Here is a 144,179-nt window from a genome sequence, read left to right on the forward strand (position 1 = left end):
GAGCCCGAACGGAAAACGCTCTATAGCCCGCAGACTTTTTTTGGGCTCTAGGAATCACTAATAAGCCGGAGTCTTTTGAAGGCAGATTTCTTGCCGGGACATATGGTACAATACAATCGGCAAGATAGGATGGAGCTAGACCGTGTAGTATTTTATACGTAAGTAGTAAAACCTTAAAGTCACATCTTAAGTGCACAGGAAGCCAGTGCAGGTGAGCCAGTATAGGTATATATGTATGTATATATGTATATAAAGGTATATACAGTATAGGTATATATGTATATAAAGGTATATACAGTATAGGTATATATGTATGTATATATGTATATAAAGGTATATACAGTATAGGTATATATGTATGTATATATGTATATAAAGGTATATACAGTATAGGTGTATATGTATGTATATATGTATATAAAGGTATATACAGTATAGGTATATATGTATGTATATATGTATATAAAGGTATATACAGTATAGGTATATATGTATGTATATATGTATATAAAGGTATATACAGTATAGGTATATATGTATGTATATATGTATATAAAGGTATATACAGTACAGGTATATATGTATGTATATATGTATATAAAGGTATATACAGTACAGGCGTAATGTGATCAAACTTTCTTGTTCTTGTCAAAAGTCTAACAGCCGCATTTTGTACCAACTGTAATCTTTTAATGCTAGACATGGGGAGACCCGAAAATAATACGTTACAGTAATCGAGACGAGACGTAACAAACGCATGGATAATGATCTCAGCGTCTTTAGTGGACAGAATGGAGCGAATTTTAGCGATATTACGGAGATGAAAGAAGGCCGTTTTAGTAATGCTTTTAATGTGTGCCTCAAAGGAGAGAGTTGGGTGGAAGATAATACCCAGATTCTTTACCGTATCGCCTTGTTTAATTGTTTGGTTGTCAAATGTTAGAGTTGTATTATTAAATAGAGGTCGGTGTCTAGCAGGACCGATAATCAGCATTTCCGTTTTTTTGGCGTTGAGTTGCGAAAAGTTAGCGGACATCCATTGTTTAATTTCATTAAGAAATAAAGACATATGTTACAAAAGGAAATCTCTTTTCCTCAACAATTGGTTTAACAATAACATTATTTTAGTGAGTCAGCTTTTCAATAAGGAAGGTCAACTTTTTAATTACCAAGAATTTCTCAACCACTTTAAGATACCTGTGACTCCCAAACAATTTGCTATTGTATTTGATGCCATCCCAACAGGTGTTATTATGTTGTACATTCCAACAGGTGTTATTATGTTGTACATGGCTTACACACCTCCTCTTTCTGCTGTAAACATTGTGAATGATCCACTTGACACTCATGTGGGGAAACTTTTCTTTGAACAAAAAAATAACAGAAAAATCCGCAGCTTATTCCAAAATGATTGTGTGTCTGTCTCCTATGTCATTTCCCTCTGGAATAATGTTGTAAATGACATCTGTTGGATCAAAACGTGGTCCCTTCCTAACAGATATTTACTTACCAACAAAGTCAAAGAGATATCATTTAAAATCATCCATCGCTATTACCCTGTAAAGACTGTGATGTTAGATACAAGAAGGACATTGATGTTATGTAACATGCACCCAGAGACTGTCAACCACTTGTTTTATACTTGTGAAAACACTCGATCTCTATGGCAGGCATCTGTCACTTCATCCTGGACAATATTTATGACAAATTTGTGCTTTACTTTAAAGATGTGATTTTTGGTTTTACACTGTATGAACAAAAATGTGAAAAGGAATTCTACCTTTGCAACCTCATTATTTTACTGGCTAAGTTTTATATTCATAAATGTAAGTTTCTTAATACCCGTCCTATCTTTTGTGCCTTTAAAAAAGATTTGGAACTTTACATTAAAACGCTCTCTACCTCTAACAACAAAAAAGCTGTGAAAACGATGATGCTGTGTTCCAAATTTAAGTTGTTTGATGAATCTGAATAAGCCTACGACTTTGCATTTTGTTTATTATATATATCAATCAATCAATCAATGTTTATTTATATAGCCCCAAATCACAAATGTCTCAAAGGACTGCACAAATCATTACGACTACAACATCGGCCAGGCACAGAGGTACAGGTGTGGCAGACTTCATAGAAAGCACCTCAAACAATTTATATTTATTATTTAAGTTAGGACTAAAGTTAAAGTTTTCGTTGTATATTAGTGCGACCCCCCCCCCTCCCCCTTTTAAGGGGACGGGCAATATGCGCATTCGTATAGTTAGGAGGGGATGCCTCATTTATCGCAAAAAAGTCGTCTGGTTTAAGCCAGGTTTCGCTAAGACCGATGACGTTAAGGTTGTTGTCTCTAATGATCTCATTAACTAATAACGTTTTGGGAGACAAAGACCTGATGTTTAGAAAGCCCATATTATAGGTAGTGGGCTGTTTTAAGGAGTTGTTGATAAAATTATCCGTAGTAGCAATATTAATAATGTTGCGTTTATTATGCGCAGTGTACTTAAAATAATTATGACCATATCTAGGAATTGATATGACGGGAATTTTCAGATTGTCTACTTGGCGCTGCGATAAACTGAACGCATCATAATTTGCCACCTCAGTAGAACGCATGTCTAACTCTGACGTAGTCATAGTCATAGCAGAAAAAACATTTTGGGAGTTGTGTATTATTCTACGAAAATTGCTATGTGTACAGGGATCATCTAGCCTGGCGCTGGCTAGTTCTAACTTAACTGACTCCATACCCAGGCTAGCAGGCTCTGTAATTGCCTGTGACCGGGCTTGCTCTGCTCTGTATATATATATATATATATATATATATATATATATATATATATATATATAATATTTTTGTATTCTATTTTTATTATTTTGAACTTACAACCCCCTGGCGCTGTTTTGTACTGTTTTCATAATGTTTTATAATGTTTTATATTGTTGTTTGACTTACTGTTTGTAATTATTGAAATGTATAAATAAACCTTTAAAAAAAATACAAATAAAAAAAATAAAAAATAAAGCAGGGGTGTCCAAACTTTTTCCACAGAGGGCCGCACACGAAAACATTTAAGCATGCGGGGCCCATTTGGATATTTTTCATTTTCAACCCATAACAAAATATATGTTTCTTTTTTTAATCCTGATGGCTCCTGGGGGGCATAGAGGGTCTCAGTCACTAAAATGTTAAAAATAAGTCAAATTACTATTTTTTTAATTTAATGCTTACAGTGAATCTCTGTATCAACTTGAGGTTGATATAAAGTAAAACAAATAAGGTTTTATGCCTTTTCTGTCAAAGACAACTTTGTTTTCTATAGTAAAAGTGAAATATGCAGTATTTAGATAGATAGATAGTACTTTACTGATTCCTTCAGGAGAGTTCCTTTATTTAGCAATTAAAGCCCTCAAAGATCAATAATGCAGGACACCATTGATTTTAATGATTTAATATTTTTGAGTAATGACAGTGAAAAGTTAAATAAAATCCAACTAAATATATTTGACACCCGAAAGGTTCCCCACTCCTAAAGTGATACATTTTTATTATTGTTTCTTTTACTTTTAACACTTAAATTTCAAGATCAACTTCCGATATGTTGATTTTAAGTTTGAATTATTTTATTTGTTTTATGCTCTTTTGTCAAAACTTTGATGTTTTTATATGGCAACCACACAACTTATGCAATATTTTTTCCACATAAAACATTTTAAAGGGATAATTTTTAAGTAATAATTCATTATAACATTGATTTTTTTGTCCTTTTTTTTAGCAATGAAAAAAAAAAGAAAATAAAGAGAAAATAAAGACAAAAGGAAAAAAAACTGCCTGCATGGCAGCTTTGTGTCAACATTGCCACTTTTTCTTCTTAGATTTCACCTCATTACACATTTTTTAAATGTTTTTTTTTTTATCTTTGCAATACTATCAATTTTGCAATTGTTGCAGAATGTGTGGCGGGCCAGTAAACGATTAGCTGCGGGCCGCAAATGGACCCCGGGCCACACTTTGGACATCCCTGCATTAAAGTTACATTGCACATTTTTTACAGCTTGTCCCTCTCGTATATCACTTTTTTTTTTTTAAATAAAACTAAAGGATTTATGGCTTTGGTGTCCAACTTCTGGCCACTAAACTCTTTTTAAATGGCCCATTTTCTTAACTGCTTAATATTTTCAAAGCTAAGCTGGAGCCTACCCCAGCGATGGGAAGCAAGCAAACTATCCAATAAAAATCCATGAGAAGCATGAGATCGATTAAGGTTACAGGGGAAACATTTTTCTTAATGTTTAAAAAATATATTGTGTTATTTTATTCAGATATTTAAGAATACAGTTGCAATTTTAAATAAATGATGTCATTTAATAAATACATTAAAAAAATCACATTATCGAGGAGTTATTTGTTAAATTATTCAACTTCCCGTGCATCCATTTTCTCCCGCTGGTCCCTTTTGGGGGCTGCTGGAGCCTATCTCAGCTGCATTCTGGCAGAAGGGGGAGGGGGTCCCCACACCTGCGGTCCCCTCCAAGGTTTCTCATTGTCATCTCATTGGGTTGAGTTTTTCCTTGCCCTGATGTGGGATCTGAGCAGAGGATGTCGTTGTGGCTTGTGCAGCCCTTTGAGACACTTGTGATTAAAGGCTATATATAAGTAAACTTTGATTGATTGATTGATCCCCAGGTGCATGTCTTTGGAGGTGGGAAGAAGCCAGAGTACTCGGAGGGAACCCACGCAGTCACGGGGAGAACATGCAAACTCCCGAGCCCGGGATTGAACTCAGGACCTTCAAAAACTTGTATTTCAAAAATAACTAAAAGTTTACTGGTGTGATTTAATAACCATTTGTAATTACATAATTTAATATTTCTGCATTTTATTAGAAAATATAATAAAAATATATATAATACAAATAAATTCAAAAAATATGGATTATAATTAAATCGCAAACTAAAATATATTTGACAGTTTTATATTGTTTACAATGTATTCATATCCAAGAGAATAGTTGTTTGCATTTGCAAATCTCACAAGCAACATTATACTCGATTGTGTCCTGCAACACTTCATTCTAAAAATACTAAAACATTCTGTTTTTAAACATTAAAAAGTGGAATAAAAGAGCAAACAGGTGAAATGCAACAAGAAAAAGTACCATTGTTGACTCTAATACTCCAATTACACCATTTTTTTCATAATTTCTCAACAAATAATAATGAATAAAAATCCATGTTGCTATAAATGATTAATTTAAGGACAAAAAGGACAAATACAACATAAAACCTTGAAAAATAAGAACATTATTTTTTTTAAATACATACCAATTATATACTAATACTAATTATTCTATTGTTATAATACAAATATTAAAACAATTACACTCTATATATAGTGTGTGTGTATATACATACATATATATATATATATATATATATATATATATATATATATATATATATGTATATATATCTGAGGCTGATATAGAGATTTAAATGTTGAATTAAAAACATTTTTTTAAAAACATGACCTTTTTATGAGTGGGGCACTTTTGGATCCCCAAGAATTTTAGTGGACAAAAAGGACAAATACAACATAAAACCTTGAAAAATAAGAACATTATTTTTTTTTAAATACATACCAATTATATACTAATACTAATTATTCTATTGTTATAATACAAATATTAAAACAATTACACTCTATATATAGTGTGTGTATATACATACATACATATATATATATATATATATATATATATATATATATATATATATATATATATATATATATATATATACATACATACATATATATTTATATACATACATATATATATATATATACATACACATATATATTTATATACATACATATATATACATATACATACACATATATATATATATACATACACATATACATTATATATATATATATATATATATATATATATATATATATATATATATATATATATATATATATCTGAGGCTGATATAGAGATTTAAATGTTGAATTAAAAACATTTTTTAAAAAGCATGACCTTTTTATGAGTGGGGCACTTTTGGATCCCCAAGAATTTTAGTGGAATTTAATAACTGTCTTTGATTTAAAAAAAAAAAATACATTCAAATCAATGTTTTTATGAATTATTGACCAATTTAGGGATCCAATTACATCACATCAAATATTCCACTTTGAAAATATTTTTGGGAAAAATATTATATATTTTGTATTTTAACCCAAAAAATAGGGTTTGGACAAAAAGCTCGTAAAATGTAATAAAAATAATGAAGTACAATTGGAGATTTTAGGGTTTTATGAAAAAAATAATATATGACTTATTTTGAACTTTTTTTTTTAAGAGTGAAACCCTTCTGGGTCCCTAGGACCTAATTTGAGGGAGCCACAAATATTTAAAAAAAAAAAAAAAAAAAAAAAGTATATTGTATTGGTTTTGAAAATGAAACAATATCAAAACGGCCCCCGCGGGCTTTGATTTTCAGTGTGCAGCCCTCAGTGGAAAAAGTTTGGACGCCCCCAGTTTACATTAAAATGAAGAAGTAAATATTTACATTATACTTATTGTACTAGAAATAATGAAATCAACAGCAGGTTTTTGAGTGGAAAGCTTTATCCAGTTATTGATTGATAGAGTATGTCTATGAAAACAAAAAGTATAAAACAAAATCATCGTTACATATATAAAATCAAACCCTCTTTAACATTTATAAAATACAAAAATCAGATAAATAGAGAATATCTTTACTGTTATAAACCCATACAAATATCTCAAAACTCACATACTGATAAAAATGGATAAATCTCTTTCTCCTGGATGATGACTACTTTCAGATTTAACATCCATGAAAATGACACGAAGACAGACTTTTGGCGTGCAATGATTACAGTATGCATCATCCTCTTGTCTCAAACAGGAGCAATCTCATCTAAATTGAAGTAAAACAACAATAAAACATGAGGCCGGACATACAGTGGGGCAAGAAAGTATTTAGTCAGCCAGCGATTGTGCAAGTTCTCCCACTTCAAAGGATGACAGAGGTCTGTCATTTTCATCATAGGTACACTTCAACTGTGAGAGACAGAATGGGGAAAAAAATCCAGGAATTTTAAAGAATTTATTTGTAAAATATTGTGGAAAATAAGTATTTGGTCAAGCATTCAAAGCTCTCACTGATGGAAGGAGGTTTTGGCTCCAAATCTCAGGATACATGGCCCCATTCATTCTTTCCTTAACACGGATCAATCGTCCTGTCCCCTTAGCAGAAAAACAGCCCCAAAGCATGATGTTTCCACCCCCATGCTTCACAGTAGGTATGGTGTTCTTGGGATGCAACTCAGTATTCTTCTTCCTCCAAACACCACCAGTTGAGTTTATACCAAAATGGACACATGGATGAAACCAAAATAGAACTTTTTGGTATAAACTCAACTCGTCGTGTTTGGAGGAAGAAGAATACTGAGTTGCATCCCAAGAACACCACACCTACTGTGAAGCATGGGGGTGGAAACATCATGCTTTGGGGCTGTTTTTCTGCTAAGGGGACAGGACGATTGATCCGTGTTAAGGAAAGAATGAATGAGGCCATGTATCCTGAGATTTGGAGGCAAATACTTATTTTCCACCATAATTTACAAATAAATTATTTAAAATTCCCAAGAACACCACACCTACAGTGAAGCATGGGGGTGGAAACATCATGCTTTGGGGCTGTTTTTCTGCTAAGGGGACAGGACGATTGATCCGTGTTAAGGAAAGAATGAATGGGGCCATGTATCCTGAGATTTGGAGGCAAATACTTATTTTCCACCATCATTTACAAATAAATTATTTAAAATTCCTACAATGTGAATTCCTGGATTTTTTTTCCACATTCTGTCTCTCACAGTTGAAGTGTACCTATGATGAAAATGACAGACCTCTGTCATCATTTGAAGTGGGAGAACTTGCACAATCGCTGGCTGACTAAATACTTTTTTGCCCCACTGTATGGACACAAAAATCAAGCATATTTTGGAAAGCACTGAATCGGAATTTTCTTCTGGGAGATCCTGCTGAAAATGAAGTTCAAGCGCAGAAGGTTTCATTAACTGCACTGAAGTCCCACATACAGTACAAAATATTCTTTGGAATGATGCTCTGTGACTCTAAAATGGAATCAGATGCAGCATAAGCAAAAGAGAAGCAGTTCAGTCACAAGTGTGTACATTCATAATGCACTTTTGGTCCCATATTGCACAACTGTCATTTCTTCAACACGGCACTTATTGCTTTTGATTCTGAAGCCAGTGAAATATATTGTGGCTCGTCTGCTAATATTAAAAAGGCACAGTATATTTGTGCATTGTGATCAATGCAAAGCCTTAAAGGCACTGCTGCTCCCTCGTCAGTGTATTGGTCAAACTTCACATTTGTTTCAATAAAAACCAAAAATAAAACTCATACCTGTCCTTATAACTTGTCATTTTTTACACACACACACACACACACACACACACACACACACACACACACACACACACACACACACACACACAAGTCCAGGCAAACATTCAGAGAATTAAGAATTGCACTGCAAAGCTTCACGCCTCCTTCCTCCTCTCCTGTGCGGAGTGATTTGTCTTCATTCCACCGTGACGGACTTGGCAAGGTTTCTGGGACAGTCCACCTGCAGACAAGTCACATGACTCATCATCAGTAACTGTGTCGCTTTACATCGCCCGACTACACAAAGCGCACTTAAAATCCTTTCATTTTCTCAAAAATTGACAGTGCGCATTATAACAATAATTCTGGTTGTGCTTACCGGCCTCGAGGCCATTTTATTTGGTACATGGTGTAACGATAAATGTGACCAGTAGATGGCAGTCAAACATAAGTGAAGTGAATTATATTTATATAGCGCTTTTCTCTAGTGACTCAAAGCGCTTTACATAGTGAAACCCAATACCTAAGTTACATTTAAAGCAGGTGGGTAAAGTGTCTTGCCCAAGGACACAACGGCAGTGACTAGGATGGCGGGAGCGGGAATCGAACCTGCAACCCTCAAGTTGCTGACACGGCCGCTCTACCAACCGAGCTATGCCGCCCCAATATATAATAGATATTGTATTTCCTTGAATTGCCGCCGGGGCGCTAATTAATTTAAAACCTCTTCTCACTCCGGCGCTTACCAAAGACATGCGGTAAATTTAGGCCTGCGCTTATACATTTGAGTGTGATGTAAGGATACCATCATGAAAAGCACATTTAATAAAAAAAAACATTATTATGGTCTTACCTTTACTTATAAATGAAGTCCATGCGCAGCTCCTTCGGCTCAAAATCATCAATAACTTGTTTATAGAAGTCTTCCTTATCTTTCTTCAGTTTTAAAAGTCTCTCCGTCTCAATGGAGATCTTCCTTTATTACCTCCTGCTTCGATTGAAAGACCAGTTTAGAAAACTGTTTTATTTTAGATATGTAATCTTCCATGTTAAAAGTGCAAGCGAGAGGAAAAAATAAACAATCGCTGCTTGTTGTCACTTCTTCTGCAGCCGAGTAGTCGCAAGAAGGATCACTAGCGCCCTCTACCACCAGGAGGCGGGAGTCATTTAGTGACTCATATTTGACACACGCAGCTACGGTATATTAATAAAACATAGCTGCTTACTGTTCTTTTTAGCATATTCAATAGCTTGGACCTTAAATCCTACTGAATAGCTCTTAATCTTCTTCCCTTTATGCGATTTCAAATGATTGAAATAAGCCTCCTCCATTTTGAAAATGATGACAGGTGAAGTGTCACTCGTGACGTGACGAGTTTGACCCGGGGGAAATTCTAGACATGCGCTAATAAAAATAATATTTTGCGAAAGAGTTTGACCCGGTGTTAATCCTGAGCCGGCGGTAATGCTAAGCATGCGCTAATTATTTTGCGAAACGAGTTTGACCCGGCAGTAATTCTAGTCAGGCGCATACCATATACCCGGCGGCAATTCAAGGAAATACGGTATGTGTAGACTGCAAGATGACACCAGTAAACAACACAAAAATGTAAATGTTTCATTGAGAAGATTCAACATTACACTTAAAATGTGTCAAAATGTTTTACCACAACTTTGGTAAGCTATGAAGCCGCATCGCTTGATGGATTGTCGAAGCAGAACGACTACCGTAGTCGGACGTAATCTGCTTGAAAATATGGGTATTAATATGATGTATATAAGGAACACAAAGTGGCAACTATTGGCAGAAATATTATCTGGCGTTTTGTTTGGCAATATTATGCAAAACACACTCTTTTCATCTTCTGGTACCTGCTGATGTGTATTTTGGATTTGCATAAGTCCGGAACATTTGTGCACTTTTGCCATTGTGGTCTGTGCCACAGTCGATAAAATTCTTCTTTTTCCTCTCTTCTTGTTACGGGATATTCATCGGCTGTTGTTGCATTTTTCTAATATAAAGTAGCGAAAAGTTCTAACTAGAGATGTCCGATAATGGCTTTTTATGCTGATATCCAATATTGTCCAACTCTTAAATACCGATTCCAATATCAACCGATACCGATATATAGTCATGGAATTAACACATTATTATGCCTAATTTTGTTATGATGCCCCGCTGGATGCAATAAATAATGTAAAAAGGTTTTCCAAAATAAATCAACTCAAGTTATGGAAAAAAAATGCCGACATGGCACTGCCATATTTATTATTGAAGTCACAATGTGCATCATTTTTTTTAACGTGCCTCAAAACAACAGCTTGGAATTTGAGGAGGTTGAGGTGGGGGGTGCTTCGTGGAAAAGTTAGTGCTGCAAGGGATCCTGGGTATTTGTTCTGTTGTGTTTATGTTGTGTTACGGTGCAGATGTTCTCCCGAAATGTGTTCGTCATTCTTGTTTGGTGTGGGTTCACAGTGTGGCGCATATTTGTAACAGTGTTAAAGTCGTTTATACGGCCACCCTCAGTGTGACCTGTATGGCTGTTGACCAAGTATGCTTGGCATTCACTTGTGTGTGTGAAAAGTAGTAGATATTATGAGATTGGGCCTGCATGCAAAAGCAGTGCCTTAAAGGTTTATTGGCGCTCTGTACTTCTCACTAAGTCTGTGGGCACAGTAGCATTTTAAAAAGTCATACATTTTACTTTTTGAAACAGATACCGATAATTTTCGATATTACATTTTAAAGCATTTTTATCGGCCAATAATATCGGCAGTCTGATATTATCATTCTAACTTATATCACGATCAGTAAACTCGCTACAGAAGCGCTAAAAACAACCAGTGTAGTGAGTTTAATTATTCACCCACGGAACTTTTGTTATTAGAGAGTTCCGGTCGGACGTTTTTTCACAGGACACATTTCCGGATTCCGTTACCCCGTTGTTGATTGAAGTAAAGTCTGAATGTCATTAAAACAGTTAGCTCCATCTTTTGACAGTTCTTCCACTCCCGTCCTTGCACGCTACACGGCTACAACAAAGATGACGGGGAGAAGACGCTGCCGGAGGTGAGCCACCGTTACTCCGTTGTTGATTGCAGTAAAGTCTGAATGTCATTAAAACAGTTAGCTCCATCTTTTGACAATTCTTCCACTTCCGTCCTTGCACGCTACACGGCTACAACAAAGATGACGGGGAGAAGACGCTGCCGGAGGTGAGCCACCGTTACTCCGTTGTTGATTGAAGTAAAGTCTGAATGTCATTAAAACAGTTAGCTCCATCTTTTGACAATTCTTCCACTTCCGTCCTTGCACGCTACACGGCTACAAGAAAGATGACGGGGAGAAGACGCTGCCGGAGGTGAGCCACCGTTACTCCGTTGTTGATTGAAGTAAAGTCTGAATGTCATTAAAACAGTTAGCTCCATCTTTTGACAATTCTTCCACTCCCGTCCTTGCACGCTACACGGTTACAACAAAGATGACGGGGAGAAGACGCTGCCGGAGGTGAGCCACCGTTACTCCGTTGTTGATTGAAGTAAAGTCTGAATGTCATTAAAACAGTTAGCTCCATCTTTTGACAATTCTTCCACTTCCGTCCTTGCACGCTACACGGCTACAACAAAGATGACGGGGAGAAGACGCTGCCGGAGGTGAGCCACCGTTACTCCGTTGTTGATTGAAGTAAAGTCTGAATGTCATTAAAACAGTTAGCTCCATCTTTTGACAATTCTTCCACTTCCGTCCTTGCACGCAACACGGCTACAACAAAGATGACGGGGAGAAGACGCTGCCGGAGGTGAGCCACCGTTACTCCGTTGTTGATTGAAGTAAAGTCTGAATGTCATTAAAACAGTTAGCTCCATCTTTTGACAATTCTTCCACTTCCGTCCTTGCACGCTACACGGCTACAACAAAGATGACGGGGAGAAGACGCTGCCGGAGGTGAGCCACCGTTACTCCGTTGTTGCTTGAAGTAAAGTCTGAATGTCATTAAAACAGTTCGCTCCATCTTTTGACAATTCTTCCACTCCCGTCCTTGCACGCTACACGGCTACAACAAAGATGACGGGGAGAAGACGCTGCCGGAGGTGAGCCATCGTTACTCCGTTGTTGATTGAAGTAAAGTCTGAATGTCATTAAAACAGTTAGCTCCATCTTTTGACAATTCTTCCACTCCCATCCTTGCACGCTACACGGCTACAACAAAGATGACGGGGAGAAGACGCTGCCGGAGGTGAGCCATCGTTACTCCGTTGTTGATTGAAGTAAAGTCTGAATGTCATTAAAACAGTTAGCTCCATCTTTTGACAATTCTTCCACTCCCATCCTTGCACGCTACACGGCTACAACAAAGATGACGGGGAGAAGACGCTGCCGGAGGTGAGCCACCGTTACTCTGTTGTTGATTGAAGTAAAGTCTGAATGTCATTAAAACAGTTAGCTCCATCTTTTGACAATTTTTACACTCCCGTCCTTGCACGCTACACGGCTACAACAAAGATGACGGGGAGAAGACGCTGCCGGAGGTGAGCCACCGTTACTCCGTTGTGGATTGAAGTAAAGTCTGAATGTCATTAAAACAGTTAGCTCCATCTTTTGACAACTCTTCCACTCCCGTCCTTGCACGCTACACGGCTACAAGAAAGATGACGGGGAGAAGACGCTGCCGGAGGTGAGCCACGTAAATAAGACCGCCCACAAAACGGCGCATCCTGAAGTGACTATCAGAAAGCGACTTGAAGATGATCCGTAAAACATCAACTATGCAACATTTGGACCAAAGAACCACCATTACATGTTATGTAGACCATTTTACATTAAGAAAAAAACTAACATTTAATGCGCCTTTTGCATGAAAATAGACCTGACTAGACCCGTGAATGCGTGGGTTCCTTCCGGGTACTCCGGCTTCCTCCCACTTCCAAAGACATGCACCTGGGGATAGGTTGATTGGCACCCTGCCTTCCGCCCGATTGTAGCTGAGATAGGCGCCAGCGCCCCCCGCGACCCCGAAAGGGAATAAGCGGTAGAAAATGGATGGATGGATGGATGGATAGACCCGCTCAACCGGCAGTAAGTTTTATAATCAGGTGTGCCCTATGGGCCAAAAATATGGCAGTCAACATCATATGACACATTTGGGAAACAGTAAGGATTCAATCTGATACAGTCAGCAACATTTTTTATGTTCTTAAATGTCTGATGGGACACCTAAAAACCACATTGCATGCTTAAAGTCCTACTAAAAGCCACTACTAGCGACCACGCAGTCTGATAGTTTATATATCAATGATGAAATATTAACATTGCAACACATGCCAATACGGCCGCTTTAGTTTACTAAATTGCAATTTTAAATTTCGTGCGGAACTATCATGCTAAAACATCGCGGTATGATGAGGCGTGCGCGTGACGTCACGCATTGTAGAGGACATTTTGTTCCAGCACCGTTCCCAGCTATAGGTTGTCTCTTTTCATCGCATAATTCCACAGTATTCTGGACTCTGTGTTGCTGAATCTTTTGCAATTTGTTCAATGAATAATGGAGACGTCAAAGAAGAAAGCTGTAGGTGGGAGGCGGTGTATTGCGGCCGCCTTTAGCAACACAAACACCGCCGGTGTTTCATTGTTTACATTCCCGAAAGATGACGGTGAAGCTTTACTATGGAACAGAGCGTTCAAGCGAACACGGTTGGATTGGACCACACACACAAAGTACAGTGTATTATGCAGCCATCATTCCGAAAGATCGTGTATCGAAGAGGCAGAGGTGGGCATCGCCACCACCTGTCGACTGGCGCCGAAGAAAGGTGCGGGGCCGACCTTCAGGTTGTACAGGTATGACCATTTGATCTCACTAAAACACTAGTAACACAATAAGCAGATAAGGGATTTTCCAGAATTAACCTAGTAAATTTGTCTAATCAATCAATCAATCAATGTTTATTTATATAGCCCCAAATCACAAATGTCTCAAAGGACTGCACAAATCATTACGACTACAACATCCTCGGAAGAACCCACAAAAGGGCAAGGAAAACTCACACCCAGTGGGCAGGGAGAATTCACATCCAGTGGGACGCTAGTGACAATGCTGACTATGAGAAACCTTGGAGAGGACCTCAGATGTGGGCAACCCCCCCCCCCCCCCCTCTAGGGGAGCAAAAGCTATGGATGTCGAGCGGGTCTAACATGATACTGTGAAAGTTCAATCCATAGTGGCTCCAACACAGCCACGAGAGTTCAGTTCAAAGCGGATCCAAGACAGCAGTGAGAGCCCCGTCCACAGGAAACCATCTCAAGCGAATCGCTCCCACTGCCCTCGTCTTTTTTCTTTTTCTTTTTCTAGTCCTTCACTCTCACTTTCCTCATCCACGAATCTTTCATCCTCGCCCAAATAATGGGGAAATTGTCGCTTTCTCGGTCTGAATCGCTCTCGCTGCTGGTGGCCATGATTGTAAACAATGTTCAGATGTGAGGAGCTCCACAACCCGTGACGTCACGCGCACATCGTCTGCTACTTCCGGTACAGGCAAGGCTTTTTTATTAGCCACCAAAAGTTGCGAACTTTGTCGATGTTCTCTACTAAATCCTTTCAGCAAAACAATGGCAATATCCCGAAATGATCAAGTATGACACATAGAATGGACCTGCTATCCCCGTTTAAATAAGAACATCTCATTTCAGTAGGCCTTTAACTCACTAAAACACTAGCAACACAATAGAAAGATAAGGGACTTCGCAGAATTATCCTAGTAAATGTGTCTGAAAACATCTGAATTGCTCCCAATGCACTCTAAAGTCCTTCACTCTAAATTTTCTCATCCACAAATCTTTCATCCTAGCTCAACTTAATGGGGAAATTGTCGCTTTCTCGGTCCGAATCGCTCTTGCTGCTGGTGGCCATGATTGTAAACTATGTTCAGATGTGAGGAGCTCCACAACCCGTGACGTCACGCGCACATCGTCTGCTACTTCCGGTACAGGCAAGGCTTTTTTATTAGCGACCAAAAGTTGCGAACTTTGTCGATGTTCTCTACTAAATCCTTTCAGCAAAAATATGGCTATATGGCGAAATGATCAAGTATGACACATAGAATGGACCTGCTATCCCCGTTTAAATAAGAACATCTCATTTCAGTAGGCCTTTAACTCACTAAAACACTAGCAACCCAATAGAAAGATAAGGAACTTCGCAGAATTATCCTGTTAAATGTGTCTAAAAACATCTGAATTGCTCCCAATGCACTCTAAAGTCCTTCACTCTAAATTTTCTCATCCACGAATCTTTCATCCTCGCTCAAATTAATGGGGAAATCGTTGCTTTCTCGGTCCGAATCACTCTCGCTGCTGGTGGCCATGATTGTAAACAACGTGAGGATGTGAGGAGCCCTACAACCCGTGACGTCACGCGCACATCGTCTGCTACTTCCGGTACAGGCAAGGCTTTTTTATTAGCGACCAAAAGTTGCAAACTTTATCGTGGATGTTCTCTACTAAATCCTTTCAGCAAAAATATGGCAATATCGCTAAATGATGAAGTGTGACACATAGAATGGACCTGCTATCCCCGTTTAAATAAGAACATCTCATTTCAGTAGGCCTTTAACATTCTTCACATGTTAGCCCTGACATCAAATTAAAAAGAAGAGCGGTACTTAATGTGGTCCAGAATACTCACATCATATCCTCGCAAGACGGCCAAGTGGAAGGACAAGAGTTGCAGGGGGATGACACTGAGGACGCCCTGCAGGCAGTCCACAGTACGCGGCAGCTCGATGGTCTGATAGGCATCACCGATCACCTCGGTATCGTCCTGGCAACACAAGATGATGGGCCTGCCCTGATGGGGGTGGGGGGGGGGGGTGGGGAGATAGGTGAACAACATTAATGAGAGGACATACAGTAGGGAAGGGATTCATACAGTGGGTGGATCTCGGGTGAGAGGAGGAGGAGGGCGTTAAATATACATGTTAAATACAACTTATGCCTTCTTTTTTAATAAATACTTAAGGCTGCTCTCTTTGTGAAGTGAAGTGAATTATATTTATATAGCGCTTTTCTCTAGTGACTCAAAGCGCTTTACATAGTGAAACCCAATATCTAAGTTACATTCAAACCAGTGTGGGTGGCACTGGGAGCAGGTGGGTAAAGTGTCTTGCCCAAGGACACAACGGCAGTAACTAGGATGGCACAAGCGGGAATCGAACCTGCAACCCTCAAGTTGCTGGCACGGCCACTCTACCAACCGAGCTATGCCTTTGAATGTTTGTCATTATGTGGGTAATTTTAGAGGGGGGCGGGTTAATCATTCTGCAATGCAGTCTGCTGAAAATGTTGGAAAGCGCCACTCTACATAGCAACAGATGCTGCGGTCAAAGTTGGAATTGCCACAAAACACTTTTGAAGATATTCAACACTCTACTATTGCAGTGATTCCTGATCTGTGGTACACCGGCTCCCTCTAACGCAGGCGTGTCCAAAGTGCGGCCTGAGGGCCATCTGTGGCCCCCAGCTAATTTGTTAATGGCCCCCGGCCCATTCTAAAAAAAATACTATAATAAAAATGTAAAACATAAAAGAGTGTAATAAAAGAGTAAACAGTGACATGTAACAAGAAAAAGTTGCAATGTTGACACTAATAAGACAAAACTGTTACTGACCTCCAATTACTTCACTGGAACTATTTCACTTCCAAATATTTTGGGGGGATAATATTGCATATTCTGTGCAAAACAAAGATTCCTTTCAAGAAAAGGGCATCAAACAAACAAAAAAGTATGAAAACAATGATAAACTCTTATAATCAAGAGATCTACAGACTTAAGCGTTAAAAGTAAAAACAATATAAATATACATTTGGCTTATTTTCAACACTTATTCTTTTTTTATCGTTATGAATTATTGAACTATTTAGAGTTCCAATTACTTCACCTCAAATATTCCACTTTGAAATGTTTTGAGGGAAAATGTTGCATAGTTTGTGTGTTTGCCATATAAATAAGGGTTTGGACATAAAGGCCATAAACATAAAAAACAATATTTTGAAAAAAGTTATAACGACAGACAGACCTGAAGTTGATCTCGAGATTCAAGCATTAAATGAAAAAAAATGATAATTTATGACTTATTTCTAACATTTTCATGACTGAGACCCTTCTGGAGACTGGGGACCAAACTTGAGGAAAGCCATAAAGGTAAAAAAAAACAACTATTGTATTGCTTTTAAAAAAGAAAAATATCAAAATCGCCCCCGCGTACTTTGATTTTTCAGTCTGCGGCTCTCAGTGGAAAAAGTTTGGACACCCCTGCTCTAATGGTACGCCAAATATTATCTTAATTTAATATTAATTTGCTGTTCAAGCCGTGTTTAATGTTAGTTGCCAAAATTATTGAATATACATGTTAAATAAAAATTTTGCCTTGTTTTTTAATAAATACTTAGGGCTACTACGCTGCTCTGTTTGAATGTTTGTCATTATGTTGGTACTTTTAGAGGGGGGGGGGTAATCATTTTGCAATGCAGTCTGCTGAAAATGATGGAAAGCTCCACTCTACATAGCAACAGACGCTGCGGTCAAAGTTGGAATTGCCACAAAACACTTTTTAAGATATTCAACACTCTACTATTGCAGTGATTCTCAAATGGGGGTACATGTACCCCTGGGGGTACTTGAAGGTATGCCAAGGGGTACGTGAGATTTTTAAAGAATATTCTAAAAATAGCAACATTTCAAAAATCCTTTATAAATATATTTATTGAATAATACTTCAACAAAATAACAATTTAAGTTCATAAAGTGTGAAAAGAAATACAACAATGCAATATTCAGTGTTGACAGCTAGATTTTTTGTGGACATGTTCCATAAATATTGATGTTAATTTGCTGTTTAAGCTGTGTGTAATGTTAGTTGCCAAAAATATGAAATATACATGTTCAATAAAACTTCTGCCTTGTTTTTTAATAAAAAATGTAGGGCTACTACGCTGCTCTGTTTGAATGTCGGTCATTATGGTGGTACTTTGAGAGCCAAGAGTTTTTCAGAGGTGGTACTAAGTGAAAAAAAGTTTGTGAACCACTGTTTATTGTAAACGGTAAAAAAAAAAACAGTAGCACTATTTTTTTACTGTAACATTCTGGCGACTGAGTTGCCAGTTTTGGGTTGTTGTTTTTTTAACTGTAAATTATAGCATTTTTGTTTTAACAGTGTATTACTGTAAATAGAAAAATGGTACCAATGTTTTTTTACGGGAACATTCAGGCAACTGAAATGTTTTTTTTTCCCCCCAGGGTGAAATCTACGGATGTTGTTTTCACAGTGTGTTACTGTATTATTATTCATATATTAGCAGAGGTGGGGAGAGTAGCCAGAAATTGTACTCAAGTAAGAGTACTGTTACTTTAGAGATTTATTACTCAAGTAAAAGTAAGGAGAAGTCATCCAAATATTGACTTGAGTAAAAGTAAAAAGTATGTTGTGAAAAAACTACATTGTAAAAAAAAAAATCCTATTTTTATGGTTAATTTATTCTAAATTTCTACTGTAATTTTTCAATTTTTTTTAAATAGGTTATAAAACTGTAGGATTGAAGACATTATCTGTAAATAAACAAACCGCCTGTTATTTTAAGTAATATGCCAGTAATGACAAACTATGTATATTTCTATTGTTTTTACAGAAAAATACCAAATTAATAATATAATTTTCTGTTTTCTGAAATTACTTTCAAATGCATGTAAAATTACTTTCATTTAATATGTAGCTTGTTATATAAAAGTCCATGTCCATACTAACAATCAAACCGTTTTATATGTAATGTTAAGGAAAATCTTATTTTTTTAATATTTATGTGTATTTTTATATTCAAGTTGAAAAATATTTGTAGTCTGTTATATAAATGTGTATGTTCATACTAACAATTTAACATTTTTCTCTGTAATATGACACTCGTTAGTGACTGCAAGACATACTTGATCACAGCCAACAGAATGTCACAACTACTAGTAACACTAGACTGGATGAACACAAGCACCTGGCTTCTAGTACTTAATGAGGTGTTGAAACAAAGCTGCTGAAATTATGGATATGGAAACAGTCCGTTAGAGTAGAACCATGATTGTGTGATTGAGAGAGATTAATGAACTCAGACTAAACTCTGTTTGGTTTTGTTGCAGAGACACACAAAGATAGAGTACAGCCACACGAGGAGTTACAGAACAGCAAAGCATTTGCCGTGCAAGATTTGTATACCTGAAATATTTTGTATATGCTGCAACAATATGTGTGTGTGTGTGTGTGTGTGTGTGTGTGTGTGTGTGTGTGTGTGTGTGTGTGTGTGTGTGTGCATGCTGCCTAACAATGCAGAATAAAAGCAAATCTGGGTTGTTATGATAACTTATGTTTTTGCCTAAATATTGCTTTTGATGATCTGTACATTACAGAATTTCTAGGCGCAGTCAAGGCGTTGAGGGGTTCCGGTTTGGTGACCGCAGGATTAGGTCTCTGCTTTGATGTGGTCCTGATGGCTTCATCTGACCGGGATCTTCAGCTCTCACTGGATCGGTTCGCAGCCGAGTGTGAAGCGACCGGAATGAGAATCAGCACCTCCAAGTCTGAGTCCATGGTTCTCGCCCGGAAAAGGGTGGAGTGCCATCTCCGGGTTGGGGAGGAGACCCTGCCCCAAGTGGAGGAGTTCAAGTACCTAGGAGTCTTGTTCACGAGTGAGGGAAGAGTGGATGGTGAGATCGACAGGCGGACGTTGTATCGATCCGTTGTGGTGAAGAAGGAGCTGAGCCGGAAGGCAAAGCTCTCAATTTACCGGTCGATCTACGTTCCCATCCTCACCTATGGTCATGAGCTTTGGGTCATGACCGAAAGGATAAGATCACGGGTACAAGCGGCCCAAATGAGTTTCCAGGTCTCTCCCTTAGAGATAGGGTGAGAAGCTCTGCCATCCGGGAGGAACTCAAAGTAAAGCCGCTGCTCCTCCACATGGAGAGGAGCCAGATGAGGTGGTTCGGGCATCTGGTCAGGATGCCACCCGAACGCCTCCCTAGGGAGGTGTTTAGGGCACGTCCAACCGGTAGGAGGCCACGGGGAAGACCCAGGACACGTTGGGAAGACTATGTCTCCCGGCTGGCCTGGGAACGCCTCGGGATCCCCCGGGAAGAGCTAGACTAAGTGGCTGGGGAGAGGGAAGTCTGGGCTTCCCTGCTTAGGCTGCTGCCCCCGCGACCCGACCTCGGATAAGCGGAAGATGATGGATGGATGGATGGATGGATACATTACATATATCGTCTTAGTACCTAATTAAGTGTCATATTGTTAGCTGGTCAGCCTGTCAATGTCAACACTTGTGAATTTGGAATCATTCCATCAATCACAGTTGACATTATTAAGGAATACAAACTATTTCAGGGATATAAAACTTTAGGGAGCTATTCTTTTATTCAAATGTGTACTCACTTTTATAAGACATTCTTCTTCCTGCACTTTTAGTGTTTATTTTCATTTATTTAAACAAACTTAAGTGGTGGAGATTGTACTAATATTGTTCAACATTTTGACGCCAATATGTCTTTTATACTGTAATGAACATTGGCTCCAAATATCGGTTATTGGCCTCCTTCACCACTTATAATCAGTATCAGCCAAGAAAAAAACTTATCAATCGGGCGGCATGGCTCGGTTGGTAGAGTGGCCGTGCCAGCAACTTGAGGGTTGCAGGTTCGATCCCTGCTTTTGCCATCCTAGTCACTGCCGTTGTGTCCTTGGGCAAGACACTTTACCCACCTGCTCCCAGTGCCACCCACACTGGTTTAAATATAAAAATTAGATATTGGGTTTCACTATGTAAAGCGCTTTGAGTCACTTGAGAAAAGCGCTATATAAATATAAGTCACTTCCCTTCACAATCGATGTTTAATTTGAATGATTTTTTTTTTTTTTACGTACCGATCTAGCAGTGACCTGCTGCAGGGCGTTGTGACACTTGGCATAGCAGGCATCCTTCATGATGATCATGATGACTGGCATGTGTTTGTCGATGAGGGCCAGAGGGCCGTGCTTCAGCTCGCCCGCCAGGATGCCTTCTGAGTGCATGTAGGTGATCTCCTTAATTTTCTGCATTCGAAAAGGTCACAATTAAACAGACTCAAAACTCTTTGCGGAAATGTACCAGGGCAAGGGACGTGCACAGTTCTCCCGTCCAAATGCAAAACCCAGTAACTCAATTTGGGTCAAAACTGAGCTGATAATTATTTTGGAGTTCCTAGGTGATATTAGTGTCATTTGTTCCGTAAGTAAGCTGTTAGGCGCATGGCAGGACCTAGCAACTACCACATAACCGCGTAGATACGACAGAAAAACCTAGTATCTCAAGGGACCAATCGGAGCTTCTTTGTCAGTCGCCTTATTGCAGGGGTGCCCACACTTTTTCTGCAGGCGAGCTACTTTTCAATTGACCAACTCGAGGGGATCTACCTCATTTATATATATCATTTATATTTATTTATTTATGAAAGAGACATTTTTGTAAACAAGTTAAATGTGTTTAATGATAATACAAGCATGTGTAACACATATAGATGTCTTTCTTTCACAAAGACAAGAATATAAGTTGGTGTATTACCTGATTCTGATGACTTGCATTGATTGGAATCAGACAGTAATGATGATAACGCCCACATTTTCAAATGGAGGAGAAAAAAAGTTGTCCTTTCTGTACAATACCACATGAAAGTGGTTGGTTTTTGGCATCTAATTCATCCAGCTTCCATACACTTTACAAGAAAAACATTGGCGGCAAATTCCGTAGCTTGCTTGATTGACATTCACGGCACCCGAGGGTCTTGTGAGATGACGCTGGCTGCTGCCAGTTCATTATTATGAAAAAATGACAGAGAGGAAGGCGAGAAACACTTTTTATTTCAACAGACTTTCGCGCCGTCCCTTCCGTCAAAACTCTAAAGGCCGACTTCACATTTCCTATCTTCACAATAAAAGCTGCCTGCACTAACAAAATAAGAGTCTCGGAAAGCTGGCGTGCACAAGTGATGTGCACGCCAGCTTTCTGAGGGATCGCTTGTGCACGCCAGTTTTCCGAGACTCTGTATTTAGTTAGCGCAGGCAGCATGAAGCAGGGCTTTTATTGTGAAGATAGGAAATGTGCAGTCGGCCTTTAGAGTTTTGACGGAGAGTCTGTTGAAATAAAAAGTGTTTCTAGCCTTCCTCTCGGTCATATTTTCATAATAATGATCTTGCAGCAGCCAGCGTCATCTCACAAGACCCTCCGGTACCGTGAATGTCATTTAAGTGACGTCTTGGTGAAGATTGATGATCACTCATTTTTAGGTCTATTTTTTTTAAAAGCCTGGCTGGAGATCGACTGACACACCCCCCGCGGTCGACTGGTAGCTCGCGATCGACGTAATGGGCACCCCTGCCTTATTGTCTTTAATGAGACATTTGCAGGAATGGGGGCCGATGGTCAAGCTGATTATGTGATATTATGGCAGGAGGGGATATCTGGAAGATTGGCCCAGGACGTTGCAAGCACCTTCATTAAATGTATTGTTCTTCATTGCTTCCCCTTGCATACTCTTTTGGGCAGATAACTGTGGAGGTCAAAATAAAAACTGGACGCTGTACACGGCTCTTGCAGAATGGGGCCCACCCGAGATTGTGATCAAATATCTGGAGAAAGGGCACACGTTCATGAGAGCAGATATTCAATCCATGGCTCAATCGGCAAGGAAAATGAAAGCTCAAGAAAACATCTATACGTTTGATGACTTTGTAGATCTTTGTAAGACGGCATCAAGATAGATTTGTTTTCTCAAAATCAGCTAGACGTGAGTTACTAGGTTTTGCCTTTGGACGGGAGAGTTCTTTGCAAAAGGGGTTCTGGGATGCTGCAACGACTCACCAGTGCCCCCTCCAGGCATGTGGCATAATTGAAACCACGGCCCATAACCAGGAGAGATTTTTGTTGGTAAAGCTCCTCCGCGATGGTCTTAATCTTTCCATCCAGAGACAAGACCTGTTTGATCAGCTCTGGGACACACACAAAAAGTTTTTTTTTTTATAACAACAATATGTCATGTCCTTTGTTTGCGCATGCATTTTTTTTTTTTTTTTAAATGTGTACAAATGTGGATCAAGGACTTAAAAAAAAAGGAATTTTAGGGAGCTGTGTTTCTATCTGAATGTACAATGGGGTACATCATCTAAATTGCCAGGTGTCAGGCTTTGACATGGATGGTGTGTGCTCCTTCGACGCAGCGGGATTACAGGACGAGCCAAGCGGGAATTCAGGTACATGATTTATTACATAAACAAACAAACTACAAAAAGGCAAACCAAGGCGGATAATAATCTATACTACACTTAAAACAAAACAGCACAATGGCATGACTATATACAAACCAAACAAAACTAGCACTGTGGCATGAATACATAAACTTACACGGCATGGAACTGTGGACGAGGACGTGAAGGTTTGAACGGCATGGGTAGGGTGCGTGCGAGTGTGATGGTGGGCATGGAGAATGAGCAGCAAAGGTCGTAGATTACAATGAAAGTTAATGTTCCCAGACTGATGGACGGAAAGAAATGGACTTAAATAGTGGCTGTGATAATTAGGAACAGGTGTGGGACTGAGGGCATGGGCGTGACTAGGAGGGCAAGGTGAAAAGCAATGAGTTGTCATGGTAACAAAACAAACCAGGAAGTGAAAAAAACGGAACAAGAGTCCAGAAAACAAAACAAAACATGATCAAACATAAAACCAGATCTACAGACGTGACACCAGTAAGTGTGACTGTGAGTGTTTGTTAGACACAGCCTTCTGAAACAGGATTTTCTTTTGCCATTTTTTTAGTGTCCCCATTGGATATAAATAGCACTAACAAAGAATGCAGGATTGAAATTTTCCCCCCAAAATAGATCCCATGATTTTTTTGTAACCTCAACAGAGGTCTGCACTGTCATTCTTTGACAGTATGTTTGTTTGTGTCAGCCGACTCTTCTACTGCTCCACCCCTGCTCACTTTAGTGTGGAAAACTGTCAAAACACATTCAGCCATTTTGCCCATGCTACTATTTTTTTCAATTCAAATACACCATATTGTGGGTATGCATTTAAATATTCAGGATTTGTCACGGATACGAAGGATTCTGGGTATTTGTTGTGTTGAGTTTATGTTGTGTTAAAGTGAGGATGTTCTCCTGAAATCTGTTTGTCAATCTTGTTTGGAGTGGCTTCACAGCGTGGCGCATATTAGTAAGTATTAAAGTTGTTTATATCCCAACCATCAGTGTACTCTGTGTCACCCAGTATGCCTTTCAATTTTGTACCTGTGATTGCGGAAGCTGCACCACATGTTGCCGGACTAACAATCGGTTCGTGCATGTTGTTGAAGGTGTTAAAGGCAATAGCTTCACAGCACACCCTTATTCTTGTCATCAGGATGAACGCTATTGGATAGTCGCGAGAACGTTAGCGGCTCCAATTGTCTTCATTACTTTGTAAAACAGGTTTAAATAGCTCTGTGAGTGGTAAAGGCGGCCGACCTCTGATGTACTTCAGCGGGCGGGTACTGTTCTGATAAAATGTTGGTTCGGGTGGACGGCGGGTGGATGACGACTTTGGTGATGCGGTTGTGGATGATATAATTGCCTATCTGCGCATCTCTAGTCTCCTGTGATTTAAATGGTTTAGAGTAGCTAAGCTGAGTGTCAAAAGGTAAATGAGACTGCAGTTTGTCTTCTGTTTGGTCAATTTATTACGCTGTGGTCTTCATGCACTCATACACAGCAGCAGTATCTAAATACAGTGCTACTTATGAGTGGTTTGAAATATGAGCTGTCTCTCGGCTTTTTGTTGCGCTTTAAGTTGCGAACATAATCGGAGTTATAAGCCCAAACCTGCCGTCTGTTGAGGTAGTATTTGTCTCAGGGTTGCGCCTTTGGAGCAATAGAGAGTTAATATATTGTTAGACGTTGCAGCTCTGGCTTTATCTATGCAAAGAAACAAACCAGTTTTGATTAGACAGTTAACGTGCGCACGTTTGAGCGCCGCTCAGAGATCGACACATTCCTGCCCTGCAACCACCGAAAAGTAAGAAAACCAGCGCAAGGGAGAAGAAGCGGATCAGAATCAGCTAAATCAGAGAAACAAATCATTAAAAAACACATCTTACTGGTTAGCAGCCGGCCCGGCGAGACAGCTGCAGATGCTGTGTTTGACATGTTTTCAGTTTGTTCTGTCTAGTACTCCTGACTCAACAAACCGGACCGCCAAGCATTACTTTTGGTACACAGACATATTTATCGCATGTTGTCCACTCGGACATCTCTGGTCAGTCACTCAAATATGTCCATGTCGATTTTCTAGTTCCTATTGTTGCCCGGCAGAGAAGCAGCCCGTAGGAGACACCTACAAAAGTCTGCTTCCCAGGTAAATGCTAAACAGTTATAGTACATCAATTCACAATATTACTGTAGTTGTTTATAGGACATGTCATAGTAATCTTTTTTAAACGATATTTACCATTTAAAACCATTTTTTTAAAGACATTTTACATGTAAAATTGTTATTTTTTGGGCGGGCCGAGCACAGATTTAATTGATTTTAATGGGTGAGGCTGATTTGAGATATGTTTTGAGTCATGGTTGCATACGGAATATTAAGAAAGCACACGATTGAATCTATTGAAGCCAGAAAGGTCTCCAACATAAAAGGGAGTGTATCTTCCAAACATTTTAGAACACTGCAAAAATTGAAATCTAAGTAAGATTAAATATATCAAATAAGGAAGATATTTGCTTATTTTCTGTCTGATAAGCTCATTCGTATCACTAAGCAGATTTTATGTTAGAGACTTTTACTTGTTTGAAGGGTTTTGGTCCTAAATTATATCAGTAAGTTATTACAGCTTGTTGCTGAGATTTTATGACCTCCATCCATCCATCTTCCTCCGCTTATCTGAGGTCGGGTCGCGGGGGCAGCAGCCTAAGCAGGGAAACCCAGACTTCCCTCTCCCCAGCCACTTCGTCTAGCTCTTCCCGGGGGATCCCAAGGCGTTCCCAGGCCAGCCGGGAGACATAGTCTTCCCAACGTGTCCTGGGTCTTCCCCGTGGCCTCCTACCGGTTGGACGTGCCCTAAACACCTCCCTAGGGAGGCGTTCGGGTGGCATCCTGACCAGATGCCCGAACCACCTCATCTGGCTCCTCTCCATGTGGAGGAGCAGCGGCTTTACTTTGAGTTCCTCCCGGATGGCAGAGCTTCTCACCCTATCTCTAAGGGAGAGACCCAAACTCATTTGGGCCGCTTGTACCCGTGATCTTATCCTTTCGGTCATGACTCAAAGCTCATGACCATAGGTGAGGATGGGAACGTAGATCGACCGGTAAATTGAGAGCTTTGCCTTCCGGCTCAGTTCCTTCTTCACCTCAACGGATTGATACAGTGTCCGCATTACTGAAGACGCCGCACCGATCCGCCTGTCGATCTCACGATCCACTCTTCCCCCACTCGTGAACAAGACTCCTAGGTACTTGAACTCCTGACCTGTATTGAGTAAAACATGCTTGAAACTAGACTATCAACTGTTGCAAAGCTGTGTCGTCAACACTCACAAGAATGTTGGGACGGCGTGGCGCAGTGGGAGAGTGGCCGTGCGCGACCCGAGGGTCGCTGGTTCAATCCCCACCTAGTACCAACCTCGTCACGTCCGTTGTGTCCTGAGCAAGACACTTCACCCTTGCTCCTGATGGGTGCTGGTTAGCGCCTTGCATGGCAGCTCCCTCCATCAGTGTGTGAATGTGTGTGTGAATGTGGAAGTAGTGTCAAAGCGCTTTGAGTATCTTGAAGGTAGAAAAGCGCTATACAAGTACAACCCATTTATCATTTATTTAAGAATAAAATTACTTTTTTAAAGTAATAATTTCTTATTTCAAGCATGTGAAAAAAAAAATCATGACTTTGACACAGCAAGATGGCGGCGCCCGGACGGGCTGCGACACTGCGGTGCTCTTGCTAAAGATGGAACATTTGGCGGAAATGCCGGACAGTTCTGCAGACTTCATGGCTGGCTCGCATCGTGGTCACTCCGTGATCACGTACGACCGCCAGACACTTCTGGATATGGACACATCGGGCCGTTTTGGACTGATAGACGCGGGCGTGCTAAACATGCTAACTAGCATGGGGATACGTCGGCTACATCCAGCGGCCTGTGAAGCAGCGGAGTCTAGTGGCAGCGCGGGCCGTCTACGGAGCAGACGCCAGCGGTGTGATCGGAAACGCGGATGCCGAGCGGGGCTAAAAACAAAGCAGAAGGCTAATCCCCACAGAACACCACTTCCCTCCACCCTGAAGACGGATTTAAATAAGGGATGCGAGACTACTGGTCTGGGTAAGGAGTCTGTTAAATTAGAACAAGTTTTTTCTGCTTTGAGTGTTTCAGAGTTGGACATGTGTTCTACTGAGGTGGCTAACTATGATGCGTGCAGTTTATCAAAGCAACAAACAAACAATCGGAAAATCCCCGTTACTGAGGAGGCTAACCATGATGCGTGCAGTTTATCAAAGCAACAATCAAACAATCGGAACATTCCCGTCGTATCAATTCCTAGATATGGTCGCAATTATACTGAATGCACTGGGCATAATAAACACAACATTATTAATATTGCTACTACCGATAATTTGATCAAAAATTCCCTAAAACAGCCCACTACCTATAATATAGGTTTTTTAAACATAAGATCATTGTCTCCCAAAACGTTGTTAGTTAATGATATCATCAGAGACAACAATCTTAACGTCATCGGTCTCAGTGAAACCTGGCTTAAACCAAACGACTTTTTTGCGCTAAATGAGGCATGTCCTCCTAACTTTACACATGCGCATATTGCCCGTCCGCTTAAAAGGGGTGGGGGGGTCGCACTAATATACAACGAAAACTTTAACCTTAGTCCTAACATAAATAATAAATATAAATCGTTTGAGGTGCTTACTATGAGGTCTGTCACACCGCTGCCTCTACACCTGGCTGTTATCTACCGCCCCCCAGGGCCCTGTTCGGACTTTATCAATGAATTCTCAGAGTTCGTTGCTGATCTAGTGACACACGCCGATAATATAATCATAATGGGGGACTTTAATATCCATATGAATACCCCATCGGACCCACCGTGCGTAGCGCTCCAGACTATAATTGATAGCTGTGGTCTCACACAAATAATAAATGAACCCACGCATCGCAACGGTAATACGATAGACTTAGTGCTTGTCAAGGGTATCACCGCTTCCAAAGTTACGATACTCCCGTATACTAAAGTATTGTCCGATCATTACCTTATAAAATTCGAGGTTCAGACGCATGTTCGTCAAACTAATAATAATAATAACTGCTATAGCAGCCGCAACATTAATACGGCCACAACGACAGCTCTTGCTGACCTACTGCCCTCGGTAATGGCACCATTCCCAAAGTATGTGGGCTCTATTGATAACCTCACTAACAACTTTAACGACGCCCTGCGCGAAACCATTGATAACATAGCACCGCTAAAGTTAAAAAAGGCTCCAAAAAAGCGCACCCCGTGGTTTACAGAAGAAACTAGAGCTCAGAAATTATTATGCAGAAAGCTGGAACACAAATGGCGCACGACTAAACTTGAGGTGCACCATCAAGCATTTAGTGATGGTTTAATAACTTATAAACGCATGCTTACCTTAGCTAAAGCTAATTATTACTCAAATCTCATCCACCGCAATAAAAACGATCCTAAATTTTTGTTTAGTACGGTAGCATCGCTAACCCAACAAGGGACTCCTTCCAGTAGCTCCACCCACTCAGCTGATGACTTTATGCAATTCTTTAGTAAGAAAATTGAAGTCATTAGAAAGGAGATTAAAGACAATGCGTCCCAGCTACAACGGGGTTCTATTAACACTGACACGATTGTATATACGGCGGATACTGCCCTCCAAAATAGTTTCTCTCGTTTTGAGGAAATAACATTAGAGGAATTGTTACAACGTGTAAATGGAATAAAACAAACAACATGTTTACTTGACCCTCTTCCAGGGAAACTGATCAAGGAGCTCTTTGTATTATTAGGTCCATCAGTGCTAAATATTATAAACTTATCACTTTCCTCGGGCACTGTTCCCCTAGCATTCAAAAAAGCGGTTATTCATCCTCTTCTTAAAAGACCTAACCTCGATCCTGACCTCATGGTAAACTACCGACCGGTGTCTCACCTTCCCTTTATTTCAAAAATCCTCGAAAAAATTGTTGCGGAGCAGTTAAATGAACACTTAGCGTCTAACAATCTATGTGAAACCTTTCAATCCGGTTTCAGGGCAAATCACTCGACGGAGACAGCCCTCGCAAAAATGACTAATGATCTATTGCTAACTATGGATTCTGATGCGTCATCTATGTTGCTGCTCCTCGATCTTAGCGCTGCTTTCGATACCGTCGATCATAATATTTTATTAGAACGTATCAAAACACGAATTGGTATGTCAGACTTAGCCCTGTCTTGGTTTAACTCTTATCTTACTGATAGGATGCAGTGTGTCTCCCATAACAATGTGACCTCGGACTACGTTAAGGTAACGTGTGGAGTTCCCCAGGGTTCGGTCCTTGGCCCTGCACTCTTCAGCATCTACATGCTGCCGCTAGGTGACATCATACGCAAATACGGTGTTAGCTTTCACTGTTATGCTGATGACACCCAACTCTACATGCCCCTAAAGCTGACCAACACGCCGGATTGTAGTCAGCTGGAGGCGTGTCTTAATGAAATTAAACAATGGATGTCCGCTAACTTTTTGCAACTCAACGCCAAAAAAACGGAAATGCTGATTATCGGTCCTGCTAGACACCGAACTCTATTTAATAATACAACTCTAACATTTGACAACCAAACAATTAAACAAGGCGACACGGTAAAGAATCTGGGTATTATCTTCGACCCAACTCTCTCCTTTGAGGCACACATTAAAAGCGTTACTAAAACGGCCTTCTTTCATCTCCGTAATATCGCTAAAATTCGCTCCATTCTGTCCACTAAAGACGCTGAGATCATTATCCATGCGTTTGTTACGTCTCGCCTCGATTACTGTAACGTATTATTTTCGGGTCTCCCCATGTCTAGCATTAAAAGATTACAGTTGGTACAAAATGCGGCTGCTAGACTTTTGACAAGAACAAGAAAGTTTGATCACATTACGCCTGTACTGTATATACCTATATATACATATATACATACATATATACCTATACTGTATATACCTTTATATACATATATACATACATATATACCTATACTGGCTCACCTGCACTGGCTTCCTGTGCACTTAAGATGTGACTTTAAGGTTTTACTACTTACGTATAAAATACTACACGGTCTAGCTCCATCCTATCTTGCCGATTGTATTGTACCATATGTCCCGGCAAGAAATCTGCGTTCAAAGGACTCCGGCTTGTTAGTGATTCCCAAAGCCCAAAAAAAGTCTGCGGGCTATAGAGCGTTTTCCGTTCGGGCTCCAGTACTCTGGAATGCCCTCCCGGTAACAGTTCGAGATGCCACCTCAGTAGAAGCATTTAAGTCTCACCTTAAAACTCATTTGTATACTGTAGCCTTTAAATAGACTCCCTTTTTAGACCAGTTGATCTGCTGTTTCTTTTCTTTTTCTTCTATGTCCCACTCTCCCGTGTGGAGGGGGTCCGGTCCGATCCGGTGGCCATGTACTGCTTGCCTGTGTATCGGCTGGGGACATCTCTGCGCTGCTGATCCGCCTCGACATCTCTGCGCTGCTGATCCGCCTCCGCTTGGGATGGTTTCCTGCTGGCTCCGCTGTGAACGGGACTCTCGCTGCTGAGTTGGACCCGCTTTGGACTGGACTCTCGCGACTATGTTGGATCCATTGTGGATTGAACTTTCACAGTATCATGTTAGACCCGCTCGACATCCATTGCTTTCCTCCTCTCTAAGGTTCTCATAGTCATTATTGTCACAGACGTCCCACTGGATCATTATTGTCACCGATGTCCCACTGGGTGTGAGTTTTCCTTGCCCTTATGTGGGCCTACCGAGGATGTCGTGGTGGTTTGTGCAGCCCTTTGAGACACTAGTGATTTAGGGCTATATAAGTAAACATTGATTGATTGATTGATATTAAAACAGATGACAGCCAAATGGACCTTGCTGTTTTATTTTCAATGAAACAATTGAAAGTTCGTACTCATATAGTAGTACAGTTGTTATTAGTGAGAATATACTTATTTTAAGGTAGTTTTGAGTTATTTGAGGTTAGACCTACATTTCATTCATTGACATCCTTCAGCAAAAATCAACAGGAAGTTGGCGCTTACCCCTTCAAAACAAAAGTTTTGTAAAAACCCGTCACCTTTTTTCAAACATTATCTCCTCTGAGCGCGTTTGTTGTGTCGGCTTCAAACTACCACAGGAGAGAGATTGAACCCTTCTGATTAAAAGTTGACGAAATAGTTTTTCTAACTGCTCCGGTTTTGATTTTACGAGCCTTCAAAGAACTCGCTGCGCTGATGCTGCTGCGGTCTCAAGATGGCCGCTTAAAAGCAGGAAGCACCAGCGTGACCACACCATGCAGAGAAGGTACGTAGTGTGCAGGTAAAGATATGTTGACTGGGTGAAAGAAGGAGGCGCCAGCTTGACTCCAGGATACAGAGAAGGTAGGTAATGTGCAGATAAAGATATGTTGTCTGGGTGATGGCAGGAAGCACCAGTGTGTATGGGTGAAAGAAAGAGGCACCAGTGTGACCCCAGGATGCAGGGAAGGTAGGTAATGTGCAGGTAAAGATATGTTGTATGGGTGATGGCAGGAAACACCAGCATGTATGGGTGACAGAAAGAAGCACCAGTGTGACCCCAGGATGCAGGGAAGGTAGGTAACGTGCACGTAAAGATATGTTGAATGGGTAAAGGACGGAAACACCAGCAAAAGTCGGTCCCGTCCATCGCTGCATGCAGTTTTAATTTGACTTGTTTTGGAAAGTCTTGACAAGCCAAATTTTCTTGTTCTATTGGGAGATAATTTTGCTTATTTTAAATAAAATACCCCTAATGTTTGCTTTTTTGTTTTGTTTTTGAACACTGACTTTTTGCTGTGTAGTTGAGTGTTTTGTTACCAGGTAGGTCCTTGAGGCTGTCAATGATCTCCAGTCTTCTCTTTTGCAGGGAGAGCCTGTCTTCACTCATCATCAGGCCGAACATCATGAGGGCAACAAACTGACTGGTGTACGCCTGCGCCACACACAGAGGAACATTTATTTGTTTTAGCATCTTTATTAGGGGTGGGCAAATTAATGCGTTAATTACGCGTTAACTCATCAATCTATTAACGCCGACAATTATTTTATCGCACATTTGCGTATGTTGTTTACATGCTTTTATTTTGTTAACGCCTTTTCTTAACAAGATGGCGTCGCCCGGCGTGGAGGGGCTCTTGGTAAAGATGGAACATTTGGCAAAAATACCGGACAATTCTGCAAATGTCCTGGCTGGCTTACAGCGTGGTCACTCCGGGATCACTTACGACCGCCAGACAATTCTGGATGTGGATAGATCGGGCCGTTTTGGACTGAATGAGGCGTGCTTGCTAGAGCGGCTAGCTAGCATGGGAATACTTTGCCGGCTACATCCAGCGGCCTGTGAAGCAGCGGAGTATATGTGTTGTCTGTCTATTTATGAATAATGCAGACCAGGAGTGTTGGCTGACTTCTTAACGTTTGCTTTCAGAGCGTGCATATCACAACATACAAGATGTCGTCATGGCGACACAACCTATACCGGGCTACCACTCCTGTTGCATGCTGGGTAGGGTAGTTCTTTTTTCCCCTGGCTCATAACATCACAATATAGTACCATGTATATGATGCCTTCAGTTTATCAAAGCACCAAGCAAACAATCGGAAAATTCCCATCATATCAATTCCTAGATATGGTCATAATTATTTTAAGTGCACTACGCAGAATAAACACAACATTATTAATATTGCTACTACGGATAATTTGATCCAAAATCCCCTAAAACAGCCCACTACCTATAATATAGGTTTTTTAAACATAATAAAAAAAAATGTTTCTGCTGTTACCTCAGAAATTGCCTGTTCAGATGTTATGATTGTGGCTCAGAGATTTGTATGTAGATTATATTTATTTTCCAGAACAAACAGGATAACTTAAATACCCTGGCAGTGGCAATAAGCTTAAATGTTTGTATTTACAATTTTGGAGTTGATTTTCATCAAATATGCTATTTAACTGCTACTGTTTAACAAGGACTGATTGTGTTTGCACAACAAATGTTTTGGCGCTTTTGTTCATGTGGGAGAATATTCCAATAAAGGTGCACTACACACTACTTTTGAATTCATTATTGGGCTTTGCGTATACAATGCAGTTAATCACGATTAATCGGAGAAATAGTGCGATTAACTTCAATTAAAATTTTTAATCGTTGCCCAGCCTTAATATATATATATAACTTGATGGATTTTTTTGAAGGGAAGAAAGTGGGATCTCAGTGGTATACCTTGGTACTTGCTACTCCAATCTCGGGCCCAGCATTAATGTGGACTCCACAGTCTGTCACCCTGCAAATGGAGCTGCCCACAGTGTTGGTTATACCCACTGTGAGAGCACCTCTGTCCTTACAGTAACGTAAGGCCATCAAGGTGTCTGCTGTCTCTCCTGATGGTACAACCAGATAAAGGTTACAAATGCATCACGACATAGCGTGCAGGAATGCTGGGACGGCTGTCACCTGACTGGCTGATGAAGAAGCTGACGTCATCTCTGAAAACTGGTGTATTGCGGTCCAGGAAGTCGCTCGCCAGTTCCACCATGACAGGCAGTTCTGTCAGCTCTTCCAGGATCTGTCTGGTCTGAAAACGTTGGAGGGCAAAGTAAACTCATCGCTTCCACCATAAACGTTTATTATTCTCACAAACTTTGACGATCACCCTCTACTCACAGCAACAGCAGCATGGAAACTCGTGCCACAGCCAATCAGGATTAGCCTTCTGCAGCGTTTGATTTCCTTCAGGTGGTCCTTCAGTCCTCCGAGAATCACTAAGAAGGTGGTAAAGGTAGTAGGTGTATTACAGTACTATATGTGCAATTCCCAGGGGAGACATAAAGAGAATATTTTGCTTACCAGTGTTGGAGTCAAAACAAATTCGACCTCTCATCGTGTTCACTACTGACTCTGGCTGCTCAAAGATCTCTTTCTGCATGAAGGAATCAAAGTTTCCTGCAAAAAGTGTAGAAATACATTAATACTACATAAATAGCTTCTACACAGTCTAAATATAAATTGATCAAGTACATCAACACATGTACATGTACACATTTGTTACTAAAACGGCCTTCTTTCATTTCTGTAATATCGCTAAAATTCGCTCCATTTTGTCCACAAGCGACGCTGAGATCATTATTCATGCGTTTGTTACAACTCGTCTCGATTACTGTAACGTATTATTTTCGGGTCTCCCCATGTCTAGCATTAAAAGATTACAGTTGGTACAAAATGCGGCTGCTAGACTTTTGACAAGAACAAGAAAGTTTGATCACATTACGCCTGTACTGTATATACCTTTATATACATATATACATACATATATACCTATACTGTATATACCTTTATATACATATATACATACATATATACCTATACTGTATATACCTTTATATACATATATACATACATATATACCTATACTGTATATACCTTTATATACATATATACATACATATATACCTATACTGTATATACCTTTATATACATATATACATACATATATACCTATACTGTATATACCTTTATATACATATATACATACATATATACCTATACTGGCTCACCTGCACTGGCTTCCTGTGCACTTAAGATGTGACTTTAAGGTTCTACTACTTACGTATAAAATACTACATACAATACTAAATAGCTCCATCCTATCTTGCCGATTGTATTGTACCATATGTCCCGGCAAGAAATCTGCATTCAAAGAACTCTGGCTTATTAGTGATTCCCAAAGCCCAAAAAAAGTCTGCAGCCTTTAGAGCGTTTTCTATTCGGGCTCCAGTACTCTGGAATGCCCTCCCGGTAACAGTTATGGATGCTACCTCAGTAGAAACATTTAAGTCCCATCTTAAAACTCATTTGTATACTTTAGCCTTTAAAAAGACCCCATTTTACAACCAGTTGATCTGCCGTTTCTTTTCTTTTCTTGTGGAGGGGGGGGGGGCACAGATCCGGTGGCCACCATGGATGAAGTACTGGCTGTCCAGAGTCGGGACCCAGGGTGGACCGCTCGCCTGTGTATCGGTTGGGGACATCTCTGCGCTGCTGACCTGTCTCCCGCTCGGGATGGACTACTGCTGGCCCCACTATAGACTGGACTATCACTATTATGTTGGATCCACTATGGACTGGACTTTCACAATAATATACTAGACCCACTCGACGTCCATTGCATCCGAGGGTGGGGGTCACCCACATCTGCGGTCCTCTCCAAGGTTTCTCATAGTCGTTCACAATGGCATCTCACTGGGTTGTGAGTTTTATTTAAGTCTCACCTTAAAATTTATCCGTATACTCTAGCCTTTAAATAGACCTCCTTTTTAGACCAGTTGATCTGCCGCTTCTTTTCTTTTTTCTCCTATGTCCCCCCCTCCCTTGTGGAGGGGGTCCGGTCCGATGACCATGGATGAAGTACTGGCTGTCCAGAGTCGAGACCCAGGATGGACCGCTCGCCTGTGTATCGGTTGGGGACATCTCTACGCTGCTGATCCGCCTCCACTTGAGATGGTTTCCTGTGGACAGGACTCTCGCTGCTGTCTTGGATCCGCTTGAACTGAACTCTCGCGGCTGTGTTGGAGCCACAATGGATTGAACTTTCACAGTATCATGTTAGACCCGCTCGACATCCATTGCTTTCGGTCCCCTAGAGGGGGGGGTTGCCCACATCTGAGGTCCTCTCCAAGGTTTCTCATAGTCAGCATTGTCACTGGCGTCCCACTGGATTTGAATTCTCCCTGCCCACTGGGTGTGAGTTTTCCTTGCCCATTTGTGGGTTCTTCCGAGGATGTTGTAGTCGTAATGGTTTGTGCAGTCCTTTGAGACATTTGTGATTTGGGGCTATATAAATAAACATTGATTGATTGATTGAACAAAGGTGATGCTCATGCATGGTTAATTTTGTGCACAAGTAAAAAAAAAACCATACACTTTGTCTTGAATTGAAACAAATATATATATATATATATATATATATATTTTATTTTTCACTAAAGAAGGGTTGGGTGAATGCACATATGAAACTGGTGGGGTTCGGTACCTCCAACAAGGTTAAGAACCACTGGACTAGACGTATAAGATTTCATGGGATTTATGGATTAGGAGTGAGAGATAGTTTGGTAAAGGTATAGCATGTTCTATATGTTATAGTTATTTGAATGACTCTTACCATAATATGTTAGGTTAACATAGCAGTTGGTTATTTATGCCTCATATAACCTACACTTATTCAGCCTGTTGTTCACTATTCTTTATGTATTTTAAATTGCCTTTAAAATGTCTATTCTTGGTGTTGGATTTTATCAAATACATTTCCCCAAAAAATGCGACTTATACTCCAATGCGACTTATATGTTTTTTTCCTTCTTTATTTTGCATTTTCGGCAGGTGCGACTTATACTCCGGAAAAATACGGTAGTTTTCAAAGCATTCATTCAAAGATTTTACATGTCTTATTTTGTCTCAAACTGGTAACTGACCTTTCATGATCTGCTGCAGCTCCATTTTAAGGGTCTTGATGGCCCGAACAGGGTCTTCACCTGCCTGCCGGTTCATCCTGTGGATGGAAAGTTGCCCTCCTCTCACCACAGCAATGTCATCGTCCTCCAGGTACAACACCTTGTTGGTGTGCTCGATAATGGCGCTGTCAGTCAAGGAGGAAACAGTGTTCACAAAGGGAGTGCAACATAAAGTGATGTGTTTTTATGTATGGTTTATATAAAAGGACTTTCACCTGGCATCAGAGGCAAAGTAATACTCCACAGCCCTGCCATCCCCTACAGCGTTAATATCGCTGTCTTGGCGGTTATGGTCGTTCTTTTCCTTGATGTCTTCCTTTAGGAGAGCTGTGGGGTTAACAAACAAGGTCAGAAATGAGTCCCAAAAATTGATATGTGAACAATTCTTCCTCTGAGCTTCCACATGTAAAAAAGGGTCATTGTATTTAATGTTAAGATAAGCTAAGAAATCCTGAAAATGACCTTTTTACTTTTTGAAGGACTATCTAGCAAAATAACTAGAAAGGCAAGTCTTCCAAGCAGAGGATTGAAGAAGATCCAGTGTTGTGAAAAAATTAGCTGCTTCATAAAAAAAAAAAAGCAAGCCGTTGCCTTATCAGATAGTAATGGATGGGTTTTGATGACATTTTCAGGAAATGTCCAAAATAGGTCCTGGAACAAGTGCTTCGGTAGTGTTTTTTTTAATTATTCTTCATATATGAGCTTGTCCAAGTACGGGTAACACATTTTCTGAGAAAGTTCTAGCAGACACTGCTCTAAGTTGTGCCCACAATGGTGACGACAAAGGAAGTGGACCGTGTCTTAAAGGGGAACATTATCAGCAGACCTATGTAAGCGTCAATATATACCTTGATGGTGCAAAAAAAAGACCATCTATTTTTTTAACCGATTTCCGAACTCTAAATGGGTGAATTTTGGCGAATTAAACGCCTTTCCGTTTATCGCTCTGGAGGCGATGACGTCAGAATGTGACGTCGCCGAGGTAACACACCCACCATTTTCATTTTCAACACATTACAAACACCGGGTCTCAGCTCTGTTATTTTCCGTTTTTTTGACTATTTTTTGGAACCTTGGAGACATCTTGCCTGGTGGGTGTGTTGTCGGAGGGTGTAACAACACTAACAGGGAGGGATTCAAGTTGCACCACTGGCCCCAAGATGCCAAAGTGTCTGCCGCCAGACCCCCATTGAATGTGCCAGAGTGTCTCCACATTTGACCGACGATGCTAAGGCAGACATGGCACAGAGATGTATGGATAACCTGCAGATGCATTTGCAACGATAGTCAACGAAATCACAAAGGTGAGTTTTGTTGATGTTGACTGCCAGCTAATCGATACTAACATGCTACGCTAATCGATGCTAACATGCTATTTACTGGTGGTGCTAAAGCAGACATGGCACAGAGATGTATGGATAACCTGCAGATGCATTTGCAACTATATTACGTTTCCTTCCACCCACATTTAATGCGAAACAAACACTTACCAATTGACGGATTTAAGTTGATCCAGTGTCAAAAGATGCGAAAGTCCTGATCGTTTGGTCCGCACATTTTACCGGCGATGCTAACGCAGCTATTCGACCATGCTATGGCTACGAATAGCGTCAATAGCTATTCGCTCAATAGCTTCAGTTTCTTCTTCAATACTTTCATACTCCAACCATCTGTTTCAATACATGTGTAATCTGTTGAATCGCTTAAGTCGCTGAAATCCGAGTTTGAATCCGAGCTAATGTCGCTATATCTTGCTGTGGTATTCCCATTGTTTGTTTACATTGGCAGCACTGTGTGACGTCACAGGGAAATGGATAGTGGCATCGCAAATAGCGAAAATAAGGCACTTTAAAGCTTTATTTAGGGATATTACGAGACCGGTAAAATTTTGAAAAAAACTTCAAAAAATACAACAAGCCACTGGGAACTGATTTTTATTGTTTTTAACCCTTTTGAAATTGTGATAATGTTCCCCTTTAAAAACATGCCAGCGCTGGCAATGCGAGAGTGGATACTTGATTTGTAAAATGATTCAAGATTGGTTGATATTTCGGTTGTTGAATGTATTGTTTTTTCGGCTGATTATATACAACACTAACCAAAACCGCAACTTATTTTCAGCAGTATTTTTTATCTATTTATTTATGTTTACCCTGTTATGTTTTTTCTCTCCAGCTTCAATTCCGTTTAAGACACCCCTGTGGGCACATTTTTTTTTAGTAAACCAGACTTAAAGTGGGCGCGACTTAGCTGCAGCTAGACTTACTTGCATTTTCTCAGAACACCAGGCCTAGCCAAGATTAAATGATGGATTTTTTTAATGGGCAAAATATGTTGTTTTTAATGACACAGCATCTCAACTTCAAACTTTTGGCAACCTTAAACAAGACACTAAGCACTGGAACAGACCTACAAATTAACATAGAAATGAATAAATTAAAAAAATGGTTTGCTAAAAACAGGCTATCCTTGAATCTCAGTAAAACTAAAATAATGCTATTTGGTAACAGTAGAAAGGAGCATCAGACACAAATACAAATTGATGGAATAGATATCGAAAGGGTAAAAGAAACCAGATTTTTGGGAGTATTAATAGATGATAAAATGAACAAGAAATCTCATATACAAAACATACAACATAAGGTGGCAAAAATTATTTCAATAATGAATAAAGCAAAATACGTCCTGGGCCAAAAATCACTTTATATTCTCTACTGCTGGCTAGTGTTACATATCTGAGTTATTGTGCAGAAATATGGGGAAACAACTACAAATGTGCGCTACATTCGTTAACTGTGTTACAAAAAAGATCGATTAGAATAATACACAATGTTGGATATAGAGAACATACAAACCCTTTATTTATTGACACAAAAATATTAAAGCTCGATGACTTGATAGAATTGCAAACAGCTAAATTGATGTACAAAGTAAATTATAACCTGCTAGCAAAGAATGTACAACAATTCTTCTCAACTAAAGAGGAGAAATATAACCTCAGAGGAAAATCTAACTTAAAACATTTGTATGCACGTACAACACTTAAAACTTTTAGCATATCAGTATGTGGAATTAAATGATGGAATGGATTAAGTAAAGAAGTTAAACATTGTACTGATATGATCCACTTTAAGAGGATGTTTAAATTAATAGTGCTTACAAAGTACAAAGAAGAAGTATTATGAAAAACACTTTCAAACTTATTGAAAATAAGATATTCTTCATCTCAGTATGTTAATAATGACTGAAATAATTAAGTACATGTTAGAAAACTGCTGTGTTAATCACTCATAGATGTCATTTTGCTATTTTGATATTTTGCTGTAAAGGTCAGTGAATGAATGTTTATATTGTGGGCGCTCTGAAGTGGAAAAGGGGGAGGATTAAATAAGCTTTGCTTCTTCCTACTCCTTTTCGGACATGATGTATTGTGTATTGCAAAATGATGAATTTAACTGATGTATAATGTTGTATGTATGTCATGTTCCAAATAAACTAAGAAAAGAAAGAACATACTTTAATGCAAAGTTATTACCATCCAAGCTCAATCGGATTATTCCCCTTTAACTATAGTCTTTTTTATACAATCAAACAAGATTAAAAAAGAGAAAAAAAGATTTGCAACATTCTCTTACCATCATTTACTTTTTTTGCACCATGACTTTACTTATAGTAAGCAATCTTATCATTCAGCAAACCAGTAGAGTACCGGTCAATCCTTTTTAATAAGATTCAAAACCTGAATCATTACCCCTTTCATCACAGCTGGTGTGGTTGTCAATCTGTCCTGGTACTTTTTGTTTTAAAAAAAACTTCATAATATTAATGTTTGCATTCGTCACAAGCTCAGGCGTTCCCTATTCAGCGGAAAGTTCCGGTAGGCTGACGCAGGCCAACTACTCAGCTGCACTATGGTACTGCACATTCATTTCAAGGTATTTTTTTTATTCCCTGCTCAAAAGTAAAAGTTAGGTTGGTGGCTTTTCAGAAAACCCCTTAACGCCGACCAGGCCTCCAAGTCTTCTTCTGTAATATTTAGGCAGACTTCGATTGTGTGATATCAGGGAGTAGTCTGTTTTCGGTTTGTCATCTGTACAGGTCAAATATATCTTAAATAGAGGGCAAGAGGCACTAAAAGGTTTATCCAGCACATAAATTGACACACCCTAGCTTGCTGTGTCCTCACCCCGGTGCGACTGTAGTAACACTGTTTTGGACTTTGAACGGGTGTCACCAGTTACTTTGGAAAAAACTGCTGGGATACGGTCTGTGTACAGACAAGGCAAACATGCAACTGCAAATTGAAAAAGTATGAAATAATGCAGTTCACAGACCGATATAATTAATTTAATAACTTGTGATTAAGAGCTATACAAATAACATTTGATTGATTGATTGATCATTGTGCAGTCGTACAGCTGTCGTTTTTAACTCTGGTTTTGCCTGATAGACTGAGCCCGGGAAGCGCATTCTTTGATGGAAGACAATGTTTTTTCCAGAAATGTTTCCTTGAAATAGCTGGCAGCGCTCCTTTCTCAGAAGTTTTCACAATGGATTATAAAAGAATGGCAGCACAATTGCACAGAGAGCGGCTACTCAAAATATATTTAAAAGCTCATTCCTTTCCACATGTAGTTACTACCAACCACACTCGTTTTTCAAGACGTACAACTCTTCAGGGTAGAAAGGTGGATGTTTCTTTAACAACTTTAAAGCCCTTTCTTTGTTGATGAGGGGATTTGGACTCAATGTGTACTTTTAAATTGGGTCACAGAACAACAAAGGAACTTTTTGTATGGGGCGCCGGACTTTGGCAGATCCGTCATAGATCCTGTTCTGTCTCCCTGTAATGTTTGTCTGACCTTGAATGGGGAGCAGGCCTTTGAGAAACTAGAGATTTAGGGCTATATAAATAAACATTGATTGATTAATTGATTGAGTGATTGTGCTGAAAATTTTAATTTCCCCTCGGCGATTAATAAAGTATGTCTGATTCTGATTCAGGAAACACTGATACAAATTATTTAAAATATTATTATTAACATTATCATTATTAGTTTTATATCACTATTTTTCAGGATTTCTGCTTTCATTTTTGCTGGTTCATTCACCAGAGCCCACCTGGTCCACCAGGGTTAAGCTAATGTGTCTTTTGTAGTTATTTGGCCAGTTTCTCTTCTCTTAACAAGAAAATCATTGTCATTATTTTGATATCTATACATATAAATATAATGTGATATCAATATTCATTTTAAATGCATTCATTCTTCAGAGGGACAATAGACTCACAGCAAAAAAAAATTCAAATTCATGTTAAATAACCTTGGTTGCCCTCAGAGTGCCGCTTGTAACCGTGAATAATTTATGAATAGAAATGTATAGGAATTCTCCTCATGAAATGATTATACAATTACCTATGCATTCGATTAGAAATGTATGATAATTATATATGTGTTGCAATATTATATAATAACAAAGTGTAAAAGATATGCAATTGCATGAAATACATGCTTCTCAGCAGGCACAAAACATTAAAAGAAAGCAGAGAACTTGTTGAATTAGGTACCGACATTGAGCAACTCTAAACTAACGTTAGAAAAACATGCTTTGTGATTACGTTTAATCAATGTTGGGTTCTGACGTTGATTTGACTCTTGAAATTTGGTCATTTCCCAACCAAAACGTGGCTCCGACAATGGACATCGACGTCCCAATTACAATTATAACTATTTTGCAAAGTTGTTTTGAAGTCAGTTTTAAAGGAAAATTGTATCAATGTATTGTGCCTGCTGGAATGTTTTCAGTCAAAATGGAAAGAATACATTTAGTAAAAAAAAGATCAAGTACTTTAGTGACTCATTACTTCAAGGCTATTGCGGGCCACATTAAATTATTTGGCGGGCTAGATCTGGCCACTGGGCATTGATTTTGACGCCTGTTTGTCTAGATGTAGCTGAACAACATCATTGCTTATATTCTAATGTCCAATAGTTTATGTACGCCAGACCTGGGCAAATTAAGGCCCAGGGGCCACATTCGGCACGTTAAGCTTTTCAATCTGGCCCGCCGGACATTCCCAAATAATTTTTTGGGATCAATAAGATGGAAACTGCAGCTGCCATGATGATGTTTTTAAATGACCGTAATTCTTGAACTATACAAAGTATTTCAATGGTTGGAATCTGCGCTTTTGGATGATATACCAGTTACTATGGTTAACTAATTAGTTACTATGGTCATGTACGTCACAGCACCTCAAATGAGGCACCAAGCAATGTGGTCGGGAAGTGTTTCCACAGACGCGGAAGGAGCTTTTTTCAACAAAGTTCTAAAGCTTAGTTAAATATCAGGTTGTAGGCGGGTTTATTTTGTACCCTTCGCGTTCATATTCCACTGCTTGTTGCATTTTTGTTGTGTTTCTCTTGATTGTAAATATGTCGATCGAAAAGCGGTGTGACATTCATATTTTGTCAATATTCAGTATTTTATCGTTCATAGAAAAAATGTAAAATTCCATTATGTTTTTTAAGACGTTCTGTCATAACGTTTTTAGCATTCTATCAGACATTATTGTGAAGTTTTGTATTAGTGTCCCTAAAAATAGATATACCGGCCCCCAGACACAATTTTTTCTCTAAATGTAGCCCCCGATTCAAAATTATTGCCCAGCCCTGATGTACGCCATTGGGCAGTATGCTAATACAGGAAGTGTATCAAAAATCTTCCTACACTTTGGCTGTAGGGGCACAGTATATTTGATCAGAGAGCTGTTTCTATCGTTTTGTACCGCTTGTGTGGCTTAACAAGGTAACAATCCTCGATAGTGCTTGCTTTGTGCAGGTGTACCTAATTGAAGTGTATGAGGAGGACCTAAGAGTTCAACGTGGCAGACAAAGTGAGGAATTGTACTCACCACCCTTGTACTGGACGGGGATGTGTTCAGTTGACAGCTCATGCTCGCTTCGTACACCAATGAGCAACGGACTTCCTCTCCTGTTGGCAAGCAGAGAGGTTGAAGATAGGAGAAGATTATTAGCTTTACAGGAAGGGGTCTCAAACACGTAGCCCGCACCTTAATATGAAAATTTAATGTTGGTGCGGCCAGCAAGTTTTATATGTATGGCGCTTTACAGCATCATACTTGTATACCCTCGATTTTTCTGGGAGACTCCCAATTTTCAGGGCCCCCGTATAAACAACTTTAACTCTGTTACAAATATGTGCCTCACTGTGAACCCGCACCAAACAAGAATGACAAACACATTTTGGGAGAACATCTGCAACGTAACACAACAGAACAAATACCCAGAGTCCCATGCAGCCCTAACTCTTCTGGGCTACAATATTCACCCCCGCCCACTGCAACCTTGCCCCTTATAGTAGCCCGGAAAAGTTGGGGATGCATTTGATTCTGGGTATTTGTTGGCAAGAGTTGGCAAGTATGTTGCTACGGCTGGAAAGCCATTCAAAGAAGGTTAATTCATTAAAAAGTGCATGTTAGATTTTTAAAGAAATCTTTGCCTGCGGCCCAGCCTCACCCAGTTTCTGCATCCAGTGGCCCCCAGGTATATTGAGTTTGAGACCTTTGCTTTAAAACATAGTCTTTTTTGGTTTATCAACTGTCCAGTCTTAACACAAACTTGCCCCTCCTATTATCAACCAAATATTAAAGTCATAAATGTTTCCAACTGATTCTACAGTTCCCCACATCCCTATTGAGCTTTGTTCAGAGTTCCTGGTAACACAGTTTTCTGATTGGCTACTAATTAAATCCTGTTTCTGATTGGCAGTGGGGGTGACAAAGGTGCAGCTGTATTTCACCAGAAAGGTAAACACAGCATCCATCTAAACTAAAACACTTCATGTCAAGTTATTCAAGAACACAAAACCCCATGAGGACCTCTCCCCCTCCCTTGTAGTATTTGTAGGGCTGTATCAGCCTTGTCTCTCTCTCTCTCTCTCGCTCTATAGTTAAGAGTCCTACGGGTCTCGGCTCTACTGACGCAAGCCGGCTGGTTGTTTTAAGGGGTGTGGGGCTTGAAGTGAGGCTTGCAAACAGAAACATGTGGTCGTCATCCAGTACAATATTTACCCTGAGGGAGGGAAGAAAGGGGAAGCCAATGGATGACAGAAAAGTGAGATGTGTTGTTGGAAAAAGAGACAGGAGAACAATAGAGTGAGATCAAATTGAAAACAAGTTTGAAAATAGATCTTTGAAGACCAAAACAACAGGTGCCGAGTAGCTATACAAACTAGCCTATGCTTATTTATACTTTCTTTTGGCATCCAGCGTCTCACGCTTCTGCCGATCGTGAAGAGAATAGGAAAGACTTTAGACCAGTGTGATCAGATTGTAAGAATAGTAGCAAAACGGTAAATTCTCTGTTAATATATACAGTACAATCCAAAAGTTTGGACACACCTTCACATTTCAATTTATTTTCATGACTATTTACATTGTAGATTGTCACTGAAGGCATCAAAACTATGACACCTGTGAAGTGAAAAGCCTTTCAGGTGACTACGTCTTGAAGCTCATCGAGAGAATGCCAAGAGTGTGCAAAACGGTAATCGGAGCAAAGGGTGGGCTTTTTGAAGGAACAATAATATAAAACATGTTTTCAGTTATTACACCTTTTTTTGTTAAGTACATAACTCCACATGTGTTCATTCATAGTTGTGATGAACTGAACTCTCGCGGCTGTGTTGGAGCCATTATGGATTGAACTTGCACAGAATCATGTTAGACCCGCTCGATATCCATTGCTTTCGGTCCCCTAGAGAGGGGGGGGGGGTTGCCCACATCTGAGGTCCTCTCCAAGGTTTCTCATAGTCAGCATTGTCACTGGCGTCCCACTGGGTGTGAGTTTTCCTTGCCCTTTTGTGGGTTCTTCCGAGGATGTTGTAGTCGTAATGATTTGTGCAGTCCTTTGAGACATTTGTGATTTGGGGCTATATAAATAAACATTGATTGATTGATTGATTGATGCCTTCAGTGACAATGTACAATGTAAATGTCATGAAAATAAAGAAAACCCATTGAATGTGAAAAGGGTGTCCAAAGTTTTGGCCTGTACAGTATATATATATATATATATATATATATATATATATATATATATATATGAAATATAATCATCCATTTTCAAAGATTTCAGATTACCAGAAGCACAAACTTCCCTGCTGATACCAGTACAAATGTAGGCTATGACCTTACATTGAAAAACATCCACTGTTATTACAGGAGAGTATCCCCAATAAAAATAAAAGAGTGGTAAAATATTTTTTACTCAATTTAGGACATTTATTAAGACAATATGTGCTCTTTGTAGACTTACTTTCAGAGTAACATGAACCTAGACTGCTTTTTAAGATGTACACTGACTAACACATGTTTCATTTCCATATTAGTGTCCTTTGACACAAATAAATAGTTGCTAAATGTGTGGGGCAGTGACGTGCAGTCAGGGGAGGCAGGTGAGGCAGTGCCTCATGTGCCATCATGGAAAGAAAAAAAATGTAAAAGAAAAAAAATTAATTAAATTGTTATATGCCGCGACCCCAAAAGGGAATATGTGGTAGGAAATGGATGGATGATAATAATAATAATAATAATGGATTAGATTTATATTGCGCTTTTCTATTGTTAGATACTTAAAAATGCTCACAGAGAAGTGGGAACCCATCATTCATTCACACCTGGTGGTGGTAAGCTACATCTGTAGCCACAGCTGCCCTGGGGTAGACTGACGGAAGCGTGGCTGCCAGTTTGCCACCAATCATTCATTCATCTTTCATTCACCAGTGTGAGCGGCACCGGGGGCAAGGGTGAAGTGTCCTGCCCAAGGACACAACGGCAGCAATTTGGATGTTAATAGGTGGGAAGCGAACCTGCAACCCTCAGGTTTCTGGCACGGCCGCTCTACCCACTACGCCATGCCGCCCCCCTGGATGTCATATGCATCCAGTGATTATACTTTATAAAGTTATTTTCCATTTAATTTCACCAGTTTTAGATTATTTTTATTCAAAATTGCTGAATTTTCACATTTGCCGTTCAAATACTGAGAAGAGACTTGCGGTGAGTCGGCAGCCAGTTGAGCCTCACCATGGATTGCGCAATGACTCGGCTAACTGCTGGCTGCTGTGCAGTGAGACTGTATTGCTATATGAATTATATTATACATTTCCATAGCACCTGGGGATAGGTTGATTGGCAACACTAAATGGTCCCTAGTGTGTGGATGTGAGTGTGAGTGTTGTCTGTCTATCTGTGTTGGCCCTGCGATGAGGTGGCGACTTGTCCAGGGTGTACCCCGCCTTCCGCCCGATTGTAGCTGAGATAGGCGCCAGCTCCCCCCGCAACCCCAAAAGGGAATAAGCGGTAGAAAAATGGACGGATGGATGGATTTCCATAGTTTAGTTAGCTGAGGTTATTGTGTACAGTGTATTTTGTCAACAACTGTATGTGTGTAACCTATTTCTTGTGCTGGGCAATCATAAAACGGCTGTGAAGACGCACTGTGTGAGGCACCTGTTCTCCCGCCTCATTGACTTGCGATTACTCGGCTGCAGAATAAGTGACAACAATCTACAGTTAGCAAGTCAAGTGCAGCGGCAGCGATAGTTTATTTTCTCCTCTCCACTGGATTTTTAACATGGAGGATTACATACCGGTATCTAAAATAAAACCGTTTTCTAAACTGGACTTTAAATATAAGCAGGAGCTAAAAGGTTTGCTTCAGACAGTGATATCCATTTTAAAACTGAAGAAAGATAAGGAAGACTTCCATAAACAAGTTATCGATGCTTTTGTTCAGAAGGAGCGGCGCATGGACTTCATTTATAAGTAAAGGTAAGACCATAATAATGTTTTTTTTTATTAAATGTGCTTTTTTGTGTGCTACAGTTTGTATGTGTAGCGGTATAGCTCGGTTGGTAGAGTGGCCGTGCCAGCAACTTGAGGGTTGCAGGTTCGATTCCCGCTTCCGCCATCCTAGTCACTGCCGTTGTGTCCTTGGGCAAGACACTTCACCCACCTGCTCCCGGTGCCACCCACACAGGTTAAAATGTAACTTAGATATTGGGTATCACTATGTAAAGCGCTTTGAGTCACTAGAGAAGAGCGCTATATAAATATAATTCACTTCACTTCACTATGTGTAAAGAATGCTGGTATGAGCTTTTAAACATAACCCGTTAACTGCTGCCAATCAAATGGTGAATAAGATACTCTTTAGGGTTCATATGTTTGCAAATCCGAGTGTGATGAAGTCAGTGCCTCACCAGCCATGAACCTCACCGCACGTCACTGGTGTGGGGTGTAACGTCTTTTGTCAAACACAATACAAATACACTGAAATTGTGTAGTACTTCCCTCAGGCAATTGTGTGACAGTTGAGAAAGACCAGGATAAAGAAAATACATGAGGACTAGAAACATTGTCATTCTCATTGACATTGGGTTGTGAGTTTTTCCCTTGCCCTTCTGTGGGATCTGAACCGAGGATGTCGTGGTGGCTTGTGCAGCCCTTTGAGACACTTGTGATTTATGGCTATATAAATAAACAATGATTGATTGATAGCAGGGCCCAGAAACCATGTAAAATGCCTCAAGGGGGCTGTGAGCTTAATATGTATGTATCGAATGGTATTATTTGGTTCGAGGAAAGTACCCGACCTGCCTGAACTGGTTAAACACTGTTTGAATATAGAATACCTTCCATAACAAAAACCAGAAATAGTGGTTTTTCTAAGAAATGTGTTGAGGTCTACAAAAATGTATAGATCACAGAGAAGCATGGCCGTCCCTAGATACGGTGTACATATGCCCTCAGAATACGGAAGACAATCTGATTGGAAGCTCAGTAGCGATATAGGCTATCTTTTAAAGATACATTAGAACTACACAGGAATCATATCAACAATGGCACTGAAAAGATATTGAATCACAAGTTACCGCCCTTAAGGTCTTTTTTATACCCTTTGTGTCACCATTGCCCTTTGCACCCACTGTCTGCCTCTCCCTTATATGTAACAAATGACTGCAGCAGGAAAGATATAAAATAACACAAAAATGTAATTCTACAGTGATTAAACTGGCAAAATCGGAAACAGGAAACTCTCCATTAATGAGTCACCAACAACTCTGAGCCTGGAGGCCCAAGAGAACCAAAGAAGCTATGTGCAGGAGGGAGAAAAGTCCGGGCCAGATGAAAGAGGGCCTTGGATATTAAACTCTGCTTCCTTCTCGGTTTTTAGGCACCTCTTTAAGCTCACACAAGCATTCAGATTGAAGTTAGTTTACAAAAGTGTGTGCTTATCATCAATCTTACATATTTAAAAAAAACAACAAAAAAAACAAGTGAGCAAAAGGGAAGTGCATCATATTTAGGATCTTTTTACAAGCATGGCTCATCTCAACCTCTTCAATCCACGTGTACTGGATCTTGCAGTGTAATACCAGAGCTATGTGCGTTTTAGTGTGTTGACCAACCTGGCACACACGGCCTCTCCTGGGTAATGGCGGCTTTTAAACACCAGAGCAAAGGCTCCCTCCTAAGACAAGAAGAAGAGAAAGATCACTGAGAGTTTACTTTGAAGTTGCATAAACAAAACAGTAAGAGATAAAGGAGAACTGCATGTTTTTGTAATGTTTCCTATATTTTCACTATACTAATGAGCGACAAGAACATATCTCTTTTTTTTCAATGAATTTTAACTTGTGAATAAACATAAATAAAAGTCAGTTTAGAATGGAGCCAATTGGAGCCATAACGTCATTGCATAAATAAAAATAAACCAATTCAAAAATCGCCAACAATACTCCATTTATATTTCCTGACCTGAATATTAACAAAGTATTAGCAATATTGTTATTACAATTTTTTTTACTATTTTTTTTTTTGCGCATTGTCACAGAGGGAACTTCCTTATGCTGCTCTATTGATATCATGAGCTGGTGAGCTGCTTTCTCGCCGCGGAGCTTGTGAATGTTAATTCTACAGAATATCAGAAATCATGCCTCTCCTGGATATTGAAATGATGTGGACAAACTGAGAAGTTTGACCTGGAAATGGCAAAAAACACCCAAAAAGACACTTCGTTCCACTCCCTTCTTTCTTTGTTTCATCAAAATGGGAATATACCGATTAGGGCTGGGCGATATATCGATATACTCGATATATCGCGGGTTTGTCTCCGTGCGATATAGAAAATGACTATATCGTGATATTCGAGTATACGTTCTCACGCAGTTGCTTTTAGCTGCGGGCATTACACTACAGGCGTTTCTCACTCTTTCTTGTCTCCTTCTCACAGAGACAAACATACGCACCTTCTTAAATATGTCACATACATAAACACCCTCTCGGAGCAGAGAGGTAGTGGCATGGGTAGTAACATTAGCTGGGTGTCTTGACATGGCCTAAAAATATTGAGATATTAAAAAAAGGCCATATTGCCTTTGATATTAGGGCTGGGCAATATGGCCTTTTTTTAATATCTCAATATTTTTAGGCCATGTCACGACACACAATATATATCTCGATATTTTGCATTAGCCTTCTATGAACACCTGATGCATATAATTACACCAGTATGATGATTCTATGTCTCTACATTAAAACATTGTGCATTAATATATGCTCATTTTAAACTTTCAAAGTAAAAAAATAAAATAGGTTTTAATATTTCTCTTTTGGTTTATGCTTTCTATGTGATTTTGGTGTGGTTCCTGTGTATTTTGATCATTTTCATGGTCAAAATCGCGGAAATTCCATGTTTCCTGATCAAAACAATGCAGCAGATGAGAAGTGAGGCAGACACAGACTGTGCCTCCACGGCTACACACAGTGTGTATTGTTGCCACGTGGAAAAGGCAGGTCTTGAGGCAGCAAGTACCTCTGCCTCAAGGTAGGGGGCGATATATTGTCAACTTGCAGTTCAATGCCTCAGCAGTACTCTGACTCGCCACACTGGGAGAAGTGGGGGCGCTCAAGCTAGCAGACACAGGTCTCTCCAGCGGAAGCCAGCATTTTTTTTCTTTTCTTTTTTTTTTAACTGTATTTATAACAAACAAGGCATTTTTATTTGAGTAAGCCAGCGTTTGTGGGTGTTTTTTGTCAGATGCAAAAATATTGTTTAAAATCTTGGACTTAAATTGATTTAAATGAATGTTTCTGCCAATATGGAGGATTAGTGTATCCAAGATTAAAAATACTTCTCTAAACTGGACTTTCAGACATAGTGAATGCGATCATGCAAAGTACGTTTTCATGGACGATAGCTATTGCTGCTTCAGATACAAATACAGAAAGGTAAATTATAGTCACAATACTTGATTTATTTTGTTAAAAGCAAATCAGACCAAAAAGTATTTAATAACAACTTTATCAAATAGTTTTTGGACCCATTTATCATATCATAATATCATTATGATAACGTTTTTTATGAAAGCGAATAACTCCCTTCTTTTTCCTGTAACTCTAATGTGTAACCTAAATCAAAAATGACTAAAGCTGCACATATGAATTTAAGTAAAAAAAAAAAAATTTTTAAGTATGTATGCCTCACCTGGTGTTCAGTTCACCGCACGTCACTGATATATAATATACTGTATATATGTTATGTAAATATTACGTATATATCTTATATCGCTATGTTTAGTCTTTTTATACCTGCATTGTCCTTTCCATCCTTGTAACTGAGCTACTGTGTGGAACATTTTCCCTTGTGGATCATAAAAGTTTGTCTAAGTCTAAGTCTAATTTCCCCCACCTGTAGTAATCAGTGACATTGTTCAAGGAAAAAAAACAACGTTGTGAAGCTTTTGTGATATTAAAGGGCCGCCCGTATGCTTACAAAGGACAAAAAAATGAAATATTACAGCAATTTATAGGCATAATAGAGTGAATCCTGTAGACTCCTTTGTAAGCAGACTTTTGCTCGCATTTATTTAATACCGTATTTTTCCAAGTATAAATCGCTCCGGAGTATAAGTCGCACCTGTCGAAAATGCATTATAAAGAGCATGTATAAGTCGCACCGGAGTATAAGTCGCATTTTGGGGGGAAATTTATTTGATAAAATCCAACACCAAGAATAGACATTTGAAAGGCAATTTAAAATAAATAAAGAATAGTGAACAACAGGCTGAATAAGTGTAGGCTATATGAGGCATAAATAAGCAACTGCTATGTTAACCTAACATATTATGGTAAGAGTCATTCAAATAACTATAACATATGGAACATGCTATACCTTTACCAAACAATCTGTCACTCCTAATCCATAAATCCCATGAAATCTTATACGTCTAGTCCAGGGGTCGGGAACCTTTTTGGCTGAGAGAGCCCTGAAAGCCAAATATTTCAAAATATATTTCCGTGAGAGCCATATCATATTTTTTAACACTGAATACAACTAAATGCGTGCATTTTGAAGTAAGACCAACATTTTTGGAGTATAATAAGTCTCTTATTCTTTTTAATAACATTGTTATTCTGAAGCTAACCAATAATAAATCAAATGTCATGTCTGTTGATCATGTTTTTGTTTGGCCATGTGCTGTTTGTCCTTTGGACTCTTTAAGTTCCTGTTTTTTTCCACTCCCTTGTCTGGTTTCCTTGGTTACTCATTTTGTCCACCTGTCTCTGGTGGACAAAATGCCCGCTCACCTGCTTCCCGAGCACTAATCGGAGGCAGTATTTAAGCTTGTCTTTGCCAGTCAGTCGCCCCGTGCTGACTTGTTTCATGCCTTGCCATAGTTTCGTGCTTCATGCCATGCCAAGTAAGTTTTGTTTGATTTATGTTCATAGTCTGTTTATGCGTTAGCTTTGTTCCTTAGCCCAAGTTATGCCTCCGCTGTGAGCAATTTTTGTTTGTATTTTTTAAAAATTTAAATTAAATCATGTTTTTACCTAAATGCCATGTCCCGAGTAGTCAGTCTGCCTTCCTGGGAGAAGGACCCTGCAGCAAGCTGCGACCCCTTTAACTTCTTACCATTAATGCGACTTCTTGAACAGGTGCGGTAGGAAACGGATGGATGGATTTAAATGCATGAGAATGTTTTACATTTTGAACGTTATTTTTAGCACTGTGAATTCCAGCGGAATTATTCATAATTATGGTGTTAAGCAATGTCAGCTAAGATTTATCTGAGAGCCAGATGCAGTCATCAAAAGAGCCACATCTGGCTCTAGAGCCATAGGTTCCCTACCCCTGGTCTAGTCTCTTACGTGAATGAGCTAAATAATACTATTTGAGATTTTATGGCAATGTGTTAATAGTTTCACACATAAGTCGTTCCTGAGTATAAGTCGCACCCCTGGCTAAAATATGAAAAAAACTGCGACTTATAGTCCGAAAATTACGGTAGTTAGAATGCATAACAAAAATTAAAACGTGTGCTTGTCTTACATAAGGATTGTGAATGATAGGCAAAATTCCCCAAAAAGTGAAGTTCAGCTGTACAGTATTCCTACAGTACACGAGACAAAGTGACCCTGTAATAAAGAGAGAAGTAGAGTATGCACTAAAGAGTGTGGTTACAGGAAAATAGGATTCTATTGTGTAACCTCTGCTGTTTTGAAAGGACTGGTGTGCTCGGGAGTATAACTGGATGAGTTTGTGTGTGTGGTTTTACAGAGCAGTGGGCGGGTACGTTTTGTCTTGGTCATACCGCAGTCTGTGGGGTCTAACGGTCTGTTTCCCATTACTCCAAATAACGCATCCCAGTCACACCCAAAAGGGGGGAGACGTTTTAAAGTCACGTAATGGAAAACACGGTATTGATGAGGTCGGCCGTGTGACGCTTTCTATGTGGTTGCCATGGACATTATTTTGTGATGGTTCGCTGTGTGTCGAATAGGCAGGAAATTGAAACACACACACACACACACACACACACACACACACACACACACACACACACGCACACACACGCACACACACGCACACACACACACACACACACAATTGCGCAACGTGTAGTACCAAACAAAAACACACAGTGACGTCACTCGTACAGCCAATAAAAATGTCCACCCCGGAACACAAATCTGAAGACTAACGACAGAGATTAGGTGTGTGCTGCTCACCAGCTGCTGAATGACTCTCTCCACCAGCGTGGAGAAGCTGATGCCGTCGTCCTCTCGGTTGTCGTAAACATATTTGATCAACTTTGGGATCACTTCTGTGTCCGTCTCGGACTCAAATACATATCCTTTGGCAATCTGAGGAAAGTAGGACACATGATATGCATTGGGCGATTCTGGACAGAATAAAATACTAAATGTAGACTATGAGCCTCCCCCCAGAGACATGCACTGTGGCAGCCTCCCATACTCTTTGAAAAACTGGTTTTCTGGAGTAATGTTGGTTGGTTGAAATGTATTTTGAACATGTATACTGTATCAATATGATATATCACATATTTACAGATTTTTTTTTCCAAAATATCCAGAAAGGTAGAAAGAAGCAAGCCTTATCTAATCCTACCCCTTTCTCTTCATAGGAACTATGTGCCTCACAATACGAAGGTCCTGAGTTATCCTTGGTTCAATCCCGGGCTCAGGATCTTTTTGTGTGGAGTTTGCATGTTCTCCCCGTGACTGTGTGGGTTCCCTCCGCGTACTCCGGCTTCCTCCCACCTCCAAAGACATGCACCTGGGGATAGGTTGATTGGCAACACTAAATTGGATCTAGTGTGTGAATGTTGTCTGTCTATCTGTGTTGGCCCTGTCATGAGGTGCCGACTTGTCCAGGGTTTGCGACGCCTTCCACCCAAATGCAGCTGAGATAGGCTTCAGCAACCCCCCGCAACCCCAAACAGGACAAGCGGTAGAAAATGGATGGATGGTATTACTGCTTCCAAAGCACATCATTTCACAGTAAAGTTCACTTCCGTGGAATTCAAGATTCTGTTTGCAGCCCCTAAACATTCACTCAGTCATTTTGTTGTTTTTTTTCACCGAAAAAAGCAAAATCTCTGTCATTGTCACTGATGTGTTGAAATTGAAGTTTACTTTTTCGATATCATATCTGGTGCTTGCTTCATAAAAAAAGAAATTTTTAGAGGAGGAAGGGAAGGTGTACAGTAAGGTAAAAAACAAACCTTGACTGTGATATATTTAGCAACTTTTTATAAGAGTTTTTGACTTCTACCTCTTAAATATGCCTGGATCTGTTGCCAGAAAGTACCTTTTTTCTTCCAAGTAATCTAAGTTGTGGTTGGATTACAAAACGCAAAACTAAATATAAATATATAAAACAAAATTAAATGTCCTCTTGATTTAAATGATTTTGAATGAAATATGTTGAATTCTGCAAATAGAGATGACATAGCTCGGTTGGTAGAGTGGCCGTGCCAGCAACTTGAGGGTTGCAGGTTCGATTCCCGCCCCCGCCATCCTAGTCACTGCCGTTGTGTCCTTGGGCAAGACACTTTACCCACCTGCTCCCAGTGCCACCCACACTGCTTTAAATGTAACTTAGATATTGGGTTTCACTATGTAAAGCGCTTTGAGTCACTAGAGAAAAGCGCTATATAAATATAATTCACTTCACACTATGAACACATATTTGCTGTTATCAATTTGTACTCAATTTACATCAATGTGTTCTGAATACACCAATTCTTCTCCTAAGCCATGGGTGTCAAACTCTGGCCCGCCGTGTAATTTCATTTGGCCCTTGAGGCAATACTAAATTAACATTAGAGCTGGCCCGCCGGTATTATACAGTGGCGGTGCCGCTGTATCACCGTATTCAATGCTAATTTTCATACTTGCCAACTCTCCCGATTTTTCCAGGAGAATCCCAAATTTCAGTGCCCAACCCCCCCCCCCCCCGAAAATCTCCCGGGGCAACCATTCTCCCGAACAACAATATCGGGGGCGTGCCTTAAAGGTACTGCTTTTAGCATCCTCTACAACCTGTTCGTCACGTCCGCTTTTCCTCCATACAAACAGCGTCCCAGCCCAGTCACATAATATATGCGGCATCTACACACACACAAGTGAATGCAAGGCATACTTGGCCAACAGCCATACAGGTCCCACTGAGGGTGGCCGTAGAAAACAACTTTAACACTGTTACACCACACTGTGAACCCAGACCAAACAAGAATGACAAACACATTTCCGGAGAACATCCGCACCGCATAAATACAACAGAACAAATACCCAGAACCCCTTGCAGCACTAACTCTTCTGGGATGCTACAATATATACCCCCGCTACCAACAAAATTCGATTTTGCATGTCAGTATAAAGTTATATGCCTTGCTTGTTCAATATTCAATGCAAAACTTGTTTGGGTCCCTATTAAAATGTTAAGTTGTTCAACTTTGGCCAGTTTAGAATTTTGGCCCACTCTGTATTTGAGTTTGACACCCCTGTCCTAAGCAGTTAAAGCCGCTATGATTCACTTGATGAGATACATATTTAATTTTCAATAAATTCATGACATTTATCATAATTTTTCTTCTTTGTACTTTGTAAACTAGGGGTGTAACGGTATGTGTATTTGTATTGAACCGTTTCTGTACGGGGGTTCCAGTTCGGTGCGGAGGAGTACCGAACGAGTTCCACACGAACATATGAAGTAGCTGCCTATGCTAAAGTCTTAACAAGCTGCTCCGCTCCGTTCGGCCTCCGTTTCCTGCACAGCACCCAGCATTGTCCCTCCCACACAACCATCTGATTGGTTACAAATGTAGCGGTAACAGCCAATCAGCAGTGCGTATTCGGAGCGCATCTAGTCAGCGCTTCAGCGTCGAGCAGATAAGCATTTAGCAGGGGAGCAACAGACTCTCCCCAAATTATACTAAACCCTTCCAAGTCAACTACTTTCTAAACATCACTATGAGCCCGTTGACCTTCTAGAAATAAAACCGCAGCTCAGCTCACTTGCAGTCCTGGCTTAAAGTGAAGGCTAATTGGCTTTTAGCGTAACGTTAGCTCATTTTGCGGTGCGTGTGTGTGTGTTACGGACAGTGTTGATTGAGGTGTGTTGAAGCAGAAAAAAAGAACATTATATTAAATGAAGAGTTTCTGTCTCTAATAGTGTATATAATAATGTAAGTGCATCATAAAGCCTGCATGAACTCCATGATGTTCAAGGATGAATAGTCTCTCCTATTGCTATTGTACTATTTTTCACCTATAGTTACATTAATCATTAGTAATGTAGCAGCCTAGTTTTGAATGGCAGGGTCCCTGCTATCACATGTTGATAAAAATATAACATTTACATAATAAAAAATCAACCACAGGCTTCCCCAATGCTGTAATAAATTAAGCATGATGAGTTGACTTGCAACTGTTTAATGTTGCACTTTTTAAATGTAGAAGAAAAGTTGTGTCATTTTATTTCATCTAAGCAACAACTTGAGGCAGTTTAATGTGGATTAACGTGGGCAGAATTATTATAGTGTTCCCAATGTTAAAAGGATCAAGCCATTGTTTACAAATTTGGTAAATAAATAACCAAAAAATGTATATTTTACTGTTTTCTTACAGTACCGAAAATGAACCGAACCGTAACCTCTAAACCGAAGTACGTACCGAACCGACATTTTTGTGTAGCGTTACACCCCTATTGTAAACACATGTAATCTGAACCGCCTATTAAACTGGATCATATCAGTACATTGTTTGATTTCTTCATTTAATCCAATTATGTATTTATGGAATTGTCTTACTCTGTTCATTCACTCACTGCACAAGTAGTTTATACTTGTATTTTTTTTCTAGAGCAGCTCCACCTTCCCTTTGTATTATCACACTTTAAAATCTCTTTACAAGACAACAACCATATACTATTTATGAGGCACTAACAGACATTCCGAGAAATAAAAGGACTTACCAAATAGGCCTTCAGTTCCTTGTAGTTGGTGATGATGCCGTTGTGGATCACAACAAACTCTGGTGGGGATGACATTGAAAAGATTAGCGAAATGGGGGCCAAAGGTAAAAAGTGAGTGTGAGCCATGCTGTGATAAGACCACCTCATTTCTTATTCTAACGGAGTCTGCATTTGTATTTAACATCGGCTGCTACGATTGAGGGAGGCGATGCATGACCACAAAATAACATATCCCACATCCGACACACATCTAGTTATTAACAAACATACCCCTAAAAAAAAAATCTTAAATGTTTTTTCTTCACTCGCTGAATACCTGCAGAGTAGGTTTATTTATGGTAAATGGGTTGTACTTGTATAGCGCTTTTCTACCCCTTTTTAAAGGGGAACATTATCAGCAGACCTATGTAAGCGTCAATATATACCTTGATGGTGCAGAAAAAAGACCATGTATTTTTTTAACCGATTTCCGAACTCTAAATGGGTGAATTTTGGCGAATTAAACGCCTTTCTGTTTATCGCTCTGGAAGCGATGACGTCAGAATGTGACGTCACCGAGGTAACACACCCACCATTTTCATTTTCAACACATTACAAACACCGGGTCTCAGCTCTGTTATTTTCCGTTTTTTTGACTATTTTTTGGAACCTTGGAGACATCATGCCTGGTGGGTGTGTTGTCGGATGGTGTAACAACACTAACAGGGAGGGATTCAAGTTGCACCACTGGCAAGAAATCTGCCGCCAAACCCCCATTGAATGTACCAGAGTGTCTCCACATTTGACCGGCGATGCTAAGACAGACATGGCACAGAGATGTATGGATAACCTGCAGATGCATTTGCAATGATAGTCAACGAAATCACAAAGGTGAGTTTTGTTGATGTTGACTGCAAGCTAATCGATGCTAACATGCTACGCTAATCGATGCTAACATGCTATTTACCGGCGGTGCTAAAGCAGACATGGCACAGAGATGTATGGATAACCTGTAGATGCATTTGCAACTATATTACGTTTCCTTCCACCCACATTTAATGCGAAACAAACACTTACCAATCGACGAATTTAAGTTGCTCCAGTGTCAAAAGATGCGAAAGTCCTGATCGTTTGGTCCGCACATTTTACCGGCGATGCTAACGCAGCTATCCGGCCATGCTATGGCTATGAATAGCGTCAATAGCTATTCGCTCAATAGCTTCAGTTTCTTCTTCAATACTTTCATACTCCAACAATCTGTTTCAATACATGCGTAATCTGTTGAATCGCTTAAGTCGCTGAAATCCGAGTTTGAATCCGAGCTAATGTCGCTATATCTTGCTGTGGTATTCCCATTGTTTGTTTACATTGGCAGCACTGTGTGACGTCACAGGGAAATGGCCAGTGTCTTTGCAGAGAGCCGAAAATAAGGCACTTTAAAGCTTTATTTAGGGATATTCCGAGACCGGTAAAATTTTGAAAAAAACTTCAAAAAATACTACAAGCCACTGGGAACTGATTTTTATTGTTTTTAACCCTTTTGAAATTGTGATAATGTTCCCCTTTAAGGAGCCCAAAGCGCTTCGACAGTATTTCCACATTCGCCCATTCACACACATTCACACACTGACGGCGGGAGCTGCCATGCAAGGCGCTCACCAGGACCCATCAGGAGCAAGGGTGAAGTGTCTTGCCCAAGGACACAACGGACGTGACTAGGATGGTAACCCTCAGATTACTGGCACAGCCACTCTACCAACTTCGCCACGCTGTCCCCGTGTGGTGATATCCTTTACAAACCAATGTCGCTTTTTGATGCAGTGAGGGATTGAAGGTCCGTAATATCATTTATGTGTCGGTGTGCATCTTTACATGTTATTGTAATGTGATTGTTTTGGAACAGTCTGCACAGATGCGTACAGAGTTTCCGCACAGAACACATTAAGAGAGGGGCAGGAAGTGTAACTGCCTCTTGATATAATCATGCATCTTCTACAGAAAGTAGCCTTTGGCTAGAACAGTCTTGGGCAAATTAAGGCCCGGGGGCCGCATGCGGCACATTAAGCTTTTCAATCTGGCTCGCCGGACATTCCCAAATAATTGTTTTGGATCGTTAACATGGAAAGTGTAGCTGCCATTATGATGTGCAGTGATGTTTTCAAATGACCGTAAGTCTTGAACTTTACAAAGTATTTCAATGGTTGGAATCTGCGCTTTTGCATGATATACTAGTTACTATGGTAATCTAATTAGTTACTATGGTAATCTTAGTAAATGGTAAATGGGTTGTACTTGTATAGCGCTTTTCTACCCCTTTTTAAAAGAGCCCAAAGCGCTTTGACAGTATTTCCACATTCGCCCATTCACACACACATTCACACACTGATGGAGGGAGCTGCCATGCAAGGCGCTCACCAGGACCCATCAGGAGCAAGGGTGAAGTGTCTTGCCCAAGGACACAACGGACGTGACTGGGATGGTAGAATGTGGGGATTGAACCAATTTCGCCACGCCGTCCCCAGCAGCTCAGACGAGGCACCAAGTAGTGTGGGTGGGGAGCGTTTCCACAGAGGCCAGCCTGAAATGCGGGTGTCAGGGACACATGCAAAAGGAGATTTTTACAACAAAGTTCTAAAGCTTAGTGATATATCAGATTGTAGGTGTTGTTTTTTTTTACCCTTTGCGTTCATATTTTGCTTTGTTTGTTGCAGTTTTGTTGGGTTTCGCTTACTGTATTTCCTTGAATTGCCGCTGGGGCGCTAATTAATTTAAAACCTCTTCTCACTCCTGCGCGTACCAAAGGCATGCGGTAAAAGTAAGCATGCGCTAATTATTTTAAAACCTCTTCTCGCTCCGGCACTTACCAAAGGCATGCAGTAAAAATTTGAGTGTGATGTAAGCTTGGACCTTAAATCCTACTGAATAGCTCTTAATCTTCTTCCCTTTATGAGATTTCAAATTACCGGTATTGAAATCAGCCTCCTCCTTTTTGAAAATGATGACAGGGGAAGTGTCACTCGTGACGTCACGAGTTTGACCAGGCGGTAATACTAAGCATGCGCTAATTATTTAGTGGTAATTCAAGGCAGGCGCATACTATATGCCTTGCGGCAATTCAAGGAAATACGGTAATAGTAAAATATGTCAACCGAGAGGGGGGTGTGACGTTCATATGTTGTCAATATTCAGTGTTTTATCCTTCATAGGTAATATTGTAAACCCCACGTTTTTTACTTTCATGTACATTCTGGGTGTCTCATTCAGTAAAAAAAATGACAATTCCATTCCGTTTTTTAAGGCGGTCTGTCGTAACGTTTTCAGCATTCAGATATTATTGTGGGGTTTTGTATTAATGTTCCTAAAAATAGATATACCGGCCCCCAGAAAAAAAAAATCAAAAAATTTGCCAGAAAAAGGGAACTTTCATTTAATAAAAAATATAAATACCTATTTTATGGAACATTATTATTTTTTCATCATAAAAAGCAAGGCTCTGCCACACCTGCCTAACATGACCACATGTGCTCATACATAGTTTATACATAACATGACCTATGAACACGACACACTCAAAGTAAACACATGAACATGACACACTCAAAGTAAACACATGAACACGACACACTCAAAATAAACACATGAACACGACACACTCAAAGTAAACACATGAACATGACACACTCAAAGTAAACACATGAACATGACACACTCAAAGTAAACACATGAACATGACACACTCAAAGTAAACACATGAACATGACACACTCAAAGTAAACACATGAACACGACACACAAAGTAAACACATGAACACGACATACTCAAAATAAACACATGAACACGACACACTCAAAGTAAACACATGAACATGACACACTCAAAGTAAACACATGAACACGACACACTCAAAGTAAACACATGAACATGACACACTCAAAGTAAACACATGAACATGACACACTCAAAGTAAACACATGAACACGACACACTCAAAGTAAACACATGAACATGACACACTCAAAGTAAACACATGAACATGACACACTCAAAGTAAACACATGAACACGACACACTCAAAGTAAACACATGAACATGACACACTCAAAGTAAACACATGAACATGACACACTCAAAGTAAACACATGAACACGACACACTCAAAGTAAACACATGAACATGACACACTCAAAGTAAACACATGAACACGACACACTCAAAGTAAACACATGAACATGACACACTCAAAGTAAACACATGAACATGACACACTCAAAGTAAACACATGAACATGACACACTCAAAGTACACACATGAACATGACACACTCAAAGTAAACACATGAACATGACACACTCAAAGTAAACACATGAACATGACACACTCAAAGTAAACACATGAACACGACACACTCAAAGTAAACACATGAACACGACACACTCAAAGTAAACACATGAACACGACACACTCAAAGTAAACACATGAACATGACACACTCAAAGTAAACACATGAACACGACACACTCAAAGTAAACACATGAACATGACACACTCAAAGTAAACACATGAACACGACACACTCAAAGTAAACACATGAACATGACACACTCAAAGTAAACACATGAACATGACACACTCAAAGTAAACACATGAACACGACACACTCAAAGTAAACACATGAACACGACACACTCAAAGTAAACACATGAACATGACACACTCAAAGTAAACACATGAACATGACACACTCAAAGTAAACACATGAACACGACACACTCAAAGTAAACACATGAACACGACACACTCAAAGTACACACATGAACACGACACACTCAAAGTAAACACATGAACACGACACACTCAAAGTAAACACATGAACACGACACACTCAAAGTAAACACATGAACACGACACACTCAAAGTAAACACATGAACACGACACACTCAAAGTAAACACATGAACACGACACACTCAAAGTAAACACATGAACATGACACACTCAAAGTAAACACATGAACACGACACACTCAAAGTAAACACATGAACACGACACACTCAAAGTAAACACATGAACATGACACACTCAAAGTAAACACATGAACACGACACACAAAGTAAACACATGAACACGACACACTCAAAGTAAACACATGAACACGACACACAAAGTAAACACATGAACACGACACACTCAAAGTAAACACATGAACACGACACACTCAAAGTAAACACATGAACACGACACACTCAAAGTAAACACATGAACACGACACACTCAAAGTAAACACATGAACATGACACACTCAAAGTAAACACATGAACACGACACACTCAAAGTAAACACATGAACATGACACACTCAAAGTAAACACATGAACACGACACACTCAAAGTAAACACATGAACATGACACACTCAAAGTAAACACATGAACATGACACACTCAAAGTAAACACATGAACATGACACACTCAAAGTACACACATGAACATGACACACTCAAAGTAAACACATGAACATGACACACTCAAAGTAAACACATGAACATGACACACTCAAAGTAAACACATGAACACGACACACTCAAAGTAAACACATGAACACGACACACTCAAAGTAAACACATGAACACGACACACTCAAAGTAAACACATGAACACGACACACTCAAAGTAAACACATGAACACGACACACTCAAAGTAAACACATGAACACGACACACTCAAAGTAAACACATGAACACGACACACTCAAAGTAAACACATGAACATGACACACTCAAAGTAAACACATGAACATGACACACTCAAAGTAAACACTTCACCACGATCACAACAAGAGAAGGTGTGTAAGTAAGTCAATGTGATTTTGGATAGAAAGCTTTTTTTTTTTTTAAATCCATTACCATTATTGTTATCAGAACGATGGGGGTGGCTGTTGAGAGCGCTCGGTTCTCCATGTGTGGCCCAGCGAGTGTGTGCGAGGCCGAAATGTGTGCACATTTCCTCATCCAGGTCGAGGGAGTCTTTCTCTAAAAAAAACAAAAGACAACACAGTTCGTTTTGTGCGACGTGAAACCACGCTTCACCATTTCAACAAATATATTTCGGATTCGGGGGTACATTACAAAACTAAAGTACATGAACCTACTGTAGAGCTCCTCGTCGAGATTCTTGACCTTGCCTGTCTTCTTGATTAAACAGATGGATTTGCCATTGATGTCAGAGTTATCCTTGCTTTTTCCATCCACGGCAATACCTGGGAACAAATGGCAGCCGACAAAATACAATTTAACAGTGAGGGAGTACATTTATCCTAAAACCCCCAACAAATTGTCCATCCATTTCTACCGCTTGTCCCTTTTGGGGTCGCGGCAGGTGCTGGAGCCTATCTCAGCTGCATTCGTACACCCTGGACAAGTCGCCATCTCATCACAGGGCCCCAACAAATTGTATTATCAATAATAACTTGTACTAAGTGAATCTAATAAAGAATGTGGGAAGCTATTTTTTGATGACAAAATACAAAGGCATGCTCCTTTACTCAATAAATATCAGCTAAAAATCTGTATTGCTTCAAATGATAAATACAGACTATACATGCCTATATTAATGGATCAATTAACCCAGGGGTCGGGAACCTTTTTGGCTGAGAGCCACAAAACCAAATATTTTAAAATGTATTTCCGTAAGAGCCATATAATATTTTTTTTACACTGAACACAAATAAATGCGTGCATTTTTAAGTAAGACCAACATTTCTAGAGTATAATAGGTCTCTTGTTCTTTGTAATAACATTGTTATTCTGAATCTAACTGTGGAGGGGGCGTGGCCTGCCGGCCTGCAGTGACCTGGGGTGTGCCAGGACCGGCCTCTGAATAAGCGACAGGTGCGTAGACGGCCCACCTGGGCCTTGTTATCTAATCACCTGTCGCTCTGTTATAAGCAGCAGCCATGAGGAGAGACGGGGTTGGGGCTGGAGCCAGAGCACGAGCAAAAACGCAAGAGGAAAAGACAATTGCTGGAAAGCAACTGAAAGACTTATTGAAAAATAAAACAATATCGTAACCCTGAAACAGGCTCTCATGTTGGTGCTTGGTGGTCTGAAGAACCCCCAGGAGGGCAAGCCCCACACTAACCAATAATAAATAAATAAATTCTTATCATTAACGCAACTTCTTGAACAGGTGCGGTAGAAACGGATGGATGGATTAAAAATGCATGAGAATGTTTTATATTTTGAACATTATTTTTAACACTGTGATTACAAGAGGAATTATTCATGACTTATCGTGTTAAGCAATGTCAGCTCAGATTTATCTGAGAGCCAGATGAAGTCATCAAAAGAGCCACATCTGGCTCTAGAGCCATAGGTTCCCTACCCCTGAATTAACCGCTGAGTCTCCTATTGCTTGTATTCTGACACGTGACTTCTTCCCGGAAGTGAAAACTGGTGGTCAACCAAGCTAAAGTGGCTGTTGTGCAGCAACAAGTGTGCAAACTATCTCAGTACAAAAGAGGCTTAAATCTTCCTGCAAAAAGCAGAAATTAGCAAAAATACAAACTCTGCAATAGAATCCATCCCTATACTTTATCAAAAAAGATTTGTCGAGTGATAAAGGATTATACGTCGTCCGCCTTCCCTCACATATCGAACTATTGTGCCCCAGATGCCATTCTACACGACAAAACAGACCGAAACTCGGAAAAGCATGGAGGTCTACAACTTATGTGTCTGTGGCTGGGTGGGGGGTCAGCAACCTGCGGCTCTAGAGCCACATACGGCCTCTTTAGCGGCGCCCTGGTGGCTCCGTGGAGCTTTTTCAAAAATGTATGATAGTGGGGGAAAAAATGGGGTGAAATAGTACGCTTTCTGCAGGAGGACAAACACGACACAACCCTTCCTAATTGTTAGAAAGCCCACTGTTTAATAGATTTGTGTTTATGCTTCACTGATGACAGTATTTGGATGCACAACAGTGAGCTTTGTTGAGGTTATTGACTTGTTGGATCCCCGTAATATCGCTAAAATTCGCTCCATTCTGTCCACTAAAGACGCTGAGATCATTATCCATGCGTTTGTTACGTCTCGTCTCGATTACTGTAACGTATTATTTTCGGGTCTCCCCATGTCTAGCATTAAAAGATTACAGTTGGTACAAAATGCGGCTGCTAGACTTTTGACAAGAACAAGAAAGTTTGATCACATTACGCCTTAAAACTCATTTGTATACACGTCGGGTTCAAAGCGGTATGGCTCTATCCCTTGTTGCGGTAGGGCCTGGCCGAGTGGTCCTGCCACACCCACGGCTGCCACGGCGCATCTCACAGCATCTTCCCTATCTGAATCGCTCCCACTGACCTTTAGTCCTTTTTTTTCCACTAGTCCTTCACTCTCGCTTTCCTCATCCACAAATCTTTCATCCTCGCCCAAATTAATGGGGAAATCGTCGTTTTCTCGGTCCGAATCGCTCTCGCTGCTGGTGGTCGTGATTATAAACAACGTTCAGATGTTAGGAGCTCCACAACCCGTGACATCACTCGCATATTGTCTGCTACTTCCGGTACAGGCAAGGCTTTTTTATTAGCGACCAAAAGTTGCGAACTTTATCGTGGATGTTCTCTATTAAATCCTTTCAGCAAAAATATGGCAATATCGCGAAATGATCAAGTATGACAAATAGAATGGAGCTGCTATCCCCGTTTAAATAAGAAAATCCCATTTCAGTTGGCCTTTAAATAACAAGGTTTCACATTTTGCAAACAGCTTCTCCAGTTATAGCCTGCTTACAATTAACACATTGTTCTTTGCAGGTTAGATAGTGTAAATAATTCGATTGCGTGTCTGTGGGTTTGACAAACAGCTGTTTGACAACCACTGCTTCATCCTGTTCAAATAGGATGAGCAAACAGTAGCTCAAATGATGTGATGGTGAAGTCTGCTGGAACGCGATTAATGAGCAAGCCAAACGGCCAAATGATATACAGAACTCTGATTACACATATCCCCACTAAAGAAGCTTTGCATTTTAGACACTTAGACTTTGACTTCCTTTTTTTGTCATTCAAAAGTGATTTTTACAGTACAGATAAGAACAACATTTTGTTGGATTAGCTCAATGTAGTGAAAGATGGATGGAAAGAGGTGTAATGTATTAAAAATAACAAAAAAAAGATCGCCAAAATTAGGAATTTTAGTGCAATGTGCCGTGCTCAAGGACAGTATGGTTGGAAGACAAGACTGAATTGTTGCTTGAGGCTCATGTGATTACATGAATTATTACTGATGACCAGAAGCATCAGGAGAAGTTGTACAAGTTCATGCGGGACTTCAGCTCAGTAAGCATCGAAAAGATGAACGCCATCGGACTACGTTAAGGTAACGTGTGGAGTTCCCCAGGGTTCGGTCCTTGGCCCTGCACTCTTCAGCATCTACATGCTGCCGCTAGGTGACATCATACGCAAATACGGTGTTAGCTTTCACTGTTATGCTGATGACACCCAACTCTACATGCCCCTAAAGCTGACCAACACGTCGGATTGTAGTCAGCTGGAGGCGTGTCTTAATGAAATTAAACAATGGATGTCCGCTAACTTTTTGCAACTCAACGCCAAAAAAACGGAAATGCAGATTATCGGTCCTGCTAGACACCGACCTCTATTTAATAATACAACTGTAACATTTGAAAACCAAATAATTAAACAAGGCGACACGGTAAAGAATCTGGGTATTATCTTCCACCCAACTCTCTCCTTTGAGGCACACATTAAAAGCGTTACTAAAACGGCCTTCTTTCATCTCCGTAATATCGCTAAAATTCGCTCCATTTTGTCCACTAAAGACGCTGAGATCATTTTCCATGCGTTTGTTACGTCTCGTCTCGATTACTGTAACGTATTATTTTCGGGTCTCCCCATGTCTAGCATTAAAAGATTACAGTTGGTACAAAATGCGGCTGCTAGACTTTTGACAAGAACAAGAAAGTTTGATCACATTACGCCTGTACTGTATATACCTTTATATACATATATACATACATATATACCTATACTGTATATACCTTTATGTACATATATACATACATATATACCTATACTGTATATACCTTTATATACATATATACATACATATATACCTATACTGTATATACCTTTATATATACCTATACTGTATATACCTTTATATACATATATACATACATATATACCTATACTGTATATACCTTTATATACATATATACATACATATATACCTATACTGTATATACCTTTATATACATATATACATACATATATACCTATACTGTATATACCTTTATATACATATATACATACATATATACCTATACTGTATATACCTTTATATACATATATACATACATATATACCTATACTGTATATACCTTTATATACATATATACATACATATATACCTATACTGTATATACCTTTATATACATATATACATACATATATACCTGTACTGGCTCACCTGCACTGGCTTCCTGTGCACTTAAGATGTGACTTTAAGGTTTTACTACTTACGTATAAAATACTACACGGTCTAGCTCCATCCTATCTTGCCGATTGTATTGTACCATATGTCCCGGCAAGAAATCTGCGTTCAAAGGACTCCGGCTTATTAGTGATTCCCAAAGCCCAAAAAAAGTCTGCGGGCTATAGAGTGTTTTCATTTCGGGCTCCAGTACTCTGGAATGCCCTCCCGGTAACAGTTCGAGATGCTACCTCAGTAGAAGCATTTAAGTCTCACCTTAAAACTCATTTGTATACTCTAGCCTTTAAATAGACTCCCTTTTTAGACCAGTTGATCTGCCGTTTGTTTTCTTTTTCTCCTATGTCCCACTCTCCCTTGTGGAGGGGGTCCGGTCCGATCCGGTGGCCATGTACTGCTTGCCTGTGTATCGGCTGGGGACATCTCTGCGCTGCTGATCCGCCTCCGCTTGGGATGGTTTCCTGCTGGCTCCGCTGTGAACGGGACTCTCGCTGCTGTGTTAGATCCGCTTTGGACTGGACTCTCGCGACTGTGTTGGATCCATTATGGATTGAACTTTCACAGTATCATGTTAGACCCGCTCGACATCCATTGCTTTCCTCCTCTCCAAGGTTCTCATGGTCATCATTGTCACCGACGTCCCACTGGGTGTGAGTTTTCCTTGCCCTTATGTGGGCCTACCGAGGATGTCGTAGTGGTTTGTGTTGTCGTTTGTGCAGCCCTTTGAGACACTAGTGATTTAGGGCTATATAAGTAAACATTGATTGATTGATGTTTATTTTCTTTTGGTCTGACTTTTTTCAACAGCAACCGTCTTATACCATCTATAAAACAACATGAAGTGTTAATATCGCTCTTTCAACCCTTTTTTGTATTGGTCAGTAGTAATTTTACTTTACAAAGTTATATTTAGTTTTATCATGCAGCGAATACGTTATTTTGAAACCTGTCGAATATTTTTAAAATGTTCAATCAAAGGTTTTACAAAGATGATAGCTTGAGGCACTGAAAAAAATATTTCACTTTGTCTTTGAAATAGCTATCAAATAAGAAATGTCTTCAAATTTGGACCTTTCCTATTTGACAAGGCCCTAATGCGGGTACTTTCCTGGCCCGCCTGCAGTCCAGACCTGTCTCCCATCGAAAATGTGTGGTGATTTTGCGGCGTCAAATACGACGGCTGAAGCTCTACATAAAACAAGAATGGTAAAGAATTCCACTTTCAAAGCTTCAACAATTAGTTTCCTCAGTTCCCAAACGTTTATTGAGTGTTGTTAAAAGAAAAGGTGATGTAACACAGTGGTGAACATGCCCTTTCCCAACTACTTTGGCACGCGTTGCAGCCATGAAATTCTAAGTTAATTGTTATTTGCAAAAAAAGAAATAAAGTTTATGAGTTTGAACATCAAATATGTTGTCTTTTTAGTGCATTCAACTGAATATGGCTTGAAAAGGATTTGCAAATCATTGTATTCTGTTTATATTTACATCTAACACAATTTCCCAACTCATATGGAAACGGGGTTTGTACATATAGTACATTACGTTTAAATCTAGTTTTTCTCTATTTTAAACACTGTAAAATATGGGCGTGTGTGTGTGTGTGTGTGTGTGTGTGTGTGTGTGTGTGTTTGCCGTCTTACCTGCTGAATCGTAGCCTCTGTACTCTAGTCTCTGCAGCCCCTTGATTAAGGTCTCAAATATCTCCTTCCTGGTGCGAGGCACTTGATGGTTTAGGTAAGCAAAAATCCCTTCAGGACACAGAGAGGCAGCATTAAGCAAACTATTTTGGAACTTTAAAGTCAATATTTCTATTCTAAGAACAGTCAAACTCGCATGATGCGTGTTTGCTGACATTAATAACCTGGACATATTTATTACATCCTATGACTGTGCAATCTTTACACGATATCTTTATATTTACATGTTTATGTTTAAAATGTGCAATACCTGTTTCCACACAGCTCACCTGGTAAACTCATCATTAATGTTGTTTATCTTGGAAAATAGTTATTATTATAGTAGTCCTACTTGGTACCTTTTGTTCATTGTATCAATCTATCAATCAAAGTTTGTTTATATAGCCCTTAATCACAAGTGTCTCAAAGGGCTGCACAAGCCACGACGGCGTCCTTGGCTCATATTCCAAATCAGGGGAAGAAAAAACTCAACCCGATGGGACACAATGAGAAACCTCGGAGGGGACCGCGGATGATTGATTGAAATTAATCAACTTTGATTGACTTCTTGTTGATTGACTTTTATTGACTTGTTTTTGCATGCTAGCACACTAACATTAAAGTGCAAACTTTTCAGCAAACTATACATTTTTTTACTCTAATTACACAGCCATACACCTTACAGTCTAGTAGCTTGGTTTGTGACACATGCTAACCGTTAAAATGTTTGTTAGCATTCTCGCATGCTAACATTAAAGTGCTAGCTTTTTGAGCCAATTTTGCAACCGTTTACCCGAGAGTCATATAACTTAGCATGCTGGCACGCTTACAATAAAGTGCTACTGTTTAGTTTTTTTTCAAATTTTACACATTTTTACACTTTTGTATTGCTTATGTTATTATACTGCATATTTTAGTAACTCTAACTTTACTTTCCTAATACTTTATTACATAAAGAGCAACTGTAACACCCAAAGATTCTGATTTCTGATTCTGATTCTCACGGGACATTTCATTAGGTGAACCTGCACAATTTAATGTGATCCCACAGACGAGCTGCCTTTACAAAGATTTTTAAGAATGTAAGGTCACTTTTGAACCTAAAGAGATTTTTTTGTATGCATTCCATTTTTTAGGTTTGCGTACAAGCGAGGTAACCAATTGTTATGATCTCCTGGAGACCTGCACCAAAATACTGAGTGGGTGAAACATAATCCCAAATTTTTATGTTTAAAATATCATTACAATTAGGGATGCACCGATTAATCGGTAACCGAATATATTCGGCCGAATATGGCAAAAAAGCCACATTCGGCCTTCGGTGGAATGAGTTAAAAACAAGGCCGAATAGTGGCGTGTGACGCAAGTTTTTGACGCGGTGACGTTGGGATATGTTGTGTACCTGTATAAGTGTATGAGGTTACAAGCACACACTTATTGAGATTTAGTGGGGCCTCTGTTTACATTATTAGCCTGTTGTGTAGGCTACCTGTATAAGTGTATGAGGTTACAAGCACACACTTATTGAGATTTAGTGGGGCCTCTGTTTACATTATTAGCCTGTTGTGTAGGCTACCTGTATAAGTGTATGAGGTTACAAGCACACACTTATTGAGATTTAGTGGGGCCTCTGTTTACATTATTAGCCTGTTGTGTAGGCTACCTGTATAAGTGTATGAGGTTACAAGCACACACTTATTGAGATTTACTTGAGCCTTCTGTTTACATTATTAGCCTGTTGTGTAGGCTACCTGTATAAGTGTATGAGGTTACAAGCACACACTTAATTGAGATTTACTTGAGCCTTCTGTTTACATTATTAGCATATCTACTGTGGCTAAGCAGACTTTTGCCAAAAGGACAATAATTCATTTGTTGTGGGTTTATCCACTTTAATGCACTTTATTTTTTTTTTGGAATGCATGTTTTGTTTGAAGGCCTAATATAAATGAAAAACTGTGCTTTTTTTGAAAAGCAAAGACTACTGGAATATTAAAAAAATGTCGATATTCAATAAAAAATTACTTTATTTGAAAAACATGTCTAAATATTTATTCTAGGCTATTTATGCAATATTAAAAAAATTGTGAAAAACTGTATTCGGCCTTCGGCCAAGCGTTTAAATTTTATTCGGCTTCGGCCACAAATTTTCATTTCGGTGCATCCCTAATTACAATTTATTTTGATTACAGAAAAAAATTAATGAATGATTTTGGTTGTATTTTTTATTTATAATTAAAATGTATTGAAAATTCCGTCGGCGCTCCAGCTCTCAAACTTTATAAATCTGCTGCCAAATGGGCACAATCTTTCACGATAAGCCTGTCTGGTCATGTATTGAGAGTTCACCTAGAGTGAAAAGTGACATGTGAACATCAATTAAATTATCCCGATGTTGAAGAAAGAAGAAAAAAACAAATAAAATACTATCTCAAATTTGAAAGTATGCAAGTGCCCAAACATGTCATTTGAAGCATTTTCTTATTTCTCATATTCAACAAAGTGTTCAGTTAAAAAAGTGGATCACAAATTTTTTTCACCAAGTACGACCTCACAAAAAATGTCTCCCCTAATAACACCATAAAAACTAACAGTAAAATACATTAGAATAGCAAGCTGAAGTATTCATTGAAAACAAGACAGAGGTTTTATGTATCAAGTATATTTCATATTTTGGCCACTGTAACGTAACACACAGGTTATGAAACATAAATGAAGTATTGTTGGCGGTTTTTGGAAGCATTTTAGAGTGATTTAAAGGTAGAATGGATTGCTTCCATTAGCTGCATTGATAGCAACCTAAAACAAGCTGATTATTATGAGTTAGAATGCATTAAAAAAAAAAAACATAAGTGTTCGATAGGCAAAATTAAATTAAAAAGTGCAGTTCCCCTTCAAATTTACTCAAATTTTTTATACAAATTATTTTGTTGAATAAATAAACACACAACACATATCATTTCTATAAAAAAAAAATATTCTACGATGAAAAAATTAAGAAGAAAAAAATACTTTGTTATATTTGGTTGAAAAAAAACAAGCACTGGTCAAGTAAAATGTTCTTAATAAATTGTTATGGTTTCCATAACAGGGGCTCTGTGTGTGTGTGTGTGTGTCTGTGTGTGTGCGCGTGTGTGTGTGTGTGTGTGTGTGTATTGCTACCCTTCTTGAGACATCAACAAGCAAAAGTACCTTCCATATGAGGACCGGTGAACAAGTTAAGACCAAAATCATGGTCTATATACGGAAAACTATTGCATCTAATAGAGAGCCAAATACTAGAGTCCGTGAACATTGCTCCAAAGTCAAGATTTTTTGGTTGATTTATTGTGCATTCAAGAGTAAACATTGACAGGTGCAAAAGCAGCAATATATGATCAAACAAGACGGCAGCGAAAGAAGGACTTCCCTATTCATCCCCGGAAAAAAAAAAACAACAGGTGAACGCCTGATTTTACGACTTTCGGTGCTGAAGTAAGACAACCCGCGTCCAATATGTGACCATAGAATGAACAAATACACTACGGTACTAAGACTATAGTGGTCATTAACGGTTAGCTTCTACAGCTGGGTTGCCCAGAGTGCGGCACAGGGGTCATCTGTGGTCCGTGTCCCGTTTGTCATCGGCCTTAAGCGCGTTACAAAAAACAAAAAAATAGAGATTGTCGGTTTTAAAAGTGCTCCCCCTCTGGTCAACAAATGTAATAACAAGTGTGTGTAAGAAATTGAAATGATCCCTTTCAAATTTAATTAATAAAAAATAAAAACAAAAACAATTTCATATATATATATATATATATATATATATATATGTATATATACATATATATAATGTATATATATATATATATATATATATATATATATATATATATAGAGAGAGAGAGAGAGAGAGATACTGTAATAACTTAAAGTAAATAATGAAGATTAATAACCAATTACCAACAAAAAATGTAAAAAAAAACAAACATTTTACTAAAAGCAGTATTTTGCTCACAATGTGTCAACTTTTCCATCCATCCATTTCCTACCGCTTGTCCCTTTTTGGGGTCGCGGCTATTTTCGTTCTACAATTAGGAACACTTTCTCATACTCTTTCTGTTTCTGTAATATTGCAAGATTCTCTTGTGAAATGATAACTTTTTTTTGTCAAATTATTACTTTTTAAATGCAAAATGGTGACACAAGTCTTGTAAAATTACGACTTTTATCACAATATTGAAACCATTTTTGTTGTTCCTGTAAAATATTAAAACAATTTTAAGTAAAATTATGATCTATGTCATCTTTCTGCCAAGTAAAATTCAGATTATTATTATTATAATATTGCAAACAGTTTTCTTATAAAACTGTGACCTGTGTCGAGTAAAAATTACGACTCATTTCATAAAATTGCCAAATTTTACACTCTTCTTGTAAAATTGCGACTGTTAGCGGAAAATTCCAACTTTTATCATAATATTGCTACGAAGCCCCAAAAGGAACATGGGGGAAACATATTTTTAAATATGTTTCTTGTGCTCACCCAAAAGTTTCTTGTGCGCTCGAGATGTTTTCTCATGAGCACAAGAAACATAAACGGACATGGGAAAATATTTTTTTAGATATGTTTCTTGTGCTCACAGGAAAACATAACATGCGCACGAGATACATATTTAAAAAAAACTATTTTCCCCAATGTCCCTTTAGGGCACTGTTTTTCAACCACTCTGCCGCGGCACAATTGTGTGCAGTCTGATGTGCAATTCTAGTCTGTAAATGATGTGTTGTTGTTGAGTGTCGGTGCTGTCAAGAGCTAAGCAGAGTAGCCATGTAATACTCGTCCATATCAGTAGGTGGCAGCCGGTAGCTTATTGCTTTCTAGATGTCGGAAACAGCAAGAGGCAGGGCGCAGGTAAAAAGGTGTCTAATGATAAAAACCAAAAATAAACAAAAGGTGAGTGCTGCTAAGAAAAGGCATTAAAGCTTCGGGAAGGCTATGCAGAAAAAAAAAACTGAACTGGCTGCAAAGTAAACAAAAACAGAATGCTGGACGACAGCAAAGACTTACTGCTGAGTAAAAACGGTGTCCACAATGTCCCCACAAAGAAGGATAAAAACAACGGAAATATTCTTGATTGCTAAAACAAAGTAGATGCGGGAAATATCGCTCAAAGGAAGACATGAAACTGCTAGAGGAAAATATCAAAAAAAGAGAAAAAGCCAACAAAATAGGAGCGCAAGACAAGAACTAAAACACTACACACAGGAAAACAGCAAAAAAAACAAAACTCAAAAGCTCTTGTCTGTGAGACAAGAGCTAAAGTGATGCATGCTTGGTTATGGTTTAAATTCATATCCAACAATTGCAACAAAGACTTTTACTGTCAACTGAGTTTTGTTTTTTATTGACTTCTGCTGGTGGTGTGCCTACGGATTTTTTTCAACGCAAAAAAATGTGCATTGGCTCGAAAAAGGTTGAAAAACACTGATTTCGGGGCGCCGTCTATTGCACGAATGTTTTTGATTGATTGATTGAAACTTTTATTAGTAGATTGCACAGTACAGTACATATTCAGTACTATTGACCACTAAATGGTAACACCCCAATAAGTTTTTCAACTTGTTTGAGTCGGGGTCCACGTTAATCAATTCCATCCATCCATCCATTTCCCACCGCTTATTCCCTTTGGGGTCGCTGGTGCCTATGTCAGCTACAATCGGGCGGAAGGCGGGGTACAGCCTGGACAAGTCGCCACCTCATCGCAGGTCCTACACAGATAGACAGACGACATTCACACTCCCACTAGGGCCAATTTAGTGTTGTCCATTAGCTGCATTGATAGCAACCTAAAACAAGCTGATTATTACGAGTTACTGCGATGAGGTGGCGACTTGTCCAGGGTGTACCCTGCCTTCCACCCGATTGTAGCTGAGATAGGCGCCCGAAAGGGAATAAGCGGTAGAAAATGGATGGATGGATATTACGAGTTAGAATGCATAAAAAAAAACAAAAAACATAAGTGTTCGATAGGCAAAATTAAATAAAAAAGTGCAGCTTCCCTTCAAATGTACTCAAATTTTTAATCCAAGTTATTTTGTTGAATAAATAAACACACAATACATATAATTTCTATAAAAAAAACATTTCTACGATTGAAAAATTAAGATGAAAAAAATACTTTGTTATATTTGGTTGAAAAAAAACAAGCACTGGTCAAGTAATCCATCCATCCATCCATTTTCTACCGCTTATTCCCTTTTAGGGTTGCGGGGGGCGCTGGTGCCTATCTCAGCTACAATCGGGCGGAAGGCGGGGTACACCCTGGACAAGTCGCCACCTCATCGCAGGGCCAACACAGATAGACAGACAACATTCACACACTAGGGACCATTTAGTGTTGCCAATCAACCTATCCCCAGGTGCATGTCTTTGGAGGTGGGAGGAAGCCGGAGTACCCGGAGGGAACCCACGCAGTCACGGGGAGAACATGCAAACTCCACACAGAAAGATCCCGAGCCTGGATTTGAACCCAGGACTGCAGGACCTTCGTCAAGTAAAATGTTCTTAATACATTGTTATGGTTTCCATAACAGGGGCTGTGTGTGTGTGTGTGTGTGTGTGTGTGTGTGTGTGTGTGTGTGTGTGTGTGTGTGTGTGTGTGTGTGTGTGTGTGTGTGTGTGTGTGTGTGTGTGTGTGTGTGTGTGTGTGTGTGTATTTTACACACACTGCTGTCCATTGAGTCTTGCACATTGCACACAGTGTTGCAGCGGCCAGGTAGGCAGGTTGTGGTTGAAAGTGGAGAAAACAAAGTTGTTAAAGATTGATTTACAGCTTGTAAAAGTTCCTGCACATACATGATCTTTGTCACCACATGTTGACACATTTCAGGACAATATTATTTTAGGACATATGTCTTTTTGTATGTGTGATGCGAGGCTGCAATGACGTGAACGGCCAGCAGTCACCAGAGAGGAGGAGGAGGAGGGAGCACCGACACGTAGCAGTTTAAAGTCAAGCCACCAAAAAGTGTGGCGTTTGAAAGCGGTTTTATCCGCCAAACACACATATTACCCGGCATAGTTCCATCGTGGTAAGGTCACCACTCGACATACTTCCGTGTCAATTTGTTCCAAACGAAGTCGTAAAGAAATAAAAAGGCGGTAGAATGAAAACTTACCGCACATGGCTCAAGCTTGGCTGGGTTAAAGTCAGGCTGGATTAGTTGTATTCTCAACGGGGACTTGAAGATGCTTCTGCGGCGTTAAGAGCTCAGGCTGGCGGTGAAGGTAGCGAACATTTAAACTGGGACTCCGGGAGAGGCGAGCTCACACCCCCCTTGGATGTTGACGCCTGACTCCTCCCCCTCCGGCTCCAGTTGAGGCCTGACTCCTCCCCCGCCGCCTGACTCCTCCCCCTTGGCCTCTTGCAACCCTTCGAGGAGTTGTCACTCTAAAACAGTGGTGCCCAACCACCGGGCCGCGGACCAGGCCGCACAAGAAAAAAAAAAAAAAGTTTTTAAATTATTAAATCAACATAAAAAACAAACTAGGGGTGGGCAAATTAATGCGTTAATTATGAGTTAACTCATCAATCTATTAACGCCGACAATTATTTTATCGCACATTTGCGTATGTTGTTTACATGCTTTTATTTTGTTAACGCCTTTTCTTAACAAGATGGCGTCGCCCGGCGTGGAGGGGCTCTTGGTAAAGATGGAACATTTGGCAAAAATACCGGACAATTCTGCAAATGTCATGGCTGGCTTACAGCGTGGTCACTCCGGGATCACTTACGACCGCCAGACAATTCTGGATGTGGATAGATCGGGCCGTTTTGGACTGAATGAGGCGTGCTTGCTAGAGCGGCTAGCTAGCATGGGAATACTTTGCCGGCTACATCCAGCGGCCTGTGAAGCAGCGGAGTATTTGTGTTGTCTGTCTATTTATGAATAATGCAGACCAGGAGTGTTGGCTGAGTTCTTAACGTTTACTTTCAGAGCGTGCATATCACAACATACAAGATGCCGTCATGGCGACACAACCTATACATGCTCCTCACTCCTGTTGCATGCTGGGTAGGGTAGTTCTTTTTTTCCCTGGCTCATAACATCACAATATAGTACCATGTATATGATGCCTTCAGTTTATCAAAGCACCAAGCAAACAATCGGAAAATTCCCATCATATCAATTCCTAGATATGGTCATAATTATTTTAAGTGCACTACGCAGAATAAACACAACATTATTAATATTGCTACTACGGATAATTTGATCCAAAATTCCCTAAAACAGCCCACTACCTATAATATAGGTTTTTTAAACATAATAAAAAAAATGTTTCTGCTGTTACCTCAGAAATTGCCTGTTCAGATGTTATGATTGTGGCTCAGAGATTTGTATGTAGATTATATTTATTTTCCATAACAAACAGGATAACTTAAATACCCTGGCAGTGGCAATAAGCTTAAATGTTTGTATTTACATTTTTGGAGTTGATTTTCATCAAATATGCTATTTAACTGCTACTGTTTAACAAGGACTGATTTAAATTGTGTTTGCACAACAAATGTTTTGGCGCTTTTGTTCATGTGGGAGAATATTCCAATAAAGGTGCACTACACACTACTTTGGAATTCATTATTGGGCTTTGTGTATACAATGCAGTTAATCGCGATTAATCGGAGAAATAGTGCAATTAACTTCGATTAAAATTTTTAATCGTTGCCCATCCCTAAAAAAAACACAATATATACATCATATATCAATATAGCTCAATACAGTCTGTAGGGATACAGTCCGTAAGCACACATGATTGTATTTCTTTATGAAAAAAATAAATAAATAAACCACCCCGGTCCGTGGGACACATTTTCAAGCGTTGATCAGTCCACAGCTACAAAAATGTTGGGCACCACTGCTCTAAAATGCGTGCAAACTTGAAAGCGCGTGCAAAGCTGACCTAGTGAATGCGCGCGCAGAGGATGGCGTCTCTTGAGTGAGCAAAATAAGAAAGCGCTTATAGCTCGGTTGGTAGAGCGGCCGTGCCGGCAACTTGAGGGTTGCAGGTTCGATCCCCGCTTCAGCCATACTAGTCACTGCCGTTGTGTCCTTGGGCAAGACACTTTACCCACCTGCTCCCAGTGCCACCCACACTGGTTTAAATGTAACTTAGATATTGGGTTTCACTATGTAAAGTGCTTTGAGTCACTAGAGAAAAAGCGCTATATAAATATAATTCACTTCACTTATCAGGGGCGTCACTAGCTTTAAAGGACGGGGGGGGGGATGCACAGGATGGGAGGCGAGCGAACGTAGCACACGATCACAAAACTTCACAAACGGCTGACCAATATATATATATATATCTATATATATATACATACAGTGGGCCAAAAAAGTATTTGGTCAGCCAGCGATTGTGCAAGTTCTCCCACTTCAAATGATGACAGAGGTCTGTCATTTTCATCATAGGTACACTTCAACTGTGAGAGACAGAATGTGAAAAAAAAATCCAGGAATTCACATTGTAGGAATTTTAAAGAATTTATGTTTAAATGATGGTGGAAAATAAGTATTTGGTCACTTCAAACAAGGAAGACCTCTGACTCTCACAGACCTGTAACTTCTTCTTTAAGAAGCTCTTCTGTCCTCCACTCGTTACCTGTATTAATGGCACTTGTTTGAACTGGTTATCCGTATAAAAGACACCTGTCCACAGCCTCAAACAGTCAGACTCCAAACTCCACTATGGTCAAGACCAAAGAGCTGTCGAAGGACACCAGGAAAATAATTGTAGACCTGCACCAGACTGGGAAGAGTGAATCTACAATAGGCAAGCAGCTTGGTGTGAAAAAATCAACTGTGGGAGCAATTATCAGAAAACGGAAAACATACAAGACCACTGATAATCTCCCTCGATCTGGGGCTCCATGCAAGATCTCATCCCGTGGGGACACAATGATCATGAGAACGGTGAGCAAAAATCCCAGAACCACACGGGGGGACCTGGTGAATGACCTGCAGAGAGCTGGGACCAAAGTAACAAAGGTTACCATCAGTAACACACTACGCCGACAGGGAATCAAATCATGCAGTGCCAGACGTTTCCCCCTGCTTAAGCCAGTGTATGTCCAGTTTGGACATGAAGTTTGCCAGAGAGCACATGGGAGAATGTCATGTGGTCAGATGAAACCAAAACAGAACTTTTTGGTATAAACTCAACTTGTCGTGTTTGGAGGAAGAAGAATACTGAGTTGCATCCCAAGAACACCATACCTACTGTGAAGCATGGGGGTGGAAACATCATGCTTTGGGGCTGTTTTTCTGCTAAGGGGACAGGACGATTGATCCGTGTTAAGGAAAGAATGAATGGGGCCATGTATCGTGAGATTTGGAGCCAAAACCTCCTTCCATCAGTGAGAGCTTTGATTGGTTGACCAAATACTTATTTTCCACCATCATTTACAAATAAATTCTTTAAAATTCCTACAATGCGAATTCTTGGATTTCTTTTTTCACATTCTGTCTCTCACAGTTGAAGTGTACCTATGATGAAAATTACAGACCTCTGTCATCATTTGAAGTGACAAAACACAAGAAAATGTACAAAAAAAACAAAAACCCACAAAAATATTTGTTATTCCTTGGCCGCACGTATAAAATCACAATATTTAAACAGCGGCAGTATTATTACCAAAAATATAATATATAAACATAAATATTTCCATTATTTTATAGATTATAAATATTTTGTAGATTATATATATATATATATATGTATATATATATATATATATATATATATATATATATATATATATATATATATATATATATATATATATATATATATATATATATTATATTTGCCACAAGTCTTAAGACTTGTGGCACTCCTTGTGGGACTCGAACCTGAGGTATTTTGAAGATTTTTGGGACTTTTGCCAACTTTTATACCCCTTCCCCGTGGGACTCGGCTGGGTGTGTTATGGAGATTTTGGGCATCCTGGGACTTGCACGGCCGGCGACGGGACTTGTGGGACTCAAACCTGGGTAGGTATTTTAAACATTTTTGGGGACTTTCGCCGACTTTTCTCACTTTTCTCCCCAGCTTCCCGTGGGACTTTGCTGGGTGCGTTTTGGACATTTTTTGCATCCTGGGACTTGTGGGACTCGAACCCGGGGAGGTATTTTGGAGTAAAATGGGACTTTTGACTATTTTGGGCGCCTTTTCCCCTCTTCTTCCCCGCCTTCCCGTGCACCATTGCTGGGTGTGTTTTGGACATTTGGACAAAAATAGTTTCATGCATGTTTTACTCAATATTGGTCATAAAATGTCAGCAACATAGCCATAATATCTAACTGAGATCATTTAGGACCAAAACTCTTAAAACAAGTAAAACTGTCACACCCCGGTGAGGGAAGTCTTGTCTTGTTTTTTTCTGTCTTGTGATTTGTACATTTTATTTTGAAAAGCAACTCCTCTTGTTTCAGATCACGGGCCCTTCCTTTTGTGTCACCAGTCTGACGTCATCACTGACCCTTGATTGTTTCCACCTGCTTCCCATTACCATCATGTTCTATTTAAGCTCATGCCTCCCCTTTGTCCTGAGCCAGATGGTCTCAAGCTTACGTGTCAATCTAGCGTCAATGTCCATGTCCATGTTTGTATCCATGCCTTGCTTCTTTCCACGTTTACTTCCTTAGAACAAGAATTCTCTTGCTGTAATTTTGAATTGTACTTTTTTCCTCCTTTTTAGCAACCTTCGTTATTCTAGCCTTCGTCCAACCTATTTGGTGAGTTTTTGTAATTTTTCTAAAAATCACTCAAAGATTGTGTGATTTTTTGTTATCTTTATTAAGTATTAAGTTATAGCCTTTTTTGTTCTTCCTCCGGTTGGAGCGCTTTGTGTTATTTTTTATAGTAAATACGACGGTAATGATAGTTCATCCTTTTGTTAGTTTTTTCCTCCTATTTTTGGAGTGATTTTTAGTTTATCTTTTTCAGGAATTATTTCCGCGGATTTTTTTGTTAATCATTAAAGTCCTACTGAAAGCCACTACTAGCGACCACGCAGTCTGATAGTTTATATATCAATGATGAAATATTAACATTGCAACACATGACAATACGGCCGCTTTAGTTTACTAAATTGCAATTTTAAATTTCCCAGGAGTTTTTTCTTGAGAACGTCGCGTAATGATGACGTGTACGCTTGACGTCACGGGCTGTTAGGGAATATGAGCCCAGCGCACACACACAGCTAAAAGTCGTCTGCTTTAACGGCATAATTACACAGTATTTTGGACATCTGTGTTGCTGAATCCTTTGCAATTTGTTCAATTAATAATGGAGAAGTCAAATTAGAAAGATGGAGTTGGGAAGCTTTAGCCTCTAGCCACACAAACACACGGTGATTCCTTGTTTAAAATTCACCGAGGTGTAACTTTACTATGGATTTACTATGGATCTCAGCGAACATGGATCCCAACCGAATGTCAACCAGCAGGTTTCGGTGAGAAAATTGTGGTAAAAAGTCGCTTCCTACCGGATATCAGCTGAGCTTGTGCCGCCCATAAAGTTGCCGTCAACTTCCCTGAGACACTGGTGTCAAGACACCCGTGGCCACACCCCTCCGACTATCAGGTACTATTTAATCTCACTAAAACACTAGCAACACAATAGAACGATAAGGGATTTCCCAGAATTATCCTACTAAATGTGTCTAAAAACATCAGAATCTGTCCCAATGCAATCGCCTTTTTTTTTTTTTACTTTTTATTTCTTTTTTCTAGTACGTCGCTATCAATATCCTCAAACACGAATCTTTCATCCTCGTTCAAATTAATGGGGAAATTGTCGTTTTCTCGGTCCGAATAGCTGTTTTTTTTGGAGGCTCCCATTAAAAACAATGTGAATATGTGAGGTGTCATCAACATGTGATGTCATCGTCTGCGACTTCCGGTACAGGCAAGGCTTTTCTCATAGCACCGAAAGTTGCAAACTTTATCGTGGATGTTCTCTACTAAATCCTTTCAGCAAAAATATGGCAATATCGCGAGATGATGAAGTATGACACACAGAATGGAGCTGCTATCCCCGTTTAAATAAGAACATCTCATTTCTGTAGGCCTTTAAGTGCGTAATACTCTGGCTCCGGAGGTTTCAAAAGTGGTTTCAAAATAAAAACTTTATTAGAACCTCATCCCTGCATCTGAGTCCACTCCTTATTCCAAGTCCTGACAAAAACACTCTAACATAAAAGCTGCTTAGTCAGAAGAATTATCTTATCAGACAGAAAATAAGCAAATGTCACCATTATTTGAGATATTTAATCTTACTTAGATTTCAGTTTTTGCAGTGTAGGCTGCAATTTCTTCAAGACGAGGACATAAGCGCAATATGTTGCAACATTTGAGCTCACAGCATGCAATAATTATGAACAAAAGACCCATTTATGAACCGGACTGACTGGATCTGAATACAACAGGTACTAACTAACTATCAGGTTAGCGCTATTATTTGTTAAAGTGAGAGTTAAATTGATCAACTTGGAACTAGTTCAGAACAAGAACCAGTTTTTGATTGCCATCCCTAATTATAGTCAATAAAGTGAATTTTGTGAATTATATTTATATAGCGCTTTTCTCTAGTGACTCAAAGCGCTTTTACATAGTGAAACCCAATATCTAAGTTACATTTATACCAGTGTGGGTGGCACTGGGAGCAGGTGGGTAAAGTGTCTTGCCCAAGGACACAACGGCAGTGACTAGGATGGCGGAAGCGGGAATCGAACCTGCAACCCTTTAAGTTGCTGGCACGGCCGCTCTACCAACCGAGCTTAAAGGCTTAAGATATCTTACTTTGCATGTAATTATTACATTTATTATAAAAAAGGTAAAACTAATTATTAGATTTTTGATTGACACTTTTATTAGTAGATTGCACAGTACAGTACATATTCCGTACAATTGACCACTAAATGGTAACACCCCAATAAGTTTTTCAACTTGTTTAAGTCGGGGTCCACGTTAATCAATTCATGGTACAAATATATACTATCAGAATAATCACACAAGTTAATCATCATAGTATATACATTGAATTATTGACATTATTTACAATCCGGGGGGTGGGATGAGGAGCTTTGGTTGATATCAGTACTTCAGTCATCAACAATTGCATCAACAGAGAAATGGACATTGAAACAGTGTAGGTCTTATTTAGTAGGATATGTACAGCCAGCAGAGAACATAGTGAGTTCACATAGCATAAGAACAAGTATATACATTAGAAGTACATTTGAGTTGTTTATAATCCGGGGAGATGGGATGTGAATGGAGGAGGGTATTAGTAAAGTGTTGAAGTTGACTGGAGGTGTTGTTTTAGAGCGCTTTTGAAGGAATATAGAGATGCACTTACTTTTATACCTGTTGGGAGTGCATTCCACATTGATGTGGCATAGAAAGAGAATGAGTTAAGACCTTTGTTAGATCGGAATCTGGGTTTAACGTGGTTTGTGGATCTCCCCCTGGTGTTGTGGTTATGGCGGTCATTTACGTTAAGGAAGTAGTTTGACATGTACTTCGATATCAGGGAGGTGTAGCGGATTTTATAGACCAGGCTCAGTGCAAGTTGTTTGACTCTGTCCTCCACCCTGAGCCAGCCCACTTTGGAGAAGTGGGTTGGATTGAGGTGTGATCTGGGGTGGAGGTCTAAAAGTAACCGGACTAGTTTAATCTGGGATGTTTGGAGTCTAGATTTGAGGGTTTTGGAGGTGCTGGGGTACCAGGAGGTGCAAGTGTAATCGAAGAAGGGTTGAATGAGAGTTCCCGCTAGAATCTTCAAAGTGCTTTTGTTGACCAGAGAGGAGATTCTGTAGAGGAATCTTGTTCTTTGGTTGACCTTTTTGATGACCTTGGTTGCCATTTTATCACAGGAAAGATTAGCCTCTAGAATGGAACCTAGGTAGGTGATCTCATCTTTCCTGGTGATAACAATGTCACCCACTTTTAATTAAAAAAAATCAACAAAAGAAAACGGATGCCGAACGCACGGGAAGCTAAGCTAAAACTTATCGCTGAGTCAAGAGTCCAAAAGTAACGTGCCGAGCGCACGGGAAGCTAAGGGGACACTTAGCACAGACCAGAATAAGGAAAACGTCCACGTGAAAGTTGCTTACCGCAAACAAAGGATCAAGAATGAACGGCGGGAGAAGGCAGGCTTAAATACGGAAGTAATCAATAAACACAGGAGCGCGTCAGGAAACAAGTAACAGGTGGAACAAATCAGAAACTATGGTAACGGAACAAACAAGGAAGTGCATAAACAAACTCGAAAATTGGAAACGTCAACAAAAGTCCCAAAAATGTCCAAAATACCTACCCAGGCTCGAGTCCCACAAGTCTCCCTGGCGGCCGGGATGTCCAAAATGTCCAAAGTCCCAGCACAGTCCCACGGGAAGGCGGGGAGAAAAGTCAGTAAAATGTTCAAAAATCACATGGAGTGCCACAAGTCTTTGATGTGGGACTCGAACCTGGGGTGTTTTGAAGATTTTTGGCACTTTTGCCAACTTTTATACCCCTTCCCCGTGGGACTCGGCTGGGTGTGTTATGGAGATTTTGGGCATCCTGGGACTTGCACGGCCGGCGACGGGACTTGTGGGACTCGAACCTGGGTAGGTATTTTGAACATTTTTGGGGACTTTCGCCGACTTTTCTCACTTTTCTCCCCAGCTTCCCGTGGGACTTTGCTGGGTGCGTTTTGGACATTTTTTGCATCCTGGGACTTGTGGGACTCGAACCCGGGGAGGTATTTTGGAGTAAAATGGGACTTTTGACTTTTTGGGCCGCTTTTTCCCCTCTTCTTCCCCGCCTTCCTGTGCACCATTGTTGGGTGTGTTTTGGACATTTGGACAAAAATAGTTTCATGCATGTTTTACTCAATATTGGTCATAAAATGTCAGCAACATAGCCATAATATCTTACTGAGATCATTTAGGACCAAAACTCTTAAAAGAAGTAAAACTGTCACACCCTGGTGAGGAAAGTCTTGTCTTGTTTTTTTCTGTCTTGTGATTTGTACATTTTATTTTGAAAAGCAACTCCTCTTGTTTCAGATCACGGGCCCTTCCTTTTGTGTCACCAGTCTCACGTCATCACTGACCCTTGATTGTTTCCACCTGCTTCCCATGGATTTGAGGGTTTTGCAGGTGCTGGGGTACCAGGAGGTGCAAGCGTAATCGAAAAAGGGTTGAATGAGAGTTCCCGCTAGAATCTTCAAGGTGCTTTTTTTGACCAGAGAGGAGATTCTGTAGAGGAAGCCGGATTGGAATTTGTACATTACTTTATTAGGAGGATTCAGGAGGAACGGTGTGGTTTTGGTCCTGGTCGTGGAACTGTGGACCAGCTCTATACTCTGGGCAAGGTTCTTGAGGGTGCATGGGAGTTTGCCCAACCAGTCTACATGTGCTTTGTGGACTTGGAGAAGGCATTCGACCGTGTCCCTCGGGAAGTCCTGTGGGGAGTGCTCAGAGAGTATGGGGTATCGGACTGTCTTATTGTGGCGGTCCGCTCCCTGTATGATCAGTGTCAGAGCTTGGTCCGCATTGCCGGCACTAAGTCGGACACATTTCCAGTGAGGGTTGGACTCCACCAAGGCTGTCCTTTGTCACCCATTCTGTTCATAACTTTTATGGACAGAATTTCTAGGCGCAGTCAAGGCGTTGAGGGGTTCTGGTTTGGTGACCGCAGGATGAGGTCTCTGCTTTTTGCAGATGATGTGGTCCTGATGGCTTCATCTGACCGGGATCTTCAGCTCTCACTGGATCGGTTTGCAGCCGAGTGTGAAGCGACCGGAATGAGAATCAGCACCTCCGAGTCAGAGTCCATGGTTCTCGCCCGGATAAGGGTGGAATGCCTTCCCCGGGTTGGGGAGGAGACCCTGTCCCAAGTGGAGGAGTTCAAGTACCTAGGAGTCTTGTTCACGAGTGAGGGAAGAGTGGATCGTGAGCTCGACAGGCGGAATCGGTGCGGCGTCTTCAGTAATGCGGACGTTGTACCGATCCGTTGTGGTGAAGAAGGAGCTGAGCCGGAAGGCAAAGCTCTCAATTTACCGGTCGATCTACGTTCCCATCCTCACCTATGGTCATGAGCTTTGGGTCATGACCGAAAGGATAAGATCACGGGTACAAGCGGCCCAAATGAGTTTCCAGGTCTCTCCCTTAGAGATAGGGTGAGAAGCTCTGCCATCCGGGAGGAACTCAAAGTAAAGCCGCTGCTCCTCCACATGGAGAGGAGCCAGATGAGGTGGTTCGGGCATCTGGTCAGGATGCCACCCGAACGCCTCCCTAGGGAGGTGTTTAGGGCACGTCCAACCGGTAGGAGGCCACGGGGAAGACCCAGGACACGTTGGGAAGACTATGTCTCCCGGCTGGCCTGGGAACGCCTCGGGATCCCCCGGGAAGAGCTAGACGAAGTGGCTGGGGAGAGGGAAGTCTGGGTTTCCCTGATTAGGCTTTTGCCCCCGCGACCCGACCTCGGATAAGCGGAAGATAATGGATGGATGGAAGTTTATTAGTAGTAAGGTATCCATCAACCTGTTCATAAACTACATGAATGCTACATATGTGCCTCTTGAGGTCTCACTGTAGGCCTTGTAAGATCATGTTACATCTAAACTGAAAAAATTGAGGCTAATCCCCCTTTTTTTCTCCTTTTTTCCCAAAATAAGAACCGTTAAGCAGAATCGAAAGTGGAATGGTCAGATAAAAAGGTTGCACCCCAGAATCAGAGAAAGAAGGCAGTTTTAAAATATACTGACTCCCGATCCAAACAATAAGGACAAAACAACAAACAATGGTACTGGACGAGAGAACCTGAGCCACAAAATCACACGAAAACAAAGTATCGAAGAAAACTGTCCGTAGGAATGCAGGAGAGGAACTGCGGATGAAAATACAAAGAAACAATCTGAAAATACCTCTGAGCAAGCAAATGGAGGAATGTTGGCGTGGTCTATAGACGTGGAGAAAGCAGCACCTGACAGGTTCAAACAATCAGTACGGCCTGGTGATTGCAGCCAGGTGTGCTCGGACACTCCAGACCTTCTCCGCTGCCATGGCAACTGCAAGAGAGGGAAAATAAGAGGACGGCCGGGTTGCTACGGAAAAGCAAACCCGGCAAACTAGGAATGTAACAACAAGTACTGTAATTTCCAGGCTGTGGAGCACATCTAAATATAAGCCGCACATTCTTAATTATTGGCCGCAAAAGTATATTAACAGCAAGTGTACACATTGAAACATGAAGTATTTACACAGGCGTTTGTGTACACAAATTTAACAAAAGCCAGTGCCTAGAAAATGGCATACAGAAGCGTACCGGAGAGCAGTTCAGCTCTTTGGCGAATGTCGGTCCAGTCTTTTGGGGCCAGTTTGTGGCACATGATTTCCGTACTGTGCGGCTATTTAGTTTTTTTTGATGACGGCCTCAATCGCCTTCGACTTTGGGACTATGTCATGTGCATTTTGACATTTCTTTTGATGATGGTGAGTCCATAACACGCTAAATGGTTGACTAAATGATCGTGCGAATGTGTTCGGTTTAATGTGAAAAATTTAATTGGTCCACCGCTACCTGTTTGGCAATTCCATTGATCTTATGCGACGAGGCAAAAATTACTGTCATACAGAGAAGCGTACCGGAGAACACTTCAGCTCTTTGGCGAGCGTCGGTCCGGACTTTTGGGGCTAGTTTGTGGCACAGGATTTCCGTTCTGTGCGGCTATTTACTTTTTTTGGTGACGGCCTCAATCGCCTTCGATTTTGGGACTATGTCATGTGCATTTCGACATTTCTTTTGATGAGGGTGAGTCCATAACACGCTAAATGGTTGACTGAATGATCGTGCAAATGTGTTCAAATAATGTGAACAATTTCATTGGTCCACCGTTACCCGTTTGGCAATTTCATTGATCTGATGCGTCGAGGCAAAAATTACTTGCATACCGAGACAGAAGCATAAGGGAGAACACTTCAGCTCTTCAGTTAGCGTCAGTCCGGACTTTTGGGGCTAGTTTGTGGCACAGGATTTCCGTCCTGTGCGGCTATTTACTTTTTTTGGTGACGGCCTCAATCGCCTTCGACTTTGGGACTATGTTATGTGCATTTTGACATTTCTTTTGATGAGGGTGAGTCCATAACACGCTAAATGGTTGACTGAATGATCGTGCAAATGTGTTCAAATAATGTGAACAATTTCATTGGTCCACCGTTACCCGTTTGGCAATTTCATTGATCTGATGCGCCGAGGCAAAAATTACTGGCATACAGACAAACGTACCGGAGAACACTTCAGCTCTTTGGTTAGCGTCAGTCCGGACTTTTGGGGCTAGTTTGTAGCACATGATTTCCGTTCTGTGCGGCTATTTACTTTTTTTGATGGCGGCCTTCAATCGCCTTCGATTTTGGGACTATGTCATGTGTGCGTTTCGACATTTCTTTTGATGAGGGTGAGTCCATAGCACGCTAAATGGTTGACTGAATGATCGTGCGAATGTGTTCGATTTAATGTGAATAATTTCATTGGTCCACCGTTACCCGTTTGGCAATTTCATTGATCTGATGCGCCGAAGCAAAAATTACTGGCATACCGAGAAGCGTGCCGGAGAACACTTCAGCTCTTCGGCGAGCGTGAGTCCGGATTTTGGGGCCAGTTTGTGGCACAGGATTTCGGTTCTGTGCGGCTATTTACTTTTTTTGATGATGGGCTCAGTCGCCTTTGACTTTGGGACTATGTCATGTGCGTTTTGACATTTCTTTTGATGAGGGTGAGTCCATAACACGCTAAATGGTTGACTGAATGATCGTGCGAATGTGTAAAATGTGAAAGATTTCATTGGTCCACCGTTACCCGTTTGGCAATTTCATTGATCTGATGCGCCGAGGCAAAAATGACTGGCATACCGAGAAGCGTACTGGAGAGCACTTCAGCTCTTTGGCGAGCGTCGGTCCAGTCATGTGGGGCTAGTTTGTGGCAATGGACTTACGTACAGTGCGGCTATTTACTTTTTTTTTTGATGACGGCCTCAATCGTCTTCGATTTTGGGACTATGTCATGTGCATTTCGACATTTCTTTTGATGAGGGTGAGTCCATAACACGCTAAACGGTTGACTGAATGTTCCAGCGAATGTGCAAAATGTGAAAAATTTAATCGGTCCACCGTTACCCGCTTGACAATTTCATTAATCTGATGCGCCGAGGCAACAATTACTGGCATACAGAGAAGCGTGCCGGAGAACACTTCAGCTCTTCAGCGAGCGTCAGTCCGGTCATTTGGGGCCAGTTTGTGGCAAAGGATTTCCGTACTGTTTGGCGATTTACTTTTTTTTTATGACGGCCTCAATCGCCTTCGATTTTGGGACTATGTCATGTGCGTTTCGACATTTCTTTTGATGAGGGTGAGTCCATAACACGCTAAATGGTTGACTGAATGATCGAGCGAATGTGCAAAATGTGAAAAATTTCATTGGTCCACCGTTACCCGCTTGACAATTTCATTGATCTGATGCGACGAGGCAAGACTTACTGGCATACAGAGAAGCGTACTGGAGAACACTCCAGCTCTTCAGCGAGCGTCGGTCCGGTCATTTGGGTCACGTTTGTGGCAAAGGACTTCCGTACAGTGCGGCTATTTACTTCTTATTGATGACGCGGTCAATCGTCTTTGACTTTGGGACTATGTCATGTGTGTTTCAAAATTCTTTTTTGATGATGGTGAGTCCATAACACGCTAAATGGTTGACTAAATGATCGTGCAAATGTGTTCGATTTAATGTGAAAAATTTCATTGGTCCACCGCTACCTGTTTGGCAATTCCATTGATCTGATGCGACGAGGCAAAAATTACTGTCATACAGAGAAGCGTACTGGAGAACACTTCAGCTCTTTGGCGAGCGTCGGTCCGGTCTTTTGGGGCCAGTTTGTGGCACATGATTTCCGTACTGTGCGACTATTTACTTTTTTTGATGACGCGGTCAAACATGTTCAACTTTGGGACTTTGTCATGTGCATTTCGACATTTCTTTTGATGAGGGTGAGTCCATAACACCCTAAATGGTTGACTGAATGATCGTGCGAATGTGTTCGATTTAATGTGAATAATTTCATTGGTCCACCGTTACCCGTTTGGCAATTTCATTGATTTAATGTGACGTGGCAAAAATGACTGGCGGCATGCAAACCTTGTAAACCGTACAAAATCCATACATTTTATCAAGTATTTTATGAAGTGCAGGGTTTAAAGCAGGAGTGTCGGTTTTATCGGGCCCGCGGGATGAGTTTGCTAAGTATAAAAATTGACCTGAAATTTTTGAATGAAAGAAACTGCTGTTCTAAATGTGTCCACTAGATGTCGCAATAACAATTCTTTGTATCTTTGTAGAAGATGCTACATATGTAAAAACAAAACAAAAAAAACACATACTTAGTGTACCTGTCGAGAAAAATGAGCACACTACATAAATAACATCCTGTAATTTGATTTTGATATTATTTTTCTATCTAGATAGATTGAAAATGAACACCAATGAGTTGACTGATGAACGATATTGCATCATTTATTCAGAAAGTATAAATAACGAAAAATAAAGATAGACATGTAAGTGTAAAAAAAAACAAAAAAAAACAACAACATTATGATTTATACATTTTCAGAATGTGCTTGTTGTATTTTTTAACAAAGAAAACAATCTGACGTTGTCTTTATTTTTACGTTATCGTGCCGTGATTTCACCAGAATGGCCCACTTGGGAGTAGATTTTCCTCTATGTGGCCACTTAACACCCATTTTTCACACAAAATGAAATGTTTAAAAATGATAATGTTTTCTATATTCTTTTCAAATTTTTTAATTGGCCTCTTTATCAAGGATGCAAACAAGCCCTTTCAGGAAAAAAACAACATCTTATATTTGGGTCAGTTGAGTACAAGCCTAAATTGTCATATTGCCAGTCTACTTTCCGACAGCACTTCAAATCTAACAGAGTACAAGGTCATCACGGTCCCTCTTTGTGTCACCCAACATCGCCAATTGGATTTAGGTCTGGGTTCCAGCTGGGGCATTCGATAACATAAACGTTTGTCTGTTCAAGACATTCTTTTGTGATTCTGGGTCATTGTCATGCTGGAAGGTGACATTCCTAAAGCTCACAAACATCTGAACAATTTGAGACCAAGAAGACTTGTTCTTTGACTTGTAAGAAAATGCTTGTACTACAAAGAAGACTGTGCATCACTATTAGAACACAACACCCACGGTGAAGCATGAGAATAAAGTATCGCACAGCCCTTTACATTTTGGCAGCCATTTTTATGACATAAATACTTATATTCTTTAGGGACAATGAAACCTGGAGAGTAGTCCGTGCACATCTTGTTTAGCAGTTCAGATGTACAAACCCTGTTTCCATATGAGTTGGGAAATAGTCTTAGATGTAAATATAAACAGAATACAATGATTTGCAAATCCTTTTCAAGCCATATTCAGTTGAATATGCTACAAAGACAACATATTTCATGTTCAAACTCATAAACAATTTTTTTTTCTTTTGCAAATAATCATTAACTTTAGAATTTGACGCCAGCAACACGTGACAAAGAAGTTGGGAAAGGTGGCAAAAAAAACTGATAAAGTTGAGGAATGCTCATCAAACACTTATTTGGAACATCCCACAGGTGTGCAGGCTAATTGGGAACAGGTGGGTGCCATGATTGGGTAAAAAAACAGCTTTCCAAAAAATGCTCAGTCTTTCACAAGAAAGGATGGGGCGAGGTACACCCCTTTGTCCACAACTGTGTGAGCAAATAGTCAAACAGTTTAAGAACAACCTTTCTCAAAGTGACATTGCAAGAAATTTAGGGATTTCAACATCTACGCTCCATAATATCATCAAAAGGTTCAGAGAATCTGGAGAAATCACTCCACGTAAGCGGCATGGCCCGAAAGCAACATTGAATGACAGTGACCTTCCATCCCTGTATCAAAAACCGACATCCGTGTGTAAAGGATATCACCACATGGGCTCAGGAACACTTCAGAAAACCACTGTCACTAAATGCAGTTGGTCGCTACATCTTTAAGTGCAAGTTAAAGCTCTACTATGCAAAGCGAAACCATTTATCAACAACATCCAGAAACGCCGCCGGCTTCTCTGGGCCCGAAATCATCTAACATAGACTGATGCAAAGTGGAAAAGTGTTCTGTGGTCTGACGAGTCCACATTTCAAATTATATTTGGAAACTGTGGACATTAGTGTCCTCGGGAACAAAGAGGAAAAGAACTATCCAGATTGTTATAGGTGCAAAGTTGAAAAGCCAGCATATGTGATGGTATGGCGCGGTGTATTAGTGCCCAAGGCATGGGTAACTTACACATCAGTGAAGGCACCATTAATGCTGAAAGGTACATACAGGTTTTGGAGCAACATATGTTGTCATTTAAGCAACGTAATCATGGACGCCCCTGCTTATTTCAGGAAGACAATGAAAAGCCACGTGTTACAACAGTGTGGCTTCATAGGAAAAGACTGGCCTGCCTGTAGTCCAGACCTGTCTCCCATTGAACATTTTGAAGCCTAAAATACAACAACAGAGATCCCGGACTTTTGAACAACTTAAGCAGTTCATCAAGCAAGAATGGGAAAGAATTCCGCCTGAAAAGCTTGAAAAATGTGTCTCTTCAATTCCCAAACGTTTATTGAGTGTTGTTAAAAGAAAAGGTGATGTAACACAGTGGTGAACATGCCCTTTCCCAACTACTTTGGCACGTGTTGCAGCCATGAAATTCCAAGTTAACTATTATTTGCAAAAAAAAATTTTTTTATGAGTTTGAACATCAAATATGTTGTCTTTGTAGCATATTCAACTGAATATGGCTTGAAAAAGATTTGCAAATCATTGTATTCTGTTTATATTTACATCTAACACAATTTCCCAACTCATATGGAAACGGGGTTTGTACTATCCTTTGAAAATTAAAAATGACACGTGAGATGACAATTGTGTTTTTCAGTCAAACACGGTGGTGGTAGCATCAAGGCCCTCTAGCGCCCCTTAGGAATAAAACACAGACAAAAGTGCTTGTAACTTCCGGTAGGAATGTCGTAGAGACATGAAACAAAAACTTCTATGTAGGTCTCACTTAGACCTACATTTCATTCATTTACATCCTTCAACAAAAATCAACAGGAAGTTGGCGCTTACCCCTTCAAAACAAAATTTTTGTAAAAACCCGTCACCTTTTTTCAAACGTTATCTCCTCTGAGCGCGTTTGTCGTGTCGACTTCAAACTCGCATAGAAAAGATATTGAACCCTTCTGATTAAAAGTTCCGCAAAGAGTTTTTCTAACTGCTTTGGTTTGGATTTTACGAGCCTTCAAAGAACCTCTGCGCTGATGCTGCTGCCGTCTCGGATGGCTGCTTGAATGCAGGAAGCACCAGCGTGACCACACAATGCAGAGAAGGTAGGTAATGTGCAGGTAAAGATATGTTGACTGGGTGAAAGAAGGAGGAACCAGTTGGACTCCAGGATACAGAGAAGGTAGGTAATGTGCAGGTAAAGATATGTTGTCTGGGTGATGGCAGGAAGCACCAGCATGTATGGGTGAAAGAAAGAAGCACCCGTGTGACCCCAGGATGCAGGGAAGGTAGGTAACGTGCAGGTAAATATATGTTGGATGGGTAAAGGCAGGAAACACCAAGAAAAGTCGGTCCAGTCCATCGCTGCTTGCAGCTTTAATTTTTTTTGTTTTTATTCGGTCATTGGTGGAGCTCAGGATAGTATTTAAATATTGTTTTTAATATTGTTGTGCAGCACTCTGAAAACATTTTGTAGTTTAAATGAGATATATCAATTAAGTGGATTGGATTGGAACTGGTTTTGGTGAACTTGTGGTAGGTTGGGACATGCTGAGGTTTCCAGGGGCCACACACACTCACCAGAAGGCTGTCAAACGATATGTTCAAAACACGCTGACTCGGCAACAACGCTCCTTTTGCTATACATCACCCCGAGAAATGTTGCGGGCGTTCACCTTCCCCAACTGTAAGGCTGAGTGAGGTGTTGGGTTCTGACTCAGTGGCGCCTGCGCGTTCTCCGTAATGAGCCAGAACTGAAACCGACAAATCGTAAATCCTTGATTTAATATTTGACGGCGCTAACTCGCAGTGCCCATCACTCATTTCTTGACGTGCAAAAAGTTCTGCATCCTCCTCTTCTGAAAAGAGTCGCTCTGCTCCGCTGAAGAGAAGATTTAAAGATTTATAAAAATACTTGTGTTTTTTTCAAGGTGCTTGCCTTCGGTGGGAGTTCTTACACTCCTCACAGTTGTGCTCTCCAATCCCGACGTTAAATATTTTAACTAGGGGTGGGCAAATGAATGCGTTAATTATGAGTTAACTCATCAATCTATTCACGCCGACAATTATTTTATCGCACATTTGCGTATGTTGTTTACATGCTTTTATTTTGTTAACGCCTTTTCTTAACAAGATGGCGTCGCCCGGCGTGGAGGGGCTCTTGGTAAAGATGGAACATTTGGCAAAAATACCGGACAATTCTGCAAATGTCATGGCTGGCTTACAGCGTGGTCACTCCGGGATCACTTACGACCGCCAGACAATTCTGGATGTGGATAGATCGGGCCGTTTTGGACTGAATGAGGCGTGCTTGCTAGAGCGGCTAGCTAGCATGGGAATACTTTGCCGGCTACATCCAGCGGCCTGTGAAGCAGCGGAGTATATGTGTTGTCTGTCTATTTATGAATAATGCAGACCAGGAGTGTTGGCTGACTTCTTAACGTTTGCTTTCAGAGCGTGCATATCACAACATACAAGATGTCGTCATGGCGACACAACCTATACCGGGCTACCACTCCTGTTGCATGCTGGGTAGGGTAGTTCTTTTTTCCCCTGGCTCATAACATCACAATATAGTACCATGTATATGATGCCTTCAGTTTATCAAAGCACCAAGCAAACAATCGGAAAATTCCCATCATATCAATTCCTAGATATGGTCATAATTATTTTAAGTGCACTACGCAGAATAAACACAACATTATTAATATTGCTACTACGGATAATTTGATCCAAAATTCCCTAAAACAGCCCACTACCTATAATATAGGTTTTTTAAACATAATAAAAAAAATGTTTCTGCTGTTACCTCAGAAATTGCCTGTTCAGATGTTATGATTGTGGCTCAGAGATTTGTATGTAGATTATATTTATTTTCCATAACAAACAGGATAACTTAAATACCCTGGCAGTGGCAATAAGCTTAAATGTTTGTATTTACATTTTTGGAGTTGATTTTCATCAAATATGCTATTTAACTGCTACTGTTTAACAAGGACTGATTTAAATTGTGTTTGCACAACAAATGTTTTGGCATTTTTGTTCATGTGGGAGAATATTCCAATAAAGGTGCACTACACACTACTTTTGAATTCATTATTGGGCTTTGTGTATACAATGCAGTTAATCGCGATTAATCGGAGAAATAGTGCGATTAACTTCGATTAAAATTTTTAATCCTTGCCCAGCCCTAATTTTAATATTAAAATACATTTTAGAGTGTGATTCTTTTGAATAGAGAAAGAATGTGAAGGAGTACATTTTTCCTCAACTGTCTTATCGAGATTGCCGCCTTATCTTCTGTGACTTTTTAATGGACTCTGGAGTATTTGTCAGTATATGACATGTTTTATTGAAGCATGATTAGTCAATTGATTGAGTCCAATATGTTAACAATGAGTCCAGAGTTGAAACTGTGAGTCATATTCAAAAGTGGGCACGTTGTGTAAATCATAAAGAAAAACAGAATACAATGATTTGCAAATCCCATTCAACTTTCATTCAATTGAATCGACCGCAAAGACAAAATACTTAAAGTTCAAACTGTAAAACTTTGTTATTCTTTGCAAATATTAGCTCACTTAGAATTTGATGCCTGTAACATGTGTCCAAAAAAAAGTTGGTGCAAGTGGCAAAAAAGACTGAGAACGTTGAGGAATGCTCATCAAACACTAATTTGGATCATCTCACAGGTGAACATGTCGAGACTTGGACTATGAGGTGGATTGTTTTTCTGACGCAAAGGAAAGTTGTCACGAGCAAGGCGTGAATGAAGGTACATGAATTGATTAACGTGGACCCCGACTCAAATAAGTTGAAAACTTATTGGGGTGTTACCATTTAGTGGTCAATTGTACGGAATATGTACTGTACTGTGCAATCTACTAATAAAAGTATCATTCAATCAATCAAAAAAAAAAAACATATTTAATTATACTCTAACAAACTACAAAAAGGCAAACAAAAAGCGCGCACTAGACTATGAAAACCAACAGAAGAACTAAACAAACCCAAAAACTTACGTGGCATGGGCAGGAGGGATTAAACAGCAAGGCATGGCATGAAGGAAGGATGTGTATAAAGTCGCCAGGCTGACCACCTGGCAACTACAGGTTTAAATAATAGCTATGATAAGCGTGACATGAGGACAAGGTGAAAACTAATGGGTTGCTGTGGTAATAAGACAAACAAGGAAGTGCAGGAACAGGAACTGATTGTCCAAAAAAGAAAACCAAACATGACAAAAACAGAACATGATCCCATAGACGTGACAGAACAGACTCATTGAGAACAGGTGGGTGCCATGATTGGGTATAAAAGCACCCTCCATGAAATTCTCAGTCATTCACAAACAAGGATAGGGCAAGGGTCACCACTTTGTGAACAAATGCTTGAGCAAATTTTCAAACAACATTTCTCAGCGAGCTATTGCAAGGAATTTAGGGCTTTCACCCTCTACGGTCCGTGATATCATCAAACGGTTCAGAGAATCTGGAGAAATCACTGCACATAAGCAATGATATTATATGATATGATATATCCGATCCCTCAGGCGGTACTGCAATCAAAAAGTGACATCAGTGTGTAAAGAATATCACCACAAGGGCTCAGGAACACTTCATAAAACCACTGTCAGTAACTACAGTTGGTCGCTACATCTGTGAGTGCAAGTTAAAATTCTACCATGCAAAGCGAAATACATTTATCAACAACACCCAGAAACGCCACCAGCTTTGCTGGGCCCAAGCTCATCTAAGATGGACTGATGCAAAGAGGGAAAGTGTTCTGTGGTCTGACGAGTCCACATTTCAAATTGTTTTTGGAAACTGTGGACGTCGTGTCCTCCGGATCAAAGAGGAAAAGTACCATTCGGATTGTTATAGGCGCAAAGTGTAAAAGCCAGCATCTGTGATGGTATGGGGGTGTATTAGTGCCCAAGACGCGGGTAACTTACACATCTTTGAAGGCACCATTAATGCTGAAAGGTCCATACAGGTTTTGGAGCAACATATGTTGCCATCCAAGCAACATTATCATGGACGCCCCTGCTTATTTCAGCAAGACACTGCCAAGTTATGTGTTACGACAGCGAGTGCGGGTACTAGACTGGCCTGCCTGTAGTCCAGACCTGTCTCCCATTGAAAATGTGTCTAGACTAAAATACCACAACGGAGACCCCGGACTGTTGAAAAACTTAAGTTGTACATCAAGCAAGAATGGAAAAGAATTCCACTTGAAAAGCTTCAAAAAATGGTCTCCTCAGTTCCCAAAGGCTTACTGAGTGTTGTTAAAAGGAAAGGCCATGTAACACAGTGGTAAAAATGCCCTTGTGCCAACTTTTTTGCAATGTGTTGCTGCCATTAAATTCCAAATTAATGATTATTTGCGGGGAAAAAAAAAATGTTTCTCAGTTTGATCATTAAATATCTTGTCTTTGCAGTCTATTCAATTGAATACACCGTATTTCCTTGAATTGCCGCCGGGCATATAGTATGCACCTGACTTGAATTACTGCCGGGTCAAACTCGCCTCGCAAAATAATTAGCGCATGCTTAGTATTACCGCCGGGTCAAACTTGTGACGTCACGAATGACACTTCCCCTGTCATCATTTTCAAAATCGCATAAAAGGAAAAAGATTAAGAGCTATTCAGTAGGCTTTAAGGTCAAAGCTATTGAATAGCAGTATGCTAAAAAGAATAGTAAGCAGCCATGTTTTATTAATATATCTGTGGAGCCGACGGTCTGACAGACGGGCAGGGCACGCTCGAGCCCGGCCTAAGATGGCGGCGAGTGAGCGGAGAGGACGAGCAGAACAGCGACCTGGACTGAGGTTTTATTGAAAAATAAACAACGTCAAACTGCTCAAGCCATGTCCTTCCTTGGTGGTCCTGGGAACCCGCAAGACGACGGCTTGAGACCGTCACAATACCGTAGCTGCGTCTGTCAAATATGAGTCATTAAATGACTCCCGCCTAAAGGGCGCTAGTGATCCAACTTGCGACTACTCGGCTGCAGGAGAAGTGAAATGAGTGACGTGATAAGTGCTGGAGGAGGTGATAAAGGAAGATCTCCATCGAGACAGAGGGACTTGTAAAACTGAAGAAAGATAAGGAAGACTTCTATAAAGTTATCGATCGTTTATTGTTTTTCCGCTTATATGTCTTTGTTCATGTTTAGTTCTGGACTCTGCCGATTCCTTGTTTGAGCACTTCCTTGTTTGTTTAGTCACCATGGCAACGTAGTGTGCTCCTCCTCACGGGCTCCTGTCACACCTGTTTTTGATGATTATTTGTGTATTTAAGCCCACCTGATTCCTCAGTTCGTCCTCGGCTCATGACTTGGTTTTCGCAACACGTCACGTTTTTGTATCCTGTGTCCTCGATTATTTTGTGCTAAGTTCTGCCTTAGCTTCACGTGCGTGTGGCTCCTCGTTTAATGTTTTCTGTTTCCTGCTACGTTTTAGCATTAGCTTTCCGTGCATTGGCACGCGCTTTTGCACCAGTGTTCTTTTGTTTTATTATATTAAAACTTATTCTTACCTGCAATCCTGCTGCCTGGTAGTGTGTGCATCCACAAAGTGGCAACTCCGCGCAGCAAGTGCGCCGCGAAGCGTGACAATCGATGCTTTTGATCAGAAGGAGCTGGCATGGACTTCATTTAAAAGTAATGGTAAGACCATAAAAACGTTTTTTTTTTATTAAATGTCCTTACATCACATTTAAATTTTTACTGCATGCCTTTGGTAAGTGCCGGGAGAGAGAAGAGGTTTTAAAATAATTAGCGCATGCTTACTTTTACCGTATGCCTTTGGTAAACGCAGGAGTGAGAAGAGGTTTGAAATCAATTAGCGCCCCGGCGGCAATTCAAAGAAATACGGTTTGTTGAAAAAGAATTGCAAATCATTGTATTCTGTTTTTATTTAGCATTTACACAAGGTGCCAACTTCACTGGTTTTGGGGTTTTTAAGAATGCTTTATAGTCCAAGTAAAAGAATCATGTTGTACCAGCAGTAAAACACCCAGAAAAGGCTCAGACATGTTTGGTCTTGTCTCACATAAACATTGTGAACGATGGCCAAAATTCCCCCCAAAAAGTGCAGTTCCCGCTTTAGGTATTTTTGAAGCAAATACTTGCTCGGAGTTTACGCAAGTAATGATTTGTGCACTTTGTCCACATCTTTGCATGACCTTGAATATGTTTCATAATCATGTCAATAAAGCAGTGTCAGTAAAAGACAATGGAGGCAGCTTCCTGGCATTGTGCCAAATGTTCACCTTATCACTTTTAATACTGCTACTCCTTCTGGATATTCACCTTAAAAGTCTGCTGCTGAGGCTCAGCAACTGACGTAAAGACGAATGATAAACAAAACGACAGGTTTTTACATGCTTATATGGATTTATGACAGCAATTATGCACCTATATGGCTGTACTGTACAATCATTGCCTGTTTACATAACATCATTATCAATTCTTTGGCCACACCGGTTTTGGTATGATTCACTTTTACTTCACCAATATTTTGTCTACTCAGGGTCAGTGCTTTTGGATTTTTTTTAATTGGATTTCACCACAAAATAACACAGTAATAAGGCAAACAAATTCATAATGTACAGTAATAGTCCCATCAACAAGAGCAAGAAGTTCTTATCCTGACACTGTTATGATAAGTTTAGCCTGGAGGCGTCAAACTCATTTTCATTATGTCCATATTGCAGTTATAGAAGCCCTCAGAGGGCCACTTCGTGATATTATTACACAATTTCCCTGTCCTTTGATTAATATTATTGTTGGAAAAAAACAAATCTGAAGTAAATATTTAATTACAGCTCATTTAGAATTTCAACATCCTTTTCCTTCGTCATTTATATGACTTCTGCAGTTTTCTTTGAATGTTAAAGGGGAACATTATCACAATTTCAAAAGGGTTAAAAACAATAAAAAATCAGTTCCCATTGGCTTGTTGTATTTTTTGAAGTTTTTTTCAAAATTTTACCGGTCTCGGAATATCCCTAAATAAAGCTTTAAAGTGCCTTATTTTCGCTATCTTCGAAACCACTATCCATTTCCCTGTGACGTCACACAGTGCTGCCAATGTAAACAAACAATGGGAATACCACAGCAAGATATAGCGACATTAGCTCGGATTCAGACTCGGATTTCAGCGGCTTAAGCGATTCAACAGATTACGCATGTATTGAAACAGATGGTTGGAGTATGAAAATATTGAAGAAGAAACTGAAGCTATTGACGCTATTCATAGCCATAGCATGGCCGAATAGCTGCGTTAGCATCGCCGGTAAAATGTGCGGACCAAACGATCAGGACTTTCGCATCTTGTGACACTGGAGCAACTTAAATCGTCGATTGGTAAGTGTTTGTTTCGCATTAAATGTGGGTGGAAGGAAACGTAATATAGTTGCAAATGCATCTGCAGGTTATCCATACATCTCTGTGCCATGTCTGCTTTAGCACCGCCGGTAAATAGCATGTTAGCATCGATTAGCGTAGCATGTTAGCATCAATTAGCTGGCAGTCAACATCAACAAAACTCACCTTTGTGATTTCGTTGACTTTATAGTTGCAAATGCATCTGCAGGTTATCCATACATCTCTGTGCCATGTCTGCTTTAGCACCGCCGGTAAATAGCATGTTAGCATCAATTAGCGTAGCATGTTGGCATCGATTAGCTGGCAGTCAACATCAACAAAACTCACCTTTGTGATTTCGTTGACTTTATCGTTGCAAATGCATCTGCAGGTTATCCATACATCTCTGTGCCATGTCTGTCTTAGCATCGCCGGTCAAATGTGGAGACACTCTGGCACATTCAATGGGGGTCTGGCGGCAGACACTTTGGCATCTTGGGGCCAGTGGTGCAACTTGAATCCCTCCCTGTTAGTGTTGTTACACCCTCCGACAACACACCCACCAGGCATGATGTCTCCAAGGTTCCAAAAAATAGTCCAAAAAACGGAAAATAACAGAGCTGAGACCCGGTGTTTGTAATGTGTTGAAAATGAAAATGTCGGGTGTGTTACCTCGGTGATGTCACGTTCTGACGTCATCGCTAAAAGAGCGATAAACAGAAAGGCGTTTAATTCGCCAAAATTCACCCATTTAGAGTTCGGAAATCGGTAAAAAAAATAGATGGTCTTTTTTCTGCACCATCAAGGTATATATTGACGCTTACATAGGTCTGCTGATAATGTTCCCCTTTAAGGATAAACTTTTAAGAAGAAACATATGTTTAATGTACCCTAAGATTTTTAATTAAAATAAACTCACTAATGCAACTTTTTGTGGTCCCCTTTATTTAGAAAAGTACAGAAAAGTATCGAAATTCATGTTGGTACCCGTACCAGTACCAAAATATTGGTATCGGGACAACCCAAGTGCACTCCAAACTGAATACCAATAACTCTCTATTCATCACAACTGGTTAGCTTGTCCAGAACAACTGCAACCTTCCTCTAGAACAAGAGCAACCCCCCTCTAGAACAGTACTAGCCGGGACATGAACAACACCTTCCATTAATCCACAGAGCCTTTTGAATGGACTCCGAGACACTCGAGTGTTCTGGCTCCCTTATTCTCTGTCAAGAACATTCCTTTGAAACAACTCTCTCTTGCCAGTCCGTCTTTGATCTCAGATCATTTTGTTGTGATGCTGTCTGCTATTTAACATCAGCATAGCCTTCAGAAACGTAATATTTGTAATCCGTGCCAGTACTACAGCGGACATCAGGTACAAAAAGAACTGCGCTGTTGACTTTCAAAGAGCTGCAGATGCCTCGTTTTGGGGTGACGCCGAAGGTCGACCAGAAAAGCAATACAATGGAATAAGTCAACTTATTTCCTTGAATTGCCGCCGGGGCGCTAATTCATTTAAAACCTCTTCTTACTCCGGTGCTTCCCAAAGGCCTCCTCCATTTTGAAAATGATGACAGGTGAAGTGTCACTCCTGACGTGACGAGTTTGACCCTGTGGAATTTCTAGGCATATGCTAATCATTTTGCGAAATGAGTTTGACCCGGTAGAAATTCTAGACATGGGCTAATAAAAATTATATTTTGTGAAACGAGTTTGACCCGGCGTTAATCCTGAGGTAATGCTAAGCATGCGCTAATTATTTTGCGAAACGAGTTTGACCTGGCAGGCGTATATTATATACCTGGCGGCAATTCAAGGAAATACAGTATTCATTACTTCCCGTGTTAAGCAATGTGAGCTAAGATTTATCTGAGAACCAGATGCAGTCTTCAAAAGAGCCACATCTGGCTGGAGAGCCTTAGGTTCCCTACCCCTGCCATAACCCATTATTCAGATTTACATTGTTTGTCTATTCACAAACCATATTGAAGAACCAATTCCTAAAAACAATCACCTAAAATAATCAGAGGTGAATGCAATTTTGGGCTTGTGTGTTTTTGTCCTGACACACGACGTCCATTTCAGTGTCCGCATCTTTTCTTGAGGAATGCCGGAGTGTCTGACCGGGTCTCACGGCTCATCTCGCTCTGTCCTTAACCACATCTGCACTAATGAGAGCAACGGCAACAAGATGTCGCTTCAATGAGCAGGGATGTGTGAAGAAAGTACACCTTCATCCTAGAACTGAACACATCCTCCAAGCCGTGCCCTGTACAAAGTGTATGCGGGGTACTTTATCCTGGGTGTTTACCAGAAGTTGTGCCAGAACCAGAGATAAATCAGGTAAATGAGCTTCTATTGAAGGTGAGGGAGAGCAAGGAGAGACAGTCGCAGACCTGCTGCATTCCTCCCCAGGATTAAAGGATTAATAAAGCACAGTATGATGAGGAAACATTTCACCTGAATGAAACAAGGAGAAGTAGTTGTGCAGGATCAATGTGTTCAATGTCCCACTCAAGATGGTCTCCTGATGGCCCCACTATGGACTGGACTCTCACTATTATGTTAGATCCACTATGGACTAGACCCTCACAATAATATGTTGGATCCACTATGGACTGGACTCTCACTGTTATGTTAGATCCACTATGGACTGGACTCTCACTATTATGTTAGATCCACTATGGACTGGACTCTCACACTATTATGTTAGATCCACTATGGACTGGACTCTCACACTATTATGTTAGATCCACTATGGACTAGACTCTCTCACTATTATGTTAGATCCACTATGGACTGGACTCTCATTATTATGTTAGATCCACTATGGACTGGACTCTCACTATTATGTTAGATCCACTATGGACTGGACTCTCACACTATTATGTTAGATCCACTATGGACTGGACTCTCACACTATTATGTTAGATCCACTATGGACTGGACTCTCACTATTATGTTAGATCCACTATGGACTGGACTCTCATTATTATGTTAGATCCACTATGGACTGGACTCTCACTATTATGTTAGATCCACTATGGACTAGACTCTCTCACTATTATGTTAGATCCACTATGGACTGGACTCTCATTATTATGTTGGATCCACTTTGGACTGGACTCTCACTATTATGTTAGATCCACTATAGACTGGACTCTCACTATTATGTTAGATCCACTATGGACTGGACTTTCACTATTATGTTAGATCCACTATGGACTGGACTCTCATTATTATGTTAGATCCACTTTGGACTGGACTCTCATTATTATGTTAGATCCACTTTGGACTGGACTCTCACACTATTATGTTAGATCCACTATGGACTGGACTCTCACTATTATGTTAGATCCACTATGGACTGGACTCTCACTATTATGTTAGATCCACTATGGACTGGACTCTCACTATTATGTTAGATCCACTATGGACTGGACTCTCACTATTATGTTAGATCCACTATGGACTGGACTCTCACTATTATGTTAGGTCCACTATGGACTGGACTCTCACTATTATGTTAGATCCACTATGGACTGGACTCTCACTATTATGTTAGATCCACTATGGACTGGACTCTCACACTATTATGTTAGATCCACTATGGACTGGACTCTCACACTATTATGTTAGATCCACTATGGACTAGACTCTCTCACTATTATGTTAGATCCACTATGGACTGGACTCTCATTATTATGTTAGATCCACTTTGGACTGGACTCTCACTATTATGTTAGATCCACTATAGACTGGACTCTCACTATTATGTTAGATCCACTATGGACTGGACTTTCACTATTATGTTAGATCCACTATGGACTGGACTCTCATTATTATGTTAGATCCACTTTGGACTGGACTCTCATTATTATGTTAGATCCACTTTGGACTGGACTCTCACACTATTATGTTAGATCCACTATGGACTGGACTCTCACTATTATGTTAGATCCACTATGGACTGGACTCTCACTATTATGTTAGATCCACTATGGACTGGACTCTCACTATTATGTTAGATCCACTATGGACTGGACTCTCACTATTATGTTAGATCCACTATGGACTGGACTCTCACTATTATGTTAGGTCCACTATGGACTGAACCAGGGGTGTCAAACTCAAATACAGAGTGGGCCAAAATTAAAAACTGAACAAAGCCGCGGGCCAAGGTTGAACAAATGAACCTTTTAATAGGGACCCAAACAAGTTTTGCATTGAATATTGAACAAACGAGACTTATATAACTTTATAGTCACATGAAAAATCCAGTTTCAAATAATACTAATAATTAAAAAATAGCAATGGCATATCAAATCAAATTTAAATAGAAATTGAATGCCTCTTTTCTATTTGCAGACTTCTCAGGTAAATATAAAAATAAACTTTACCCACAGGCTAATAATACATTTTTATATTGTAGCGTCCAGGAAGAGGTAGTGCTGCAAGGGTTTATGTGTATTTGTTCTGTTGTGTTTATGTTGTGTTACAGTGCAGATGTTCTCCCAAGATTTGCTTGTCATTCTCGTTTAGTGTTGGTTCACAGTGTGGCGCATATTTGTAACAGTCTTAAAGTTGTTTATACGGCCACCCTCAGTGTGACCTGTATGGCTGTTGACCAAGCTTGCATTGCATTAGCGTGTGTGTGTGTATAAAAGCCACATATATCATGTGACTAGGCCGGCACGCTGTTTCTACGTAGAAAAAGCGGACGTGACGAAAGGTTTTAGAGGACGCTTCAGGCGTCCTCTAAAATTGTCTTTCTGAAAGTTATAAGAAGTAAAGTAAAAAAATAAATGAATTTATTTAAACAAGTGAAAACCAAGTCTTTAAAATATTTTCTTGGATTTTCAAATTCTATTTGAGTTTTGTCTCTCTTAGAATTAAAAATGTCCAGCAAAGCGAGACCAGCTTGCAAGTAAATAAATAACATTTAAAAAATAGAGGCAGCTCACTGGTAAGTGCTGCTATTTGAGCTATTTTTAGAACAGGCCAGCAGGCGACTCATCTGGTCCTTACGGGCGACCTGGTGCCCGCGGGCCCCGTGTTGGTGACCCCTGATCCATCATATTACATGTTACTAATTTCAACAGGTGTACTGTCGCTTTAAGAGAAGGGCTGCACTGTCTTTTAACAACCTTTACATCAGGCACAGCCATTCAAAAGTTACACAGACATGAACACAGTCACAGAAAGTCCCTGAATGAGCCGGACTTTTATGAGTAAGTGACGACCACCGCAAAGTGATTGGCCGTGTTTCAGGTCTGCGTCACCTCCAGGGAGAGGCTTGATGCGTCAACGCATCCAAGGTGATCCAAAGCGACAATTTAACACACACTTGCCAACCTTGAGACACACACATATATATATATATATATATATATATACATATATATATATGTGTGTGTGTGTGTACATAAATAAACACTGAAATTCAAGTATTTATATATATGTATATATATATATATATACACACATACACACACACACACACATATATATATATATATATATATATATTTGTGTGTGTGTGTATATGGCCCTGCGATGAGGTGGCGACTTGTCCAGGGTGTATGCTGCCTTCCGCCAGATTGTAGCTGACATAGGTAGCAGTGCCCCCGCGACGCCAAAGGGGATAAGCGGTAGAAAATGGATGGATGGATATGTGTATATGTGTAAACAAATGAACACTGAAATTCAAGTTTTTTTATACTGTATATATATATATATATATATATATTTATATATATATACATACATACATATATATGTATATATATATATATATATATAAATAAAATAAATATACACACACACATATATATATATATATATATATATATATATATATATAATTCTTGAATTTCAGTGTTCATTTATTTCCACATATACACACACACAACACTCCTGTTGTATTTGAAAGTGCAATGCTTTGCAGCCAGTAGCACAGCCTTTGAAGGAGCATAGGTATGGCTAGCATCTGTGACATTGAGTTTGCAGGAAAGGAGTGAGTTTAGGGTTGAATCGTCCATCCTCGTTCGTTTCTCTGTCACTATCTTTTTTTGGACATTACTACTTGCCGTAGTTTTGAAGCAATGCATGACGGGAATCCGGACGTTGTGTGTCAGTGTATTAACGTGCCGGCTGGAATAAACACACGCTGATAAATAGCTCCATGCCTGCCTATATTATGGGTTATAGATCCAACTTTGGATAACAGAGACATATTTAATAGTCTCTTTCTTGTTGTGTGTGCAGTTGTGCACTCTCCAAAAGCCGTAAATGTTATAACATGACTGGGCCGGCACAATGTTTATATGGAGGAAAAGTGGACGTGACAACAAGCTGTCCTCACTCAAGTCCGGCTGGAAATCGGGAGAAATTCGGGAGAATGCTTGTCCCGGGGTTTTTTTTTTGGGACAGTGACTGAAATTGGTGAGTCTCCCAGAAAATTCAGGAGGGTTGGCAAGTATGATTTAAAATCATGGCATGATTTCACTCACTGGAGATGTCTTTATGTCTCTCGTATACTTTTCACAACAGTTGCCTAAAAGTTGTATTTATTGTCCACCAAATGTTTACTTCTGTCCTTTTCTCAATGTATCAGAGTTATTGTTTCCTTTTTACTTGCCTTTTCCAGAATATAGAGGGTTTTTTTTTTTAATGTGGTGATTGTCACTCGTCACCGAGACAGTGGGTGTGGTGTCATCCTAATGATGTCGGCCAGACGATGACGTCTAGTTGGGTCAGCCCATCCATCCATTTTTTACCTTCCCATTTTATTATCATGAAATGGTACAAAAAAAAACATGACTGTACAGGTAAGAGAAATAGTCGGCTGCTGCTGTGCGTTTGAGTGTGAAGAGCTAGAAAAACAAACGCATGATCTCCGATTCAACACCTGATTCCTGAGAGAGATATGACGTTCATGAACGGACCAAGATGGCCAACTTCCTGTTTATTTTGTTAACATGGCTACTTGAGACTTTTATGCGTGTCCTCTCATGATAAACGTTTCCATCATTTTTTTTTTTAGAATAGAATAGAGTTTTATTGTCATTATTGCAGTGAACAGGTTCAAAGAACAACTCTATTAGAATCTAGTAGCAAAGGGTACATTTTGCAAATTTTTTAATGCGGCCCTGCTGAGTAAAATTTAAAAATGTACGTTTAGGGCCTCAAAGTTATCCAATTTTTACAGTCCTGATGTGCCTGCAAAAATTGGTGAGTTTTCATGAATGTTGAGGGCCTCATAAATGTGATCAGTGGGAGGATAATAAAAAACTAAGCAATTTCAATGGCTTACACTTGCATGGCATCTCATAAGCTGGACAACACACTGTGTCCAATGTTTTCACAAAGATAAAATAAGTCATATTTTTCTAAACAAATTTACATTATTGCAATGAGTTGATAAAACATCCATCCAACTTCTTCCGCTTATCCGAGGTCGGGTCGCGGGGGCAACAGCCTAAGCAGGGAAGCCCAGACTTCCCTCTCCCCAGCCACTTCGTCTAGCTCTTCCCGGGGGATCCCGAGGCGTTCCCAGGCCAGCCGGGAGACATAGTCTTCCCAACGTGTCCTGGGTCTTCCCCGTGGCCTCCTACCGGTCGGACGTGCCCTAAACACCTCCCTAGGGAGGCGTTCGGGTGGCATCCTGACCAGATGCCCGAACCACCTCATCTGGCTCCTCTCCATGTGGAGGAGCAGCGGCTTTACTTTGAGTTCCTCCCGGATGGCAGAGCTTCTCACCCTATCTCTAAGGGAGAGACCCAAACTCATTTGGGCCGCTTGTACCCGTGATCTTATCCTTTCGGTCAAAACCCAAAGCTCATGACCATAGGTGAGGATGGGAACGTAGATCGACCGGTAAATTGAGAGCTTTGCCTTCCGGCTCAGCTCCTTCTTCACCACAACGGATCGATACAACGTCCGCATTACTGAAGACGCCGCACCGATCCGCCTGTCGATCTCACGATCCACTCTTACCCCACTCGTGAACAAGACTCCTAGGTACTTGAACTCCTCCACTTGGGGCAGGGTCTCCTCCCCAACCCGGAGATGGCACTCCACCCTTTTCTGGGTGAGAACCATGGACTCGGACTTGGAGGTGCTGATTCTCATTCCGGTCGCTTCACACTCGGCTGCAAACCGATAAAACATTGTCCTTTATAATTATAAAAGCTTTTTACAAAAATCTACTACTCTGCTAGCATGTCAGCAGACTGAGGTAGATCCTGCTGAAATCTATGTATTGAATGAATACAGAATCTTTTTAAAACGGGAAGAAAAATCGTTTTTGAATCGAATCGAAAAAATTGATAAATTATCGAATCGTGACCCCAAGAATCGATATTGAATCGAATCGTGGGACACCCAAAGATTCACAGCCCTAATATAAATATATTTTAGTAATTTTGGAATGATGTGCTACACCTATTTTAAATTGGGTATGGGTCACGCCCGTTTCGTGTGACTGGTTGGGTCACAAAACTACCCAACTCCTTAGTGTTCACCCAACAGGCTCAACCCTTGGTAGAAAAAATAACCCGTCATATTTTAGTGTGAAGACACAATTGACCAAACTGTCTTATTAGAGAGGTCACCAACCTGAGTGGGACCTCATTTAAGTCTCACCTTAAAACTCATCTGTATACTCTAGCCTTTAAATAGACCTCCTTTATAGACCAGTTGATCTGCCGCTTCTTTTCTTTTTTCTCCTATGTCCCCCCCTCCCTTGTGGAGGGGGTCCGGTCCGATGACCATGGATGAAGTACTGGCTGTCCAGAGTAGAGACCCAGGATGGACTGCTCGCCTGTGTATCGGTTGGGGACATCTCTACGCTGCTGATCCGCCTCTGCTTGGGATGGTTTCCTGTGGACGGGACTCTCGCTGCTGTCTTGGATCCGCTTTGAACTGAACTCTCGCGGCTGTCTTGGATCCGCTTTGAACTGAACTCTCGCGGCTGTGTTGGAGCCACTATGGATTGAACTTTCACAGTATCATGTTAGACCCGCTCGACATCCATTGCTTTCGGTCCCCTAGAGGGGGGGGGTTGCCCACATCTGAGGTCCTCTCCAAGGTTTCTCATAGTCAGCATTGTCACTGGCGTCCCACTGGATGTGAATTCTCCCTGCCCACTGGGTGTGAGTTTTCCTTGCCCTTTTGTGGGTTCTTCCGAGGATGTTGTAGTCGTAATGATTTGTGCAGTCCTTTGAGACATTCGTGATTTGGGGCTATATAAATAAACATTGATTGATTGATTGACTATCTGCTTCTACTCTTCACTTGTTTAGGTCCGATCTTAATCACAAGACGTACTTTGTTGAAATTGGTATCAGTGTCTCTGACCAAAGGGCTATGACCCGGGTGTTCCTCAGGACTCGGTAGTGGGTCCCCTATTGTTCAACTTCTATCCAACCATCCTTTTTCTACCACTTATTCCCTTCAGGGTTGCGGGGGGCGCTGGAGCCTATCTCAGCTACAATCAGGCGGAAGGTCGGGTACCCTCTGGACAAGTCGCCACCTTATTGCAGGGCCAACACAGATAGACAGACAGCATTCACACACTAGGGACCATTTCGTGTTGCCAATCAACTTATCCCCAGGTGCATGTCTTTGGAGGTGGGAGGGGCCTATCCCCAGGTGCATGTCTTTGGAGGTGGGAGGAAGCCGGAGTACCGGGAGGGAACCCATGCAGGCACAAGAAGAACATGCAAACTCTTCACAGAAAGATCCCGAGCCTGGGATTGAACTCAGAACTACTCAGGACCTTCGTGTTTTGAGGCAGACGAACTAACCCTCACACTACTAACTTCTCCAAAGACGAACTAACCCTCACACTACTAACTTCTCCAAAGACGAACTAACCCTCGCACTACTAACTTTGCCACGCCGTCCCGAAGTTGGTAGAGTGGCTGTGCCAGTAATCTGAGGGTTACTGGTTCAATCCCCACCTTCTACCATCCTAGTCACGTCCGTTATGTCCTTGGGCAAGACACTTCACCCTTGCTCCTGATGGGTCCTGGTGAGCGCCTTGCATGGCAGCTCCCACCGTCAGTGTGTGAATGTGTGAATGTGGAAATACTGTCAAAGCGCTTTGAGTACCTTGAAGGTAGAAAAGCGCTATACAAGTATAACCCATTTACCATTTAACCCCTCTACCACCGTGCTTCCTATTGTTCAACTTCTACATGCTTTGAGTAGAGCACTTTGAATTGCTCAAATTGTGCTCTTGCCTTGCCTTGCCACTCCTATGTCAACATGCAGTAATTCATGACACTCCTGCACTGTAAGGAGCAGGGTGGGTTCTTGAGAAACGACTTATCAGAATCCAAGTCCAGGCCTACCAAGAGTTAAACCCAAACGAGTCTTTATCGTGCGAGGCAGATTTATGAGGCATAAAAGAGACATTGTTTTCTTTCACTTCTGCATTGATCAACTCAATGGAGTTCTCAACGAGGCCTATGACCTTGGTTGAATATGTTTCATAATCAAGTCATTGAAGCGGTGTTGGGAGATTACAGCGGAGTCAGCCTCCTGATTTAGAGCCTAATGTTCACCGTATCACTTTGATATATGCTGCTTCTTCTGCTTGGTAACAAACCCTACGTGGTGACCTGATTGTTTTTTACAACGGTAAATTAACCCTGATGGACGTCACTATTTTGAAAGGCATGCTGCTAAACAAGATAATACAGATATCCTCTATATTTGATCATAATTGAGAAACTGGAAATTGTGATTTATCATGTTGTATGCTTTGAAATAAACCCAAACTCAAACTCAAACTCAGTAATTTGACTAACGTTTAAAGGGGAACATTATCACAATTTCAAAAGGGTTAAAAATAATAAAAATCAGTTCCCAGTGGCTTGTTGTATTTATTGAATTTTTTTTCAAGATTTTACCGGTCTCGGAATATCCCTAAATAAAGCTTTAAAGTGCCTTATTTTCGACTCTCTGCAAAGACACTGGCCATTTCCCTGTGACGTCACACAGTGCTGCCAATGTAAACAAACAATGGGAATACCACAGCAAGATATAGCGACATTAGCTCGGATTCAAACTCGGATTTCAGCGACTTAAGCGATTCAACAGATTACGCATGTATTGAAACAGATGGTCGGAGTATGAAAATATTGAAGAAGAAACTGAAGCTATTGAGCGAATAGCTATTGACGCTATTCATAGCCACAGCATGGCCGAATAGCTGCGTTAGCATCGTCGGTAAAATGTGCGGACCAAACGATCAGGACTTTCGCATCTTTTGACACTGGAGCAACTTACATCCGTCGATTGGTAAGTGTTTGTTTCGCATTAAAAGTGGGTGGAAGGAAACGTAATATAGTTGCAAATGCATCTGCAGGTTATCCATACATCTCTGTGCCATGTCTGCTTTAGCACCGCCGGTAAATAGCATGATAGCATCGATTAGCCTAGCATGTTAGCATCGATTAGCTGGCAGTCAACATCAACAAAACTCACCTTTGGGATTTCGTTGACTATCGTTGCAAATGCATCTGCAGGTTATCCATACATCTCTGTGCCATGTCTGTCTTAGCATCGCCGGTCAAATGTGGAGACACTCTGGTACATTCAATGGAGGTCTGGCGGCAGATTTCTTGCCAGTGGTGCAACTTGAATCCCTCCCTGTTAGTGTTGTTACACCCTCCGACAACACACCGACGAGGCATGATGTCTCCAAGGTTCCAAAAAATAGTCAAAAAAACGGAAAATAACAGAGCTGAGACCCGGTGTTTGTAATGTGTTGAAAATGAAAATGGTGGGTGTGTTACCTCGGCGACGTCACATTCTGACGTCATTGCCTCCAGCGCGATAAACAGAAAGGCGTTTAATTCGCCAAAATTCACTCATTTAGAGTTCGGAAATCGGTTAAAAAAATAGATGGTCTCTTTTCTGCACCATCAAGGTATATATTGACGCTTACATAGGTCTGCTGATAATGTTCCCCTTTAACAGTGTTACACCACACTGTGAACCCACACCAAACAAGAATGACCAACACATTTCGGGGGAACATCCGCACCGTAACACAACATAAACACAACAGAACAAATACCCAGAACCCGTTGCAGCACTAACTCTTCCGGGACGCTACAATATACACCCCAGCTACCAACAAAACTCGATGTTGCATGTCACTATAAAGTTATATAAGCTTGTTCAATATTCAATGCAACACTTGTTTGGGTCCCTATTAAAAGGTGAAGTTGTTCAACTTTGGCCCGCGGCTTTGTTCAGTTTAGAATTTTGGCCCACTCTGTATTGGAGTTTGACACCCCTGACTTATAGCTTGGATCGGGCTGGAAAATAATGTCCGCTACAACAGGTGACGTCGAACGCACGCGTCATCATACGTGTCATCATACGTGTCATCATACGTGTCATCATACTACAACGTTTTCAACACGACACTTCGCGGGAAATTAAAAATTGCAATTTAGTAAACTAAAGCGGCCGTATTGTCATGTGTTGCAATGTTAATATTTCATCATTGATATATAAACTATCAGACTGCCTGGCTTGCAGTAGGCCTTTAAAACCACATTCAAACTGTTTCATAGTTTATGTCAGGAGTTTGGCGATGTGACGCATCAGACGAGAGAGACAGATGTTGAGTAAAAATAAAAAAATGTAAAACAACAAAAGAAAGCACCCTCACGAGGGAGTGGAGAACACAAGACTAGAACAAAGGGGAAAACAGAAGAACAGACTTGCATGAGGCACGATGGATGTGTCACACTAAATAAGAGACTGGTTGCTGTGTCCTGGTTGGCAATCAGGCAGGAAGTCCATTTACAAAATAAGAGCACAGGACAGGAACTAAAAAAAAAAATGCACTGAGGACCAGCAAACATAAGTCCAAAGGGGTGTGACAGTTACAGCTTCTTCATGTTGTGCCTACATTCTGGAATTTGAGATCATGAATTTTTACTACTTAAATTATAACCCTATTATTTCTAAAGGAATGTTTTAAAGGGGAACATTATCAGCAGACCTATGCAAGCGTCAATATATACCTTGATGGTGCAGAAAAAAGACCATCTATTTTTTTCAGCCGATTTTCGAACTCTAAAAGGGTGAATTTTGGCGAATTAAACGCCTTTCAATTATTTGCTCTCGGAGCGGTGACGTCACCTAGGTAGTCAACCGCCATTTTCTCAAACACGTTATAAACATCGAATCAAATCAGCTCTGTTATTTTCCGTTTTTTTTATCGGTAAGTTGTCGGAGGGTGTAACAACACGATCAGGGACGGATTCAAGTTGATTTACATAGAATGTGCAACGATTAGCACGGCATGCTAATCGATGCTAACATGCTATTTAGGCTAGCTGTATGTACATTTTTAGCTATATGTGCATCCCGCCTTTCCCTCCACCCACATTTAATGCCAAACAAACACTTACCAATCGACGGATTTAAGTTGCTCCAGTGTCACAAGATGCGAAAGTCTCGATCGTTTGGTCTGCACACTTTACCGGCGATGCTAAGGCAGCCATGGCACAGAGATGTATGGATATCCTGCAGATGCATTTCCAACAATAAAGTCAACGAAATCACAAAGGTGAGTTTTGTTGATGTTATTGACTTATGTGCTAATCAGACATATTTGGTCGAGACATGACTGCCAGCTAATGGATGCTAACATGCTATTTAGGCTAGCTGTATGTACATTTTTAGCTATATGTGCATCCCGCCTTTCCCTCCACCCACATTTAATGCCAAACAAACACTTACCAATCGACGGATTTAAGTTGCTCCAGTGTCACAAGATGCGAAAGTCCCGATCGTTTGGTCTGCACACTTTACCGGCGATGCTAAGGCAGACATGGCACAGAGATGTATGGATATCCTGCAGATGCATTTCCAACAATAAAGTCAACGAAATCACAAAGGTGAGTTTTGTTGATGTTATTGACTTATGTGCTAATCAGACATATTTGGTCGAGACATGACTGCCAGCTAATGGATGCTAACATGCTATTTAGGCTAGCCGTATGTACATTTGTTGCTATATTTGCATCCAGCCTTTCCCTCCACCCACATTTAATGCCAAACAAACACTTACCAATCGACAGATTTAGGTTGCTCCAGTGTCACAAGATGCGAAAGTCCCGATCGTTTGGTCTGCACATTTTACTGGCGATGCTAAGGCAGACATGGCACGGAGATGTATGGATAACCTGTAGATGCATTTCCAACCATTAAGTCAACAAAATCACAAAGGTGAGTTTTGTTGATGTTATTGACTTATGTGCTAATCAGAAATATTTGGTCGGGGTATGACAGCCAGCTAATCGATGCTAACATGCTCTTTAGGTTAGCTGTATGTACATTTGTAGCTATATTTGCATCCAGCCTTTCCCTCCACCCACATTTAATGCCAAACAAACCATTACCAATCGGCGGATTTAGGTTGCTCCAGTGTCACAAGATGCGAAAGTCCAGATCGTTTGGTCTGCACATTTTACCAGCGATGCTAACGCAGACATGGCACAGAGATGTATGGATATCCTGCAGATGCATTTCCAACGATAAAGTCAACGAAATCACAAAGGTGAGTTTTGTTGATGTTATTGACTTACAGTATGTGCTAATCAGACATATTTGGTCGCGGCATGACTGCCAGCCAATCGATGCTAACATGCTATTTAGGATAGCTGTATGTACATTTGTAGCTATATTTGCATCCAGTGTTTCCCTCCACCCACATTTAATGCCAAACAAACACTTACTAATCGACGGATTTAAGTTGCTCCAGTGTCACAAGATGCGAAAGTCCCGATCGTTTGGTCTGCATATTTTACCGGCGATGCTAAGGCAGACATGGCCGAATAGCTTCAGTTTCTTTTTCAATTTCGTTTTTGCTATCCGCCTCCATACTCCAACCATCCATTTCAATACATGCGTAATCTGTTGAATCGCTTAAACCGCTGTAATCCGAGTCTGAATCCGAGCTAATGTCGCTATATCTTGCTGTGCTATCCGCCTGGATAGCATGTATATCACTGGATGATGTCACAGGAAAATGGACGGTGGCTTCACAGAAAATGAAAATCAGGCACTTTAAAGCCTTTTTTCGGAATATTCTATGATGGGTAAAATTTTGAAAAATAAAATAAGCCACTTGGAACTGATTTTTATTGGTTTTAACCCTTCTGAAATTGTGACAATGTTCCCCTTTAACATTTCCTGGCAGTGAATTGTTTTTTTTTGTTTTGAATGTACTGTAATTTGCAGTGGTGTGCTGTGCGTTTCCCACCTAGGTCGACTTCAACGATTACCTCTCAAAATACCAACATTTATGTCACCACATGACCATTGCTGGAGAAATACTACACAGAAACACATTTACGCACTACTGAGCATTGAGTCACATCAACAGTGAACAAAACGGGTTATTTTGTGGCGCGTTTATAAATCAATTGTGGAGAGGTGGAGCCGACGGGCCGACAGCGGGGTAGGAAAAACCGTGGTCCTACTCAAGATGGTGGCCAGGAGGCGGACTGTGCGGCGGAGCGGAGAGGCGGGGTGCGCCTGGAGGGACGCTGCAGCAATCGGAGCCAGGTGCGTAAAACACACACCTGCTCTCAATATGCGCATCTTCTCCTGCTGTATAAAACGGGAGAAGGAGGAGCAATCGGGGCAGAAGAAGTAGGACAACCAGTAGACAAAGAAGACGAGCGAGACCAGACGAGCGATGAGCCCCCGAGGAAGACGGAGTCACCGGCGACCAAAAGGCAAACCGAGACAAGCAGCAAAGGAGGAAGCGATGGAAATCGGCGCGAACGACTGTGACCCAGCAGTGTTTATTGAAATAATAAACCAGAGTCAAACCTGCTCCGCGATGTCTTTCATCGATGGCCCATGCAAACCGCAGGATGGCGGCTGGAAGCTGTTCACATCAATAAACGTGCATCAGCAATTAAAACAAATCTTACTGTCAAAATAGAAATAGCAAAAAACCGATCCATCCATCTTCTTCCGCTTATTCGAGGTCGGGTCGAAAGGGGCATCAGCCAAAGCAGGGAAGCCCAGACTTCCCTTTCCTCAGCCAGTTTGTCCAGCTCCTCTTGGGGGATCCAGAGGCGTTCCCAGGCCAGCTCCCTAGGGAGGCGTTCGGGTGGAATCCTGACCAGATGCCCGAACCACCTCATCTGGCTCCTCTCCATGTGGGGGAGCAGCGGCTTTACTTTGAGTTCCTCCCGGATGGCAGAGCTTCTCACCCTATCTCTAAGGGAGAGACCTGGAAACTAATTTGGGCCGCTTGTACCCGTGATCTTATCCTTTCGGTCATGACCCAAAGCTCATGACCATAGGTGAGGATGGGAACGTAGATCGACCTATAAATTGAGAGCTTTGCCTTCCGGCTCAGCTCCTTCTTCACCACAACAGATCGATACAACGTCCGCATTACTGAAGACGCCGCACCGATCCGCCTGTCGATCTCACGATCCACTCTTCTCTCACTCGTGAACAAGACTCCAAGGTACTTGAACTCCTGACCTATATTGAGTAAAACATGCTTGAAACTAGAATATCAACTGTTGCAAAGCTGTGTCGTCAACACTCACAAGATACATGGCCCCATTCATTCTTTCCTTAACACGGATCAATCGTCCTGTCCCCTTAGCAGAAAAACAGCCCCAAAGCATGATGTTTCCACCCCCATGATTCACAGTAGGTATGGTGTTCTTGGGATGCAACTCAGTATTCTTCTTCCTCCAAACACCACCAGTTGAGTTTATACCAAAAAGTTCTATTTTGGTTTCATCTGACCACATGACATTCTCTCAATCCTCTGCTGTATCATCCATGTATCCATTTTGGTATCAACTCAACTCAAAGAATACTGAGTTGCATCCCAAGAACACCACACCTACTGTGAAGCATGGGGGTGGAAACATCATGCTTTGGGGCTGTTTTTCTGCTAAGGGGACAGGACGATTGATCCGTGTTAAGGAAAGAATGAATGGGGCCATGTATCCTGAGATTTGGAGCCAAACCCTCCTTCCATCAGTGAGAGCTTTGAATGCTTGACCAAATACTTATTTTCTACCATCATTTACAAATAAATCATTTAAAATTCCTACAATGTGAATTCCTGGATTTTTTTTCCACATTCTGTCTCTCACAGTTGAAGTGTACCTATGATGAAAATGACAGACCTCTGTCATCCTTTGAAGTGGGAGAACTTGCACAATCGCTGGCTGACTAAATACTTTTTTGCCCCACTGTATGTAAATTTACAGGAAAAAACATATAATGCCACACATAACTCTGCTAGATTACATAACACTGTGCGACAACACAAAAAAGACAACTTGTGTTTTTTATTTTTTTGCTCTAAGCCATCAGAGTCGTGCGTCTCTGTGGTGTTGATCCAGCATACTCCCCCATCGCGAAGGAAGTGAAGAAGTGTGGTCGAGAACGCCTGCGCAGGCCCCCCTTCCTCCCCGGCCCCCTAACATTAAACAGATGTTGACGATGAGGAGACACTCTCTAGATATGACCACCGAGCTGTTTACTGTTTAGTCTTTATTTGAAGGGACAATGCACAGAAACATTAAGATCAAAGACAGATATGTTCTGTACCAGATCATAGCAAAATAGCTCATTTCCATCTGCAGTCCCTGGTGACCTAAATTAAAGGGATACAAAAATTATGCAATGAAATTATGACAATAAAATCATACCGTATCACGTAATCAAATTAAGAAAAGGTATAAAATGCCCTTTCATGGACAAATACAGTGGGGCCAAAAAGTATTTAGTCAGCCAGCGATTGTTCAAGTTCTCCCACTTCAAATGATGACAGAGGTCTGTCATTTTCATCATAGGTACACTTCAACTGGGAGAGACAGAATGTGGAAAAACAATCCAGGAATTCACATTGTAGGAATTTTAAATCATTTATTTGTAAATGATGGTGGAAAATAAGTATTTGGTCACTTCAAACAAGGAAGATCTCTGCCTCTCACAGACCTGTAACTTCTTCTTTAAGAAGCTCTTCTGTCCTCCACTCGTTACCTGTATTAATGACACTTGTTTGAACTCGTTATCTGTATAAAAGACACCTGTCCACAGCCTCAAACAGTCAGACTCCAAACTCCACTATGGCCAAGACCAAAGAGCTGTCGAAGGACACCAGGAAAAGAATTGTAGACCTGCACCAGACTGGGAAGAAAGAATCTACAATAGGCAAGCAGCTTGGTGTAAAAAAATCAACCGTGGGAGCAAATGATCAGAAAATGGAAGACATACAAGACCACTGATAATCTCCCTCGATCTGGGGCTCCACGCAAGATCTCATCCCGTGGGGTCAAAATGATCATGAGAACGGTGAGCAAAAATCCCAAAACCACATGGGGGGAACCTGGTGAATGACCTGCAGAGAGCTGGGACCAAAGTAACAAAGGTTACCATCAGTAACACACTAAGCCGACAGGGAATCAAATCCTGCAGTGCCAGATGTGTCCCCCTGCTTAAGCCAGTGCATGTCCAGGTCCGTCTGACATTTGCCAGAGAGCACATGGATGATACAGCAGAGGATTGGGAGAATGTCATGTGGTCAGATGAAACCAAAATAGAATTTTTTGGTATAAACTCAACTGGTGGTGTTTGGAGGAAGAAGAATACTGAGTTGCATCCCAAGAACACCACACCTACTGTGAAGCATGGGGGTGGAAACATCATGTTTTGGGGCTGTTTTTCTGCTAAGGGGACAGGACGATTGATCCGTGTTAAGGAAAGAATGAATGGGGCCATGTATCCTGAGATTTTGAGCCAAAACCTCCTTCCATCAGTGAGAGCTTTGAATGGTTGACCAAATACCAACAATTTCAAATAAATTCTTTAAAATTCCTATAATATGAATTCCTGGATTTTTTTTCCACATTCTGTCCCTCACAGTTGAAGTGTACCTATGATGAATATTACAGACCTCTGTCATCATTTGAAGTGGGAGAACTTGCACAATCGCTGGCTGACTAAATACTTTTTTGCCCCACTGTAAATGTTTTTTCCTGTAAATCCAGAGAGAACACATTTTACTGGGTCATTTTTCTGTCGGTACAGAACGCAAGAGTTATAGCTGCTGTTTGCATAATAAGCACTCTGTTTTGCGAGGGGTCCTAGATGTCTTGACAGCACTTGCACTGTAACCCCACCTCTATGCACAAAGTAAACCTTTTACTTTGAAAGGGCAAACTAATCGAGGACAACGCCGCAGTCGAAGAAAACGGATGACGCTTTGGCGGGTTCGCCCCCGGGCCAGCTCACGGTGAATCAGGCCCAGATGTGGTTCTGTGAAACTCCGATGGCGTAGAGCACACACGCCAAGACGGAGAAAACCCGCCCGGCGGCGGACGTCAGAAGGGGGCCGCGTCCAATTCCCCGAAGTTATGTCACTTGATATGAAGTGTAGCGTTTATTAGTCATGTACCACAACTTGAGGGATGCTTTGTAAATGATGTTTGTACAAGCAGGACCCTCAGGGGCCGCCTCGTGCTGACAAAGTCGCCACCTGTTTCATAGTCCTGCAACTAAATATGACGTCAACAAGTCAAATCCCCACCCAAAAATAGACACGGTAGTGATTTTAGGTCTGTTTGCTAACAATGTTCCATTTTGGCTCCAAGTCTGCTGACGTCCCTTACCAAAGACTGGGGGCAATTTTTGTTATGTGTTTTGGTCCATTTTTTGTGTTATTTTCTCACTTAATTTAAAGAAATTGGCAAAATACCTTTGAGGAGATAAAAGGCTGAGTCAGAACCAACGGAAAAATATTTGTGTGTATACAAAACCAGTGAAGTTGGCACGTTTGTAATTCGTAAATAAAAACAGAACACAATGATTTGCGAATCCTTTTCAACTTATATTCAATTGAACAGACTGCAAAGACAAGTTATTTAATGTTCCAACTGAAATAACTTATTTTTTTATTACAAATAATAGTTGAAGACCTACTGAAATGAGATGTTCTTTTTTAAACGGGGATAGCAGGTCCATTCTATGTGTCATACTTGATCATTTCGCCATATTGCCATATTTTTGCTAAAAGAAGAACATCGACGATAAAGTTCGCAACTTTTGGTCGCTAATAAAAAAGCCTTGCCTGTACCGGAAGTAGCAGACGATGTGCGCGTGACGTCACGGGTTGTGGAGCTCCTCACATCTGAACATTGTTTACAATCATGGCCACCAGCAGCTAGAGCGATTCGGATTGAGAAAGCGACGATTTCCCCATTAATTTGAGCGAGGATGAAAGATTTGTGGATGAGGAAAGTGAGAGTGAAGGACTAGAGAAAATAAAAAAGGCGAGGGCATTGGGAGCAATTCAGATGTTATTAGACACATTTACTTGGATAATTCTGCGAAGTCCCTTATCTTTCTATTGTGTTGCTAGTGTTTTAGTGAGTTAAAGGCCTACTGAAATGAGATGTTCTTATTTAAACGGGGATAGTAGGTCCATTCTATGTGTCATACTTCATCATTTCCCGATATTGCCATATTTTTGCTGAAAGGATTTAGTAGAGAACATCCACGATAAAGTTCGCAACTTTTGGTGGCTAATAAAAAAGCCTTGCCTGTACCGGAAGTAGCAGACGATGTGCGCGTGACGTCACGGGTTGTGGAGCTCCTCACATCCTCACATCGTTTACAATCATGGCCACCAGCAGCTAGAGCGATTCAGATCGAGAAAGCGACAATTTCCCCATTAATTTGAGCGAGGATGAAAGATTTGTGGATGAGGAAAGTGAGAGTGAAGGACTAGAATTTTTTTAATTTATTTAAAAAATAGAGGGCAGTGGGAGCGATTCAGATGTTATTAGACACATTTAGTGAAGTGAAATTAACTATATTTATATAGCGCTTTTTCTCAAGTGACTCAAAGCGCTTTACAAAGTGAAACCCAATATCTAAGTTACATTCAAACCAGTGTGGGTGGCACTGGGAGCAGGTGGGTAAAGTGTCTTGCCCAAGGACACAACGGCAGTGGCTAGGTTGGCAGAAGCCGGAATCGAACCAGCAACCCTCAAGTTGCTGGCACGGCCACTCTACCAACCGAGCTAAACCGCCCGATTTACTAGGATATTTCTGGAAAATCCCTTATCTGCTTATTGTGTTAATAGTGTTTTAGTGATATTATACCGTCGTACCTGAAAGTCGGAGGGGTGTGGCCACGGGTGTGTGCGGAGGAGGCAAGAGAGTCGCAGCTGCCTCTTTGACAGGTGCACGAGGAACGACGCAAGCTCCGCTCATGTCTACGGTAAGAGGCGACTTATTACCACCATTTTCTCACCGAAACCTGCCGGTTGACATGTGGTAGACAACCATGTTCGCTTGACCACTCTGTTCCATTGGGGCGGCATAGCTCGGTTGGTAGAGCGGCCGTGCCAGCAATTTGAGGGTTGCAGGTTCGATTCCCGCTTCCGCCATCCTAGTCACTGCCGTTGTGTCCTTGAGCAAGACACTTTACCCACCTGCTCCCAGTGCCCCCCACACTGCTTTAAATGTAACTTAGATATTGGGTTTCACTGTGTGAAGCGCTTTGAGTCACTAGAGAAAAGCGCTATATAAATATAATTCACTTCACTTCACATAGTAAAGCTTCACGAATGTAAACAAGGAAACACCGGCTGTGTTTGTGTGGCTAAAGGCGGCCACAATACACCGCTTCCCACCTACATCTTTCTTCTTTGACGTCTCCATTATTGAATGAACAAATTGCAAAAGATTCAGCAACACAGATGTCCAGAATACTGTGGAATTATGCGATTGAATCAGACTAGCTGGGATCAGGGTGGAACAAAATGTCCGCTACAATCCGAGACGACACGCGCATGCGTCATCATTCCGACATTTTCAACAGGATGCTTTGCGCGAAATTTAAAATTGCAATTTAGTAAACTAAAGCGGCCGTATTGTCATGTGTTGCAATGTTAATATTTCATCATTGATATATAAACTATCAGACTGCGTGGTCGCTAGTAGTGGCTTTCAGTAGGACTTTAACTTACAATTTAATAGCACATTACAAAAAAGTTGGCACAGGAGCATTTTTACCACTGTGTTACATGGCCTTTCCTTTTAACAACACTCAGTAAACGTTTGGGAACTGAGGAGACCAATTTTTGAAGCTTTTTAGGTGGAATTCTGTCCCATTCTTACATTCTTGGTACATGATGAAATGTGCGGCCAGTAGATGGCAGTCACACATAAGAGATACGTGTAGACTGCAATATGACTCAAGTAAACAACACCAACATTTTATATGTTCCATTGAAACAGCTTGAGATGTTCAACAGTTCTCCGTTCTAGGCTTCCTATTGCGCCACACATTTTCAACGCAAGACAGGTCTGGACTACAGGCAGGCCAGTCTAGAACCCGAAGTCTTTTAATAATAATAATCATAATAATAGATTAGATTTATATCAGGCTTTTCTATTGTTAGATACTCAAAGGGCTCACAGAGAAGTGGGAAGCCATCATTCATTCACACCTGGTGGTGGTAAGCTACATCTGTAGCCACACATTAATTCATCATTCATTCACCAGAGTGAGCCGCACCGGGGGAAAAGGGTGAAGTGTCCTGCCCAAGGACACAATGGCAGCGATTTGGATGTCAATATGTGGGAAGCGAACCTGCAACCCTCAGGTTTCTGGCACGGCCACTCTACCCACTACGCCATGCTGCCCCCCCGGCCTATGAAGAAGCCACACTGGTGTAAAACGTGGCTTGACATTGTCTTACTGAAATAAGCAGGGGCGTCCATGATAACGTTGCTTGGATGGCAACATATTAAATGATTGTCACACACAAAATGATTCTCTGCATTTGACCCATCACCCTTGATCACTCCCTGGGAGGTGAGGGGAGCAGTGGGCAGCAGCGTGTTGTTCCAAAACCTGTATGTACCTTTCAGCATTAATGGTGCCTTCACAGATGTGTAAGTTACCCATGCCTTGGGCACTAATACACCCCCATACCATCACACATGCTGGCTTTTCAACGGTGTGCCTATAATAGTGTTTGATGAGCATTCCTCAACTTTCTCGGTCTTTTTTGCCACTTGTGCCAGCTTTTTTGAAACATGTTGCAGGCATCGAATTCCAAATGAGCTAATATTTGCAATGAATTGAGTTTTCCAGTTTGAACGTTAAGAATCTTGTCTTTGCAGTCTATTCAATTGAATAGAAGTTGAAAAGGATTTGCAAGTCATTGTATTTTGTTTTTATTTAGGTTTTACACGACTTCACTGGTTTTGGGGTTTGTAAAAAACACTTTGACTGGCAACGAGGACACACCTGTTAATACTTACCAGTCTGGAACAGGTGTGGACGTCAGCATTCTTTAGCAGACAATGAAAGTACGTTGGCAATGGAATTTATTAATAGGAGCAGTGGAATGTAAACAACATCCAAAGATGACAATAATAGACACTTGTCCGATACTGACGTGGATGTTGATGACAATGCATATTGTTAACACGGACATGGAGGTCCGCTTCACACCCCCAAAAGGCAGAGAATAAGGAAGTAAGCTGCTAGTATTCTATGTTGTGTTGTCTTCTATTCATCTTTTATAGCTGGAATTGTACTTTGAGTTGAGTAGAATTGTTATTGATTGATTGATTGATTGACACTTTTATTGGTAGATTGCACAGTTCAGTACATATTCCGTACAATTGACCACTAAATGGTAACACCCCAATACGTTTTTCAACTTGTTTAAGTCGGGGTCCACGTTAATCAATTCATGGTACAAATATATACTATCAGCATAATCACACAAGTTAATCATCATAGTATATACATTGAATTATTTACATTATTTACAATCCGGGGGGTGGGATGAGGAGCTTTAAATGGGTTGTACTTGTATAGCGCTTTTCTACCTTCAAGGTACTCAAAGCGCTTTGACACTACTTCCACATTCACACACACATTCACACGCTGATGGAGGGAGCTGCCATGCAAGGCGCTAACCAGCACCCATCAGGAGCAAGGGTGAAGTGTCTTGCTCAGGACACAACGGACGTGACGAGGTTGGTACTAGGTGGGGATTGAACCAGGGACCCTTGGGTTGCGCACGGCCACTCTTCCACTGCGCCACGCCGTCCCTTTAAATATATCCATCCATCCATCCATCCATCCATTTTCTACCGCTTATTCCCTTTCGGGGTCGCGGGGGGCGCTGGCGCCTATCTCAGCTACAATCGGGCGGAAGGCGGGGTACACCCTGGACAAGTCGCCACCTCATCGCAGGGCCCTTTAAATATATGTTAAATATATTTAAAGGGCATCAGTCAGTGCATCAATACTGTCTCCACAAGCTCAAGGATTGTTTCTTGCCGCTAGGTGACATCATACGCAAATACGGTGTTAGCTTTCACTGTTATGCTGATGACACCCAACTCTACATGCCCCTAAAGCTGACCAACACGCCGGATTGTAGTCAGCTGGAGGCGTGTCTTAATGAAATTAAACAATGGATGTCCGCTAACTTTTTGCAATTTAACGCCAAAAAAACGGAAATGCTGATTATCGGTCCTGCTAGACACCGACCTCTATTTAATCATACAACTTTAACATTTGACAACCAAATAATAAAACAAGGTGACTCGGTAAAAAATCTGGGTATTATCTTCGACCCAACTCTCTCCTTTGAGGCACACATTAAAAGCGTTACTAAAACTGCCTTCTTTCATCTCCGTAATATCGCTAAAATTCGCTCCATTTTGTCCACTAAAGACGCCGAGATCATTATCCATGCGTTTGTTACGTCTCGTCTCGATTACTGTAACGTATTATTTTCGGGTCTCCCCATGTCTAGCATTAAAAGATTACAGTTGGTACAAAATGCGGCTGCTAGACTTTTGACAAGAACAAGAAGGTTTGATCACATTACGCCTGTACTGTATATACCTTTATATACATATATACATACATATATACCTATACTGTATATACCTTTATATACATACATATATACCTATACTGTATATACCTTTATATACATATATACATACATATATACCTATACTGTATATACCTTTATATACATATATACATACATATATACCTATACTGTATATACCTTTATATACATATATACATACATATATACCTATACTGTATATACCTTTATATACATACATATATACCTATACTGTATATACCTTTATATACATATATATACATACATATATACCTATACTGTATATACCTTTATATACATATATACATACATATATACCTATACTGTATATACCTTTATATACATATATACATACATATATACCTATACTGTATATACCTTTATATACATATATACATACATATATACCTATACTGTGTATACCTTTATATACATATATACATACATATATACCTATACTGTGTATACCTTTATATACATATATACATACGTATATACCTATACTGTATATACCTTTATATACATATATACATACATATATACCTATACTGTATATATATTTATATACATATATACATACATATATACCTATACTGTATATACCTCTATATACATATATACATACTTTAAGGTTTTACAACTTAAGTATAAAATACTACACGGTCTAGCTCCATCCTATCTTGCTGATTGTATTGTACCATATGTCCCGGCAAGAAATCTGCGTTCAAAGGACTCCGGCTTATTAGTGATTCCTAAAGTCCCAAAAAAAGTCTGCGGGCTATAGAGCGTTTTCCGTTCGGGCTCCAGTACTCTGGAATGCCCTCCCGATAACAATTCTAGATGCTACCTCAGTAGAAGCATTTAAGTCTCACCTTAAAACTCATTTGTATACTCTAGCTTTTAAATAGACTCCCTTTTTAGACCAGTTGATCTGCCGCTTCTTTTCTTTCTCCTATGTCCCCCCCTCCCTTGTGGAGGGGGTCCGGTCCGATGATCATGGATGAAGTACTGGCTGTCCAGAGTCGAGACCCAAGATGGACCGCTCGCCTGTGTATCGGTTGGGGACATCTCTACGTTGCTGATCCGCCTCCGCTTGAGATGGTTTCCTGTGGACGGGACTCTCGCTGCTGTCTTGGATCCGCTTTGAACTGAACTCTCGCGGCTGTGTTGGAGCCACTATGGATTGAACTTTCACAGTATCATGTTAGACCCGCTCGACATCCATTGCTTTCGGTCCCCTAGAGGGGGTGGGGGGTTGCCCACATCTGAGGTCCTCTCCAAGGTTTCTCATAGTCAGCATTGTCACTGGCGTCCCACTGGATGTGAATTCTCCCTGCCCACTGGGTGTGAGTTTTCCTTGCCCTTTTGTGGGTTCTTCCGAGGATGTTGTAGTCGTAATGATTTGTGCAGTCCTTTGAGACATTTGTGATTTGGGGCTATATAAATAAACATTGATTGATTGATGATGAGTGATCCCACAAAAACTGGTGGAAAATAATTAGCATACAATTACAACTACCACTATCTTTTAATTTTTTTTTTAATTAAATATTACTAGCGCCCCCTAGGAAAAAATTACAGACAAAACTGCATGTAACTTCTGTTAGGAATGTCATAGCGACATGAAACGAAAACTCCTATGTAGGTCTGACTTAGACCCAATTTTCATACACTCACTTCTTTCAGCAAAAATCTACAGGAAGTTGGCAAGAACCCCTTCAAAATAAAATTTTCGCAAAAAATGCAATTTTTGCCTCTTTGCACTGTAATTTGACCCCTTTAAAATGCTTCAAAAGTCACCAAACTTGGCGCACACATAAGGACTGGTGAATATTGCGATCTAATGAAAAAACCAAACCCCAAAACTCAAAATTGCGCTCTAGCGCTATTTTTGAATAAAACACTGAAAAAACTGCTCCTAGGAAGAAAACACAGACCAAATTGCTTGTAACTTCCGGTAAGAATGTCGGAGAGACATGAAACAAAAACATCTATGTAGGTCTCGCTTAGACCTACATTTCATTGATTGACAACCCCCAACAAAAATCAACAGGAAGTTTGCAATCCCCCCTTCAAAACAAAAGTTTTGTAAAAAACGGTCACCTTTCTTCAAACATTATCTCCTCTGAGTGCGTTTGTTGTTTTGGCTTCAAACTCACACAGGAGAGAGATTGAACCCTTCTGATTAAAAGTATAGAGCATAGTTTTGATAAGTTCTCAGGTTTTGATTTTACGCGCCTTCAAAGAACCCCTGTGCAAAGTCTCCTGAAAAATGTCATTTTTGCCTCTTTGAGCTGTTATTAGACCCCCTTAAAATGCTTCTAAACTCACCAAACTTGACACACACATCAGGTCTGGCAAAAATTGCGATCTGAGGAAAAAACCTAACCTCTAAACTAAAAATTGCGCTCTACCGCCCCCCTAGGAATACAACACTGACAAACTGCTCCTAGGAAGAAAACACAGACAAAACTGCTTTTAACTTCCGGTAGGAATGTCGGAGAGACATGAAACAAAAAACACTATGTAGGTCTCACTTAGACCTACATTTTAATAATTAACATACTTTAGCAAAAATCAACAGGAAGTTTGATATTTTCACTTCAATACAACAACTGCATTACTTTCAAAATAGTGGCTCCAAGGCGTCATCTAACGCTTATCCGGCCGTGGGTCTCGGGGGCAGCAGCCAAAGGTGGACCCGACCAACGCTGCTTGCAGCTTTAATTTATTATTGAACTTGATGCAAGTTATACCACAGCTGCACAGTTATTTTATTTATTATTGAACATGATGTTATTTTATGTTATTGAGTTTGAATGTATAAAACTTGAATGTTACTTGATGTTCAATAAATTTGAAAATGTTAAGCTTGGCATTAGCGTTCTGTTGAGGTGATGGGGGCAGGTGGGGCTTGGAAACTCCCCCTCGTCCAAAGTGGGGGATGACAAAAAAGGTTTGCTAAGCAAAGTCAGCTCAGATTTATCCGAGAGCCAGATGCAGTCCTCAAAAGAGCCACATCTGGCTCTAGAGCCATAGGTTCCCTACCCCTGAATTAGTGCAAGACACTAATAAGATCCACGTCATTAAGAGTCTATCCAAGCATGTGATAAAATCCCTTAAAGTGACACTTAAGAGGATTTCCTGCACCAAGCACTTCAACCACTCTTCTAATCTTTGGATGAAAGTCCACTCCTTCCTCTTAAAAGTTGACCTTTATACACATTCAAACACCCCCGCCCACACCCAGACAATATCGGGTGGAGTTATGTATCATATTTAGTGTTTCCTCATCATTTTGCCAGCGTCACGTCTGAACTGTGTCGTATTGTTGTGAGGATTAAAAACAAGTTATTTCATTGTTTTGGGGTTGCTAAGGAACGACAAGGCCGAGCAGGACATGCTTGATGATATTGGGAGGCGAGCATGCGTGGGTCACCCCGGCATGGGTGGTGCTTACCGTCGCACATCTGGGAGTGAGCACGGAGGGCGTTTGGAGTCCACGTCATGTCGGGCCTGGAGAAGTAGAGAAGCCATCTGTATTATGTCATGACTGCCAGCACACCCCACCCACTCACACTTCCCCCTTTGCGTGTGCTTAGATTCCCCACCCACCTCTTTGTGGAGGAAACAAAACAAGCCCATACCAAAGTTTTACAGTACGGTTCTTCCACTCTCCTTCACAGATGGACCATCTTGTCCGCACTTGTCCACCTCGTTTGATGTCGACCTCCACTCAGGTGACGCCAGCTGTAAACCAGACCTGGACGTCCCACGGCCTGTAATTAGAAAAAAATGTGTTCCCTTCAGCCACTTAACCTCAATGCAAGCGAAAGTCCAAGGTTCGAAAGGAGGATAGTTTAGTCAGGGGTCAGCAAGCTTTTTCAAAACGAGAGCTACTTCTTGGGTACTGATTAATGCGAGGGCTACCAGTTTGATACACACTTCAATAAATGGCCAGAAATAGCCAATTTGCTCAATTTATATATATAAATTGTCAGTCAACAAACAATGTTTATTTATATAGCCCCAAATCACAAATGTCTCAAAGGACTGCACAAATCATTACGACTACAACATCCTCGGAAGAACCCACAAAAGGGCAAGGAAAACTCACACCCAGTGGGCAGGGAGAATTCACATCCAGTGGGACGCCAGTGACAATGCTGACTATGAGAAACCTTGGAGAGGACCTTAAATGTGGGCAACCCCCCCCCCCCCTCTAGGGGACCGAAAGCAATGGATGTCGAGCGGGTCTAACATGATACTGTGAAAGTTCAATCCATAGTGGATCCAACACAGCCCCGAGAGTTCAGTTCAAAGTGGATCCAACACAGCAGAGAGAGTCCCGTCCACAGTGGAGCCAGCAGGAAACCATCCCAAGCGGAGGCGGATCAGCAGCGTAGAGATGTCCCCAGCCGATACACAGGCGAGCGGTCCATCCTGGGTCCCGACTCTGGACAGCTTATGTAAATAATCATTGATTGATTGATTGATTGATATTCAGCCACAGTGTGTGCAAAAGTGCTATCTCACAACTCAATCAATCAATCAATCAATCAATGTTTATTTATATAGCCCTAAATCACAAATGTCTCAAAGGACTGCACAAACCATTACGACATCCTCGGAAAAACCCACATAAGGGCAAGGAAAACTCACACCCATTGGGACGCCAGTGACAATGATGACTATGAGAAACCTTGGAGAGGACCTTAAATGTGGGCAACCCCCCCCCCTTTAGGGGACCGAAAGCAATGGATGTCGAGCGGGTCTAACATGATACTGTGAAAGTTCAATCCATAGTGGCTCCAACACAGCCGCGAGAGTTCAGTTCAAAGCGGATCCAAGACAGCACCGAGAGTCCCGTCCACAGGAAAGCGGATCCAAGACAGCAGCGAGAGTCCCGTCCACAGGAAACCATCTCAAGCGGAGGCGGATCAGCAGCGTAGAGATGTCCCCAACCGATACACAGGCGAGCGGTCCATCCTGGGTCCCAACGAGCGGTCCATCCTGGGTCTCGACTCTGGACAGCCAGTACTTCATCCATGGTCATCGGACCGGACCCCCTCCACAAGGGAGGGGGGGGGACAGAGGAGAAAAAGAAAAGAAGCGGCAGATCAACTGGTCTAAAAAGGAGGTCTATTTAAAGGCTAGAGTATACAGATGAGTTTTAAGGTGAGACTTAAATGCTTCTACTGAGGTAGCATCTCGAACTGTTACCGGGAGGGCATTCCAGAGTACTGGAGCCCGAATGGAAAACGCTCTTTAGCCCACAGACTTTTTTTGGGCTCTGGAAATCACTAATAAGCCGGAGTCTTTTGAACGCAGATTTCTTGCCGGGACATATGGTACAATACAATCAGCAAGATAGGATGGAGCTAGACCGTGTAGTATTTTATACTTAAGTAGTAAAACCTTAAAGTCACAGGAAGCCAGTGCAGGTGAGCCAGTACAGGCGTAATATGATCAAACTTTCTTGTTCTTGTCAAAAGTCTAGCAGCCGCATTTTGTACCAACTGTAATCTTTTAATGCTAGACATGGGGAGACCCGAAAATAATACGTTACAGTAGTCGAGACGAGATCAGGATAGCATTTCTCCTGTCAAGGTTAAAATGGTTAAAAGTAGGCAAGACGCATCATGGAGAGAGGAAGAGTCTGTCCTGTCACAGGAAACGGAATACCGCAGTCGACAAAAATGGTGCATGTCAAAGCTTCAAATTCATTATGGGATTTACAAGAAAAAGTCGAGTGTGTTCGACCAGTGTTTACGTAGAACAAGGAAAAAGTATTTATTCTAAAATCAACACAAACTGTAGTACCAACTTTCGTTTTTTGGTTTGCTACAAGTCAACAGATTGGCAAACCCTTCAGTTTCACTTCTTTAGAACTCAGTTTGACATCTAAGTGCAATGAGTTTGCAATATTCTTTAGTAATATAATTACAGGCATTCAAAATGCAATCATTGCCACAAAGAAATAGTTCCTTTGAAGTCAGCCGAACAAGAGCTGGTATGTTTCACTCCTGTGACCGACAAAACAGTCAGAGACATGATCCTTAGTCTGAGTCCATCAACATCCAATCCATCCATCCATTTTCTACTGCTTATTCCCTTTGAGGTGGCTGGTGCCTATCTCAGCTATCCAATCCAATCCACTTTATTTATATAGCACTGTTTTGGCAAACTCTACACAAGACCAAAGCCTTCACCCACACAGAAGGCCTCATGTCCAAATATGAGTTGGACTCCCATTTCCCCCAGAGGACACACGTGGAATCACAGACACAAAACACCAACAGCTGAAGACCATCACTAATCAGGAAGGCTCTCACCTGAAGCAATCAAAACCACTCCTTTGAAGTCTGCAGCTCCAGGCCAACAAACACTGCTCCAGGACAGATGACCAAATACAGAAGTGACAACTATTTCCAGAGACCAGGGTGGCTGACGGTGAGATGACTTTATATTATTTTGATGTTTGAATTTGATATGTTGGATTTATTTTAATTGCCAAGTGGTGGGTTGTTAAATGTTTAAATGTTAAATCCAAGCTGTGCAGGGTCACTATTTGTACTTTTGGAAACACGTCTACTTAAAAATGTTTTTTTGTCATTTGTTTATATTTTTCCCTAATTTCTTTTGTATTTGTCCACCTTTTTCAAAGGTTTTTCACCTTTCAGTAATTCAATGAAAAAAAGAGCCAATCATGTCCAAAATAAAAGGAGAAACAAAGATTTGTCTCATCATTGGATCGAAACAAGGAGTGAAGTCCCAGTGAAACCCCTGGTCAAGATATCAAAATCCTTTTCAAGTTAGGGGAGAAAACAAACAAACATAACTTGACAAGCACATTTAAATAAGAAAATGTTTCCAAAGTGCTGCACAACAATATTTAAAACATTCAAATACTATCCGGAGCTCCACCAATGACTGAATAAAAACAAAACATATAAAACTCATATAAAATAAATATGATTAAAAACAATTTTAATAATAAATAGAAATCAAGTCCGAGTCCATGGTTCTCACCCGGAAAAGGGTGGAGTGCCATCTCCGGGTTGGGGAGGAGACCCTGCCCCAAGTGGAGGAGTTCAAGTACCTAGGAGTCTTGTTCACGAGTGGGGGAAGAGTGGATGGTGAGATCGACAGGCGGATCGGTGCGGCGTCTTCAGTAATGCGGACGTTGTACCGATCCGTTGTGGTGAAGAAGGAGCTGAGCCGGAAGGCAAAGCTCTCAATTTACCGGTCGATCTACGTTCCCATCCTCACCTATGTTCATGAGCTTTGAGTCATGACCGAAAGGATAAGATCACGGGTACAAGCGGCCCAAATGAGTTTGGGTCTCTCCCTTAGAGATAGGGTGAGAAGCTCTGCCTTCCGGGAGGAACTCAAAGTAAAGCCGCTGCTCCTCCACATGGAGAGGAGCCAGATGAGGTGGTTCGGGCATCTGGTCAGGATGCCACCCGAACGCCTCCCTAGGGAGGTGTTTAGGGCACGTCCAACCGGTAGGAGGCCACGGGGAAGACCCAGGACACGTTGGGAAGACTATGTCTCCCGGCTGGCCTGGGAACGCCTCGGGATCCCCCGGGAAGAGCTAGACGAAGTGGCTGGGGAGAGGGAAGTCTGGGCTTCCCTGCTTAGGCTGTTGCCCCCGCGACCCGACCTCGTATAAGCGGAAGAAGATGGATGGATGGATGGAATAGAAATCAAAATGTTAAAAACACAGAGGACAACTCACGTAGTGTTAAAAGCCGGAGAATAAAAGTGGGTCTTAAGACGAGACTTAAAAGAGTCCACTGTGGAAGCAGTTCTAACGTGGAGGGGCAGAGTGTTCCAGAGCTTAGGGCCGACCACAGAGAAGGTCCTGTCTCCCCTGGTCTTAAGTCTGGTCTTGGGCACCACGAGCTGGAACTGGCTCTCGGACCTCAGAGCGCGCGCAGGAATGTAAATTTGGATGAGGTCCGAGATATATTGAGGTGCCAATCCATGTAAAGATTTAAAAACAAACAGCAATGTTTTAAAATCAATTCTAAAATGAACAGGGAGCCAGTGCAAACTCTGAAGAATTGGGGTTATATGCTGGTGTTTCCTGGCCCCTGTTAAAAGTCCTGCTGCCGCGTTCAATCAATCAATCAATGTTTACTTATATAGCCCTAAATCACTAGTGTCTCAAAGGGCTGCACAAACCACTACCACATCCTCGGTAGGCCCACATAAGGGCAAGGAAAACTCACACCCAGTGGGACGTCGGTGACAATGATGACTATGAGAACCTTGGAGAGGAGGAAAGCAATGGATGTCGAGCGGGTCTAACATGATACTGTGAAAGTTCAATCCATAATGGATCCAACACAGTCGCGAGAGTCCAGTCCAAAGCGGATCCAACACAGCAGCGAGAGTCCCGTTCACAGCGGAGCCAGCAGGAAACCATCCCAAGCGGAGGCGGATCAGCAGCGCAGAGATGTCCCCAGCCGATACACAGGCGAGCAGTACATGGCCACCGGATCGGACCGGACCCCCTCCACAGGGGAGAGTGGGACATAGAAGAAAAAGAAAAGAAACGGCAGATCAACTGGTCTAAAAAGGGAGTCTATTTAAAGGCTAGAGTATACAAATGAGTTTTAAGGTGAGACTTAAATGCTTCTACTGAGGTAGCATCTCGAACTGTTACCGGGAGGGCATTCCAGAGTACTGGAGCCCGAACGGAAAACGCTCTATAGCCCGCAGACTTTTTTTGGGCTTTGGGAATCACTAACAAGCCGGAGTCTTTTGAAGGCAGATTTCTTGCCGGGACATATGGTACAATACAATCGGCAAGATAGGATGGAGCTAGACCGTGTAGTATTTTATACGTAAGTAGTAAAACCTTAAAGTCACATCTTAAGTGCGTTCTGGACTAACTGCAACCGGGAGAGAGCTTTTTGTCTAATGCCAGCATAAAGTGCATTGCAGTAGTCCAGGCCGCTTGAAATAAAAGCATGCATGACTTGTTCAAAAAGGTTAAAAGATAAAAATGGTTTTACCTTAGCTAAACGACAAAGGTGATAAAAACACGATTTTAAAAGGCCATTGACTTGTTCGTCTAGTTTAAAATGGCGGTCTATAGTGACGCCAAGGCTGGTGACTTTGGGACACACATCATGTTGCGATGGTCCCAAGTCAGTGAAGGCCGGAACAAAAACTAAAATTTCCGCTTTTTGCTCAGTCATTATTCAAAAATTCTGGGCAGTTGCTAAAACTTTTGTTCACTTCGTCTTCTTAATTTCTTCACAATTTACAAGTTTACAAGTTGGGGCGGCATAGCTCGGTTGGTAGAGCGGCCGTGCCAGCAACTTGAGGCTTGCAGGTTCGATTCCCGCTTCCGCCATCCTAGTCACTGCCGTTGTGTCCTTGGGCAAGACACTTTACCCACCTGCTCCCAGTGCCACCCACACTGCTTTAAATGTAACTTAGATATTGGGTTTCACTATGTAAAGCGCTTTGAGTCACTAGAGAAAAGCGCTATATAAATATAATTCACTCAAATTCACTCACACACCATATAACATTTACAATAGTGGTGAATATCATCATTTAAAGATGTTGGTGCGTGAAAGGGTCCCCCAAATAAGCTAGAAGAAGCATTTATACTCCTTAACTAATAACATTAAAAATAAACAAATAAATAATAATTAAGTTATATTTCATAAGGTGAGATAAAAAAATTGAAATTTAATGGATGGATGAAATAAGTAATGGTTCTTAGTACTTTGTAAACACTTTTAAGTTTCAGAGTTTCTTGAAGTGGATCACATTAGAACAGTGGTTCTCAACCTTTTTTCAGTGATGTACCCCCTGTGAACATGTTTTTAATTCAAGTACCCCCTAATCAGAGCAAAGCATTTTTTAACACTTTAATGAGTAGGACATTTTTGGATCCCCAATTATTTTAGTGTGATTTGTTTTTAAGTGTCATAGCTCCAAAAATAATAATGAATCCAAAATTAAGGTTCCAATTATTAAATAATCTCAAATATTCCACCTAAAAAAGTTATTGGGTGAAAATATTGCATATTTTGGATTTTTTCCATTTTTTTTCCTAATGTTGATCTAGAGCAGTGGTTCTCAACCTTTTTTCAGTGATGTACCCCCTGTGAACATTGTTTTTTAATTCAAGTACCCCCTAATCAGAGCAAAGCATTTTTGGTAGAAAAAAAGAGATAAAGAAGTAAAATACAGCACTAAGTCATCAGTTTCTGATTTATTAAATTGTATAACAGTGCAAAATATTGCTCATTTGTAGTGGTCTTTCTTCAACTATTTGGAAAAAAAAGTAACTAAAAACGTGTTGAAAATTAAACAAGTGATTCAATTCTAAATAAATATTTCTACACATAGAAGTAATCATCAACTTAAAGTGCCCTCTTCACAAAAAAATGAATGTTTAACATCAATATTTATGGAACATGTCCAAACAAAATATTGCATTGTTGTATTTCTTTTCACACTTTATGAACTTACATTCATATTTTGTTGAAGTATTATTCAATAACGGATTTTTGAATTGTTCATATATTTAGAATATGTTTGAAAAAACTCAAGTACCCTCTTGGCATACCTTCAAGTACCCCCAGAGGTACACGTACCCCCATTTGAGAACCACTGATCTAGAGATTTAAAACTTGAATAATAATGAAAATAATAATTCTGAATAATGAGACATTCTTAATATTTTTTTGGGACCAAAACCCTTTGGGGTCCCCAGGATCATAACTGATTGGAGGACTAAATGTATTTTTTTAATACACTTATTGCATTGGTTTTTAAAATAAAAAAATATGAAAATAGCCCCCGCTTGCTTTTATTTTTCAGTGTGCGGCCCTCAGTGGAAAAAGTTTGGACACCCCTGCACTAATCAGAGCAAAGCATTTTTGGTTGAAAAAAAAAAGAAATAAAGAAGTAAAATACTATTATTATTATTATAAGTGAAGTGAAGTGAATTATATTTATATAGCGCTTTTCTCTAGTGACTCAAAGCGCTTTACATAGTGAAACCCAATATCTAAGTTACATTTAAAGCAGTGTGGGTGGCACTGGGAGCAGGTGGGTAAAGTGTCTTGCCCAAGGACACAACGGCAGTGACTAGGACGGCAGAAGCGGGAATCGAACCTGCAACCCTCAAGTTGCTGACACGGCCGCTCTACCAACCGAGCTATACCGGTATAACAATTATTATTATTCTTTATTATTATACCTCCGCCTCTTTGAGCTGTAATTTGACCCCCTTAACATGCTTCAAAACTCACCAATTTTGACACAGACATCAGGACTGGCCAAAATTGCGATCTAATAAAAAAACTAAACCCCAAAACTCAAAATTGTGCTCTAGCGCCCCCCTAGGAAGAGAACAGAGACAAACCTGTCTCTAACTTCCAGTAGGAATGTCGCAGAAACATGAAACAAAAACTTCTATGTAGGTCTCAGTTAGACCTATATTTCATACACTGACACCCCCCAGCTAAAATCTACAGGAAGTTTGCTATTCCCCCTTCAATACAAAAGCTGCACTCTATTCACAATGCATTAGTGCAGTGGTTCTCAACCTTTTTTCAGTGGCGTACCCCCTGTGAACATTTTTTTAACTCAAGTCCCCCCTAATCAGAGCAAAGTTTTTTTTTGTTTGAAAAAAAGAGATAAAGAAGTCAATTATAGCACTATGTCATTAGTTTCTGATTTATTAAATTGAATAACAGTGCAAAATATTGCTCATTTGTAGTGGTCTTTCTTGAACTATTTGGGAAAAAAAGATATTAAAATAACCAAAAACCTGTTGAAAAATAAACAAGTGATTCAATTATAAATGCAGATTTCTCCACATAGAAGTAATCATCAACTTAAAGTGCCCTCTTTGGGGATTGTAATAGAGATCCATCTGGATTCATCAACTTACTTCTAAACATTTCTTCACAAAAAGAGAAATCTTTAACATCAATATTTATGGAACATGTCCACAAAAAATCTTGCTGTCAACACTGAATATTGCATTGTTGTATTTCTTTTCACACTTTATGAACTTACATTCATATTTTGTTGAAGTATTATTCAATAAATATATTTATAAAGGATTTTTGATTTTGGTGGACAGTAAAGGACTGGTCGCACTCATCGTTCTTGTCCTCTGCGCTTTTTAGGATGTACCACAGTAACCCCCGACATATACCCTATTTTTCGGACTATAAGACACACTTAAAATCCTTTCACTTTCTCAAAATTGGACAGTGCGCCTAATGTACGGAATAATTTTGGTTGAAAAAAAAACACAAAATATGCAATATTTTCACCCAATAACTTTTTTAAGTGGAATATTTGAGATTATTTAATGATTGGGGGCTTGATTTTGGATTTTTTTTTTTTTTTTTTTTGGAGCTACGACACTTAAAAACAAATCACACTAAAATTATTGGGAATCCAAAAGTGTCCTACTCATTAAAGTGTTAAAAAATAAATTATACTTTTTTTTTTACTGTTTACTTTTAGCACAATAATCTCAAGATCAACTTCAGATCCATCCGTCAATTATTAGTTTTATTGTTTATGTTTTTGTTTGTTTTAGGTTAGCTTAGATTTTTTTTATATGGCATAACCAAAATATGCAACATTTTCCCCCCAAAATATTTAAAAGTGGAATATTTAATGTGATGTAATCAGAGCCTTGAATAGGTCAATAATTCAAAATGACATTGATTTTGATTCATTATTATTTTTGAAAGAAAGAAACAGCCTGCATGGCAGCTTTGTGTTATTAAAGCATTGCAACAATTTATTGTTACATTTCACCTGCTTGCTCTTTTATACCACTTTTTTATGTTTTTCAATTGTATTCTTAAAATGTGCCGTGGGGCTGTTAAAAACATGGCCTGCGGGCCGTACTTTGGACACCCCTGGATTAAGGGGTACTTGAATTACAAAAATGTTCACAGGGGGTAACACCACTGAAAAAAGGTTGAGAACCACTGCATTAAAGTATTTTTACTGCAATCAATTATTAAAAAATGTTTCAAAAAATTGGCGACAGAGTAGATTGAAGAGTGTCTTATACTTGAGTCAATTGCCATCCCTTCCGGATTTTCCGGGAGACTCCCGAAATTCAGCGCCTCTCCCGAAAACCTCCTGGGACAAATTTTCTCCGGAAAATCTCCCGAAATTCAGGCGAAGCTGGAGGCCACGCCTCCTCCAGCTCAATGCGGACCTGAGTGACGTGTGCAAAGAGCGTGTCTGCCCAATGACGTTATAACTGTAGAATGATTGAGGGCGAGTTCTTGGTTTCTTATGTGGGTTTATTGTTAGGCAGTTTCATTAACGTCCTCCCAGCGCGGTAAAACAACACACAACAACAGCAGTCCAAATTCATCTACCTAAAGCAGTTCGTCTGCCAAACAGCAATGCTGTGACACTCTTAAACAGGACAATACTGCCGTCTAGTGTACAAGCATAAGGTTAGAGAGTGAAGTGTGAAGTGAATTATATTTATATAGCGCTTTTCTCTAGTGACTCAAAGCGCTTTACATAGTGAAACCCAACATCTAAGTTCCATTTAAACCAGTGTGGGTGGCACTGGGAGCAGGTGGGTAAAGTGTCTTGCCCAAAGACACAACGGCAGTGACTAGAATGGCGAAAGCGGGAATCGAACCTGGAACCCTCAAGTTGCTGGCACGGCCACTCTATCCTATTCCTACCGCCCCGGTAGGAATAGGATGGAATATTCAACCCTCAACTCAACAATGAGTAGATGAGTGTTATGTGTGTGGAAATGTGAAAATAAATGAACACTGAAATTCAAGTATTTCTTTTATATATATATATATATATATATATATATATATATATATATATATATATATATATATATATATATATGTGTGGGAAAAATCACAAGACTACTTCATCTCTACAGAAGTGTTTCATGAGGGGTTCCCTCAATCATCAGGAGATTTTAATGGAAGCATTCACATACAATGGTTTATATAGGGCACAGAGTGGGTGGGTACAGGCAGGCGTAGGGTGTGGTGATTGGCTCATGTGTTACCTAGGAGGTGTTTCCGTCTGTGGCGGCATGTTGATATGATTTCACTGCGCTTGTTGAGGGATGACAGGTCTGGATGATGTATAATAAACAGTTGCTCTTTTAAGCATAGGTTGCATCTTTTATTACCACTGTTGTAAGGTGTGCTGGATGCAAGAATTTGCCATGTTATTGAATATTCAACATTATTGTCTTTGAGGTTCCAAATGTGTTTGCTGAGTTCTGTAGAATTCCGCAAATTCTGGTTTCTAAAGGAGGCGTTGTGATTATTCCATCTGGTTTCAAACGCTCCTTCGGTTAATCCTACGTACGTGTCGGATGTGTTAATGTCCTTGCGTGTTACCTTTGCTTGGTAAACGACTGATGTTTGTAAGCGCCTGCCGTTGAGAGGGCAATCAGGTTTCTGAGACCTGTCATCCCTCAACAAGCGCAGTGAAATCATTTCAACATGCCGCCACAGACGGAAACACCTCCTAGGTAACACATGAGCCAATCACCACACCCTACACCTGCCTGTACCCACCCACTCTGTGCCCTATATAAACCATTGTATGTGAATGCTTCCATTAAAATCTCCTGATGATTGAGGGAACCCCTCATGAAACACTTCTGTAGAGATGAAGTAGTCTTGGGATTTTTCCCACACATACATATTGCGCTCTACCGTGGTATCGAGCACTATTCTCTGGATGATCCAATCAAGATATATAGATATATATATATATATATATATATATATATATATATATATATATATATATATATATATATACAGCTAGAATTCACTGAAAATCAAGTATTTCCTACATATATATATATATATATGAATCTAGCTGTAAATATACTTCACAGTTCTTAACCACACCCCCACCTCCCAAAATCGGAGGTCTCAAGATTGGCAAGTATGCAATAGGCTATAAAGTTGGTCGTTTAAAACCGTGTAACCGAGTTACAAATCGATCTTGTCAAAAGATGACAAATGCCAAACACATCTCACGACAATACACAAACAAAAAGGAGTAATAAATCAAGATTTGTGGAAAAATGCCAGGGAGGTCTTCACTTGATATGCTTGGACGAGTGTGGCGTGGCAGGAACATCCACACACACACACACACACACACACACACACAATAAATAATACAACTTTGACTATGAAGGATTGTGACCTCTGAGCTTAGAAATGTTCTTCTGGAAATTCAGCATTGTGCGGTGTTGCTGTGGGTAACGATACAAAACACACACACACACACACACACACACACACTATACCTGTTGAGATCTTTAACAAGGCAGTAAAACCTTTTAATTTGTGTCTGAGCCTCCGGGGAAAAGGGGACTGTTGCTCCCTGCTGTCTCATGGCTCAGATGTTTGTTTTCACGTGGCAAAAGTGGGGTGGAAGGTGTGGTCGACATGAATAAGAGTCTGCATGGACAATGTTTGGTGGTCCAGTTGAAATGAGGGTGTAGACGGCGAGGCGACCCAGTGGACTTTGATACTCCTCCTTCATGCAATCTCCACAACAAACATCCTGTCCTGTTTCGTCAAATTCATTTCCAGCTTGCTAGTTAACACACAAATATAAGATGCAAAAGCCACAGTGTTTGTTGTTTCTTTAATTTGCACATATTGATGCCACTTGATGACATGTAGATGTGATATGCAGCCTTGTGCACGGCCCACAAAGAATGTAACCCACTGTACAGTCAAAGTTAGCTGCCAGTGCTGTAAATGTTTGTTTGCACATTGGGAGAGAGCAGACTAGGCCTGTAGACATTTATGTGGGCCCTTTTTTGCAACTTTGCTGTGTCCTTTGTGATGTGAGCTGTCCAAACCTATGAGGTTAGGGACACTATTCAGAATGACCTCTTACATACACTACTGAAATGCCCTCACATAAACAACCGAGATGTTTTTCTCTCATACACCATGCTGAAATATTTTTCTCTCACGCATACTACTGAAACACAATCAAATATTGCATAATTTGTTTTTTTGTCATTAAAACAGGGTTTTCTTCCATCCATCCATCCATTTTCTACCGCTTATTCTTATACACCATAAAACGTGTGTGTATGCATGTATATATATATATATTACACACACACAAATATATATACACAAATATATATATATATACATACACACACAAATATACACACATATATACATATATATATACACACACACATATATACATATGTGTGTGTATATATCTATATATATACACATATGTATATATACATATATATACACACACAGACATATATATATAGTCACATACATGTATATATATGTGTGTGTGGATAGATATATAAAAAATATACACACACATATATATATATGTATGTATATATATGTGAGTATATATATTTATATATGTGTGTGTATATTTATGTGTGTGTGTGTCTATATATATGTATATATATGCATACATATGTATATACACTTACACATTATATATATATATATATATACACATATATATATACACACACATATATATATACATACATACACACAAATATACACACATATATACATATATATATATATACACACACACCGATATACATACGTGTGTGTGTGTATATATATATATATATATGTGTGTATATATATATATATATATGTGTGTGTGTATATATCTATATATATATACACACACAGACATATATAGTCACATATATGTATATATATGTCTGTGTATATATATATGTGTGTGTGGATATAGATATACAAAAAATATACACACATATATATGTATGTATAAATATATATGTGAGTATATATATTTATATGTGTGTGTATATATGTATACATATGTATATACACTTACACATTATATATATATATATATATATATATATATATATATATATATATATATATATATATATATATACAGTGGGGCAAAAAAGTATTTAGTCAGCCAGCGATTGTGCAAGTTCTCCCACTTCAAAGGATGACAGAGGTCTGTAATA

General features: G+C 40.5%; 1 protein-coding gene and 1 long non-coding RNA gene across 2 annotated transcripts; both read right to left on the reverse strand.

Moving 5' to 3' along the window:
• Window positions 1–8,494: 8,494 nt before the first annotated feature.
• On the reverse strand, window positions 8,495–77,698 carry gfpt2 (glutamine-fructose-6-phosphate transaminase 2). The gene is made up of 19 exons (XM_061902095.1): window positions 77,533–77,698; window positions 70,336–70,443; window positions 64,330–64,437; window positions 64,085–64,210; window positions 58,204–58,262; window positions 54,435–54,569; window positions 49,832–49,893; window positions 44,250–44,329; window positions 37,552–37,663; window positions 37,298–37,461; window positions 34,677–34,772; window positions 34,494–34,591; window positions 34,284–34,404; window positions 34,053–34,210; window positions 32,647–32,761; window positions 23,381–23,508; window positions 21,409–21,576; window positions 16,133–16,294; window positions 8,495–8,688 (listed from the first exon to the last, which is right to left on the reverse strand). The coding sequence occupies exons 1-19, from the start codon at window positions 77,537–77,539 to the stop codon at window positions 8,644–8,646; spliced, it is 2,052 nt and encodes a 683-aa protein (XP_061758079.1). The 5' UTR covers window positions 77,540–77,698; the 3' UTR covers window positions 8,495–8,643.
• A 10,330-nt stretch (window positions 77,699–88,028) lies between these two features.
• On the reverse strand, window positions 88,029–130,987 carry LOC133552419 (uncharacterized). The gene is made up of 3 exons (XR_009806716.1): window positions 130,777–130,987; window positions 130,590–130,645; window positions 88,029–88,480 (listed from the first exon to the last, which is right to left on the reverse strand). It is a non-coding gene; the product is annotated as an uncharacterized LOC133552419 (long non-coding RNA).
• Between the last annotated feature and the right edge of the window lie 13,192 nt (window positions 130,988–144,179).

The sequence above is a fragment of the Nerophis ophidion genome, linkage group LG05 (assembly GCF_033978795.1).
Source record: "Nerophis ophidion isolate RoL-2023_Sa linkage group LG05, RoL_Noph_v1.0, whole genome shotgun sequence".
Lineage (NCBI taxonomy): Eukaryota > Metazoa > Chordata > Actinopteri > Syngnathiformes > Syngnathidae > Nerophis > Nerophis ophidion.

Coding starts and splice junctions, on each gene's coding strand:
- gfpt2 (XM_061902095.1), bottom strand. Junction 64,438..70,335: donor CAGAGGCTACGATTCAGCAG/GTAAGACGGCAA, acceptor ATTTGTTCCCAG/GTATTGCCGTGGATGGAAAA. Junction 44,330..49,831: donor GGAGAGGCCGTGTGTGCCAG/GTTGGTCAACAC, acceptor GCTTGCCAACAG/GAGAGGAAGTCCGTTGCTCA.